The sequence below is a fragment of the Ambystoma mexicanum genome, chromosome 1p, assembly GCF_040938575.1.
Source record: "Ambystoma mexicanum isolate Mex_15411 chromosome 1p, UKY_AmexF1_1, whole genome shotgun sequence".
Classification (NCBI taxonomy): Eukaryota; Metazoa; Chordata; class Amphibia; order Caudata; family Ambystomatidae; genus Ambystoma; species Ambystoma mexicanum.
In genome coordinates, this window is record NC_090921.1 from 1,314,784,659 (window position 1) to 1,314,928,837 (window position 144,179).

A 144,179-nucleotide genomic window follows, 5' to 3' on the forward strand; every position below is an offset into this window, starting at 1 on the left:
GCTAGGAAGATTATCTGGACCAAATGCATCCACAATAAATTAGATCTGTGTTTATCAAAGCCTGCCTGGGCATTCCCCCAGTGGCCGCTGTTAAGAGCAAGTGGAACCATAAAGCTACCCGTACATGTCCATTTTGCCCTGATGAAATCGAGGACATGGTTCACTTTGTCTTGTTTTGCCCGTACTATGGTGACTTGAGAAGCAGACCCTTAAAGCCTCGTTATATTGCTTGTGCAGTTAATACCACTACTGAGGCTATGCCACTATGCCTAGCGGACAAAGAATAACCGTGCAACCTATGCAGTGGGTTTTTATTTATTCAGGGCATGGAGAAGATCAAAACAAGGCCGCTAATCAAAGGGGGCCAGAGAGGGTCCTATAGACCTGATTGTGCATACATGAGGCATGACTTCTCTGTCTGAGCTATTAGATCTTGAAGCCAAGTGTAGAGAAGTTAAATTTGAACAATACCTATGGTGGAAATTTCATCTTATTTTACGCATTGCATTTTTCAACCATGTGAGATTTCTCCTGTCATTCTACTAATTAATGCACATTTTTGCACTTTTGTATTCTTTAAAGATTTTACTGTGATTAATGTATATTTATTCTGGTATTGTTTTAGAATATATACTGTAGTGTGTTTTGAAGATTTGTCAAGCAATGACTAGCAATTGATTGAATTAGTATTATTTAATGGTCTTAATTCTGTTTTGGTTGTGTATTAAATGTGTTGGCTTTAATGGCACTTTGCAGGAATAAAGCACGAACAAACGAAAAACCCAATAGACGTATGCCACCAACAGTGTACAGAAGCATTTCCAAATGCATTTTCATGATGCCTTTTCTCACTATGAATGCTAGTATAAAAACTCATTTGTATATTGTCTGTGGCTAAATTTCAATGCGGGCTGCACTCATATATGAAAGTATTCCCATATAAGAACCTACTCATGTTTGTTTTTCAGATAATGCCAGTCCACTATTCATACTGTAAGAAAACATGCCCCTGCTGCCTATGACAATATATGCTAGTATCCCCACTTAAGAGTATAGTCCTGCTAGTTTTGCCAGTAAAAAGGCCATGTCACAATATGAAAATATATCCAGATGAGCTGAACAAATGCAGGCCAGTCTAGCCACACAATGACACTTATCATGCTGGCTTTACCCATATTAGTAAATGCAATGCCAAGTAAGAAAATAAAATCCAGACGGGATGCAATAATGTATGCCAGTCTACACATGTAATAGCACATGTGTTTGCTTTACTATTGATGCCCAACAAAAAGTACCATTCCACAGTAACACAAAATAGCCAGACTGCATGCACCAAAGTAGACCAGATTATCCATGTAAGAACACTTTTCATATTTGCTTTACCATTGATGCCCAGCGAAAATGCCATGCTACAGTTGGAAAATGAGTGGCCACAGGGCCTTGCACAAATGCATATTCATACAGATTTCACTCACTAATTCCCAAACACACACACAGCATTCACTCGCTCATTCATAGGTGCACCCATACAACATACACACCTCATTCACCTGCATACCCAAAAAAAATACACTTGTTCTTTCAGACATACAACCACACCTATATCATACACGCTCTCATTCACACAAGCACTTACAAACACAAACCCACAAATCCACAAACACATTCATACCTTATTTTCTTCTTACCTTCAGCCCTGAATCGGAACTCTGAAGATTGCCTTCCATTACTTACTGGCTGCTTGTGGTGTTTTTGTTGTGATGAGCATGCCAGTCACACATGGGTGCTTCTGCCTCAGCTGACACCTGCTGCACCATTTCGGCATTGGCGCTCAGCTGGCTTCCTTATCATCACGAGCACCATGCCACAAACTGTGACCCTTGGCGCCCCGACCATGCCCTAGCCCAGACAAGACCTAGTACTCTGCATCTGCCAGGGCAGTGCTCTGGCACCCTGCACCTCCACAATCATATTCAATTTAATTGGCTTCTGAGCAGCCAATGAAATGTATCTATTGTCTATTAATTAACAGACTAATAAACACTGCCTGTTTGCCAAATAACAATGCTTGCAAGGCCACACATATGGGGCCCAGCCAGGCATCCAAAAGAATACTTTATCTGTGAAGTGGAATGAGAAAAAACGTGTGTGTCATGGGACGTGCACCTGCGTGCCATGCCCCATGCTCAGGATCCCCAAGTAATTACGTATTTATTGTATTTAACATTGCAGTTGCAGCTACCGTATTCACTGAGAGTCACAGCGTCTGAGTGTACACAATGAATGCAGTGCACACTTCTGTCTCTGAACTCTGGGGGCAGGGTGGGACCCCTCCTCTCTCCCTAAGCAACCAGCCACCACTCTCAAGATTTCTGCAAAAAGTACCAGTGGCAGACTGACCAACAAGAGCATTTGGCGAAATGCCAATGTGCCACTCTCTTGCATGTGGCTAATTCTTTTCCAGCATTAAATAGACAAATCGGCTTGTTAAGAATTCTTCATGCGACCGGAGCACTTTTGTAAAAAAGCATCAAATTGAAAAATGTGTCCTTCTTCTCTTTTTACACGGGGTACCACACGTGGCCATAACCCCGCCCTGCTGAGCTCCGCCCCGCGCATCGCCTTTCAGGCCTTTTGATCCATCCACATTAAGGTCCCTCCAAAACCCAGGTATGTATCGGCGTGATCTGCTAATGAGCTTTCTTCTTGGCAGCCATTTTACGAATGAAATAGTGTTGGTGCGTTCAGTTTGCCTCCAGGAGTGTCTGTTGTGACTTCATTCGACTTTTGATTTAGTGTTTTCCAGCAAATTTTTGTTATTACACTTCCCGCAAAATTTATTTCCGCCTCCATTTCATGTCTCGCTTTTCACAAAGATGGTCTGCAGAAGTCTGCAGCATTACACCCTGCTTCTGAGCTGCTGATCTCACAACAGAGAAATGAACCGCTGGTTTCTTCCTTGATCTGAGACCTTTAAGCAATAATAGAGGATACTTATTAGTGGGGACTGCGGGCGGACGTATGGAGGAAAGGGGACCATGGACTAGGAGTAAGATAGTCACTACGGTGAGTAACTTTGTTATACTCCTATGTCCCGTCCCCTTTCCTCCATACTTTTGGGAGATTACCAAGCATTTCTCACAGGAAAGACGGGTGGATGGAACTCCCCTACTGAAAGAGGTTCTTAAGAACAGCCTGACCGAATTGAGCATCGGCTCTGGAGCTCAGGTCTAAGCAGTAATGCTTACAAAAAGTTGATGGGGAAGCCCACGTAGCAGCTCTGGAAATGGTTTCCATGGGAACATATTTCTGGAAAGCAACGGCAGCCGCCTTGCCCTGCACAAGATGGGTATGAATTTCTTTTGGAGGCTGAAGGCCCTGAACGGTATACGCCTCTGATATACAGAAAGCAATCCATCCGGAGATAGTTGCTTTCGAGTCCGGCTTTCCTTTCGGATCTCCAAAGGTCACAAAAAGCTGGGAAGAGTTCCTAAGTTTAGATGTTCTGTCCAAATAACACTTAACAGCTCATCTGACATCCATATTGTGCAATACCCTCTTGACATCTGAGGCTGGTTCTGGAAAGAAGACGGGTAAAGAAATAGGCTGGTTCAAATGAAAATCGGAAACCACCTTTGGAAGGAAAGAAGGATTAGTCCAGAGGACAACCTTATCCTTATGAAAGGTGAGGAATGGATGTTCTACAGACAAGGCCTGAAGCACACTTACATGCCTTGCCGAAGTCACTGCAATCAGAAAAGCCATTTTCCATGAAAGGAACTTCAGGTCCACCGTAGCCATGCGCTCAAAAGGCTTATGGCATAAGGCAGTGAGGACCACATTCAGCTCCCATTTAGGATGCGGGTTGCACACAGGTGGATAAAGATGTAATAGACCTGCAAAGTGCCTTTTAATGACAGTGTTTGTCAACGGCTCTGAGAGAGGGCATTCCCGACTTCTGAAAGGGAGGATTGAAGGGTGAGGTAGGGGGGAGGGGCAAGTGGAAGCCAGCTCGAGTGATGTACAAAACCACTGGTCTTCGGTGATGGTCTGCCATGCCTCCAGATGAGACGAAATCCGTCCTCCCACCGGAGTCTCGTGCGAGCACCAAAAAATATAATTTTGCAGATTTTTCGACGTAGAGACTACTTGTCCCTGAAGAGGATGCTGAAGACCGAGAGAAAAATCAACCCCGTTGCTGTTTCCGACGGGAGCTACCTGTCGGAGGATCAGCTCTGAGTGACCTGCGGTCTTGGAACCCGCAGAAATCCTGAACACTGCATCTTTTAAGGGGAAGGTCTCCAGACTATAGACTGCTCTCCAGAGCATGACGGTCTCCCCATTCGCTAAGCTCAGAGACTCCTGGAATAAGGATTTGGAAGTTGAGATAACAGACCAGCGATGAGACCTCATGTGTGCCCCCATCCACGATGTTTCATTTAACTCCCGGTTCAAATTGATCCAGTTTAAGATCCTCCATAGGTTCCATTATACCCCGGTCAGATTGCACCATATGTTGCAAGACCATTCACCCACATGCCTGAGGTGTAACTCTGACAGTGCAAATTATATACATATGATGTGGTCATGCCCGCGAATGACCGGGTTCTGGGAAGGGGTGTGCACATCCTTATCAGACATCACGGACTGCACCATCACTTCATCCCCATTGACATGCCTTTTTCATGAACTCCCCCGGATGAGCCGGCACTGTAGGAAACTTGCAGGCCAATATCTACTACTCACAGCCTGCTGTGTTCTACTGCTCTGGCTACAATGTAGACCCCCCACATACGTACAGTGGCTCCAGGCGATCACCTGGGCCACAGACACTGAAGAGCACTGGATACATCTACAATCCATGGCGTCTAAACCAAAAAACATCTCGATGCCCTTTTGTTTATATATATCCTCTCTATCCAGAGACACTAAGGATGAGACTGATTACTTGGGCCCAATCGACTCCTAAACCCACCTAGTATGTATGCATGGTTTACTCCTGTTCCTCGAAGGTTTTGTGGTGACCCTTACTTTCACTGATGTCGCATCTCCTGTATAAGTCAAAATGCACTGTTGACATTCTCTTGTAGTGACCCTTACCTCTACAGAGGATGCACTGTCTATATACGTTGTAACCCATGCTGAATACTGAATGTATACCTGCTTCCAACCATGTAATGTTGGTGCCTCGCAGTTGTATTGTCAAGCTTAACAAATAAAGGTTCAAAAAAAAGAATTCTTCTCTTTCTAAATAAGTACGATTTCCTCGCTGTGCTGGCACATGGCCTCAGAGTTTAGCAGACACTTACCCTGCAATGAGCAAGAAGATAACCATGGAGAGCTCGTGTACTAATCATAATACATGGCAGAAGTGACGGGCAGACAATGATTACTGGTGCTCGTTTTTCCAGCTCAGCCCTTGAGACGCTCATTCAATATTCAAAACGCGCACCCCTGCCAGCACTCTTAGCCCGCACCTTGCAATCAGCCACCAAGACACTTCATAAAAGAGTATCCACCTAATCGCAGAGGCGCGGGGGCTTCGCCCATTGTTGCTGCCTTCCTGAGTTCGGCAGAGCTTGCAAAGGAGCTGCAATGGTATTATGACAAACGCATAAAGATGAGATGAAGTTAAAAATACCGCCCTTATGAAGTAGAGATTGTGATGTTCTGTGACAGAAACAGGTCATGTGCTAGAAAAAGGCCACTCTAGGCTGCCGTCCAGGGCAACACAAGCAGAAGGGCACTAGCGGTGAAATATTGGCCACTAAAACGTCGAGGTTGGACTCTTTATAAGTGACAGAGCCTCACAATGGGGAAACGTGGATGTCTCAGCTCCCTCACTAACCTGAAAGGAGGCGTAGATATGATTGAAGACACAGCGGTGGGTATCATGCGGTAGCCCCTTAATTTACTTCACCAGTAGCAAAGTAAAATGAACATTTAGTAAAGAAATGCCCATGTTTAACAACGTGACTAACAGAACCAGGGTCATGACCCACCTTCACCAATCAACTTGCGCGTTGTGGTTATCTCTAGTCCTTCAACGCTTTCTAGCCAGAAGCCAGGCAATCCAGGCCGTTCACGAACCCTACGATAAACCAGAGGCTATTCAGCATCTTCTTTTTTCTCCTCAGGCTAAAACTATAAAAGAAAGCAGTTGCGAGTGTGCCAATGCTGCCTCTGTGCCTTTAACAGACTCAATTCAAGGCACGTTTAGCTAAAACAGGTCAAACCGGACTGAATTCACAAAACGGTGCAAGGTGTATTTTGGCAGAGAAAAGTCACTTTGCACTGCAAACGTACTCTTTGCACAATGGTGCAAACAGTACTGTTGTAGTTCTAAGTGACTTTGCAACAAAAATACACTTTGCACCGCTCTGTGAATTCGGCCCGGTTCAGTGTGTTTTGGCAGTGCAACGTCACATTAGATGACGCATTAGATCCAGAGATTAGTCATTCGATTGCAAGGCTGTAGGCTTTGTGGCAATGCAAGGTTACATCTTTTGCATACGCACATTGCAAGAAACAGGCTGCATGCACGTGTGCTGAAACGGGACCAGTCAGTTTGTTACATACATTCCTCATTCCTAATCCCTTGATGAATGAGCCCCAAAGGTGTAGCAATCAGTACACGCTTCACCTTTTTCATCCCCCAATGGGTGATTAAGATCAAGGGAGAAACCAGCGGGTCATTTCTCTGTTGTGAGATCAGCAGCTCAGAAGCAGGGTGTAATGCTGCAGACATCTGCAGACCATCCTTGGGAAAAGTGAGACATGAAATGGAGGCGGAAATGCATTTTGCAGGAAGTGTAATAAAAAAAAATTCGAACGAAAACACTCAATCAAAATCGAATGATGTGACAACAGGCACTCACTGGATGCAAACTAGACACACCAACACTATCACATTTTGTAAAATGGCTGCCAAGAGGAAAGCTCATTAGCAGATCACGACGATACCTACCTGGGTTTTGAAGGGACCTTAATGTGGATAGATCATAAGGCCTTCTGTCAAGACTGCAAGGTAATGTCCCTTCCTTCCCAACCTCCTCCTCAACTGAACCTTCTGATGAACTGCCCTTGGGTTCCGTGGTAGGCCTTCTTCTGGATTTCTTGGGTTCTGTAGACAACCTTTTCTGGAAAGGCTTCTTCTTCTTTTCGTGTAAATAAGGCCTGGCTTTTCGTGTAAATAAGGCCTGGCTTCCTCAGAGGCCACGTTGACAGGAGGGGGAACCTGTCTAAGGGGAACCCCAAGGAGCCAGACCCCAGATCACAGGGAAAAAGCCTGATAGGCCAAAAAAACTCTGGTAATGAAGACAATGATGATTTCTGGAGCGGGAACAGCTGGAAGATGTTGAAGGCTTTGATGGAAGGTCTGTCCCCTTGTTTAGGTACAGTCTACAGGCAATGCGAGGATCAGATGCCTGACGTATAGTCCAAATCCGGTGAATAGTTTGTTTACAGGATGAAAGGATAACGTAGGAAGAAGAAAGGGTACAGAAATAGAGAACGTAAGAGTTGGGAAGAAGAAAGTATAGGAGCAAGTAGGATTGGAGATAATAGCAGAGTTCCACTTACCAGAAAACAGCGGAAACCAGGGAGGGAGGGTAACCAAGCCGCGGTCGCGGTAAGTAGACTGCAGCTTTGCGACCGCGAGCAGAATTTCAGAGCTGCGGCGTGGTGAAAGCAAGGTAGAAATGCGACCGCAAATTAAGGAAAAAGATGAGAACAGCTAAGCAAGCTGTAGACACCACACAAGTGAATTTCTGAACGACAGCATAGGGAAAAAGGAAGGACACTAGTAAGAAAGCAAGATTGCAAATAGAACACAGGCGGAACGTAGAAGGAGGCTAAGTAGTTAGACAGTGATGGAAGGAAAGAAACAACGAACAATGAGATTGAAGCTGTAAGGCACCGAACTTTGGGAAGGTAAGCAGGCGGCATTGAAGGATCCGTTGAAGGGAAGAAACTCCGCTGAAAGCGCAGCAGCGTTGCAAGCGACTGAAAAGAAACAGATACAACGTGCCGAAAAAGGGGTGTGGTTCAGATTTAAAGGAAAGGGCCGCCATGTTGATTGAGGACTAGACCTGAAAGTGTACTGGGTAAGGTCAGAGTCACCAAGCACTCCACAACTTCCAGGGGCGAATCCTGACACCTTCCTTGACGAGAAATGTTTCCCAACAGGATCGACGTGCTTTCACCTCCTGATACAAAAAAACGAAAAAAGTACCACCTCTTCTCGAGGAGCTGAAACTGGATCAATGTACCCAGTCACGAGGTAGCCAATCCAACGTGCCCATGCTCACACATAAACAGACTGGGGGCAGGGGTGTGGACAGGGTAGGGCCTGAGCAGGCAAGGCCCACCCAAAATCTATAAATGTCCACTGATCAGAGCTGTGTGGGCATTAACAGATGTTAATGTCACTGCGGTGGGCCCAGCTACACTAGCTTCAGACCCCATTTGTTAGACAATCCTGGCTACGCCTCTGACTGGGGTACTCTGTGCAGGAATCCCTCTGCAAAAAGGCCCAGGAAAGACTATTCCCCAGACAGCAGAGTGAATTGGCCTTAACTCACAGACCCCCTGCCTGGTCCGAGAGAAGATGTGGTGGATTGGTGGGGAAGAGTCTGGGGGAACCTATTGCCAATTTCATGCAATGCCAACCAAATTTGAGTCAAGTAAAACAAAGTTAAGTGGGCTAAGTCCTCCCGCTTTCTGTGGACTTAAGCCAGAACACTAGTATGGCAAAGGGGGAAAGGCACAACCCAGAATATTGGACCAGTACTGAAGGAACGCATCTATGGAGAAAGCTTCTTGGGTCAAGGCACTGTCTGAAGAACAGAGGTACATCTAGCAACTTCTTTCTTCTAGGTATTGTTAGTTCCATTCAGCTACAGTTGCTGGAGGGTGTTCTGCCTTAATAGGAATGTTTCTGTCTAGACAAAAATACTTCCAATCTGTTTCCCCGCAGGTCGTTGATGTACCTTTCAAATGACACATAGTCCCTCTGAAGAAGGGCACAATCATTTGCCTAACCTTTCACCAATTCTTCAGTGCAAATGTACCTGATATACTGAAGACTTTACTCCATTGAACATTTCACACTTGGTGAAATGCGCTCCAGTCTTGTGGCCCAACCCAGAATGCTTCTGTCAGATTCCACTATTCCCCCTTTAAAGCAGATCCTTTATTAGAAAATGTCCAACCTCCTGACAGTTTCTCTTCATTCTTACCTTTGGAAGAAGCAGAATGTACTGCTGGGAGGAAATAATATAGTCCTGAAATTGGATGGATTGTATCAGTGTCATAACAGCCTTCTTGGGGTTTACTTTAAAGGGTCTGACAACAGGATGAATTGAAGGGAATGCTTCCAAGTGCGTCTCTATTCCCTGCCAAATAAATTGAATATATTATTGATGTAGGGTTCAAATGAACCACTAGATAAGCGTCCCTGAAATCCACTGTTACCATCAAGTGTTCCGGGAGGAGGGTGTCTCCCGGAAGGTGAATGCCATCCATTTTAAAATGTCTGTAGATTAGAAACACTTGCAAAGCCTTCAGCCTACCCTTTTTCTTATCTCTGATAAACCATATAAGAAGATACTACTGAAGGGATACTGTCCTGCATTTTCCGACCCGGGGTTACCGAAGAATGAAGAGCTACCGCTTTACTTCGCACTCAATTCCTGCTCAGGGTTTTCTACCCCAGAGGGTTTCCCTGGGTATTTTGCCTCCCTCCGTACCTTGTCATATTCAGGCAGAGAGTTGTAAAGTTCTCAGGGTTTTTTTTTTCTTCCTGTCAACAAGGAACTGCAATCTGATCAGGTTAGTGGCCTTCTGCATAGTTGAACCATGTTTATGACAGACCATAGAGCAAAAGCCATGGAACAGCAGATGCAGCAGCTTAGCAGTTTATGGCCGCTATGCAGACCTTGTCGCATGAGGTATAGAACCTCAAAGAGGAAAATGCCCTTCTCCGTCAACTGGTAGCACAAGTAAACCCAAAGCTACCTCCCTCCTCACTGTCTACCAGCAAGTATGATGATAGTCCACACAAACTCAAGGAGTTTTTGGATAGCTGCATGGTACAGTTCACGTTTAAATCTAATTACTTCCCCACAGACAAAGACAAAGTGGGATTTCTCTTTTCACACCAGGCAGGTGCGGCCCTGGCTTGGGCGACACCTTTGGTGACCACTGGCAACCCAATTCGAGATTCTTACCCGGCATTTGTCAATAGCATTCATCAATAGTCTGAAGTCTGTGTTTAGCAGGCAGGAGATCTCAAATTTGTCACAGGAAAGACTCCTCAATCTCAGACTGGGAACACAGGATCTTATGACCTATTTCACAAGTTTCAAACAGTTATCTGCTGAAACGGCATGGGCCGATGATGCGTTGTTTCCTTTATTTCGGAGAGGAATGACTGAAGACCTGAAATATGAAGTGTCAAGAATACCCATGCCTGTCAATCTGGCTGATATGATCACTGTAAGAATGCAAATTGATTACCGTCTCCAAGAACGACACATGGAACATAGAAAGGGCCGACCTCCCCAGTCCAGATCCGAAGCGTCATTCATCCCTCCTAAATCAGTGACTAATGAAATGAAGAACCCATGCAACTAGGCACGGCTAGAGGACCCCTAACCTCTGAAGAAAGAGACCGTAGATGAACACAGGGTCTGTGTATGTACTGCGGATCTTCCACACATTTAGTTAGAGAATGTCCAGTGGCCCCTCCAAGATACTTTGACTCGGGTTTGGAAGATGGTTCCTCAGACATACCTATGCTAACTCAAAACGCTGGTCTCACCGAAAATCCCATGGTCATCATCTTACTTAAACTAATCTTTGAAGACAAGGGGATCCAGCATATTCCGGCCCTAGTGGACTGTGGAGCAGATGGCAATTTCATTGATGACAAATGGGGTGAAAGTAAAGGGATTAGACGTATGCCTAAATCGGTTTCCGTTACCATTCAAGGGGTTGATGGTAGTCCCTTAGTTTCAGGTCCTATTAAGGAGCAAACATTACCCATAACCTGCCACATTTCCTCTCATGAGGAAGTATTATATTTTGATTTAATAAAGGCAGCCCACCTTCCATCATACTCAGGTTGCCATGGCTAAGATCACACAACCCGTGTATTAATTGGTCTGCAGGCACTCACTTTTTGGGCTCAGGATACTGTCTAGCTCGGTGTCTATACAACAATTGAATTGGGATCCATACATTCCCTTCAAGTCCTCCCGCAGGATCTATTACCATGGTCAGTCATGTGAGTGGCATTCCGGGGTGTTACAATCGGTTTGCTCAAGTATTCTTGACTCCACAGTTCTCATCTGTCCCTCCGCATCGAAGGGACGACTGTCACATTGAATTAATTCCAGATCAACACATTCCTTTTCAACAAATGTACATGCTTTCCCAAAAAGAATAATTGGTCCTCAAAGAATACCTGCAAACCAATCTACAGAATGTTTCAGAATCGACTTCTCCCGCAGGAGCCTCATTATTTTTTATCCCCAAAAACAACACGGATGAATTACTTCCCTGTATTGATTGCAGAGCACTAAACATGATCACCATTGCCGACAAATACTCTATGCCGTTGATCCTCGAAATTCTAGAATGAGTTACCGGAGCAGCAATTTACTCCAAGTTGGACCTTAGAGGGGCATACCACCTCATTTGAATCGCCTGCAGAGATGAATGGAAAACTGCTTTTAAAAGACCCTTTGGGCATTTCAAATACCATGTAATGCCCTTTGGACTCTCGAATGCCCTGCTTATATTTCAGCTGTTTATGGACCATTTGTTTGCAGATGTGTAACTACATTTTGTAGTAGTTTACCTGCACACCATTCTAATCTATTCTCCAAATGAGAACAATCACATATGCCATGTCAAAGCTGAAAAGTGTGAATTCCATCGTTCGCAGGTCACATAATCTGAGGTTTGTGTTATCCACACAAGGGGCCTCAATGGATCCCCACAAAGTTTCTGCCGTAGTAGATTGGCCTTCCCCATCCAACATTAAGGAAATCCAAAGATTTGTCGGATTTGCTAACTTTTATTGGAAATTCATGCTGTGTTTCTTTGAGATCATTCTACCTCTCACAAGACTGCTAAAGAAAGGTGTTCCATTTATATGGGATTCACAGGTTCAAAAATCTTTTGAAGAATTTAAGAGATTGTTCACCTCAGCTCCCATTTTCGTAACACCTGATCAACAAAAAAGGTTTATCCTGGAAACTGATGCATCTCATTATGCTCTTGGTGCAGTGTTGCTTCAGGAAGGCACTGACGGAACTGAATCTCCCGTGGTTTATCTTTCCAAAACCTTCAATCCCTCAGAAGTAAAGTACTCAGTTTTGGAGAAGCAACTGTTGGTGATAAAAGATCTTTCGAAGAATGGAGGCATCTCCTTATGGGATCTCAGCATCTCATTGAGGTCTGGACTGGTCACAAAAATCAAAAAATCCACTAATTCGCACAAACCACTAATAGTCGACAAGCCCAATGGGCCCATTATTTCTCTCCATATAACATCCAATTCACCTTTTTAGTAGGACGACAAACTCTCCGAGCTGATGCTCTTTGCCGCAAGGATCAGCCCAAAGCCAGATTTCATATGGAGAAAATCTTCCCAAAGCCCACATTCATACACGTGGTGACGGATTTTTTACAGAAGATCAGACAATCCATATTAGAACATCAAGATACCTGTTTGAAGCTACTACAAACATATGGTCTCACCAGAGAAAGGGGATACTATTTCTATGCTCAGAGGGTAGTGGTTCCCTCTGAGGAATTACAAAAAGAAGTCATGCACTTGTGTCATGATAACGGTGCTGCAGGTCATTGAGGGGTGAATACTACGCTTGAACTTATCAAGAGACATTTTTGGTGGCCTTCCTTGCTGACTGATGTACGAGATTATGTCTCAGCCTGTACTACGTGTCTTCAGTCCAAAACCTCTCGCCACTTTCCTCTTGGGTTGCTCACACGTATACCCATTCCTACGAGGCCATGCAGTTTCATCGTGGATCTGCCCCCTTCAGAGAATCACACTACCATCATGGTTACTATTGATTATTTTACCAAGATGGACCATTTTTCTTCTCTACCTCATGTTCCCACCACAGCCCAAATGGCTCAGATCTTGATTTTGAATATTTTCACGTCATGGATTGCCAGACACAATTGTCTCTGACCTCCCCAGTACACTTCCAAATTCTGGCAAATGCTATCTTCCCTTCTTCACATCCAGCATGCATTGAGTTTGGGGTTCCATCCCCAGTCCAACAGGCAGACTGAACGTTTGAACCAGACCTTGGAGGGGTACTTGCGCTGTTTTGTGCCAGCTGCACAGGATGATTGGGTGGCACTTTTACCTCTCACAGAGTTTGCATACAATATTGCTCCGCATTCAGCTCTGCATACTAGATATTTTTTCATTTTCTTATGGGACCATCCATCCTTTCTCCCTACTGCTGTTCCTTTATCCATGCGGATTCCTAGGGTCGATGCCTTACTTTCTGATACCCATCAGGGTCATCAGTCAGCCCGAAGGGCCCTGCTGGACGCCAGGACCGCGGTAAGCGCTATGCAGATCAACAGAGAAGGCCCGTTCTCGTTCTTGCTGTAGGGGACTTCATCTGGTTGGCTTTGAGATACTTACCTCGTCATCTGGTTCCCTATAAGTTGTCCCCAAGATTTTTTGGTCTCTTTCCGATTGTGCAGTTTGTGGGTGAGGCTGCAGTTCGCCTTCAACTTCCCCCGTCTTGGTCCAGGATTCATCCAGTGTTCCACTTCTCTCAGATTAAATTGAGAGTTCTGCCTCTCGTCACTCCTTCAGGGATTGAATTTGAAGTCTCTGGGATCTGTGATTCCAGGTATTTTAGGTGTCAGTTGCAGTTTTTGATGGATTGGAAGGGTTATTCACCGGCTGACAGATTGTGGGAACCCGCTTCTGCTGAGCATGCTTCACGTTTGGTCAGACATTTTTATCGGCTCCATCCGGGTAAACCAGCTGTCCGCCTCTGAGTGTGGGGCATACTGTTACATCCCGTTATGGGCGCTGGTCTTGGTGGCGCTGTGGTAGGCTTTGTTATGCTGTAGCTGTCGCCCTTTCCAATATGGCCACCTGGAAGTCCCATCCCCTCGGTACTCGACTGCCTGTTCCTGCTTGTGTATGGCCACCACCTTCATGCAGTCACATGATGAAATATATGCTGTCTGAACCTGAGCCCCAGTGCGTCGCTGCTCCAGTTCATGATGCTTTGTGAATACGCCAGCTAGGGAAAACTTTGTTCGATTACTTGTCACTTTCCTTGTTCACTCTCTCTATCTTTAACAGAGCTGATTCACCCGAGATTACATCCGATCCCAGTCTTCAACATTGTACACAGCCTACTGCTGTCAGCGTTCTTCTCTCGCTTCCCCCGGGAAGGGATTCCGACTTATTCCTTCATCGGGTTCTTGAATCCTCGTTACCACGGAAGGAACAAACACTCGTATAGCTGACAACCGGAACAATCGTAACGTGTCCAGTAGTCACTCACCATCTATTTCTGCAGCTTTCTCGTAAGAGGAGTTACACCACTCCAGGATTCTCCCGTATGCAAACAATGGCAGGCTCGACCTTCGGCAACACTCTCCTCTACGTAGGTACCAAGGGAAGTGTAGAGAGTCTTTCAGACAGAGAACGTATTTACTCTTTCTCTCTTCCGAACCACAGAAGGCACGCCATCTTCCAAGACACCATCTTGACACACACTCTTTTCAACAACAGGTGTAAACCACTGCCTCCCTTCTATTTCTATAGACTATCACTCCTGAATCCATACTTACCCCTTTTTTTATCGCAGATAGACCGTATAAGGAGACATACTACTGAAAGGTGCCTGTCCTGCATTTTCTGACCCAGGCTTTTCGAAGATTGAAGAGCTACCGCTTTACTTCACACTCAATTCCTGCCTCCCTCCGTACCTTGTCATATTCAGGCAGAGAGTTTTAAAGTTGTCAGGTTTTTTTTTCCTGTCAACAAGGAACTGCCATCTGATCAGGTTAGTGGCCTTCTGCATAGTTGAACCGTGTTTATGACAGTAACTTGGCCAGGCCAAATCTGCTTTAAGACAATGGTCTTCCTCATTAAGCCAGAACACATGGCACACATGAGCTGCACCTCTGACCTTGTACTAAATCCACAGGCATCACCTCTGCTCCTCCTGTCCCGAATCACGAGATGTTCCAGACATGGCTCCCCACTTACCTCTTTCTAACCTCATGCACTCAGCAATGGCGTGACCAGGGCACCTCTCTCTCGAGTCTGAATTTTGAGGATTTCTTTGAGCTGTGTGCTAAGTGTAATTCATATGGGGTGACCGCCCCGGGGTGAGAGCAGCAGTGTTCTAAATCTTCGCCGGGCCCATGGGCATCCCAAAAGCTTGTGCCCTATTCTCATTGATTTGTCCTTCAAAGGGCGCATCCCTTCCTGCTCTACTACCAACTAACATTCCTTTCCCACCATATTCAGGGCCTGCAGCTGGATAAAATGATTGGTTATCTGTGCACCATGGTGCCTCTAACCTTGGCTTCTCTCGTAGAGAACGGGAAGAGGGGATTTGTTTTTGGGCTTAACTACTAGAGCCGCAGCTCCACACCATGGCCTGCATTCTCTTCTGTCCATTGTGTGCTAGGCCTTAACATAAAACATGGCGACACTTCTGCCAAGTTAACACACTGACCTCACTTCTACCACACTGCCTTGTTGACTCCATCTTCCGCTTATTTCAGTCTTTCCGGCACATCATGCTACCATACATCAATACAGTTACATCAACAAAACACTGGACCTATAATGATGTCCTATCTAGGACTTCTTCAACCATAACATTAATATATGTGTTGCTCTTTCTGTGTTGCTATATGTACATATCTAATATTTGTCAAACCCAACTAAAAAAAACATATGCAATGTCTGCGGTGCAAACGTCACTCTACTCCTATGATGTTGCATTCTAATAGGTTTTCCTCAACCTGAACCATTTGGCCTGGCAGGGATACTGTACGTGCATCCCAACAGATGCCATGTTCATTAGCTGAGGATCAAAGTACATCAACAGCCCATTTTGCTGTTCTGCAGAAATGATTAGCATTATTGAGCAGATAAATTGAATGCTGAACACAACCCAGGAGTGGTTGCCTTGATTGTGAATAATACTCTACTCTGTAACTTAAAATATTTGCATTACAGGCCCTTATATATATCTAGAAATGTGTCTTAGCATGACTTAAGATCCTTAGCTTTCCCTTTGTGTCCCTACACTTTTTAAATAGCAAATAACCATTATGTCAGGGATAATAGTCATGGGTCACTATATGAAAGGTTTATGTCAAGCCTCCTTGTCCAACAGGTTCAAAGATCTGCTGACTTGGGATGCTAGATGGTAAAAAAAAACGAATCACCTGGCTCATCTGAAACAATATTCCCTGCATGGACTGACACTAAAGAGGGAATTAAGTGGAGTACCTTTTGGCTATTAGGTGGCGCTAATGCACCAACTACAAGTCAAAACGATTGCATATGGGTATTTACCTACACATTGATTTCCCATGGCCATTCTAATCCCTATGGCCATTACTACCCACAACCTGCCTCTTCCCGTCCCAAACACATCCTTCTGAGATCTCATTGAGCTAGCTATATCTGGCAGTAACATCAAAATGTGTGCTATAGGTGCATGCCAGTGTTATTTCAAATAAGTCTTCGGAAAGTTAATGACTTAATTGCGGCTATGCATGCATTGCTAGTGTAATTAAAATATTACTACCTAGTACGCCCTCTGCCACTTGATTTATAAGCAGTATGCGTGTCCTTGCACTGAGGGATTGTTAAAACATGCACTAGCAACACCAACGGTGTTGTCTTGTGTTAGGTATTGGATTGGCATTTGCCAGACAAGGCTATCCAAAGACCAAGTTATTACACCACTTTACAGTTGTCACCCTCTTATAGACAGCAAGAGCTTTGTGGCAGAGCCTGGCTCAGGCCTATCCAATGCCTAAACAAAAGACAAAACGGTTGTCTTTGCAAGTGATTGTTTACTAGTTAACTCGCAGTATTGAGGTTCATTTTCATACATATTTGGCCTTACTTGCATTTCTTGCACTCGATCAGCTGTTCCTACCCCGGGCCAGACGATCACACCCTCTGTTCAAGGCCAGGAAAGGCTACCAGGCTCCTACAATAAAAGGTCACTCACTTGCAAGCAGCAAAGCTCTCAAAATTCAATGTTCAGCTCCATTGAAAGATTACACTAGTACCCACATCCACCTGGTCCCTTAACAGGGAAATGAAAGTTTAAGGGAAGGTAGGAGTATTTCGTCCTGTTCTCCCTTTCTTGTCACAGTCCTTACATCATGGCGGCAGACTGCCTTCCTAGACAGACACTCCACACAAAAAAACAAGCATTTGTAGATGATCCCTTAAGGGATAAAAAGCCTTCTCTCCACCTTCCTCTTCCTGTGTTTTATGTGTCCTTATGCAGATCTTGCAAGATGTTGGCGCAGGGAAGTTGCCGTGATCTGGCATTTGTGAATTCGGTAAGTAGGGGCAACTGGCTTCGCTTTCGCAGGATGGCATTTGAAAAATATATTAAGATGTGTGGTTGGTTGCGCTGCTGCAGGTATATGCTGTTGTTATGGGCATCAAAGTGGTGATCAGCCTCCCTCGCAGCTGTGCATGCAGTTGCGCGGGCCAGGAGCAAAGAGAGTGAGGCCAGGGTGGGGTCAACCACTGTAGCGCTGTTGGATGTGGCGGTGGTGCAGAACTTGGCAGCCGCTCTGCCTCTATGATGCTCCCTAGCAGCATCGTGACAGGCTCCCACTTCATAGAGGCAGAGCGGCTTCCAGGTGCTGTACCACGGCTGCATAATAGGGCGCCAAATACACTGTGTCAAGCCGTTCATTTGTGGTTCCCCGTTTGCTTTTTTCAGTAGATGATTGCCTGCGACAGGTGAAGGCTTGCCTTTAAAAGCTTGAATTCCAGGAGAGGTCTAATCTTAAAAAAAAGGAGGGATTAGGGGAGTCTGTGCTTTCTAGAAGGATCCTGACCCACATGGGGATTTCTCAGCAGAGGGAGGCCTTCAGAGATGAAAGTGTGCTGTCCTGAAGTCTGTATAGCTCACTGGTAGGCCAAGCAGCTCAAAAAGGCTTCAGCCAAGAGAAAACATCTCGCCCCTTCCTGATCTTCGTCCAGATACTCCAAATAGATCCAGTCATTACCACTGTCATTAGAAGAGGAAGCACACCAGGTCAAATCGTCCAGCTGGTGCAAACATCTGTGGCTAAGGCCATTAAAGGTAACATGGCTTTAATGGGTCCAACCATGCTTTTTAAAGAGCTTGTGGACTGTCTGCCAAAGAAAGCGGTCTGCATTCATGCTGTAAGGACTGTGATGAGTCTGAAGAACAGGGAGTAATGATGATTACCCAAAATAATCTAGCATTCTTTCTTCGCAAGGTACAGCGCTCTCTCTGTGAGGCAAAACAGAATGGTGCTCAAGTGCTTGGCATTAAGAGTGTGGAACACTAGCATCTGCATGAGCCACTGACGTGTCTGATGGCATAAGCAGAGATGGGGAAGCCAGCACAGTCATGGGTGGGGGTGAGCAAGAGCTAAGTGGGTGGCTCTGGCTTAGCTCTACGAGTCAAACATGAGCCAACTCCAACTCAGCAACAAATCATGAGTCACGCCACATTCTGGGCCGGCCTAGATTACCACATTGCACATTGCATTCGAGTATCACTGTAAACTTTGAATCTAGCTACCCTTCAATCATAGCCTGGACTGTTCTTCCAACTAGAAATACTACTCCAGCCTCCAACATTACGTACCTTTATTTCCAGACCATGATCCCCTGGCTCGCCCTTATCATGTTTCCCTTCTGCATCACGTTGAACAACATACAATGCAGTGGCAACAGTTACATAACCTACCAGGACGGCCTAGCCAAACTTGGATGCCCAAGGCACCACCCCATCCCCTGCCCCACACCCTTCCTACCATCCGTGTCCCCCTTCCCATCCACTCACCACCAGCCTCATACTCCCCCCGTTAACCTCCCAGCCAACTCAACACACAGCCACCCTAGACCGAACACGAAACCTCACCATACCAAACTGAACACCAAACACCCTGCCCCATCCAAGCCTCCTGGACTAACCCGCTCCTCCTTCACTCCCAACCTCACAACCCGCAACGACAGACCAGGCACCAGGCTCCCCACCACAACCACTAGGCCCAACGCCAAACCTAATACCAAAACCAATACGAAGCACAATGCGCCTAATAAGCCCATACCACCCCCACTAAAAGGAGCCTTACTCAATGTCAGATCCCTGGCTGCACACCCCACAGAAATCGCGGACATCATTCTCACCAATGATCTCGATTTCCTAGCCCTAACAGAAACGTGGCTTCATGAGGCATCCGGACCACACTTTTCGCTAGCCATCCCGGACAATTACTCCATTCTCAGAGCTGATAGACCTAACACTAGAGGAGGCGGCGTAGCGATCATCTACAAATCCTCCTTAGAATTCAGATCAGCTCCATTAGTGTCACTCACATCCTGTGAGATACTCACTGCCAAATTGCAAACCTCTCCCACAAGCGCGATCACCCTCCACCTCATATACTGGCCCTCAGGCCCCCCCGGGGTCTTTGAAGAAGACCTCACATCTCTCATTGCTGAAAACATCAAACCCTCAGCACAAATTATGATCCTCAGAGATTTCAACGTAGTTACCAGGACCCAAATGATGCACAGGCTGCATACCTAGCCAATGTTCTAACAGAACATGATTTCATACAACTCAATGTACTCCCCACCCACCAAAAGGGCAGAATCCTTGACTGGGTAGCAACCCACAATTGCAACACTACTTGCAAGGACCCCCAACCTCTGGCATGGACAGATCATCACCTGATCCCCCTTGAGGTCAACATCAATCATGTACTACCCAATAAATACCCCCTGGCACCAGCCTGTCCCACCAAGAACAAACGCAACATCAATGCCGAAGCCTTATTACCTCTGGTCCTACCCACCCTCAAAGCTCTCCCAGCCAACGCTGACTTAAACCTATTGATTGACACCTTCAATGACTCCATGGCCAAGGCGATCGACACCATTGCCCCCCTGAAACTATGAAAAGACAAGCCAAAAGCACATCTGAACTCGTGGTTCTCCCCCGAACTCAAATTACTCAGAAAAAAGAAAGCTAAGGCACAACTCACATGGAAAACCAACCCCTACGTGGAAAACAAATTCATCCTCACAAACATCTCCTCTCTATACGAAAATGAGATAATTTGTACCAATAAAGATGTATACAACACCAGGATTGCTCAGGCAGGGTCCTCCACTAAAGAATTATTCAAAATTCTTAAAGATCTAGAAAACCCGATTGCGCCCCCAGACACCTGTTTGAAAGACAAATCCTGGTGCACCAGCATCCAAAACGCCCTCAACAACAAAATCACAGGACTCCAAACCAAAATAGAGGACAAACGCCAACAACTCTCCAATAACAAGGTCACCACCCCTAGCCTACCTACGCCCAACAATACCAGTTCGGGCTTCACATTTAAGAAAGTTACCACGGCTGAAGTCCAAAAAATTATCACCTCCTTAAAACCATCGAACTGCAAGGGGACAGCTGTCCCGCCCAGATCATAAAAGACGCAGCTAGAGAGCTCTTCCTCTTCATCACCAAATTTATTAACCTATCCTTCATTAATAATTCAGTCCCCAGCAACCTAAAACAATCATGGGTTCTCCCACTCTTGAAAAAACAGTCCCTGGACCCAACCCTACCCACCAACTATAGGCCCATCACCACAGTCCCATTCTTACTAAAAATCTTGGACAGAGTTGCCTACATCCAAATTCAGGACTACCTGGAATCCAACCAATTGCTAGGAATATGTCAATCTGGCTTCAGACCTCCACACGGAACAGACACTGCCCTTGTTGACCTCAAAAGCCAGATTGATGAAATTAAAGACAAAGGCAATGCCACAACTCTACTCCTCCTAGACCTCTCAGCGGCCTTTGATTTGGTCAGCCACAAAATCCTCTGCAGCCACCTAGCCACCGCAGCTCACTTCTCCTCTTCTGCCATCAACTGGATACAATCCTTCCTGGCAAATAGAACCATGCGGGTCTTCTCAACTGCAGCTGCAGCAGACCCCATCCCCATCTCATGCGGGGTCCCACAGGGCTCCTGTGTATCCCCCACTTTGTACAACATATTTACAAAGCCTCTATTTGACCAACTGGACCATCTGGGTGTCACCTACACGAATTACGCTGATGACACCCAGATACTCCTCACCATCACAGGCAATTACCAAGCAGACGTCACCCGGTTCAACAAAATATTCTCCATCATTCAGGCATGGATGGCCTCTCATGGCCTCTGCCTGAATGATGAGAAGACTGAGCTCCTCATCGTCGGCTCCCCCAACAACCTAACTAAACTTAGTCCCAACTACAATAACATCACGATCGATGGTCACACCATCCCTATTGCCAAAAGCGTGAAAACCCTCGGCTTCTACCTGGATGCCAACACTAGCCTCTCTAAACATACCAATATGATCGCCTCAGCCTCTGCCTATACCGGCAAGCTCATCAGGGCCAGCAGACCTTTCTTATCCTTTCAATAGATGCCTCACTCTCGCCAGAGCCCTCATACAATCCAAGCTGGTCTACTGCAACAGCCTGTACCTAGGTGCCAATCAATCTATAATTAATAAACTACAAGTATTACAAAATAACGCTCTGTGCGTTGCCCTAAACATTCCCAGGCGAGAGCATATCTCCACTGCCAGGAAAGCCTGCAAATGGCTCTCCTTACGCCAGAAAATTGACTTGAAAACCATCTGCCTCACGTTCAAGTCCCTTAATCACCTAGCACCACCATATCTAGCTAACAAATTCGCCATGAAACCTGCCACCAGAACCACCAGATCCACCAACACGCTATGCTTGACAGTGCCCAGATACCACTTAAAAAGAGCCAGAGGAACCAGCTTCACAGTACTTGCCTCCCAACTCTGGAACACCCTACCCCTCTAGATCAAAACCATCGAGTCTTTCCAGATCTTCAGGAAGCAGGTTATAAACTGGCTCCTGACCAAAGAGTAGTACTACTGTCTCCTGAACTCACATCGCCCGCTCGGTAAACTGCTGCATGTATTGTAAATGACTGCATATTGAAATTGTACACTATTTGTATATAATATAAGTATGTATGTATGTATTAATTATGTAACACATAGATATCTATCTACTATGCAACCGTCTTCTTAAAGCGCCCTTCTACCTCTGGCTTTGGCACGCCATACAAATAAATAAAACAAACAAACAAACAAACCACGCATGCTCCATTTTAAAATCGCTGCCACTGTGACATCCAATTTCAATGGGACTTGTGTGCCCAATGCCCGCTTGCCCCGTCTCCCGATTAGCCATGCCTGGCCCCAAAAAAGGAAGCCTCAGGTAGCCAGCAGGCAAATTCGGCCATCCTTGAAGGACCACCTTCAGGGATTTCATTACCTGTCAGGACTTGGCAGTCGGGGCTGCCAGGAATCGCCATTACCATTGGTTATGGATCCCGTCACTCTGCACAGACTCCGCATCTAGAATGCTTTCCACATTTAAAAGATTAGAGGAGTCTTGTCCCCTCGTTGACTTGCGATTGTATTCTTCTCTATGATGTTACAGCAGCTGCAGACTTCGGCATCCCACTATTGACTACATTTCTCCCCAGGCTTTGCTGGTCAGTGTGTGCTGTTCACGCAGTGTCTCCACGTGCATTCTACCAACTTGCGTGCCACACTCCAGACAACCTGCTCCATGCTTCCCCCTCTCTAACCCCCCAACCCAACACCCCTGCCCTCCAATCCCAAGGCTGCCAACCATGCTTGTGATGAAGTCTGCCCTCAATTCCACAGGTTCAAGACTACTCATACCAGTCCGGCTTCCTCCATGTAATGACCAACACTGCTTAGTATCCAGGGCCGCCTGCCGCCACAGTGTCGCTACTCTCCTCCTCTGCCCCCCACTTTTACCCCAACCTCCGCCTCCAAACATCTTCAGGTCCCTTCAGATCTGGGATACCCTGCTCACCCATGCTGTATTTGCTAAAACTGCCGTACTTCCAATCACCCAGCAGCAAATCTCTCCTCTCTCACGGGGTCTCAGTTCCCAGCTTATTGTTTCATCCATCCAACAATATAATTACAGTGCCTTCCCCCACTATCCCCCCCTACATCGTTTCTCCATTGTCATGAACCATCGGACGCGTCCTTTCTGGACTTCCTGGTCCCTGACCCATAGGGGCCTTTACTCAACAGTACTCCCAACATGGCCGCTGAACGCGGAATACTGTTTACCAGTTTCCGCGCCGTACGCATTACGTTCTATAAAGCAGACACGCCCCCGCGGCCCTGCGTGTCTCAACGCTACCGCTTGCCATGGCTAGATGTGTGCTGCCGTAGTTCGCTTGTGTTTTTCCTTTGATTCCTGGTTCCCGGTTCCCCTAAATTCCTCCTCCTTCATTCCCCCTCCTTTCGTCCTCCTTGCATCCCGGATCTCTGTGCACTCGTCTTCCGTGTGCACTCTTTGCTGTTTCCTGGATTTCCTCGGACTTCCCGGACATCTGAACGTTCCCAGGACGCTGAATGCACGCTGGAACCCGAGGACCTGCACACTGGGTTATACAAGACCCGAACTCTACGAAAGAAGACTCCATCGAAGAACTCCAACAAACAACAAGGTCAGGTGAGAAGGGGGAAACCTGTGACAGATTGAGACGCTGACAAACTGATACAGATACGGACATGGAGGCTGCAGTTCAAGACCTCATGCGTGGCATGCAGGAGTTAACCACAGAAGTTCAGAATCTCAAAGCTGAGAATGCCGCATTAAAACAACTAGTCCTGTCACGTGATTATGCGACCAAGGAAAATGTATTGCTGGGCGAAGTAGTGGATAAATATGATGGCTCCTCAAAGAACCTTTGTGGCTTCCTTGATTCATGTTTAGTGCACTTTACCTTTAAGCCCTACTACTTTTCCACCCCGAGGACAAAGGTGGGCTTTATGATTTCAAATCTCTCTGGAAATGTATTAACCTGGGCTACGCCCTTAGTTAATTCTGGAGATGCCCTCCTGGATGATTATGATGGGTTCGTACGGGCTCTAAAGACCATGTTTGACCGCCCAGAAAAGGTTTACAGTGCCCAAGAATGTCTATTGGATTTCCAACAAGGGTCCCAGGACATGCTTACCTATGTAACACGCGTTAAGCAACTGGCCAAGGAAGCAGATTGGTCCCCGGAGGCCTGTTTTACTCTATTCCTGAGAGGATTAAACGAAGAAATAAAAGACAAGCGAGCCTGGGTAGCTCACCCAGGTTCCTTCCAGGCCCTTATGGACCTCTCTTTACAAATAGACTTTCGAATCCAGGAAAGGAAGGCAGAAAAGAAGAAAACAAAGATGCCTTACCAAAAGACCTCCATAGAATCTCCCTCTAAACCCAAGCCCACTCCTGCCCCAACCACAGACCCTGAACCCATGCAACTGGGGGCCTTCCGCGGACTCATATCCCTGCAAGAAAGATTGCGATGGATCCACACCGGGCTATGTATTTACTGTGCCTCAGATAAACATCTTGTGAGAGAATGTCCTTTGGCCCCTCCTTGGCTTTCGGGAAACGCCAGCTCCCGATCCTAGATGGAGCACAGCTTCGGGAGAGAGATATTTGCTCCAAATCTATTCCATCCTTGAACTCTCCTGCACAAAACAACCTTGTGATCTTGCAGGCCTTCCTATCGCCGTCCAAGAAAGAAACTTACCCCATTCTGGCATTAGTGGATTGGGGAGCCATGGGGATTTTTATAGATCAGGATTGGGTCACTACCCACCACATTCCATATGAAACTCAAGACATCATGCAACCTCCATAGGCCATCGATGGACGTCCTCTCTCTTCAGGACCAATCACCCTGGAAACCAAAGAGATCCAGCTCTCGATAAACCATCATCAAGAAATGATCAAGTTTGACATCAAAAAGTCTGCCCATTATCCAATGGTACTGGGTATGCCCTGGTTACAGAAGCACAACCCATACATCAACTGGGCAGCAGGATCCTTGTTGCTTGGCTCCGAACATTGCATGTCTCACTGCCTATCCCTGAATTCCTCGGCAAGATCCTCTGAAGGTATGCTGACAGACCAGCAAGGCCCACTCACAGTCTCAGATATTATCCAGGTCCCCAGAGCCTATCAGGACTACACCAATGTGTTTTCAACTGCCATAGTTCAAACCCTACACGCTCACAGACCTGAAGACTGCGCTATCGATACTGAACCCTCGGCAGTGATTCCCTTTGGAAGGATGTTCATCCTATCAGAACCTGAGAAAAGGGCCCTCCGAGAATACTTGGATACCAACCTAGAAAATGGCACCATACGACCATCCAAATCCGCAGGGGGAGCTTCGTTGTTTTTCATTCCCAAGAAATATACTAAGGAGCTTAGGCCTTGTCTTCATTATCGTGGTCTTAATCAATGCACCTTCAAGGACCGCTACCCATTGCCCTTAATCGCGGATATCCTGGAAGCGGTGAGAGGAGCCGTAATCTTCACGAAATTGGATCTCAGAGGTGCCTACCATCTGATCCGTATAAAGGAAGGTGACAAATGGAAAACAGCCTTTAGAACACCCTTTGCTCACTTTGAATACCTGGTCATGCCTTTCCGACTCGCCAGTGCCCCAGCTGTCTTCCAACATTTTATGGACCGGGTGTTCTCCGATATGCTGTTCCTCTTCGGCATAGTTTACCTGGATGACATACTGATATACTCCAAGGACCATCTTAAGCATGGAGAGCATGTCAAGGCAGTTTTACAACAGCTACGTGAACATAAACTGCTGGCTAAACCCGAGAAATGCCTTTTTCACTGTTCACTATCTCGGATTTGTCCTTAGTCCAGAAGGAATTGGAATGGACCACTCAAAAGTAAATTCCATACTATCCTGGCCTGTTCCAACTACTGTGAAACAGATTCAATCCTTCCTGGGGCTTGCCAAATTCTAGCAGAAATTCATACCTTCCTTTTCGGAGATAGTTCAACCGATCATTACATTGTTGAAGAAGGATACTCCCTTCCTCTGGACCGCAGCCGAAGACGAAGCGTTCCAACGTTTGAAGTCAGAATTTACACAAGCCCCCATCTTGGCTCAACCTGACATTGATCGACCTTTTCTAGTGGAGACTGATGCTGTCATGCCCGCGTCGCTGGCACACGCATTGGGAACCATCATGGACTACTTGGTACTCATTTATCCTCCCAATACTCTTTGAACAACTCCTATTCACGCCTTGGTCTTTAATTCCCATTTGCTCAAATTTGGTTCTTTCTCATTTTATTCAACTAACTACATTTACCACAATGCACCTTGCTACAGTCCTCAATTCCAGGCTATTCTCATTCATCGTTATTGGGACCACAATCCCCAGAAGCCCTAACGGCCAGTGCTGCTTCCACCTGCTCAGGACCAGAGAGGGAAGAGGCAGATTGTCTTCAGGTGTGCTGCTCCAGGTGCTGTCAATTAGCCTGCCTCAGAACAGGGCAGGGCTGTATATAAGCAGCTGCCTGCAGGAGCACAGTGTCTTGCATCTTTAGATCTCCCTGCTCCTGTTTGCCTTGACCCTCTACTTTGTTTGCTGTTCCTGTTGCTGCATTATCCTGTTTTGATCCAGTGCCCTTTCCGGGCTCCCTGCCTTGCAGCCGATCACGCTCCGCTGCCTTCTACCTACAGCCCTTGTCCTCTGGGCTTCCTGCCTTGCAGCCTACTACAGTCCTCTGCAGCCCTCTACAGTCAGTGGCCCTGCTCCTCTGGGCTCACTCCCTGCTGCCCTGCTCTTCTGGGCTCCCTGCCTTGCAGCTGATCACGCTCTGCTGCCTTCTACATACAGCCCTTGTCCTCTGGGCTTCCTGCCTTGCAGCCTACTACAGTCCTCTGCAGCCCTCTACAGTCAGTGGCCCTGCTCCTCTGGGCTCACTCCCTGCTGCCCTGCTCTTCTGGGCTCCCTGCATTGCAGTCGACCACGCTCCGCTGCCTTCTACCTACAGCCCTTGTCCTCTGGGCTTCCTGCCTTGCAGCCTACTACAGTCCTCTGCAGCCCTCTACAGTCAGCGGCCCTGCTCCCCTGGGCTCACTCCCTGCTGCCCTGCTCTTCTGGGCTCCTTGCCTTGCAGCCTGCCTCACTCCGGCTGCCTACAGTCCTTGTCCTCTGGGCTCCCTGCCCTGCAGCCTGCACCTTTTCGCTGCCTACAGCCCTTGTCCTCTGGGCTCCTGCCTTGCAGCCTGCTCCCTCCGCTGCCTACAGCCCTTGTCCTCTGGGCTCCCTGCTTTGAGGCTTGCTACACTCCTCTGCCTTACAGCCTGTTTTACACTTAGCTGCCTACAGCCCTGCTCCTCTGGGCTCCCTACCTTGCGGCCCTAGTCTTTTGGGCTCTCTGTCTGTCGCCTACTACTAATCTCTCTCTGTCCTGTTCTTCTGGACTCCCTGCCTTGTAGCCTACTACAGTCCTCCGCAGTCCACTACAGTTTGCCTGCACCTAGTGCCACTCTTGACTGCAGACCTGCTTCCTACTTTGCAGCCCTTCTGTTTTCCTGACTGCTGCTCCCTTGTTCTCTTCCTTGAGTCCTCTGTACTCCACCTTAGGTTATCTACTTCTGCCTAACTGTCTTTCCTTCATTTCCTTCTGCTAGATTGCTCATTGACTTCCCTTTCGCTGGATATTTCTGTTCTTGTCTTCTCATGTGTCTTATGTAATCCCTTTGTACAGAGCTTGCCCGTTGGTTTCCGGCAGGCAACCTCTGCCCCTTCCCTTGTCGCGTTTTCAGTGTTACAGACACCCACTGCTGTTGTTCCCAGCCATGAGCAAACAGCGCGTGCCTCTGTTATAGCAATCTGTGCAGAAGGCTGGAGTTTCCTAAGGTTCGTGGAACACTCTTTCCCATTTCAGCATACACCCCAAGAGGGAATCCAGTTTGTTTGTACCTTTGTATCTTTTGCCCCTTTTGGCTCACAGCTACAGTTTCCTACTCTTCTTTCTTGTTGAACTACCTCCTGTGTGTGCTTATCTGCTACCTTACTTCAGCACAGCCACCCAAACCCTACGGGGTGCCCTGTGCCACTCTTGACAGAGTGCCATTCCTGACGGATGCCTCTAACTATGCCATCGGAGCAGTCTTAAAGCAAGAATTCGAGGACAAGTTAGAACACTGCATCGCTTATCTCTTGCGAACCCTAACTCCTAGCGAGACCCATTATTCTGTTCTGGAAAAGGAATTATTGGCCATCCGTCAAGCCTTCACAGAGTGGCGTCATCTACTCGTGGGAGCTAAACATCCTGTTCAGGTCCGTACGGATCATCGGAATCTCCAAGTTCTACAATCCATGGAATGTAGGAATGGTCGTCAATCCCGCTGGGCCTTCTTCTTTGCCCAGTACCAGTTTCAAATCCATCATGTACCTGGAAAACACAACATAATTTCTGACGCCTTATCCTGACGTCCCCACTACGAAACTCTTGAAGATCGATCCTTCCAAAAGATGTTTCCCCATACAATTTTCATAGCTCAAGCAATAGACCCAGTCCTCTCAGATCTGGAAGGAATTTACTGGAAAGAATCGATGGAATCTTAAAACCAAGGACGGGTATTTGTTCAAGGACAATGGCCTGGTCATTCCTACACAGAGACTGCGACTAAGGATTACAAGCCTCTGTCATGATACCCTTCATTCAGGACATTGTGGCATTACCAACACTCTCCGTTTAATACAAAGACAGTTTTGGTGGCCAAAAATGAAACTTGACGTCCAGCAGTACATCCAAGCCTGTGCAGTCTGCAATCAAAACAAGCATGATAGAAGAAACAAGAGGCAGCGGGTCTCCTACTCCAACCAACCCTACCAACAAGGCCCTGGGAATTTATTGCTACAGACTTTATTGTGGAACTACCACCTTCCAGGGGATACACAACTATCATGGTTACCATTGATTTATGGCTCCTTTTACAACATTGTATAAATTACCATCTTCCTCAGAACTCGCTGGAATCTTCCTGGAACCCATATTCCGACTTCATGGACTCCCTTCCAAGATCATATCAGACAGAGGTCCTCAATACATATCTCAATTCTGGGAACACTTATGCCGTATACTAGGAATCCAACATGCCCTCTCCTCAGGTTATCATCCACAGACCAACGCAGCTACAGAATGTGTGAACCAAACCCTGGAGCAGTATCTTCGTTGTTTCACCACCAAGGTCCAGGACGATTGGTCTCTTTTAATACCTGTGGCTGAATTTGCCTACAACATTTCGGATCACTCGGCTGTCAGGACCAGCTCCTTCTTCTGCAGCCAAGGATTCCACCCTTCGGTCTACCATCCCTTCTCCCACATCCTACACCAGTTCCTACAGTCGACTCCTGGATTGAAACCCTCATCAACGTATACAAGGAAGCCAAGGAACACCTCGAAAGGGCCCGAGCTAACACCAAGCACTATGCGGACTCCAAAAGAAGACCAGGACCTTCCTATGCAGTGGGTGAAAAGGTCTGGCTATTGTCAAAACTACTGCCTTGACAATTACGACCTAATAAGTTGGCTCCCCGGTACTATGGCCCTTTTTCCATAAAGTAAATCATTAACCCAGTGGCCCTCCGACTCAAATTACCAGACTCCTCGAAGAGGATCCACCCAGTGTTTCACAAATCTCTAATGAAACCATACATCCAGACCTCCCGGTCTGCTCCAAGATCTATTCCTGTGGTTGTCGACAACCAGTTAGAATATGAAGTGTCCCGAATATGTGACTCCAGGTACAGACGTGGTCAGCTACAGTATCTGGTGGAGTGGGAAGGCTATCCACCTAGTGAACGCACCTGGGGACCGGTCTCAAACCTAAACGTTCCCAGGCTACATCAAAGGTACCACCTTATGCACCCGGGCAAATCCGGAGGAACAGACCTTCGGAGGAGGCATGCTGTCATGAACCATCGGACGTGTCCTTTCTCGACTTCCTGGTCACTGACCCATAGGGGCTTGCACTCAGCAGTACTCCCAACATGGCCGCCTAACGCGGAATACTGTTTACCAGTTTCCGCGCTGTACGCATTACGTTCTGTAAAGCGGACATGCCCCCGCGGCTTTGCGCATCTCAACGCTACCGCTTGCCATGGCTAGACGTGTCCTGCCGTAGTTCGCTTGTGTTTTTCCTTTGATTCCTGGTTCCCGGTTCCCCTAAATTCCTCCTCCTTCATTCCCCCTCCTTTCGTCCTCCTTGCATCCCGGATCTCCATGCACTCGTCTTCCGTGTGCACTCTTCGCTGGTTCCTGGATTTCCTCAGACTTCCCGGACATCTGAACGTTCCCAGGACTCGGAACGCTGAACGCACGCTGGAACCCGAGGACCTGCACACTGGGTTATACAAGACCCAAACTCTACGAAAGAAGACTCCATTGAAGAACTCCAACAAAGACAGGTGAGAAGGTGGGAAACCTGTGACATCCCTTCTATACTTAGCTCTCCTAACCCTCGGCAGAAATGCCTACCGGGCTCTCCTAACCCATTTCACAGCTCCTGCCTTCATCCTCCTCCCAACACTACTGAATTGCCTGAAGTCCTCCACCCACACTTGATAACACCCAGCACGCTAATCTTTGGTCTCAAATAACCACACCACACTATGCAACGTTGCCATTTCCTTGCCATCTCTGCATATATTTCTATGCCCACAGGCATACGTAAACTAACATACACACTCATCAGCAACCATATACATAACCCTTGTATTGCGCATCCTGGCACCACCACACCCTGTGTGGGACCTCCCCTCCAATCCAGACTCTACGCTGGAACCCATCACCTCACCGCCACAGCCTCTCCCCCACCCGACACTCCTAGAGTCACTACCCTAGCCACTCCGACCTTCTCATCCTCTCCACGTCTTGTCCACAGCAAATCACAGCAGCTTCCATCAGATGGCCATCCCAACCTCTACCCAATCTTTCACAGGTCTTAAAATGTGCCCTTCTAAATGTGAAATCCTTGGGTACTGCCTGCCATCGACATCCACAATCTCATCCTTGAGCACCACTTAGACATCTTTCCCACCACTGAATCTTGGCCCCATGAAGCTTTTGGCCCTCTGATCTCCTTGGCTCTCCCTTCTGACTACACCATATGCAAGACTGACTGACTCAATGCCATTGGAGGTGGAGAAGCCCTCATAATAAAATCCTCCCTGCAGATCAGGCCGTTCATCATACCTACCACACCAGATTACGAGATGCTGCTTGTCAAGCTCACTACTGACCCCCAAACCATGTTTAACCTGCTTCTTATGAACAGGCAGCCAGGTTCCAGCCACCCTGACCTTGACATCCCACTCCTCCTCACGCCCTTCATGAAAACCTTGAACAAATGCATCATCTTGGGAGAATTTAACCTAGGTTACAAAGATGCCCAAGATCACAAAGCTTTGCTGCTCTCATCAGTTCTTAGCAATATGAATTTTATACACATGATTGATGTACACACACACTCCTAAGGGCGTACTCTGGATTGGCTACTTACTGCTAACGTGACGACCATCAACATCTCAGCTGTTGACCCAGTTGTTTCATCAGACCACCTCTTCATTCAGTTTCAGCTCTCACTGACTAAACTCCAAAAACCTCCAGCCAGGGCTAGACTGGCCTACAGGGTACTTTGGTGATTTCCCGGTGGGCCTCTGCACCCTGGGCCTCTTTTATATTTTATTTTCAAATGTTCCCATAGGAATAGGGTTGTGCTTGCTCAAAATGTGCAATATGGGGCCACTTTGAAAATTATTCCCAGGGCCTCTTTTGGTTCCCAGTCCACCCCTGCCTCCAGCTACTAAACTGAAACCAATACTAGTTATTAACACCTACAACCTGATGCACATTGATCTAATGCCTTCTCTGCTTGCTTTTCTCAGTTATTACACTTTGACCCCTCCCCACTAGACTGGACTGACCAGTACCATGCCTGTCTGCTTCAAAACCTTGACCACCGAGCGCCTATTAAAAGCAAACTTCCTAACTTCCTAAACCCAACAAACCCAAGAATATTTGGTTTACGGATGAACTAGTGACCCTACGCAGGACCACAAGATCACTAGAACATTTTACTGAAAAGCATCCCTCCTCCAGCAACCTCACAACCTTCTCCACTGCAGCTCATTCCTACAAAACAGCTATAATTGCTGGTAAAACTAATTCTTACAACGTCAGAATTGCTAATGGCAGCTCGAACATGAGAGAACTATTCTCCATTCTCAGAGAGCTTGAAACTCCCGTTACCCCTAGCTGTAGTTTTTAAGCAGACAACACCTGGTGTACTACAATACAAGATGCCCTCTTTGAAAAAATTGACCTGTTAGTGAGCAAAAAAGAATGCTAAAAAGGTCATGCTTGCAACCAAAGTACCCCTGCCCAACTCTCCTGACCAACCCATTGGGGCTCACTGCCTATCACCTCCCCCTTTCACCTTCTGTCACGACTCTCGCCCAAAACCCCCTCTGGCAAACCCATTGGCCAGGTGGAGTCAGGACTCAGGCCTCTAGAGCCTGCCATCCTCTTCGAAAGACCTCATGGGGCCAGTCCTGGCGCCTATGGTTCCAGGCTCATACACCATGAGTAACAATGTGTTTGGGAACTACTTTATTGTATTGTCAGCCAACATGGAGGCATCCACATAGCTTGGTTCCTAAGAACCAAGCTATGTGGTCTAGTGTTTTGGGTGTGGCAGGCCTGGAACTACTTTCCCTGGTACTACTTTACCTGGGCTATATAAACCACATCCTGACTGCAGAACATGCTTTGTGTTACTTTGCAGCTTGCAACGTGACACTCATCGTGTCCAGCTATTCCCTCGAACCTCGGAGAAGCAGAACCTGCAAGGAGACAAAAGGAACATCATTAGCAGCAGCATCTTACCTGCAGTCTTCATCTTTAAACTCTCAAAGCTACTGAGAACAGCTTCCTCGAATCTGCACACCTCCCGGACAGAACGACCTGAAAGAGGAAGATAGAGGCAACATTAAAGAAAGCTGTAGAGACATTTACAAATTACGAACTGCTCAAAAGGCTTACCTGGCTGGTCGCCTCTCGGCTGGCACCACTCCGGACATTCCACTCACGCTGAAGAACACCACGACCTACAAGGAAGGAAAACACAGTTTAGCAAAGACAAGACTTTGCAGCGCTGCGCATAGCGCTTACTTACCACATCATAGCGCTTTTAATGCGCCATCATTTACCAGCAGGGCTCAACCAAGCCAGTTCGCCGTGCTGAAGCTCTGCATACCTAAGGAAGAAAAAAGAGACATTTTGAACAAAGAAAGGCATGCAGGATAGCAACAAAACTAAAGAACAGCAATAAAACCTACCTGAACAATATCAAACGGGCCAGCGTCAGTGAAGTAACCGGACCACACTCACCCATGAAAGACAACACGCCCCTGCAAAGAAGGCAGGATGGAGAGCACGCCTAATTCTACCACAAGGCAGAACCTTCCCAGCAGAACCACATCAGGGCAAAGCTGAGACCAGCGAGTAACCCAGCTGGGTGGCGTCCCTGTGGATACCGGTGAGCGTAACAGAACACGAAGCCTACCATAACAAATCCACCTGGGCACCATGGAGACATCAGAAATGGACCAATTGGCCCAATTACTAGGAGAGCTTCATGCTGAGGTTCATTCTGCCTGACATGAGACTAATGCCCTCCGGAGAGACCTAAAAGTGACCAAAGAACGCACTGAAGAGATTAGCAGGCAATACTTGCAATCACAGGCAGGACAGACACCTCTACCTGAAAGCAATCCAACGATGCAAAACCCCGCCATACCACCCACTCCGGTAGGGATCACGTTACCTGGAACAGTGCCCCTGGCACCGACCAGAAAGGTTCTCGGGCGACCCACGGAAGTATTGCGGCATTCATCAATCAGTGCCGCCTTCATTTTCTTTGTAGGCCTAGAGCATTTCCAAACGACCAAGCTCGGGTAGCTTTTGTCTTATCATACCTGAGTGGTAGTGCAGCAGATTGGTCGGTGCCATTGGTAACCCATGACGATCCTCTATTACATGACTTTGGGGGGTTCCAGAGAGAAATGGAAAAAATTTTGCTCGCCATACCCAGGAACAAGCAGCAGACAATGAACTCTTGTCCCTCCGACAGGGGAATCAGGACTTGTTAACGTACATTGCTACATTCAACAGACTTGTTGCCAAAGCTAGGTGGCCAGAAAACAAAAGAACCACGTATTTCCATCGAGGCTTACGAGGTGAATTAAAGGAGTCTTAGCCCACGTGGTTGATCCACCCAGAGACTGTGCAGAATTCATAAATCTGGTCGTGCAGCTAGACCACCGGTTGCAGGACCGATTGGCAGACCGGTCTAAGACGGACCCTCAGACCGTGTATGTTCGACCAAGGGAAAACACACCCTGTGTATCTGAAAATGCTGTAGAACCCATGCAGATTGGAGAGATACAGCCTCCACTAACAAAACAAGAGCGGGACAAAAGAAGACAACAGCTTTGTTTGTATTGTGGGAAACAAGGACATTTCCTGAAGGACTGTCCAGTAAAATCCCCAAGAAGAACAGTCGGGGCCACAGAGAAGGATGAAGCTAAGGAATCGGGAAACTACCAAGCTCGACAAACGTAGAGGTCAGTTTGTCGAGTGAGAAGAAAGAGTTGCTGACCTCGCACTTTGCAATACCAGTGATCTTAATTAACCACCAACAGTCGTCTAGAATGCATGCCATTGAAGCATACATAGATAGCGGAGCAGTTGGAAATTATATTGATCAAGAACTGGCAGCAGAGATGGGGATTCCTTTGTGTTCTAAGCCAACTATGGACAAGGTAACCACTGTGGATGGGACAGAAATCGCTTCCATACCAGTAACCAGTGCACAGGCAGGGTAACCTTGCTGTGTCAGGATGGACATTGGGAGTCTATTTCATTCGATCCCATCAAGGCACCTCAGTTCAGGCTAATACTAGGGATGCCATGTTGGTTGCTCATAACCCTTTGATAGACTGGCTGGCACGAAAATTAACCTTCCCCAGTGACTGCTCCCCTGTCTGCTATTACCAAGAGGAGAAACCCGACATCTGTATCCCCATGACTCCCGGAGCGACAGTATCAACCCTGGGAGCAACTAATACCTTGCCAAGTGAATACCATAATTTCCAGGATGTTTTCCTAAAGCACCAAGCCAATACGTTGCCGCCGCACAGGCCCTATGACTGAAAGATTGACCTTGTTCCTGGTGCACAAATCCCTTGCAGTAGGATCTACACTCTCACAGAACCAGAAAACCTTCATTTGAAATCCTGTTTAGACCAGTACCTTGCAAACTGATTTATCCGTCCTTCGAAGTCCCCCGCAGCCAGTCCTTTGTTCTTCGTACCGAAAAAGGAAGAGACTTGAGAACCTGTATTGACTACTGCACATTGAACCAGATCACCGTGAAGAACCACTACCCCTTGCCACTTATCCCTGAGATGCTAGACCAAGTTAAAGATGCCCAGATTGATACCAAATTGGACCTTCGAGGAGCGTACCACCTGGTTCGAGTCAGAAAAGGAGATGAATGGAAAACCGCCTTCCATACTAAGTACGGCTTGTTTCAATATCAAGTCATGCCCTTCGGGTGCGGCATTCCAATATTTCATGAATGACGTTTTAAGGGAGTTAATTGATGTGTGCGCCTTAGTGTACATAGACAACATCTTAGTATACTTAGCCTCAGAACAAGATCATGTCAGGCACGTTCGTTCAGTCCTCACCAAGCTCCGTCAACATCGCTTGTTTGCAAAGCTTGAAAAATGCTTTTTTCACATCACCGAAGTAGAATTTATTGGTTTTATCCTTACTCCAGGAGGCATCAGAATGGACGTGCACAAGGTAGATGCCATTCTGAAATGGCCTTCACCGACGTCTCTGAAAGGGGTACAAAGCATGCTGGGCTTTGCAAACTTCTACCGCCGGTTCATCCTAGATTTCTCTCAGGTTGTGCGCCCAATCACAGTACTATTACGAAAAAACAATCAAAAGTTTGCTTGGACCGAAGAAGCAGAAGAAGCCTTTCAGGAACTTAAACGAAGGTTTACCTCTGCTCCAATCCTGCGACCTCCTCATCCAGACCTCCCTTATGTCTTTGAAACTGATGTGTCCAGTCTCGCAATGGGGGCTGTCCTTTCACAGAGAGACCTGGTAACTGGCCAGCTACATCCTGTGGCCTTCTGGTCGAAAAAGTTCTCACCTCCAGAGATTAATTATGCCATCACGGACAAGGAACTCCTGGCTATCAAATCTGCCTTTAAAGCCTGGAGGCACTACCTTCTGGGGGCCAGACACACCATTACAGTCATCACAGACCACCGAAACCTGCAATATCTCAAAACAGCCAAGGCCAATCCTCGCGCCAATTACGGTGGGCCCTTTTCTTCGCCAAATATGATTATGTAATCACATTTCGACCAGGAGTCAGAAACGGAAAGGTGGATGCCTTATCTCGCATGGGCATATATGAAATAGTATATACAACTCCAGACCCAGTACCTATTATACCTGAAGACAAACGCTTGAGTATCACGACAGCCTTAACACAAGCAGAACTACGAAAAGAAATCCAATGGACAATGAATCCTGATACCTACCTCACATGGCAAACTGAAGGAGAACAATATACCATCAAGGACCACCTACCCTTTTTTAGGGATCGCCTATATGTACCCAAGAAGGAATTACAACAGCATGTTATTTCAAACTATCACGATTCACCGATCGAAGGGCATCCTGGGATCGCCGAAACCCTAGCTAAGGTGAAAGAGAACTTTTGGTGGCCTACCTGGCGTAAGGACATCATTCAGTATATTCAGTCCTGTGGTGTCTGCGGACAAAATCAATCACAGAAACAAAATCCATCTGGTCTCTTACAACCATTGGACATTCCTCCAGTTCCATGGCACACTCTTTCCCTTGACTTCATCACTGATCTACCTCCAATCCAAGGGTTCAACACCATCCTTGTAGTTGTGGACTTATTCTCAAAGATGGCCCATTTTATTCCTCTCAAAGGCCTCCAAAATGCAGCCACTTTAGCAAAAGTGTTCCTGGAGGGCGTAGTTAAGCTACATGGCTTCCCTTCGGTTCTGGTCTCTGATTGAGGCAGCCAGTTTGTTTCAAACTTCTGGAAAAAATGCTGTGCAATGGTGCAGATCGGCGTTCGGCTATCTACCAGTCACCATCCCCAAACGGATGGCCAAACCGAGAGAACCAATCAGACACTCGAGCAATATTTACGGTGCATGCTGCACTACGAACAAAGGAATTGGAAAGACCTACTATGGATAGCCGAATATGCATATAACAATTCTTTGCATTCAAGCACGGGACAAACGCCCTTCTATACCCTTCATGGCAGACATCCATGTACCTCTGAACTAGACCTTCCAGCCAGCTTGGAAATGCCAGCGGTAAAGACTCTACACACAACCATTACTCAGGCTTTCAAAAGGGCAAAGGAACACCTTATTCATGCCAAAGAAAAACAAAAGAGATTTGCCGACCAACACAGGAAAAAGGCCCCTGATTATCAAGTAGGAGACAAAGTTTGGTTAGCCGCTAAATTCGTACCCATCAAGGGAACCCGGACCTTTCATCCCAGATTCTTAGGATCCTATACCATTAAGGCAATTATCAACCCAGCAGCCGTGAAACTGGATTTACCACCTAATCTACACATCTACCCGGTATTCCATGTGTCCCTCCTGAAACCAATGCAACATGGCACACGTATTGGGACACCACCTAAGCCCATACTTGTTGACGGAGAACCAGAATTTGAAGTCAAAGATATCTTGACTCTAAATACTCTAGGACCAAGCTATATTATCTCGTCGATTGGAAAGGATTTGGACCACAAGATAGATCCTGGGAGCCCAGTGAGAATATCCACGCACCACGTCTTTCCATTGGAACTTCCCAACCAAACCTGGGCCAGACAGAAGGAACACCATGGGAGGGGCCTTAGCGGGGAGTGCTGTCACGACCCTCACCCAAAACCCCCTCTGGCAAACCCATTGGTCAGGTGGAGTCAGGACTCGGACCTCTAAAGCCTGGCATCCTCTTCAAAAGCCCTCATGGGGCCAGTCCTGGCGCCTATGGCACCACGCTCATACACCATGAGCAACAATGTGCTTGGGAACTACTTTATTGTATTGTCAGCCAACATGGAGGCATCCACATAGCTTGGTTCCTAAGAACCAAGCTATGTGGTCTAGTGTTTTGGGTGTGGCAGGCCTGGAACTACTTTCCCTGGTACTACTTTACCTGGGCTATATAAACCACACCCTGACTGCAGAACATGCTTCGTGTTACTTTGCAGCTTGCAACGTGACGCTCACCGTGTCCAGCTATTCCCTCAAACCTCGGAGAAGCAAAACCTGCAGGGAGACTAAAGGAACATCATTAGCAGCAGCATCTTACCTGCAGTCTTCACCTTTAAACACTCGCAGCTACTGAGAACAGCTTCTTCGAATCTGCAGGCCTCCCGGACAGAACAACCTGAAAGAGGAAGATAGAGGCAACATTAAAGAAAGCTGTAGAGACATTTAAAAATTATGGACTGCTCAAAAAGCTTACCTGGCTGGTCGCCTCTCGGCTGGCAACACTCCGGACATTCCACTCGCGCTGAAGAACACCGCAACCTACAAGGAAGGAAAACACAGGTTAGCAAAGACAAGAATTCACAGCGGTGCGCATTGCGCTTACTTACTGCATCATAGCGCTCTTAATGCGCCATCATTTACCAGCGGGGCTCAACCAAGCCAGTTTGCCGCGCTGAAGCTCCGCTTACCTAAGGGAGAAAAAAGAGACATTTTAAACAAAGAAAGGCATGCAGGATAGCAACAAAACTAAAGAACAGCAATAAGACCTACCTGAACAATATCAAACGGGCCAGCGTCAGTGAAGTAACTGGACCGCACTAGCCCATGAAAGACAACACGCCCCTGCAAAGAAGGCAGGACAGAGAGCACACCTAATTCTACCAGAAGGCAGAACCTTCCCCGCAGACCACATCAGGGCAAAGCTGAGAAGCATACCAGCGAGTAACCCAGCTGGGTGGCATCCCTGTGGATACCAGGTGAGCGTAACACCTTCTGCAAAGTCTTGCTATAGTAACTGCCCACCACTATCCAATTGCTCAAACCTTTGAATTGTAAAGCTGACCATTGCCCTGCCCACTAAGTTAAGCTCTGTGCTCCCATGTTAGCACCTATCATCAGTGAATTTGGCAACGCATCCTTTAACACATGCTCTGTGCCTTCGAACATCAAATCTGCTTGGATCTCACCACTTCTTAAGAAACCCTCCCTAGACCTCTTCATCTCTACTAATTACCGACCCTTCACCATTGTCCCTTTGCTTCTTAAATTCTTGGACCGGCTGGCCTATATCCAAATACAACCTTTCCTGGAGCAACATCACCTGCTTGGCAACATACAATCTGGTTTCCACCCTAAGCACAGCCCCGAAACCACTGTGCTGGATTTAAACATGCAAATGGAGAGTATTTGTGGTTCCCGCAACCTTGCCATCCTCCTCTTACTAGATCTCTCAGCTGCGTTTGATTTAGTTGACCACAAAACTCTATTCCAGCAACTCAGACAACATTTCCACTTCTCTGATGAAGTCCCTGCGTGGGTAAAATCATTTCTCAATGAGTACACCACCAGAGTATTCATTGGGGACTCAGCGGCTGACCCAGCCCCTCTAGGTGTCCCGCAGGTTTTTGCCTCTCGCCCACACTATACAATACTTACACAAAACCTCTAATTGATCTCCTTGATTCCAGTGATATCATCTATACCAACTTCGTGGATGACATGCAAATACTCATCCCCATCTCAGGCAATCACTCCCAGGACTCTGTTATCATCAATTCAGTGTATAGTTGTAACCAAAACTGGATGGCCTCCCACAAACTATGCCTAAACTATGAGAAAACAGTGCTCTTCAAAAGGGGGTGCACCTTACCGCCTCAAACACCTGGACTCCGTTTATTTTCTTTTGAATTTATGATATTACCATCCCTGTCCTGAACCACATCCAAACCTTGGGGTTCCCCTTGAAGTGAACCTTTAAATGACTAGACATATCAATTCACATGCCTCTTCCACTGCCTAAACTGCAAGGCTCATCTCACTGAGCAGGCAATTCCTTGCACCTGACAACTGAATGCTAGGTCGACGCACCCTGCTCTCTCCACCTAACCTGACATTGGGTGATCTACTTCCCTGATTTCTCCCCAGGCTCCTAGTAACTCCTTTGCCGCCGAATTGCCTGCACTGCCCCTCCTGCGCTGTTAGCTCCCTTCTCCCTTGTATCACCACTTTCCTCACTATGTCCTTCCTCCTGTGATGTTCAAAGTTCTCTGTTGCTTACCAATGCTAGGTCCTCATTAAATAAAGGCCCTACTAATAAACACAAATATCAGTCATGAACTATCAATGGAAGCAGCAACTGGTCTCTCCCGCACTTTATTCAACACTCTTGAGGCGTCTGTTGCGTCCTTGTATGCAAAAACACTGCTTAAATGAAGTGCTTGTCTCTGTGAAACACATTCATTGTTCCCACATACTGAAAAGCTGTAGTGAGGGGGCTTGAGGCATCTGATGATGACTCTGTCTTTGGTTGCTTGACCATACCTGTGTTAACTTTTCATCACCCTCCAGGCCCAAACCCCTTTCATACCGGCGCCATTAAACTAAGCAACTGTTAGTGAATTCTCCCGTTGGTCCTTTGCTTGCCACATCTTGCGGGCTGTTATAGTTTTCTGACCTACGCCGCACTCTCTGGGACGCAATTAAACTCAAACGAGAGGCTTTTCGCGCCTTAAGAGAATGCAGCGAGTGTGTCACAGATAAAAGGCTTCCCAAACTGCTTCTATCATACGTACGCTTTGGGCAGAAGCAAGATACAAGGCGCGATTGTCCATGGAAAACTGGGAGTCTGTTAGTTTCATTATCCGAGGATAAACCGAGTGACAACATACATGTGTGTAAAGTCCATCTTTCTTCTCTTTAAAACCTTTCCCTGCACCCATGGTCCATGTTTAAACAAAGGAATAGTTGATGCCCTATCATAGACTACAAGCGTATTTGCTCTAAATATGCCTGAATTTGCAGGATGGCTTTGTTTTAAGTAGAGAAGGCCCTTGCGTTAGCCCATTATTGGCAGTACGCACGCGTATGAAGGGAGAAGTTACCACAGGACCAAGGACGTCATTTCACCAAAATGCCAGGGGTAGCAGAAGTGACATCACACGACCCTTGACCCCCTAATGACATCACAGGAAATGATGTCATTTGACCCCACCCCAAAGTGAAATCGCGGGAAGCGATGGAACACAACCTTTCACTGGTTGATAAAACAGGAAGTGGCATGACATAGCATTGTACACTACGAAAAATATGGTTCTGATATCACTATAATTTGATGTACATTTCATACAAGAATGAATTGCCATATGTATCGTTAAGATTAATGTGTATAGGCCCATATTACCAAATTACTGTGAATGAAGGAGAGGTCCATGGCCACATGATAATGATGTGTTATTATATAGCACTTACATTTAAGCGCTTTATATAGAAAAAATATACACCCAATATCACCCAACCTGTGTTGGTACTCATTTATCGACTTCAGAAGGATGAAAGGCTGAGTTGAGGCGTTTACGAACAGACTAAATCAGTGACTCACCCCCTGAAGTGTGCCTGCAATAAACCTTTAATGAGTGTAGCAATTATTGTATAGAATTCCAGAAAGACACATTTTTTATTATTCCTATTCTTTCTTATTAAGGGTCAGTGCTGAAGAAAGTGTTAGACTTGTGGCACTCCTGTTCTTATTTTTAAGGGGCCTGAACAAGTAAGCCAGCCACTCCAGAATTAAAGAGCCACATGGTGCTGGACACAGCCCAAGAGTTGGCATTACAAAAACAAAAAAAACATTTACAAAAAAAAAAATCTTTTTTTAGAGGTCGCATGGGATACCACAGAGGTCGCAAGGGAGACCTCAGAGGTCGCAGTTGCGACCTCTGGTGACCCCTAAATGACTTTCCTGCACATGACCCGCTGCAATGTGGGTGCATTACGAGTTTGGTGGTAGTTCAGCAGTAAATCTGGTGTGATACCACCAAACTGTAATACCGTTACCGTCACTTGCTCCAGCGGTATTACCGCCAGAATACAAGTGGTGGTGGTGGTATTAGTCCCCATTTAATTGGGGGATTTCAGCAGAATGACCGTGGTTGTGATTCTGCCGAAACTTTGCAGATTTTCCTCCAAATTTTTCCGTCAAACTCATAGTTGGGCGGTGCAGTAATGCAGCGGTAATGGTAATTCGGGGCTAATGGTATTACGGCCACATTTTATTGCACCACCCAACTCATAACGAGGCCCTTGCATCATGGTCTGACTCGCCAGGTCTATCAGTGCTCTGTAATCTCCTCACCTAGGCACCCGTCCACCTACGGGCGCCCAGGCGACATTTAATTTGCCCTGCTCGTTTCTCTTCTTCTCTCACATCCTTGCTTTATCGAAAAGAGTGAGGCAGGCCGCACATTTCTTTTAGCATTAATAAGGCCACAATTTATTTTTGTTTATAACAAGATCAATACTAGCTGGTTGGCAGACATCTTGAATGACTGCAGAAAATAAACAGCAGCGCCCCACATTATTTCACCAGCTTTCCAAATATGGTCCCACTTCCCAATCTTTCTTGGGCCTTCTCTCAAGTCCGACGGTATGGCCCCAGCCATGATCTACAAGGAGTCATCTGCTTTTATCTGCCTGTTGCAGGAAGCTGTGAGGGCAGCAACACCGTGACCTTTTTGCACCTAACTTGTTTTCCAGTCTCCCAAAGGACTTAGATCACCTTTTGTCACTTTCCATTTTGAAAAGTCATTCTTTTTCTGCTTGGTCTCCTGTGAGACGGCCACTGTAAAAAAAAGGGTTTACGCCCCTTGTCGTACCCCATCCTAGAATCCAATGTGATTTAAAGCATTGCACAATTAAAGGACTCTCAATGTTTAGAAAAAAAGCGGTCATTTGGACAAACACCTTCTTTGCCATAATATCCTGGCACATTCCAGGTTATCAAACCACGCTTAAAAGTCGCAAAACCTGCAATCCTGCAGAACTTGACCATTGCCAGGTTCAATGGCTTCCTGGATGGTTTGATCACCTTGTGCAATCCTGCCCCACACCGTTGGTATTATTTCAGACCAAAATAGCTCACACCATCATAAGTCCTTGCTCAGTTTCCGTTAGCCACTGACTTCTGTCTTTCTGTGTCAGGCCATTACCCCACCCCCCACCCCAGCTCCAAAGAACCATGACAACGCCAGGTGCTGCATTTTCACTCCGAATTGGCCCAGTTCTTCTCACGTCACCCCTGACTTCCAGAACCATCCAAATTCTGAGGACGGAAATGTGCACTGTTTTCAATCTGGAAGGCCCCCTATTTTTCAACAGTTTTTTTTACAAAAGAATGTCCAACAACCCCTGCAACTTGATTCATTCCAGTTAGGGAATCTCCGCAGTAAAATGGAGAAGTGAACACAGTTTAAATGCTGCCCATCCCGCTCCATATATCTTTCCTAGAGCATGCTCAATTTCCTTCAACCCTGACAGGGCGACCCCTGACAGAGCTGCAGCTTTGTTCCAGATCTATACAATTATTCACAGAGCTTCCTGGAAAAGTCAAATTGTGGATGAGCTTAAATTGGGCTTTTTCCTTCTTGGTTACCACCCCTAAGGGAGACACAATGAAACCTGGCATGGCTGGACACCTAAAGGGGCCTTTACCTCAGGGGAGTATACAGCATTGCAAGAGTGTGGAGTGGGGTGGGTGGGGCTGTGCCACGAAAAAAGCTCTGCTACTCCCCCCCCACCAAATGCACCTTGGAAAATTAATGCTAAACTAACACGTAATCGTCCCCGTCCCCATGTGATGACTTGATATGATAGGTTATTTATAACCCGCTCAATACCCAGAGGTTTCTAAGCGCGGACCTGGGGTTCGAACCTGTGGTGCTCTGTGTCGTATTGCTTCCAAGGCGAGCACGTTGCCCCTGAGCTATCCTCCCGTGACTCTGTACCCTCTTGCTGTAACATTCGGACAACAGTGCTCCTGCACTGCACCTGATCTGTCCCTAATTGGGCCTGCATTGCAGTCAACGGCCTGGAGTTGGACACAGAGCACGCTCCTGCTATGCCCCCATTGTGCATATACGGTGCAGAGCAGGAGCATATGGCTATACTGCTGTCCGTGGCTTTAAACTAAGTATGGTATGCGTTATTACTTGGCTAGAGTGGCATTTGGGGCAGCCAATCCAGTCCATTCTTACCATGGCATGGTGTCTAGGTGCCCAGAAAAAAACATATTCATGCCACAGTAAGACAGGGCTAGACTGGCTGATCCCAAATGCCAGTCTAGCCAAGTAATAACACCAATTATGCTTATCTATAGTGTAATATACCAAGGAAAACAAAATCCAAACAGAAGACATGTGCTTTAGTGACTCTTTTATGTGGCCTTGTAAGTAAGCACATGTACTGGAAAAATGATAACCTGGGGTGAAATCCTAGTAGCCAAACACATGAGCGTGCACATTTTGTTAATACTGGCCTCAAAAACACCCAACAGATGTTGCGTCCGCCGCCTGAATAAACGGGCCACACGCTGTCTACCCACATGTATCCTTGATGAAAATAATCCCTCCAATCTGCAGGATCCTGGGCAAATGGTCAATGCTCACTTGCCCTCTCACCCTTTCCCCTCTTACACCCATGTTTGGCTTTTATCAATACGCTATTTTATGAAGACAGCTTGAAAAGTACACAAACCATAGTAATGTACGCAAACAAAAATATAAATCCTTAAAGAATTATGCTAAGCAAACATTTTTCAATTGTGGTATTATCCGCCCCTCCCCCACCATGAATGAACAACCACAAATATCAGAATGCAATTCAGCAGAAGACAAAAAAGGCCTGTTGATTTTGAAAATGTGCTTTGAAGATGGGCCTCATTACGAGGATGGCGGTAATCCGCTGGTGCTACCAGCGGGTTGCCGCTGTCCTCGTAACACTGAATCCGCTACCTGACTTCCCAATGCCACCTGGACATTACAAGTCCCAGTGGATCTAGAAGTCAGGCGGTGGATTTGGTATGTCCCCATTCCCGTGGAGTCCCAGAGGACTTAGTAATATTAATAATATATTTTACAGGTCCCCACGAGAATTGTGTAAGTGCTTTGCTTTCCCATTATCCCTTCCACTCAAACTCGAGAGGTAAACACATCTCCTATCATGTGTAACTGGAGTCTGTCCCAACATAGGGGTATCTCATGTTGTTGTTGGTCAGTACATTTATACAATAGATGTTCACTTATTGTTACCTCCACTGTTTGTGACCATCACAATGGATATTTCATCACCTTGTTCCCTTGTTCACCATTGCATTTTCTTCAAGAAAATGATCTTCATAAGGGGTGTCTGCTTTTGTCACCCAGAGAGCCAGGGGAAGGCAGTGCAGCCAATTTGTATTCAACTGCTCTCGCAATTTTGCAATGTGTTCCTTCGAAAGGCCATTGAGATGTTCCACAATGCTGTTGGGCTAGAGATGATAGGCAGAACAAGCCTTGTGCTTAATGCCAAGCAGGGATGTTAGTTCCAAAAATAACCAATTTGCAAAGTGGGATCCATTATCTGATCGCAAAACTCCCCATCGGGGAAACACTTCATAGACAAGAAAGTTAGCAGCCAACTTGGTGTCTGCATGGGTACATGGTGCTGCTTGTATCCAGTGTCAAAAGGGGCATACTACCACAGTCATGTATTGGTATTGAGTACAATTTATGAGCATATCGATATAATCTATATGCAAATTCCAAAATGGGCCTCTTGTGTGGGTAATGCTCCTCTCACAGTTCCCAGGGCATGTCCATTCATATACTGCTGGCACGTAGCACAGTTAACAATACAATTTACAACATGTTTGTGCGGATTGGACAAGAACATTCTTCTGAAATGTCCCTTGTGGTGTGTGCTGGGTAGTGCAGTTGTTTTATCGCTACTGTGAGTGACTCAAGGGGTATTACAGGCTTCCCTGTGCTATTCTGTTGCCACATTCGGTCAATGGGGGACAATGAACACCCAGCTTCATCCACTGATCCTGCTCCATCTGTGGTGCACGTCCCTGTAGTTCCACTATCTGTGTCAATGGTAATGCATTATTTATTTATTTATTTATTTATGTGTTTATTTATTTTGTCATTTATATAGCGCGCCTAACCCAAGGCATCTGGGCGCTGAGCTTTACAGAGGAAGGCAGTATAACAAATTGACAGAGTAGCATGTATATATTATAGATATATGAAGTGAATACATTAAGGACAGATGGCATGATGTTACATAAGCTAAGCATAGAGAGCATTAAAGCCAGTGATTGATGTGAGAAGGAACAGTTGGGAGCAGTGTTCCACTACTTTCATTTTTTTATGTTTACCATTCCTCTACTTTATACAACCACATTCACCATTCTATATAGAGGATTTATCCATTCACGTCCAGGTGCAAGTGTAAAGTTGTAATAGGAGCCTTAGTTACTAGTCACTTAGACTATTGTAATTCACCAGCTGCATCACTTGTCCATGTTACAATAGGCTTCGCCTACCATGGCCGCCACTGAGACCACAATTCCCCTACTTTTTATGGTACACTTCTACCACTAATTACATCCCTCTTTCAACATCATTGTGAGCATCATTTTGTGTGAAGGAAGTGTTATCTCTGATATTTGTGGGACATATATTGTCCTTTGTGCTTCTGCATTTGCTGCTGTGTTAACCACAGGAAATCAAGTATGTGCACACTTCACCACGGCAGCTGCCATGGGATATGCCAATGCATTTAATAATCTCTCTAAAAATGGTGCATGTTGAACAAGTGTGCTATCTAAGCGCTGAAAACCCCTCCTTCTCCATGACAGTCCCGTGTGTACTGTAGACATCATGTAGGTAGAGTCTGAATATATAATCACAGCCTGGTCCACATGCTGTTCAAATGCTAGTATCATTGCTACTAACTCAGCTGCTTGCAGGCAAACATGTGCTTGTAATCTGGCACTTGTCACAGCCTGTTCAGCAACCAATCACACAGGATTCACTGTGCAACATCTGACAATGTTTATGGATGGATTGGACAGTATAAACTCATATCCACTGCTCATTGTGTAGTGAGCATTGACTTTGATTTTTGGAGAATGGAAAACAGGACATGCTCTACGTACACCGTTACAGTGCAGCACATCATTATCATTGATGATTTCTCTATTGCAAGGCTGCTGCAGCCAGTATTTGTTCACATGGGAAATGCCCTTGCATCACTAGATCTAAGATCCCACTGCAGTACACCAATGGTTTGTGCCCCATTGAAGTTTTTTGTGAGGACAACCGGCATCAAGCGTCCATTTGAATGTGAGAATAGATAAAAACTTTTCCTTGTATTCTGGTATTCCCTACAGAGGGCTGTACTTATTGCTTGTTTCAGTTCAGCAAATCCATCGACCATTTTGCCTGTCCACATTGTGGGGCTCTTTTCTTTCTGTGCTTCTTTTAATCCCTCTAAAAGAGTTTGAACGAATGTGCTTTAGTCAACGACCATAACGCGACAACAGTTACATGGCCCCAGCAATTCCTGTAATTCTTTCATTGTCTCCGGGATGGGAATATTTGCAGTTGACTCTGCTTTGTCAGATGTCACCCTCCTCCCTTCCTTTGATATTATCTGCCCTAAATATAGTACTTCTTCCTGGCAATACTGCAATTTGTCCTTGTCCACCTTGTATCCCCTTTCAGCCAAAAATGTCTGTTCTGTACTCTTCCTTTGTGGTGTAACACACTAGTGAATTATGAACATACTGTATAATTACACCGGGTGCCTGTCTATTTCCTAAGTCTATCTGTAGCACCCTATTGAAGACACTGGGGGACTCACAGGACCCCTATGGGAGTCGTGGGTGTTGCTGCCTGCCCCCACAATACGTAAACACTGTGAGATACTGAGAATCTGTATGAAATGGTAAGGAAAAGAAGGTGTTCTTTGGGTGAATGACCATGAAGTGTGCAGCATTAGCTATTATGTTACACAAAATTGTAGCCAGGCTGGGCACAACTGTAAATTCAGCCTCCACAATGTTGTTTAAAGGGCATACATACTGTATAACTCTCCAAGACCCTCATTTTGCTTTTTTCACAGGGTACACCGCCGTGTTGCATGGGTATTCAGATGGCACATTGATACCCTGTTACATCAAGGCAGCAATCATCTCATAAATGCCTTCATCTGCCACTTTTGACATAAGATACTGTTTAACTCGGGGTAACATTGCTCCCTCCTTCAATTTTATTTATACAGCTCCAATCCCTATGTTAGTGTCCCAATGTCTGTCATGGCCACTGGTCATTGGCCAGTCACTTCACATCCTGCAGGGTCCTAATGGACCCAGTCTTGGCGCCTTTGGCACCAAGCTCATTCTAAAAGTGTGCTTGGCACACAGTCTGTTAAAGGCACGTGCATCTGGGTAGGGCGAGGCCCTAGCAATGCATGGAAGGCACGTGCAGAAGGCAGGAGGAATGGCAAGGTGGGGCCTCAGGGCGGGGCCTAAAGGGAGTGGCTGGGGCCAGGCTATATAAACCGGCCCCACCCACATGCTGGCACTTCGCGTTAGTCTGCTAGTGCAGCATAATGCCTACCGCCGTTCAGAAGACCTTACCGGCTTCAGCACGTGAATCCTCAGTCTCTGGAACCGCCAGCATTTTACCTTGAAGTCAGCCACACCACTACTTCACGTCTGCATCTACGTGTGTATCTTACCTGAGTCAGTTGCACCATCGCTGGAAGCACTACCATCGCTACACTTCTGCAGCTACGCGCGCTTCTTACCTGAGTCAGCTGGACCATTGCTGGAAGCGCTGCTAATGTCTGCTGTATGTGGGGTGTCTGCTGCACAATCTGGTGCTACTGCTGCAGTGTTGGGTCATCTGTGGCTACACATTATGTTGTGGAAATGGTTGATGTTGCTTGTATTGAAATATACCCTGCTCTTGCTGGGACTGTGTGTACTGTGGTGGGGAGAATACAGACCCCCCTCTTGGGCCTTATTGTTGCCATCCTTCACTCATTGCTCCTCTGCTCCTACACGCTAATGCATAATTCCTTGCTTCCCACATATCCAACAATGTCCCCCAAAACCTCCAAATCATGATATTGTTCCATCAAATCCATACCCTCTTCCCCTCGGTACATTACACCTCCCCATGGGGTAATAATTACATTTTCCTCTCCCTCTCAAATATCTGGTTGCCCCCTGCTGTTGATGTTCTTGTTCATAAATTTCTCCCCCCAATGTTCGTTATCGTTTCTCCCTCTACTGTTATCTTTGACAAGTTATTTCGCAACAATTTAGCTTCCTCTCTCTGTCTGTCTCCTAATTTGTTCCTTTCTTTTTCTTGTTTCATTTGGCAATAATGAACAATATTCAACTGTATTTCAAGCCATTGTGTCTCCTCAATTTCTACAATTTTCTTTAGCTGTTTCTGCACTTCTTTGGGGAGACCCTGGCATAAAATTTGATAAACCAAAGGTATATTTTTGTCCCAAAATTCTCTTGTTTCCAAACACCACTTCTCTTGTATTTCTTGTATATATGCCACTGGATCTCAATCTATCCTCATCTTACCCGTCATAATCAGACTCACGTCTGATGTATGTGGGAATTGCACCCTCAATGCCCTCCAAACATTTGCTCTGCAATTGTTAAAAGGCGTACTATCATGTGCAGTTTTTGGTGCCATCACATCGGGATGCCCTGTTCTTTTTCATACATGATCTTATTGTTCTCCCATTATCGAAGGCATTCAACATTTTACGTCCCCCCACTGCCAATGTCATCCCTGCCATCCTTTTCTCCAACTTATAAATCCACTTTCCTGCTCCTGCTGTCAATGATGGAAAATTAGCCATCACATTTTCCTTACCAGTTTGTGGCCACGGTATATACTGAGCCAGTCTCCTTACATTTTGGATCAAGGGTAGTTGCATCATCCTGCCTTGCATACGGGTGCAACAGTACCCTTCTTCGCTTTTGACACTATTGCCAAATAGCCAGTTCAATGGCCTGGAACATTCCCTAATCTGGTTACATACAGCGTTGTTCTTTGTAAGTTTATTGAGAGAAGCTCTGGGAGTGTTGGACCTCGGCTCTGGCCTGGCTTGTTCACCCGCAGATCTATTAGTGGATATTCTGGTTTTGCGTGCTCACTTGCTTGAGGAGATTGTGTTGCCTATTCTTCCTCTTGGCTAATACCTTAAATACCTTCCCTCTGATACACTCCTCTTTCAATTTCCTCTATAATGTTTCTGCTAATACTGTCAGCAATTTCTCTCCTGTTCCTTCCTCCTTCTATGTCCTCCATCACCTTCCTACTAATGCTATCATTAACCTCCCTTTTATACTCTTCTCTTCTTCTCTCCGCTCGTCACCTCTTTCCAGGGCCTTCACAATGTCATTGTCAGTGTTCTTCCTATCTATTTTAAATATTATATAGTCTCCTAGCCATCTGTCTGGTGTACCTGCTGCTTCTTGCCCCCTCCCTTCATTTTTTACCTTCAACTCGTCCTTTGATTCCTTTAGCTCTGTTTCTAAACTGTGCCTTTTATCATTTTCTACTCATATTGCTATTGTGCTTTTTGTGCCACCTTTACTTTCTTTATCTCTGATATCACTTTCTCCCTCCAAGGGCACAAATCGGGGATTACTGTATCCTCCAGCAGCTGCTTGCAATGTATATCATTCTGGCACTGTCTAGAACGGAATGCATGGTTGAGGAGGAGGAGGAGCTGTGGGCTGCACATGCCCTGTGTCTTCTGTTGTACCTATTCATTTTTCTTTGCTTGGCTCCTCTTCCTCAAACATCTTCCATAAATTCGAGTATGCTCAGTCTTCTCTGTCATTTCCTTCCCTTGTGTGTGGCATGTGGGTATGGGTACATATGTTGCAGCAAATCCTTCAAATGTGTCCCTTCTTGAGGCCATGGCTGAAATATCTTGCCTCCTGTGTCTTTGTCCCATTGTACATAGTACTTAACTATTTTTCTTTATATTGGGGAAGCGCCTTACACAAGTGAACAATGGGGGTGCCTGCCATTATAGTAATATAAAACTCAAATGACCATAAAGTTAAACAATCGCCTCCTCTCAAATCAAATTCACACTCTCCCTCTCCCTTTCCATTTCTCACCCCCTCCCTCACATTTCTTTACAATGTCAACACAATATCATCCCTACATCACACCAACAGTAAACAGTAAACCATCTCAATCTATTCCATACCTACCTTCAAACAATCCCAACCTCACTCTACAAACACACAAAACACCTCTACTGTCCTATTATATACCAAAACAATACCAAAAAATAATCAACAACAAACAAAATATATTCTACACAGCTGCCCTCCCTTTATACTGGATATCTCCTCTTGTATCTCTTTCCTTGCCCCCTGAAGGAGGTTGGGCTTTACACCCTACCACGCAGTATTCCCCAACTACTGTCGGAAGTATCTCTTTCCTCTCTCTCTTCAATACTCTGTAAGAAGATTCAATTCAACACTACAGCTAAGTCAATGCCTAGTCTGGGATACTGAATGGAAACCCTTATTGATATATCTTTATGTCCAGTTCATGAGTTCTGGATGACTACCCCTATATAACACCCCTCTCTTAGAATCCCCCTGACCCCACTGAGCCAAGAAGTAGTTCTGTTTTGCAAGTTAAAAGGTTTATTTGAGAATTTAAACAATATATATATATATATCACACTTTATAATAAATTAATATTTGATAGTACACTTAGACATATGATGTTGATCAACAATGGGTAATCTGGCACTAGCACACTTCTTTACAATCAATGAGGAGTTAGTATAGGATGGATAAAGTAGCAAAACTACTTTTATGATTTTAAGGGAAAAGCAATGAGGAATAAAATGCAGTACAGAAATACTTGATATGATTTTAGCAAAAGATAAAATAATCACTTTTTCTCTGGCAATTCACCCCCCTCCCCTATGCAATGTAAGAAATGGAAGGAGATGGAAGTAACACACACAGTTCTCAGGAATGCAATCAAATACCATACGAAATTCAGTTCCCCCCCAGCAAGCTTAGAGAAAACCGGTATGAGTTTTAAAACACAGGCCCAAGTGCTTTGAATGTGGAGGCAATGAAATGAGAAATATGCTGAAAATGCTTTTAATTACCTTTAGGAGGTTCAGGGGGAGTGGTAGCTACTTGGGATGAGTTCAGGCTCACTTTAGCAATGATTCAGGGATGGTTCTTAAGAGGCAAACTAATTTTAGCAGTTCAAGCAAAAGCAGCTATCTTTTTACAAGTAAAGAAATCGGGCCAAATCGCAAATCGCTGCAAAATTCGCGAGTGCGCGAATCGTGATTACGGCAAAAGTATAAGGAGTAGCAAGTCAGTTCTAGGCTTGTTGGAAAGCTTAGATTCTAAGCTTTCAGTGGAATGTTACACCAAGTTCATAGCCCAAACGGTTCCTGAGATATGTACGATTTTGTAAAGGTCATTTTTCGGTTTTAAAGTAAACTCAAAATGGCAGGTGACAGCTTTGCAGCTGCAGAATTGACAAATGACAGTGGTGCAGCTTTACAAATGACAGGTGACAGTTAGGAGGCAGTTCTACTTAGGTTAAATAGATTGAATTATATTACTTTAAACTAAGAGATTTGGTTTTGCCCCATCCTAGCTGTACTCACAATATATTTGGAAGGTCTGGGTTGCGCCACGGATCTGTCAGGTTTTGGACTTCGGTTCCGGTCTCGCCACAGACGGTCTCTGCGCACAGCGTCTGGTCTCTGCTCTGCTGGTCTGGTCTGGCACTGGTCTGGTCTCTCCAGATACAGCGGTCTCTGCACGGCTCCTGGATCTCTGCACTGGTCCTAGCAAAAGTTCTTGGCAAGGGATTCAATCAGCTCACCCGGCTGTGAGTAGCTTGCAATGATTTGAGGCCTGCTGCAGAGAACTCAGCTTGTGGTTTTAGGCCTCTGATTTAGGTTCTAAAGTGTAAGTTCTAGGTTCTGGAGTATGTAGCTGGAGTCAGTCTGGAACTGGTATCTTCTGGATGTTGTGTGGTCCGGCAAAACACTCCGCAGCAACTGGATTTGAATGTCTCTACCTATCCCAGCAGTCTCTTTTTATGTGTTTTGAAAATGGGTGTGTGCCTGGGCTTAGCTAAGCCTGCCCCTCTCTACTTGTCATTGGCCCAATTCTCCCCTCTCCCATGATTGGGGGAAGGAAATGTGAGTCAGAGTGATGTTGTAGGTTTTATGGGTCAGAGGATCCTCCCCTGGTCAGTTTCCACACAAATCTATATTTGACCAAAATACATATTTCATAGATACACAGTGGTTTGAAATTACATGCACCCATCACATATCACATGAGGTATACTCTGTTCAAACTCTGATGTTTCTAAGAGCTTGCATCCAGAAATGGCAATAATTTGCGCTTTTTAGTGGGTTATGCAACATTGGTTTTTCATTAAAATTGATACACATATACACGGCCTGTCCATACATACTCCAGTAAATTCCCATGTCTCTAGCTTAAACACAGAGTCTGTAGTATCAATAAATAGCGGGGTTTTGCCCCAGAACATCACACAAATTGGAGTTTGGGCTTGAATTGTGGGCAAAGTTTTCATTTTAAGGATCCCCAAATTTCACATTTCTGTCATCTGGTTACCAAGAGTTATCAGTATTTCTGTAAAATATATATTTGCTTTCAATTCAAAGTACTGCAGTGTTTGAGTCCGCCCCCAAAACTTGGGTGGGTCAGTGATCACATGTGTCTCCTGGCCGGCAGGTCTTTGTTGACAGGAAACAGTCAAAATCAACATATTCTATTCAAGTGCAAGAGCCTATTGTGTGGTCTCCGGGAGGCTGCCAGCCAGTCTGCCTTCTATCAATCAAGAGGTCATGTGAGATTCTAACTCCTGGTGTGAATCTCTGGAGGTGAGAGGTTTCCCAGCCTTTTGGCCTGTTAATCAAATCAGATTGTCTCTGGGAACAGCAAGTGGTTAAGTTTTTAATTAAGTGCAGTCTTTTGATGTCTCAGTTGTCACAGAAGGCGGGTTGGCTTCTGAAGTAGCAGTTCTCCTGTCAGAGTTTAGACCGCTAGCGCCGCCTTGAGGTATTTATCGGTGCTGCGTCCATTTTTTGGATCAGTCTTGAATGAATGCATTCCAAACAAGAGATTTAACATGGAAGTATATTATCCAGGTTCAGCACATGGCACTGGTGTGGTTCTGCAGTAAAATAATTTTGTGCCCGTTGAAGGAATGAATTCCCAATAGTTGTGGGTTGCTTTTGGCAATCAGCATTGCCCCTTTTGCAATGGTTTCAGGCTACTGTGTGTAGCCCAATTGTGGTTTTAGGCAGTGCCCTTCTGTGCCCATAACATCGGCAAAAATGGGTGGCAAGCTAGGCAACCATTTTGGTGTGCGCACAAACTGCGTGGTTCTCCTGGATTCTGGCGCACATGGGGGCTTTTTGGCCATCTTGGATTTTCTAAGCCCACAGCACCAAATGTTGCAGCATGATAGCTCAAACGTGGGTCAGGACACCCAACAAGGCCCCCCCCCACGCGACTGCACTTTGAATTTGAGTCGATGGGGAGTCGAGTGCACAGAAGGTTTTGACCCACGCACTGGTATGTCCGCATAATCTTCTTCCAATTCTGCAATGGCACAGTACAGCATCTTTTCCTCCCTCCAGTCGATCAATCAGTTCTCCTTGCTGGTCCTGATGGGAGGATTGGCGGTACCCTGGGCCCCTCGGGTCTCTGCTCCCGGTCTCCGGATCGTCCTCCTTGGCCAGTCTCCAGGTTTTCTCTCTCCTAGGACGACAAAGGAAGAGCGGCAATACCTATTCATGGACATTTCTCCCCCACGATTGATATAGTGGGGTGCGGGGTGGCATATATATTTTAGAACTCAACAGATATGAACATGCACATTGTTTTAAATTAAGAGACAGGAACACATAAACTTGAGAAACACAGAATTTGATAGGCTATATGTAGGATCTTTTAGGGTTGGAATTGAATTACTCGGGAGCGGTACCCTCTGGGATTGCAGAGGACTCCTCCAGTTGCTGCAAAGTGTGCCTGGGATGGCAACACTTCAACTGGTTTATGTGGACCCACTTGTCTTCCCCCTCTGCCAAACCGCCTTTGGGGATGCGGATCTTGTAGGCCACAGGGGAGATCTTGTCTATAATCTCAAAGGGTCCCTTCCATGTAGGCAAAAATTTGCGCTGTCTTGCCTGGTTTCTTTGGAAGTTGTATAAATAGACCCGGGCCCCCACCTGATATTCCTTCCTGGAAGTTTTCAGGTCATAGTGGGTCTTCATACTCTCGGCTGATCTTTCTAGATTCCGCTGAGCATAGGCAAAAGCATGTTAAAGGTGTTTCCTTAAATTCTCCACATACTCATGACTTGTGGAGGCATTTATCAATGTTTGCTCTTGGGTTCTGTAGAGTAAATGCTGGGGAAGAACCATCTTGCGTCACGTCATCTACCGGCCTCCAGGACTCCCAACCGATTTTCAAGGGCAAATCACGCATATTCTCAGCGAAAACCTAAAAAAATCCACCAAAACCTTACTCCTACGTGATCTTAACCTAGGCTATAATGACCCAAAGGACAAAACAGCAACCTCCTTCCTCAAGGACCTCTCCAACCTAGACTTCACACAAAAAATCCTGTCACCCACCCACTCCAAAGGCAGAACTCTTGACTGGCTGGCCGACCATAACTGTAACTCCTCTATCACATCCAACACATTCCTCCCTTGGACAGATCACAGCTGCATACAATTCTCTATCCCTACGTTACCTACCAGAAAAACACCAGTACATAAATCCGCCACCCTAGCCAGAAGCTCCAAAAAGTTAACTGCAGACAATCTACTCCCCCTTCTCAACACCCCATGCCTCGCCCCTCCTTTCCCTCAAGATCCTAACATCCTAGCAGACATACTCAAGGATACGCTCACCAATGCTATAAACTCCATCGCTCCTCTAGAAGAGAAAAAAGAAAAAAAATCCTTCCACTCAAACGCATGGTTCACAGAGGACCTCCAAGCTCTGCGTGACAAAAAGCGCCAAGCACTTAAAAACTGGCAGGCCAACCCATGCGACATCACCAAAGACTTATTCAAAGTCACTGCAAAAAAATACAAAACCGCCATCTTCAATGCCAAATCTGAATCATACAACCGTCGAATACTAGACTCAAAGTGCCACTCAAGAGAACTCTTCTCTATCTTTAAAGAGCTCACAGTGCCTCCCACTTCCTCTGACGAGATCATCAAGGATGAAGGCTGGTGCAACAGTATCCAAGCCGCCATGCTCAACAAAATAGACCTCTTACAAAACAAAATCCGCGACCACTACAATACCTTGCCAAAACAGAGTCGACACTTAGATTCCCAATCCCATAGCAAAACCACTAACATTCCCAAATTTGCCTTTAAAGAAGTTTCAGAACTAGAAGTCCTGGACATACTGAAACATCTGAAACCATCGACTTGCAAAGCCGATACATGCCCCCCTAAATTAATCAAGGACTGCGCTGAACCACTTGCCCCAATCATTACCGCATTCATTAATGCCTCATTCAAGTCCTGCTCTGTCCCAGACAGTCTTAAAGAAGCCTGGGTGCGCCCACTTCTAAAAAAGCCCACTCTCGACCCCACGATGCCTAACAATTACAGACCTATAACAACTGTCCCCTTCCTTCTCAAGATTCTAGATAAAGTGGCACACAGCCAAATCCAACTATACCTCGAATCTAACTCCATCCTAGGCACCAGACAGTCAGGCTTCCGCAAAGGTCATGGAACAGAGACTGCTTTGCTGGACCTAAAAAACCAAATAACCAAGATATTGGACAAAGGTAAACCCGCCCTTTTACTTCTCCTCGACCTCTCTGCGGCATTCGACCTAGTGGACCACAAGACCCTCACCTCACACCTCTCCCACTCCGCACATTTCTCTGACCAAGCCACCTCCTGGATAACCTCATTTCTTGAAGGGAGGGCCATGAAAGTCTTTTCAAACATTTCGAGCGCAACACCATCCATAATACACTGCGGTGTCCCTCAAGGCTCCTGTACAGCACCTACGCTTTACAATCTATTCACTAAGCCCCTATTCGAGAAACTTGATGCACTTGGGATTGCCTACACCAACTACGCCGACGACACCCAAGTGCTCCTCCCTCTATCAGGCTCATACCACAAAGACGCCCTAGCTCTAAAACTCATATATGCCACCATTCAAGCCTGGATGGCCACTAACGGCCTATGTCTTAACGGGGATAAGACTGAAATCCTTATCCTCGGCCAAAAATCCACACTGGCCAGGCTAGACAGCTGCTATGCCAATTTCAACATCGACAACTGCACTATCCCAGTCCTATCCTCTGTGAAAACGCTAGGGGTCTACATTGATGCAACCCTGTCCATGGACAAACAAGTTAGTGCCATTGTCTCCGCATCTGCACTAAGCACTAAACTCATCAACGCCATTAAACCATTCCTTTCCAAAGAAAACTGCCTTTCAATAGCAAGAGCTACCATAGGCGCTAAACTTGACTATTGCAATGCACTTCTAGCCGGCACCTCTGAAAAAAACCTAAACAAACTCCAGGTCACCCAAAATAACGCTCTAAGAGCAGCACTAAACATCTCCAAAAGGGACCACATCTCACTGGCAAGGCAATCAGTTCACTGGCTCCCTGTCAAAGAACGCATCACCTTCAAGGTACTGACTACTACCCACAAATGTATCCACCACACTGCACCATCATATCTCTCAGACACCATTCTCAGACAGACCTCATCCAGACCTACCAGACTCTGCTACACTAACCAACTCACTGTACCACGCATCCACAAGGTTACAGCCGGGGGGCTGGGTTTCCCCTACATAGCACCAAAACTTTGGAATAATCTCCCCCACGCTCTAAGAGCAGAAGGCTCCCTCACAGCGTTTAGAAAAAAACTCAAAACCTCTCTCTTTAACTAAAATTCCTCTACCTACTGCCATTCAGGCACACACTGCTAACTATTGCTACTGCCCAAACTGTATGCATGTATGCCTCTGTATGCTGTAACTAAGACGCGCTTTCCCTGTAACCAGCGCTATTCTGTAACCAGCGCCACGATGCCTCAGGGCTGATTCTGTGCGCTTAACAAATGCGAATAAATAAATAAATAAATAAATAAGTCATCAAATCAAATGGTGACATTTTGGTTGCAGATGAAGGGGTAGATCTGATGGCCATCAGGACCAGAGGTAATCGGATATCCCAACTTGGCCCAGAATCTGCCACAAACTTCTTTAATATGCTCACAATGGTTCGGTTATATCTCTCTACTGCCCCAGAAGAAGCTGGCCGGTAAGCAATATGTAACTTCCTTTTGACCCCCAGTATCTCCCACATCTTTGTCATTACTTCACTGGTGAAGTGGCTACCCCTGTCTGACTCAATCCTTTGAGGTAGACCAAAACGGGAAAAGATGTGTTTAATCATCAGGGCAGCTGCTGTTTCTGCCTTGCAGTTTGGGGCTGGGAGACATTCCACCCACTTGGTAAACAAGCATGTAACAGTCAACATGTACTTGTTTCCTCTAGAGTTGCGAATCACAGGGCCTACAAAGTCGATTTGCAAATCTGACCATGGCAGTGTCATCCCCCTCTTTTGGAGGGGTGCACGGTGCGTGAGGGATGATGGCTGAAATTGTGCACACACAAGACACCCCTTCAAGTATTGGTCAAGGTCCTGCCCCATGTGTGGCCAGTATGCAACCTCTCTTAAGATTTCCAGTGTTGTGTGAAACCCCCTATGACCGGCGGTGGCCGCATCATGGGCGTGACTTAACATCAGGCTTCGGAATGAGGTAGGAACCACCCACTGATCGTGGCCAGCTTTGGATTTCCTTACCAGCAAACCGTCTTGGATTCAGAACATTTTTGGACATTTCATCAACACTCTTAGGTCCTCTTTCCCAATGTAATGGGTATCCGTCAGGGGAAAGTTCTCAGCGTCCTCAAGGTGTTGGTAAAACTTACCAATAATTGGATCCCCCTTCTGAGCTGTAATCAAATCAGCATCAGGGGTCTCCTTGCTCCATTGGGCAGTTGAAAGATCATTGTGAGCATTTGTCTGGGACCTAGTGATAGCAGTGACCTGGATTTCCCCCAACAGGGACTCTATTTTGATTAGATCCCCTTGGATGGCCCCGGGTTTGGCCAGCTGATCAGCTAAGTCATTTCCAGTTTTGTCTGGTCCCTCTACTTTGGAATGACCCTTGATCTTTTTCCAGTAGATGGTCATCCCATTCGATGTGACCAGATCATCAATGTTTTGGATTAACTTCCCATGTTTCAAGGGTTTGTTATTAGCACATAACATGCCTCTGGTTTTCCAATTAACCAGGTGCTCCACGAACCCGTTCCGTACATAATCCGAATCTGTGATTATGACCAGTTCGTGGAGTTGATGCTGGACAGCAGTGAGGATGGCCTGATGCACAGCCCTCAATTCTGCCACCTGACTACTTCGGGGACCAATTTTGTATCCAGCGGAGTGTTCTGGGAACTCCTTCACCCATGCATTCCCTACGCCAGCCACCAGTTCTTTCTCCCCGTCGTTGTCAACATGGTAAGAGCATCCATCTACATAGACAGTGGGCATTCCCTCACACTTGTCTTCTTCAAAGACTTTGTGTGGGGAATTAAGGTATGCCTCCATGTTGTCCTTGATTTTTAGACTTTCGTCCTCGAGACAGTTTTCTCTGGCACAATCATGCAAGTCAGCCAGACCTTGCGCGAGGGGACTCTTCTTGTTTTGGCCATATCTGACCTCCACAGGAAAGCCTTGCATTGACAGAATCCAGGAAGTAATTTGGGAATTACTCACATTTCCGGCCCGGATTCTGTCACTTTGGAGATATTGCAGAGGCTGGTGTGGAGTCTCCACTATGATGGGTTCCCCCTGGATAAACGGGCGGTAATTCTTCAATGCCCACACCGTTGCCAGGAGTGCCTTCTCACAATCGTTGAATTTTTCCTCCACAAAGGATAAAGTTTTGCTCGCATAGGAGATTACTTTATTGACCTTGTCATGCTTTTGATATAATACTGCCGTCAAGCACTTATTAGAGAACCCCGTCTCCAGGAAGAACTCCTTGTTTCTGACAGGGTAAGCTAGGCAAGGCGCTTGTGAGAGGCTTCTTCAGATTGTTCTGGACCCCATTCCCACTTGACCCCCCCCTTCAAGAGATGAATCAGGGGTCTAGTGATCTCTGCGTAGCCTTCAATGAACTTTCTGCTGTAATTAGTCAGTCCAAGGAGGCTCCTTAGTTCCCGCAGAGTTGTGGGGTCTTTCAGTTTCTGGAGTGCTTCCACTTTCTTTTCTTGGGGACAGAGACCCTGAGGAGTAATCTCATGCCCCAAGAAATTAACACGGGTTCTACACCACTGTGCTTTCTGAAAGGAATGTTTTGCTCTGGTGGCCCCCAACTGTGTCAGAACATAACAGATCTCCACTATGTGTTCCTCCACAGATGAACTTTTGATGAGGACATCATCTACATAAGCCAGGTTACCCCTCGCACCCAGGTCGGGCATGGCCTTATGTAGGAAAATGTTGAATTCATTGCCGGAGTTGAGGTATCCGAAGGGAGTCCGGGTCCATGTGTACTGCTGGCCCCCAAAGGTGAAAGCCAGTTTGTATTGGTCCTCCCTACTGACAGGCACGGTCCACTATCCATTGGTCAGGTCTATTGCTGTGAATACCTGTGACCCCTGAATCTGGGCCAGCCCTTGGTCAATGTAGGGCAGAGGCCATTGGGAAGTATGGACCCGTTTGTTGAGCTCCCTGAGGTCGGCGCTGAGTCTCCACTGGCCGTTTGGCTTCAATATTCCCAGCACCGGATTATTGAAGGTGCTGTGTATTGGACAAATTATTCCCCGGGACTCAAGGTTCTTAATTATTTCAGTAAGGGACTCCATGGATGCGAGAGGCAAACGATATTGCTTCACAAACACTGGAGTCATTGCAGGGTCCGTGGGAATTGTTGTTGTGTGGATGTCGGTGCAACCACAGTCATATGAGTCTACCGCAAAGAGATCTTGGAAATCCAAGAAAACTTGTTTCAACTTTTGCTTCTGTTCCAGAGTCACACAGGCATCAGCTAGGTTGACTCTCTCTTCCACCATCTGCCTGAAGCCTGGAAAGACTTCTGGTTTGGCTATTTCAGCAGCCTCCTCCAGCTGGGTGGAGAAGTCCCTGGTCAGAGTCCTGATTTGGACTGGAGGCTTCAGGTGGGAAAGGCAGCCCTCATGGACCTAGAAAATCACCTCATCCCTCCTGAAGTCACAAGTCACATCTTCCTTACCATAACGGCAGGAAGTGTACACCAGGAAGTTGCCCCCATGCCGGGTAAAAATCCTGTCTGGTGTTGTATTGTCATCACTGTCACTGTCAAAACAGTCCTTGGGGATTGGTCCTAACAGTTCATTTCCTAAATCAATGGAAAAATGTCGGTCATCAGCCGCCATTCCAATAATGGTGCCTGCGGCTAGAGTAATACTCTTTATGTCGCTGTTATCCACCTCTCTTGGAATGGTGTCATGTTCTATGTTGACTAATGGTGTTGGGTTTACTCCCAACCCTTGCTGTTGGAGAGAAGCATTTAGATGTATATAAGCATCAGGGTTTTGCAATTTTTGTCCTCTTTTAACTTTCACTTCCAAGGAGAATTGTCGGGTCCTTTCTGGGATGGTGACTTCCTCTTTGATCTGAATTTCAACTGCATAAGGTAGCAATTGAGCTGACCTAAATGCTTTTTCTGGATCATCAAAGCCCAAGACCAAGCTTTGAAGTTTATTAGGTCCAAACTAATGGCAAAGCGATTGAGAATGACACTCCCTAAGTAAAAGGCGGCAGTGACGTCTCGCACAACCCAACAATTATGGCCTATGCTCTTGTTGCCAATGGAGATTTTGAGCATACACCTGCTTGGCAGGAGATGTTTGGAATTAGGTGCTTCCAGGTCCATTTCCCATTTGTCTATCAGTTTGAATGTGGGAATGGCTGGATCTTTTGGGAGTTGGCGGAACATGGCTTCGCTGATGAAGCTCTTACCGTTCTTCACACACACTCGAGCAAGAACAGAGTCCTTCCCATCATTTAACTGGACAGGGATGAACAACTGCTCTCCAATTTGCTGAATATCAGCCAGGCTCTGAGCTGATTTCACATCTTTCTGGACGATAGGAGTGGGAGTTTTTGATTGTGGATTGGTGAAGAATTTCAGAGTGTTTCCTTCCAGCGTGGAATACCTCCTCAAACTGGAAGGAAGGTTGATTTTCAGAAATAGAGAGGACCCCCCATCACCAGTCTATTGTCCTACTGCTATTAGTGTCACGTCTGGAATTTGGTTGTTCTAGAAGTGAAATTCTACTTGGTCAGATTTTTGTTCAACCATGTGGCAGGTGCCATTTAAACTAACATGGTTGACACTCTGTTTTAATTTTATTGGTCGGCTAGTCTGGGTCCAGAGGACCTTGTTTACACAATCTATTAGGGATGACAACCTTCTCAGGAGGTCATTCCCTAGTAAACAAGGGGTGCCCTCTGGAGTCACTACTATGACCGGGTGTTTCACCTTGTGTCGCCCAATTTTGATGTCCAAATCTACAGTCCCCTCGACAGGAATCTCCTTCCCGTCAAAGTTCTGCAGTTGTCCAGGAAGAGAGGTGAGAGGAATACGGTAATTCTCCCCCCTTCCTGCATTTAGTTCCTCAAAGGCCCTTTTGGACAGAAGGGTAGCTTGGGATCCAGTGTCCACCAGTGCCAAAATTGTACTCTACCCCTGTACTTGTACCGGGGCATAGTATCTTCCCTCCTTCTCCTCAAGGGGGCACAGATAATGCACATTTTTGGACAACTGGTGGGCAAACTTTCTGGTTTTGGACATTGCTAGAGAAGAGATTTGGGCAGAATTATGTGGAGAGTCTTGGGAATCTGAAAGAAAAAGTTGGCAACTGGAGATCAGAGCCATTGTGGGTTCCCCTGGTTCCTGTTCTGGGCCGCCCCCCCTTTTTGGAGGCAGTCACCAGGATGGGTTTGAACCAGGGGATTTCGGTATTGTGGGTTCTGGGATGAGATGATGGGCGGCGGTAGCTCAGTCTCCATATCTCCCCAGTCTGAATTGACATCCCTTGGGACCCATTTTTCCTTGGGAGGAGTTCCCCCATCTCTGAAGGAGAAGATCCTTTTCCCAGGATCTTCTGAGGATCCCTCACCCTCAAATTGGAAGACCTGTACCTCCTCCACAAAGTGGGTCTGTTTGGGTCCTTTGTTTCTCCTACCGCCTCTCTGCTCCTTGGGTGGCAGACTTTCAGGGGTAGGAGATTTCTGTCGAGGGGACTGTAGATTTGGACATCAAAATTGGGTGACACAAGGTGAAACACCCGGTCATAGAAGTGACTCCAGAGGGCACCCCTTGTTTACTAGGGAATGACCTCCTGAGAAGGTTGTCACCCCTAATAGATTGTGTAAACAAGGTCCTCTGGACCCAGACTAGCCGACCAATAAAATTAAAACAGAGTGTCAACCATGTCGATATTTGCTCCTCAGATTTTGTCACGCATGTTAGGAAATATTTCCATTCCAGGTGTAATTTTCCCTCCAGTTTTGTAACTCCCAATTCTTTGCTTTTTGTTTAAACAGCATAGTCTGACTTCACCAGAGGAGCACAGCCTTCTGCGGCACTCCTCTGGGCTTTTTGCTCACTTTCTTATGGGGAAACTGACATGCCCTTAAAGACAGTCAGCACTGGGAGACTTTGCTTCCCTTGGTCCTTGTCAATGTTGCAACTTTTCTGCAACATGTTTCAAGTGCACAATGGACCTTCCATTATAGTGCACTTGGGTCTTCCTTTCATTTCTAAAGGCGCTAGTTACTCTCGAAGGATTTTTTAGGAGAAGTGCAGATGTGCCTTGGACAGGGCTGGTGCAGCTTATTTTGTTCGTGTATTTTTACCCCTTTCCTGCCTGGCGAACCACGGTTACCGCATTGGCATGGTTATGTGGCCTGGCTCTAAAATGGCCATGCCATGACGTTCTTTGTCCTGTCCTTTGGCCAACTTTCTCCTTCACTTTCCCCGGGTCGAGCCGAACTGGGTCAGTCCTTATTTAGGCATGCCTTCTCCAGCGAAACGTCAAACATTCGCGGGCTTCTGCATGTCTTGTGTGTGCGCCTCCAGGATGTGGGCTGGACCGTCTAGTTCCAATACACATCCTGGGTGCCAAAGAGTCTGGTCAGCTGTGAATGGCTGGGACCACCATGGTCCATGATTGGTCCACGTATGGTATGCCTGTATGTGAGCAGATCTCCCATTGGGTCCTCTTCATTTTGGCACGAAGGAGATTTTGGATAAGAGAAGGCTCCAAACACCCATGTCATGTCAATCACTGGAGTTCTCATTGCACAAAAGATAGGATCCAAGTATCCTGAAACTAACAAGCTGAGTCGAGGAACTACCTGTGACCCGCTGGAAGGTTTGGCACCCTTAGCTCCCTGTCGTCCCACTGGACCCTCTGCAACTGGTCATCCTGGAAGGTCTGCGAAGATGCTTCGACCCATTAGAATAATGGGACCAAGTATTCTTGGCACCTTCATCAAATCCTGCCAGTAATCCTTTTCGGAAGTGTCCCTGGGCCGGCCAGCGGGCTGACCAGCTTGTGCAGGAGTTTTGCCCTGATACAGGTACCGATTTGAGAAGGCCCTTGGTACATCGCATGCTCAGTGTTCACGACACTTTCACACCAAATTTCATACACTTGGCGTTCCCAGGTCTGGAGTTAAGTGAGTGCACCCGAACCAGAGTATGTGCGGTTACCGTTCATTGCAGCTGTGCCCCTCTGTGCCCTGAAGCCTACTACAGCGGAACTGGCCTGCTCCATCCACCAGCAGCGGAGAAATCGCCATTGTTCCAATTGGGAATCAACACTGAATCTTCGTCGCCGCAGATCCGTGGTAGTCTGTGATCCCAGGGCTAGATACCTGGTGCTGGTCGGCCTCTTTCAAGGTGAGTTGATTGTGTTCCTGAATGTTTATGAAACTTCACTGCCAAGCTTGGTTCTTCTTAATGAAATCCATTGGTTATAGAAAAAGTACTCAGCGGACCTAAGGATTGTAGAGGGGACTTTAAAAATGTAATGGATCGAAACCAGGATAGGTTTCCAGATTTTAGGGGAGGTAGTCCGGCTTGGATGAAGCTCAATGCGTTTTCTGATGCGATCGGGTTTGTGGATGTATGGCGTGGCTTGCACTCCCAGCAGCTTGGATTCTCCTTTCATTCCAAGGCACATCTCTCCCTATGTTGAATTGATTAGTGCTTCATACAAAACTCTGTTCAGCATTGGGGTACTGGGGCACACTATCTCCCAAGGGGTTTATCAGACCATTCTCCACTAATAATCTAGATGGGTGGAGTTCTGCATCCCTGTTAACACTGTTGGCAGCTAAATTCATATTATTTGGGTTTCCCGGCGGTAATGGGAAAACTCACTGATAAACCTGCTGAATGCTTTGAATTAAATTCTCGTTCTGTAAATGATCCTTAAATACTGTCGGAAGGGTATAAAGCAGTGCTCAGGGGTGAGTCAATCCTTACAGCCAGAGACTGCGACCGATAGACTGCGACCGACAGGCTAAGCTTGTCAGTATTGAAAGGGAGATGGGCATCCTTGAGAATAGGTTTATGGTTGACCATACTCCTGAGTCAAAAAGGCTGCTATTGCAAGCACAAGATTCTTAACGTTCCGTGTGATGGACACAGCACGGCACTATTATCGAGAGTCTAAGGCTATATTATACGAGGTGGCCGTTAAGGCCAGAACGTTTTTGGCTTGGTTGGAGGAGCAGGATGTGACGCTGATATGTGTGTGGGGAATGGTCTTGGATGACAATGAGATATGCAAGGATTACACTGAGTATTACACTCGATTATCCCAATCTCCCAGTGACTGCAAAGATACAAATAATTTGGAATTACTGGAGGCAATTCCCCTCCTCAGAATTACAGCTCATCAAAGGGAGGCCCTCATTTGGAAGATCATGCAGGATGAAGTGATGGCTGCAATCTTGACACTAAAGTCTGGCAAGTCCAAGGGGCCCAATGTATTTCCAGTGGAACTTTGGAAGAAACTGGGTCACAGTGTTTCAGAACCAATGTTTTTGATGTTCTGCAGTAGTAAAGAAAAGCTTGAGTTGCCACCTGATCTATATCAATTACCACTGTTTTGTCCAAGAAGGGTAAAGCACCCGAAGACTGTATGTCTTATTGATCAATCTCGCTTCTCAACATCAAAGCCAAAGTACTTGCTAAATTGCTTGCACAGAGGTTGGCAGGGATTTTGCCCAGTTTGATTCACAGGGACCAGAGGGGATTCCTGCCATGCATATTCATAGACTTCATGTTGCTGTGGAAAGAGCAGTTCTGTTCCAGACCCATTAACTGTCATTGCAATAGACTTTGAGAAAGCAGTCGACTTGGTCAGTTGGAAATTATTGTAGAAGGTTCTTGATAGGAAGGTTTTTGACACAGGGTTTTTGCAACTGGTTCAGCTGTTATATACACACCATTGGTGACTCTCTGTGTTAATGGAAGGACCTCTTGCTTCTTCACCTTAGTACGTGGACCATGCAAGGGTTGCTCCCTCTCTCAATTGCTTTTTATTCTGTTCATTGAGCCCCTGGTGTTGTGGTTGAGGGGGGACACCCTGGTGAAAGGATTTATGTGGCCCTCTGGTCAGGAAGACTGGTTGTCGTTATATGCATACGATGTGTTGCTGTTCAAAGGGGAACCTCAGAAGTCCACCCACAGAATTATGGAAATTCTTCAAATATACGGACAATACAGTGGGCTTTGAATCAATTGGAATAAGTCAACCCCTTTCAGGGTGGACCTGAGACGATTCCAATAGATTGTAAATTTTGTGTGTCTGTAGAATCGTTCAAGTATCTGGGTATTCAGATACGTCAGGAGCCCAACATGTTTCGTAGCCTCAATCTAGTGCCAATTACTGGAAGGTTCCAGGCAGTCTCACAATTCTGGTCGACCCTTGCCCTCTCTTTGCTGGGACAGGCTGCTTTGTTTAAAATGATGACACTCCCGAGGTATCGGTTATGATCCCTGTGGCAGAAGTTTGTACAATCGAACGGGCCCTGCAACGCTTACTTTGGTGTAACGCTCGACCTAGGATCATTCTCCAGACTAATATAGCTTAATTTGGGAGGGAGGTATAGGCCTTCCGATTATTTGGAAATATTACTGGGCCGTGCAATTGGCTATTGCTAACAAATGGCTGCATGCGGACCCCACTCGGCCACATATTGCTATCGAACGGGCAGGCCTGACAAAAGACGATCCCAACCAGATGCTACATGTATATGCCGATGTGAGGGCTACCGCTGGCTTCACAACAAGTTGTTCCTGTTCATAGTTCTGCTCACTAAGGCTATGGGATGAAAAGGGGTACTAACTAAAGCAGCTCTCCAATGGAACAATTGTAATTTACCCAAGCATAAAAGGCTACATTTTGGGAAATCGTGGTATTCCAAAAAAAATCCAAACCCTGGGAGATATGCTCACGGAAGACAGACTGTGTTCATCCCAAGAGTTAAAATCATGCTCTTTGTTGATGTCTTTACATGGCTGTTGGCATCCCCAGTTTAAGCACACCATTCAAGCTCAACTTCGAGTAAACTAAGAGTGCCCAAACCAAACCCCAGGTGAGGCTAATATAAATGTAGAGCTTTTACCAACAAGCTCCTCCCTTTATCAGGTAGTCCTTACTTACACCTCAAATCCCTGGATGGGGGATCATCATAAGTGGGAAACAGATATGGGCCTGATGATGGAAAAATGACTGGCAGGAGGCCTTGATGGCTCTGAAGGAGATAGCAATCCTGCCCGCTTTAGGCTGGCCCAGTTTAAAATCCTACATCGAATGTATTATACTCGAGAATTGCTATTTAGATTAAGATACAACTCAGATCCAAACTGTTTGAGATAGCACAATGCATTGGGTGCTTTTTATCATACTCTCTGGCTGTGACTGAAGATTCTGTCTCAGGATAATTCAGCAGAAATCCTCCTCCCTGACGCTACCGATTCCTGAACATCCGAAATGTATCCCACTGGGTATATTGGGCGACACGGAATAATCACACTTCGAAAAGATTTTTATATCCAATGCACTGATTTTGGCCAAACGAAATCCAGCCCAAAAATGGGTGTCCAGAGAATCACCCACACTAGCAAATGGGAGTAGGAACTTCATAATTGTATGGCGATGAAGGAACAAGTGTACAGGTCTCGTGGTTGCCCTTACAAATTTGACAAGATGTGGGCTAGATGGGGGAACGATGATTAGATGAGTTGGATGCGTCAATGTTAAGGATTCTTATGTCCTGTCCAGCCGGTGTCGCCTTGTTCATTCAATTGCTTTCTATATGTACTGCTCACATTTTAATTATGTATGTCACTGATCATATCGAGTTGTGCTTGTTCATGGTTTATATAAAAATCTAATTTAAAGGATTTTTTTTAAAACCGACAATGAAAATTACTTCTGGCAAAAAAAGTATGACGCACTAAGTAATAAGTGCGTATCTTGTTGAATTGAAAAGCAAAGTATAGGGTGCTTGATTAGAGACTGCTGATCTTACATCAGCAGATACATGTTGATTGGTGGAGAAGGGGGTCATGATTGTTGCTCTGCTAAAGGATCGAGTTTCTTTTTTTTTTTTGTTTCAAAACTAGTTTATGTGTTCAGTAAGTTTTATTTTTCTAGTGCGGTGCATGATAGTTCACAATAAGAAGACTTCACTTGTGCAATTGAATCCATGCACCGACTCGGCCTGAGGGTATGAAAACACAGTGTGAGAGAAACGAGACACACAAAAACTCTTACTTTGGAGACAGTGATCAGGTATTGTATGCGCACATCAGAGAGAGATGGTGGAGACAAAGTTAGAAAGGAGGAGTGCCTCATCACGAGGTTGCATGTAAAACCCACTGGTAGGCAGCGGGTTACTGGCAAACCCTGTAACACTGATACTGCTGAGTGACATCTGGGTGCTACCGTGATATCACAGGCGGTGGCGGTACAGTTATTTCCATTCCCATGGGAGAATGGTAAACCTGAAGCACGGGCACCGTTACTAACCATGCCGGTGCTTCTGTTAAAAGCCTGCCAGTAGGGGCCGGAACTCCTGGCAGGTCAGGCCACCCGGAGTTCAGTGCCCCTACCGGCAGACTTATATTTTGGCGGTCCAGAAAGGGTGCTGGTATGTTGCTACTGGCACCTTTATTTCAAGACCGCCAACCCATGCCCAATGTCCCTCATTCCGAGTTCAGCTGTGCGATAATAAAGTGGTGGTAATTCTGTTACAGAATATTTTGTGCCAGTAACGGAATTACTGCCATATTAACTGCACTGCCAAATTTGGAGGCTTTGCCTCCAGCAAAAAGCTGGAGATAAATCCTTAACTTTTCCTCCAAAAATCGGCAAATTTACTGTGGTGCAGTAAGTACTGCGAATCCCCATGAAGTCCTATGGACTCTAGAAATGGGGAATTATGCTGTCGTAGCACCACTTGTTATCTAGTGGTAAGCCCACAGGACTGAGTGGGAGTGCCTCATCACGAGTCTGGCGGTAACCCTTAAATGCGGCGGTAGCGCTATTACCGCCGCATTTAAGGGTCCACCAGACCATGGCTTTAGCGGATTTCCCCCAGCTCTGAGCTGGGGGGAAATCTGCGGCAAAATTGCCGATTTTCAGCGTGATTACCGCTGGCGGGAAATCCACCGGCGGTAATAGCGCAAATTTTCCCCATTGGGCCCAATGGGGAATGAGGAATTCCCAAATGGGCCTAATGGGGAATGGGCAATAACCCTTCCGCCAAACCCGTGATCCGGCGCTAATAGCGCCGGGGGGTTCGGCGGTAGGGCTATTAGCGCCGGCCGCAGTAGCGTCGGCGTTACCGCCCAACTCGTGATGAGGCCTGGAGTAATGATAAACACATTTGGCAAGAGGGGCGTGGATTTGCCACCTAATTACCCCTTAACTCGTTATAAGGCCCATGGGATTCATCATGAGTTGGACGGTATCCTGGTGGTAACACCGCCGGGATACTGCCCAACGCTAATAGCCTTACCGCAACTCAAATCGGTGCAATTAGCACTGGATCGCAAGTTATGGTGGCACTGTTAGTCGCCATATTTCTAGAGTCCACAGTACTCTATGGGGCTTTTTGGCGCTATTACCGCCGGCGGTAATATCGCTGGCAGTAATAGCACCAGCGGTAATAGTGCCAGAAATGGCTGACTGCTGATGCATTGAACTCCAACTCAGAGCTGGAGGTGAATATGCCATGGCAGCGCCAAACTCTTGCTTGGGTGGAGCAGTAAATACAGCAGTAATAGCATTACTGCTGCATTTTACCGCTCCGTCCAACTCGTGATGAGGCCCAATGTGTGTAGGGGTGGGTAGAAGCGGTTAGAAGTAGGAGGGAGACAGAGTGGGAGAAGGAGTGAGAGATGGTTGGAGGGAAAAGCGAGAGAGAAAGAGAGAGATAAAAATATAGAGAGGGAAAACAGAGAATGAGTGTGAAAGAGGCAGGCTAGGCAACACATTGGGGCCCAAAAATCTATGTTTTCAGTTACCAGAAAGTATCCAGCAGCGTTTTGTGAAATGAAAATCCAGTACAATCTAGGGAAAAAAGCAAAGCATTTCATGAGAGGGTAAATATCAAATTCAGGCCTACATGTTTCTGTGTATTTTCGTACAGCATAATGAATCAGCATTATAAAACCTACAGATACTCAAAAATGTTAAATGTTGAAAGGGGGCTGATTGCAAAGAAATGCTATAACATTGCCAAGTTGTGTGGCTATGTAAAAAATAGGGAGGAATGGACAATGAATGTAAAAGCCACATTTGTGAATGAAACTGGCTTCTGGCATGGACAACCAAATGGTATTCCTTTCCCCAGCCACAGCAAAACAGCAACTGGAGGAGCAGGGTTGCTTGCCCATGAGAAATGTGTGAACACTGACTTTGCAGTGAACTTCATGACTTTGCCTGGACTTTTTGTTGACATAGAACAGGCTTGCAAGCAAAACAAATGCTACTCATCAACAATCCCATTCGTCATTGAGCCTACCAACAATTCTGTCCAAATGCACTAAATTAAATCTGAGCATCAGGCCACTCTCGAAAATAATCTGATCTTTCCATCAGCTAGCTCTTCAGGGAGAAGTACATTCTCACCTTTGGAGACTTGGAGTTGGGCTTCAGTGACAGAAAGTGGCTTTAAACACTCAAGGGGGCAGAGCTATATAAAGATGTGGCTATGAGAACTAAACCTCAGAGAAATTACACCATGATAACCAGCATTTTGATCAGTCATAAATAACCAACTCTCAGCTTCAAAGGAACCAACATAATCGAATGCCAGATATTCTGTTACCACGCAGAGGAACTGGAGATACCATTTAAAACTGCCTTTAGAATTTTACATATTAAATCACAGCTTTGTAAATACCTTTTGCGTTAAGTGTCATAGAGAGAAACTTTTTTAATTGTTCAGGGTAAAAAGCTCTAGCAGTTGAATTTAAAATGATATTTTGCGTGATAATGGGCCTCATTACGACCCAGGCGGAGGATCATGGTGCTATTAGCACCATGGTCCATGCCGGTGTACGCCATGGCGGAATGGGGAATTACCACCCCATTCCAAGGTTGGCGGGGCGGTAATTCCCCATGCCGCCATAGCCCTTCCCCATTCCCATTTTTGCCCCATAGGGCTCAATGGGAATGGGGAAGGCGCTAAGTACGGTGCCGCAAATTGCGGCACCGTACTTAGCACCAAGGTCCCTTTGGGGGGTCCCTACTTTAACGGCTGGTAAAACCAGTCGTTAAGGTCGGGTCCCGCAAAGGGACCTGTAATTAGCCGCTAATAGGTTAACGGTGCCGCAGCCTTTTACGGCGCCTTTAACCCATTAGCACCTGGGTCGTAATGAGGCCCAATATGTTAATTAGGTGAATGTGGATATTTCTGCATAGAAACTATGCAACAAGGTGATACATATAACCCTGGCAAGTTTGTAATTTTGAGATGGGAATGGAATGTTTGTGTTAAAGTATTAAAGAGCAAAAAACAAACATCTGTAACACACAACATGGCAAGGTGAAAATTGCAATTTTTGATTTGCCCGCGTGGGAGCAATCTGATGAACTAATTAGTAACATGATCCCCATGTGAGGTATATTATCTTTTAGAAAGATACAATTGTTCAATGTATAAATTACCAGTGTGACATCACATTAAGGGGTAAGGAAACTGGGTGTAGAATTTACTCCCATTAGACCACCCTCTTCATTAAGAGGAATGATGAGTATGAAGGGGGTGGTTTAGGGTGATGACACTTTTGGAATACTGTCCATTCACATACTCTGACAAATTAGATTAAAGAAATGATTCACATCTCTTAAGGGAATGGTTTCTGATCTATTAAAGTTCAAACCGATAGATTCTGAAGACACTTGCTCACTCACTGACTAACTGGGATGAACTGACAGATAGAATGGCAGAAGAAGAGAAAGGAGAATTTACAACAACAGAAAGGAGAAAGGAATAGATTGATTTCCATTTGGACACATTTTTGATTACAAGCGGTGCACTGTAAGAGGGGTCTACTTGGAGTTAAAGTCCAGCCCTTCTTCGGTGGAAAAGATAACAGAAAGGCCCAATGCAGAAAGAGGGAAACCAGGCTGTGAAGCGAATCAGACACCACCTTGCTGACTGATGCCCATCTCTTCCTAGAGAAGGGGTATTGAAACAATCCTTAAGAGGGAGCCCACCTGTCTGTTAGACAGCCATATGAGATTCCTATGTAAGTATAATGTTAAGGGGAAATAATTCTGAGGTGAGCGATACTCTAAAGAGGAATAGATTAAATCCCAGTCTTTATTATTGGTGAAGTACCGAGGGGGAGGGTATATAAATTGACTATACATCCTGAGAAATAAACACATGTTTCAGATGTGTATGTGCTTCTGGAATTATAGGTTTGATGCAATAGGTCTTATGGGGCCTCATTACGATTCTGGCGGTAACCGAGGTGGTAAAACTACCTGGTTACCGCCGGACTCGTATTACCATTCCACCTCCGTGATTCCCGGAATTACCGGGGCATTACAACCCCGGTTTCCCGGGAATCACGGAGGCGGAATGGTGTTAATCCCCATTCCCATTGAGTCCAATGGGACTCAATGGGAATGGGGATTATGGAAACACCGGCAGCATCTCGTAATGCTGCCGGTGTTTCCTCGTCCGCCTGCAAGCGTGCGGTGTTAAACCGGGCAGGTCAAACCTGGCAGGAACATCACCTCCCGCCTGCAGGAGACGGGATCAGGCAGTCCGGAAACAACGGTGGCGGCGGGTTTACCGCCACCGTTATTTCCGGACCGCCTGATTTGTAATGAGGCCCATGGTGTGTAAACTGGAGATCCCCTGCCTTCTTCTCTATGTAATGATCAAGCACGGAAGAAGGATTCTGGGAGTCAAAAGGATGACTCACTGTGCACATACCTAGAAAAATAAGGTAACTGAAGTAATTTCATGGTTACATCACCAAGCAGAATTCTGTTACTGGCATTGAACCATTCAAGTCAGAGGGACAAGGATGATTAACTGCGACTTATTTTCCCACCTTTAAGTTGTCCATTGAAAATAAGAACTGTACACTTTGACACAATGATGCAATAGAAGTACCATTCAAGGGAATCTAACAAAGGTACATATTTGCAAGCTATTTACATTGAGTAGTTTTAAGTAGCATGTCTTTTAAATTGGGTTTTTGGAATGTTGTTTGAGATGTTCTCACATATATTGGGTAGAGGGGAGGTGTTATGTTTATTCCAAATAAATAGAGACATTTAGATAGCAGGGATATTCTGATTTAATTTGTTTTTTTACAAATCAAAGCTTTATCCTGGACACTGATTTATTTTTCAATCCAAGGTGCATGTGTGTCAGGGTAATCAAAATGTATGTGATGAATCCGATTGTGACATTACTTCTTTCCCGGTTGGTGACCTCTCCCCATGTGGACAGGGGACGTCAGCTGCTACCTGATCGTGGGGGCGGTTATAGCAGGGAGGATCACATGGGAGAATATCATGGCACCATCGGATGAAACATGGTATCACACTTCTACTCATGAGAATAACCCATCCCTGCCTAATACCTTAATGGCTTACTGTAACACCTTCCCTCATCCACTTAGGAAAGATGCTAAAAACCTTCTAATGGAATGTGTATATAAGTCATCACAATCTGACTTACCCTCTAAAGGTAAGGAAAATACCTTCTCAAATTCTAACTACAAGTCATCTACAACTTACTTAACTTTAAAGAACAATTACCCAGACTTTGCAGACTTTACCTATAAAAATTGAAGAATGTACTTCTATTCCCATAACTGCCAAAGAACTGCAATGAAGAAGATGAATGGAGGAATGCAGAACAAGGAACACAGGCTGTGCTCCAGTCATTGCGAGTGAATATCTGTGCCAGGAGATTTAAACCATTGGAGTTGCAGACAAGGGAGAGCTGCTGGAGGGAAAGAGCTGCCTCTCTCGGAACGAGCCAAGAGACCATGAGGCTAGAAAGGGAGCCATGGAGCAGACCGACTGAAGAACCGAAAACAGGGAAGCTGACCACAAGAAGCAATATGCTGCGGGAATGCCAGATGCCAAGAGAGGGCTCACTGTCATTTGCAGGTGTTCAGAGGCAGTTTTTGCCTTATGGGAGCCTGAAGGTATGAAGCAGAAGAGTCAAGCATGGACCACGGGAGCGACAGAGGGCTTACCAGTGTTCAAAGGTGTTTGAAGGCAGCCATCGAGTTACCAGAGCCTGAAGACAGGAAGCGGAAGAGCCTAGCAGGTACTGCGAGTCATAGAAAAGCCAAGAAGTGGATACGGCAACCAAAGAGGAGAGGCCGAACAAACGCTGCCAGTTTACAGTGAGAGAAGGAGAATATGCTAGCGAAGACTAATGATTCTACCCAGACACAGCAGAGGTGAAGTAAATGAGAGAGAGAGAGAGAGAGAGAGAGAGAGAGAGAGAGAGAGAGATTAAACAAGTATTTCTTCAAAAGAAGGAATGGAAGGAAAATGCAAAGCTTTCAAGATTATGGGCCTCATTACGACCCTGCGGTAAGGGGTTAACGCCAGCGTTAGCTGCGCCGACCCCTTACCGCCAACTACGAGGTCCCTTAGCGCCATGGCGCTTTTAACACCTGCTTTTAGCAGGTGTTAAAATCCATGGCGCTAAGGGACCATGGAGTTAATTACGCCACCGTAATTTACGGTGGCGTAATTAACGCCTTCCCCACTCCCATTATGCCCTATGGGGCAAAAATGGGAATGGGGAAGGGTAAATGGGGATTGGGGACTTACCGCCCCGCCGACCTCGGAATGGGGCGGTAAGTCCGCCAACCACCATGGCGTAAACGTAGTTTACGCCATGGTGGTAAAGTCACGGCCCAGGCGGTAACTTACCGCCTGGGTCGTAATGAGGCCCTATGAGTGTATGCGATATATATGTAAAGGTAGTCCTGGCAGGATAAAATACCATGAGAAAAAAGGGAATCACAGACGTCCTCCTGCTCTTGCCCAAAAGCGACTCTATGTAGTCAGAACCAAGCTAGTAGCCAAGAGTTAACAATTCATTTTCCTCTTATAGACCAAGCTTACACAATTTTATGATTGTAAAACAGGGAACCATGTTTTATTCTTTTCTAAATTGAAGTTCCTTTTTTTCACAAAACAATTTCCTTTCCTTAAAAAAGATATAACATGTAACAAATGACACAATCACATTTGACACATTTACCATATAGAAGTTTGTATTGCTTTTTCAAACATCTTACACAGAGTAACATACACAGGGTTTTAACAAAGTAGAGGAGCAATCGTATATACAGTTCTTCACACAAGCTATACATAGAGACTCAGTATTTTCTTATCTACGGCCTCTATAGTAATGTCAAGGCTTGTTTGTCAGAAGCTCTAGTCTTTCTTTTTATAGTATTTTCTCGGGCTTTTCTGCTCTAGCCCCTTTATTATTTCTGTGAAGTACTTACTTCATGTCACCTCTAATGTATTTTTGATTTGCAGTGGATATATATGCAGATATAGTGTCGAAGCGGTGCATTTCACACCATTCAGTGGAGATAGACACATCCAAACTTGGTCTTCTCGTTGTTTGTACCGGGCCTTCATCAGGACACAGATGAGTAATCGTGTAAGGTCTTTGGTCTTCTGAACCCAGGTAAAATTATAATCTACAAATTAAAACATAATGAAATGGTTTGTGGTTGGTCAAACCTGATCTTGTTGTATATAGCATATGTAGATGCTAGCTCGGGTCTATGCACTAACCTTGTTTAGTGGACAAAGCAAGGACAGGGTGCAGCGTAGAGGCGTCACACAGATCACGCTGCGGCACTGGAACCTGTTGGATCATATCACAAGGGTTCCGGATTAAAACCCTATTGCTGTGTGTATTTAAACATAGGCCTAAAACAGATCAATGAAGTCTTAATATTCTGAGGGAAAAATGTCCTACGTTTCCTTGATATCTGTTTGTATAGTGGTTCATATGGTTTTCTGCAGTGGTTGCTCATCTGCAGGCTCCATTTACTTCGTCTTATGAAAGGCACCATATGCTGTTTGTTGATTTGTGGCAACGTATTGTGGATTCACAGAGAGGAGTCACAAGGTACCCCAATACGGAGTCTTGATCTTGAGGCCACACTTGCTGATTTTTCTTAGTGCTTCCGGGTCCTGAAAACACAAGAACCCAGCGTTCATAATTGTGGTGTTTAGACACACCTATTGGTGTACCGAAGAGCTTCAGAAATCTTTAGTCCCGAAGACATATTAATATGCAGTCGCTGCATATTCAAAGTGCTCAAAGATGATTTCTAAACTGGGCCAATGGTACAGCCACAGCTTATATAAAATGTAGAAATACTATAGCCAATTTGTGCTCAGGGCTAGCAACATTTTAGATGTTCTAACTGGCATTGTGGGAGCAAAGCGCTCCTAAAGTGTTAGTCTAATTTTAAATTGGATGCGGGTAGAGATAGCTGTATCGCGTGGTACAAGAGAATGTGATACACTAACAAAGGTCTTACCTGTCGATATATATAGGCCTGTCGTCCGACTCCTTTCAGCTACGATTAAGAATTTGTGACAAGGCGCGCACTCTGTTGCCAGTCAAGTTTTCCTGCATTGACTTCTCCTCCAAACGCACGTTTTCATGACTCCATCAATCTTCAGGGAGGCTGTGTTTCTTTACCTTTTCAGGCGTGTCTTCATTTCCTTTTCAGGTGTAGCAGGTTAATTGACTATAATGTCTCTAAGAATTGTGGTACTTGTATACACTCATTCATAATCGTTTGAGCTTCGGCTGTAAACTGCGGCTCCGCTAATATTTAAAATCTGTGTGCTTCGAGCACAAAAGAAGGGGGCGGGACAATTCGTACCTGCCGTCCGACTCATTTCAGCAATGGCTGTAAACTGCGGCTCTGCTATAATTTCTGTATGTTTCCAGCACAAGGAAGGGGTCGGGACACCTCATGGCTAATGTTCATATAATTTCCTCGTCGGTCAGCTGTGTGTGGTCAGCTGGTTGAAGGGCATAGAGATAAACAGAGGAATCACGAGGATCCTCTCTTACGCTGATTACACACAGGGGGATCCAATATATGATTCATTTTTGTTTTTTGAGTTTTGAATAAGAAGGAAGACATTCAGTCCATATGGGGGAAGCCTAATCAGATCACTTCACCACTATTTCTGCCCCACGCGCTGCGTCTATAATGTTACTCATATTCATGGAACCAGAGAGAGGACTGTTGTATGTACGTCTTGCTGCATTGCTCTAGCTTGAAGGAAAGGATGCAATGTCACAAATCCTAATATTTCAATGGGGAGAGACATAGAGTCACTTTCGTGCAAGAGCAAGAGGAAGTCTGTGATTCACTTTTTTCTCATAATTTAAGTCCACGTGTACATCATAGACCCTTGAAAATTAAAAATTATCTGGTATGACCTATTTTACATAGGATAAAATACCAGGCAAATGAATTATTAGAAAAAGCAGAAACAGAGATTATTCACTTTTGAGAGGTGTGCAGTGCTCACCTGAGACAAGCCCTGGCAGGAAAATATACCAGGCATGTTAAAAGTAAAAAGAGCATATATAAGAAATCCCTGGCTGGGGTGTGTACCAGGCAATTGCAAGTGAGTTTGTATAAGAACGCCCTAGCAACAGAGTATACTAGTCAATTGTAAGTGAGGGCATCCAAGAAAGTCCTGGCAGAAGAGTATACCAGGCAGTTGCAAGTGTGTGTATCCAAGAAAGACCTGACAGGAGAGTATACCAGGTAGTCACAAGTGTGTGCATTCAAGAAAGTCCTGGCAGGAGAGTATACCAGGCAGTCACAAATGTATGCAGCTAAGAAAGTCCTGACAGAAGAGAATACCTGGAAGTTGCAAGTGTGTGTATAAGAATAAGTCCTGGTAAGGAAGTTAACCAGGCAAGGACAAGATGAACATTGTACAGGGAGCACATGCTGTAAAGAGGTCCTAAGGAAAGAAAATGAGGATCCACAAAAAGACTGTGCTGATCAAAAGAGGATCAGTGGAAACCTGGTGGGAGAATTATCCCGGTATCCTGAATAAGACAAAAGACAGAGGGCCAAGTTGTTTTGTACATTTGATAAAGTGCAATCCACGGACCTGACATTGTTGATTAAGCAACCAAGGGAACTGATATCCATGGTAAGGAAACCACCCTCTGGCACAAGGATCTCTATCCTGTTGGAAATTTTATGTGGGAGTAATGTTTCTTTTTGGAACATTTGTGAACCACTCAAAGCAAAGCCATTACCCTTTTCACTCTAGAATGTGAAGGCCAGAATAGTACTTTGGACACAGGAAGGTTTTTGCTTTGGATTTCCTGACCTTGACAGACCCTTGGTTTTGGATTTAGCTAGGGAAATACTTCTTAGATCAGGGACAGAGCGGCATTTTTCCAACCCCTTTTACTTTAATAAATATTTATGGCCAAAAACCATAAGTCTCTGTGTCTGTATCTCATTCTTGGTTCCTCACAACATGATGATGTGTGTATTTTCACAAAAGCATATGACCTAGTTAAATGTAACTTTTTGAAAGTCTTCAACAATGTATTGATCTTTCTTCATTGTAGTAACTATTGAAATTTCATAGATGCATAATTTGTTTATATTTAAATTGATTCCATTATTTCTGTTTTACTAATAAATAGACCTACTGTGCATCATGGCATATTCCTTGTCCCGAAAACATAGGGGGTTGTAGGGAATCAATACTGTTAAATTTACAGTCCTAAATTCATAAAAATAACTGTATTCAATCAATTACAATTGTGCATGCCTGATTTCGAGTGGGTGGACAATTCCCCTGAACTAGTTGTCGCCTGATAAGAACATCCTGCAAATGTGGTTGCAAAATAGCACAAGTAGGACTCAGAAACAGAACAGTCATAGCACAAATGCTGATGACAGCTACAATTAGTCAGTCCAAACCACAGCAATTGCTCGGGCAAAGCAAAACAGCAACAAAGGTTTCTATGGTGACAGCACAAACTGGGCTGGTATGCTGACTTGCCACTGGTGCGAGTGCTGCAGTACGGACCATCCGAGTCCTGTGCATGTTGTTGCCTCAAATGGCACTGTAAAGATGTGATACCCTACTTGGTTACAGACTTTTCCTGACACACAGCTGTATGGCAGAGAGTGTGAATTGAGAGTTTCTGTCATTCAACTTGTACCATGAAGAACTTACACATCTTCTCTGCTCTTCTGACCAGGAAAGTGCTGAGGGTGGTGGGAGAGACGGTGCTCTGGCTGTCGCATGCTGATATTTTGCATGTTCTTATTCAACAGACAGCCATTGAAAGACACCGTAGCAAGGTGTCATAATAGCGTTGTCCTTTCCTCCTGGCTCTGCAACTGTGGCATTATACTACTCGCTTCTCCTCCTCTGTATCACTGGTTTATAACATCACGTGTTGCAGCCTTGACTTGAATAGGTAACCACTTACATCTTGGCCATCAACGTTATCATTATTATCCTCAGACTCACCTCACTGAATGTGGATGGAGGTAAAAGAGATCAGAATCATCCCAAAGCCTGCACCTCTGCCATTGTTTCTCTTAGTTTGTCCTTAGCCATAATCTGTAACTCCTCCACCTTCAGGGACAGTGTGCTAGACTGCATCCACATGCCTCCCTGTTGCTTGGCACATTAGGTCCTCTGGACAAGCTAGCACTACACATTTTCACATATCTGTAGCCATAAGAAGATGGCGCATTGTGGCCATTTTTACACACATCAACTGAATTCACTATCTTACTTCGAAACAACTATAGGAATGTCTCTATCCAACCAACAAATATTTGGTTTGGCCACAAAGTAATGGACAACCTGATGTGTCTGGTTGACCAGGGTGGTGTCGGGGCAGTCCTGTTATTAGATCTCTCGGCTGCCTTCAACACCGTTGACATTGCTCTCCTTATCTCCCGGCTCTCTGAGGCTGGGATTGATGGCCAAGTGCTGAAATGGTTTATCGTGTTCCTGGCAGATCGCTCGCAATCAGTATCTCTTCCCCCTTTCCGTTCTTCCCCGGTTCACTTATCTTGTGGCGTTCCTCAGGGATCAGCTCTATACCCTTATTCTAATTAATATCTACATAAGATACCTTCTGCTCCTCATTGCCTAACGTGCGCTCAGCTTTTATTCCTACACGGATGACACCCAGATTCTGGACTGTCTTGACCTAACTAAAACCAAAAGGACATCTCGCCTTAGACACTGTCTTGAGGACTTAGGTATGTGGATGTCACAAAATAGGCTGAAACTTAATTGTAGCAAAACCGAGGTTCTCGTTGTAGGCACCTCTAATCCACAATCCTTCTGGACTGCAAAGTTTTGGCCTCGCTCCCTCGGTCCTCTTCCGCTACCGGTATCATTGGTACATAACCTTGGTGTGTGGATCTCTGCAACACTGACTATGGACGAACAAGTCAGTGCGGTATGTAAATCTGGCCATTTTAAACTCAGGATCCTCCGAAAGGTTCTCTCTTTTATTCCGGCCCCTAACCAGACTCCCATGGTCGCGGCCTGGGTGCTGGATTGCTGCAATTTGCTCTATCTGGCGCAACCCGCCTATCTGATAGGATGGCTACAGCTTCTGCAAAATGCAGATGCCAGATCCATTCTCCATCCCGCTTTTGGCACCCACATGACCCCTTTGTTGCGCCAGCTGCAGTGGTTTCCAGTTACCCAGTGAATTATGTGTAAATTGATGTGCATGGTTCACAGGGCCTTCTATGGTATTGGAGCTGAATACCTGCAGGCTAAATTCCCTCGTTACCAACCCACCTGTGTCCTCTGCTCTCAAGGGACCTGCCGACTGATGGTGCCCCGCTTCCGATTTGCTCGTAAAGGTGGCCGCCCGTTCTCGTTAGCAGCCGCTAAGGGATGGAATAATTTGCCTTTCCCCTTGCGTGAGACCGCCGACCATCTCACCTTTCGGCGCAATCTGAAAACCCTGCTGTTTTAAAAAAAAACAGTTCTCTGCCTTTTGTCTGCAGATGTCGATTTTAGGCAATCACTGGAAATTTCTACAGTTTGAAGTGCGCTCCACAATGTTTCAGTTTTTCTAACTAATCCCTTCAGAATGTTATCAGCACTCTAGGTGTTCACAAGGATACAAGCCCTTTTGGTTGATCTAGGAGGGCTTCTAAGCAGACACATACCTGGACAACCTCCTTATTCAAGCAATCTCCCAGGAAAAGATAATCTCTGACTTGGAGCAGGTGCCACATTTCAGAAAATCTCAACTGACAACTGACCCCTTCTCAATAAATATAGTGTTTAGAAATGTCTAAATGGACCTGGGAAAGGCCCTGTTTGCTTTGAAATGTATACATACACTTCAGCACTGCCTGAGGCATCCCCTTCAATCAGACTCTTATACAGCAAGATCCTGGATATGAGCAAAGTGGGATAAGGCTGCAAACGCAGCATCAGTGATGTCCATCTCCACAAGCATTCACATATGCACTACATCTGTTGCCATTGCTCTCATCTTTGTGGAATTAGCATGATGGAATTACAGTCATACTCAATGGGCCTCATTACAAGGTTGCTAGTAAAACCCGCTACTGGGATTTCACAGGTGGCGGTGGTACGGGTATTTCCCATTCCCATGGAATCCCATAGGACTCCATGGGAATGGGAAACCTGAAGCACCGGCACTGTTGTTAAAGGTGCGGGTGCTTCAGTGAAAACATTGCCGGTAGGGGCCTGATCTCCCGGCAGGTCAGGCCTGCCAGTAGCTGAGTGCCCCTACTGGCATGCTTATAATTTGGCGGCCCGGAAAGGGTGCTGTTACGTTGATACCAGCACCTTTATTTCCAGACTGCCAAACGTATAATGAGGGCCATGGTGTTATTGATGCCTGTTCCAAATAGGTGTTCCTTTTGTTCAATTTTACTCAGGAAATTGTACTTCCAATATTTTTCCTGGTTTCTCAATCTGCAGACAAAAAACAGCTTCAACCACAGGATCTGGCAAAGGCCTTATTGACCTATAATGATTGGCCAAAGTTCTTCAGAAATACTGACTTCGTATTTGTGTATGACAGGGGAACAACTAGAGTCATGGCGAGCTTGTGGGCAGTTTCATGTGTAGTCTATGTGGGACATTTTCAATCTGGCCACATGGGCTTCATCTCATACTTCTACCTGTCACTAGAAGTTGTCAATTGGTGGATCCCTTTGCTCAGATTTTGGAACTAGACTACTGAGTTTATTCATTAAGGCGCATCCTCCCATCTTTATTAAGGTATCTGAAGTAGCATTTTAGAGACGCCTATTTTGTTTCACAGGGCCATATACTGCTGCTTGGTAAAACATAACATTGTTGATACTCTGACTTTGTTTGATTATTTATAGTAATCTGCATTCCCCCCCCTATCCTTCTCAACTTTTCACAGTCCCACCTACCTCCGTCCTTCCCTCCCAAATAAGATTACAGACTTGCAAAGCTGATGACGCACCTGAAAGGTGTCACAGGATGGACACTTTAATATGGAGCATTAGGGACCAAGAATCATTGTTCAGTTTAAGCTGTACTTAAAGGGTGTATCTTGAGAAGAGCACTCTTCACCTTGTTAGGACTGTCACAATTTGTGAAGTAGTAATGTTGATTGCCTAACATAATCAAACCTTCTGTTGATGTGACAAAATTATTTTTGGTAACACAAAATGATAAAGGTAACTGTCTCAGAAAATCGGATCTGCTAAACAGGTCTCACTTTCCTAATGCTCTATGTTAAAAAGTATATTGCACATGGGTCTTGTGACATAACATCCTGCTACTCTGCTGTTTGGCAACAGCACAGCACAGAGTCTGCATTCCTGACAAACAGCCTGCTGGAATCTAACTTCATTCTAGCCATGGGCCACCATTAATAGTGGGCTCCACAAGAAATAAAATATATATAACTGCAGATCCCCAAATGCTGGTGGCAGAATGTTTGCTAAAGTATAAACATAACGCTTTATCCAGTTTGATGAAGTAGCTTCTGAGCAGATACAGTTGTAATTTCCCAAAACAATCTGATGCAAATTTGTTTTCAACGTGGTTTCTAGTGACTCATTCAAATGTCACAGTTTTGTGTATCACTGGCTGGGGCTCAGGTTCACTCAAAATACCCTGGTGGCTCCAGCCCTTGAAGAGCCTTTCTGGGAAGGCTTCTCCCCTTCCCATTGGGACAGGACAAACCCCAAAGGAAGCCCTGCCAGTGCAATGGGGATGCCACAGAAGTATCTTTGATGTAAGGCAGACAGTGGAGGGAGAAGTTTCCAGGTGCACCCAGAGGGATGTTCGAGAAAAGCAAGGGGGTTCCACCATTTTGGAAATGTTTTGGACACTCTCACTACAAGTGCTCGATCACCTCTTCCTGCAGACAAGGGATTTTGGGAATGATATCAGCTCTTGTTGTAACAGATAACATTATTCCACTACACAAGGTCTGAAATGGACCAATTCTCTTTAGCTAAATTACTATATGAGAGGTGAGACTACCCCGCTCCCCCCTCGATCCCAACCACTTTGCTGAATCCCCTTTGGACCATAAGAAGAAGAGGAAGAAGGATTCACAAAGAACATTGTTGGGGTACAGTCTGCCCAAAGTAATCTGCCATAGTGGTGAAGATAAGACTTCCAAGAAGGAATCAAGACTCTACCCTCGCGCACTTTAGAGGAGCATTTGAAGTGACCTACTCTTGGACAAGACCTGCTTGATGCTGAATGACTGGAAACTAAACCACTGGAAGTGACAGGACCTACAGCTGTTCTCTGGAAATGTGTCTGGCTGGGAAGGGCAAAAGAAGGACTTAACTTATCCTTTGAAATCCTGGAGAGGGCCCCATAGCAGAATCAAACCCAGAATCAAAGCAACAGCATTGGGCTCTGATTACTTCCACTTTTGGGCCGACCCATCTGCATTCTAGTCATTTTCAAGCTGCTGCAAAACCCAAAGAGCTGCCTTTGACCGTTAACACATTTGAAACAGCTTTGAGCTGCCAAGCCACCTCCTCAACCATTGTCTGTCTTTTTCTCCATTTGACTAGAGCCGATCACCACAGCAGGACCACATCACATCGTTGGACCCTCTTGAACAGAATTGTCTGTTTTGAGCTGCCGACTCTACTATCGCCTGCTTGTTCTCCAGCTGTCTCGAGTCCATCACTGCTGCAGCACCAAATTGCATCACTGGGCCGCATAAAACTAACTGGATCATCTCAATGCCAACTCAATCTATTGGAAGTACTCAACTTGATCACCTCAATGCCAACTTGACCCATGAAAGGAAACAAAAAGCCTAGCTTATCACTGTTGAGCCTCCAAGAAAATGATTACAGATATTCACAATGGTTCTGTCCTGCTGACCTGGTTTTAAGGGCCCCAGTGATGATTTAAGATTCCATTGCATACCTTTTTAAAGACAAATCTTTCGAATTTGACATTAAATTAATGCATTAACATTTTATAACGCGCTGGGTACTGGGGACCAGTCTCTAACCATGTGTTGCTCTGCACTGATTTGCTTCCAAGAGAAAAGCTTTGTCCATAAGCTATCCTCGTGGCTCATTAATGCAAAGACAATTACTTGCAGACCCCTATCGCCATACCTAGAGAAAATCCTTATCCAAACCCTGCATATTCTGAGCATTTCTTTACGCGTCTGAGTTGTTCGCATTTTTAATACTGTCTTTGCATATTTAGTTTAGTTAAAGACGCCTATTTTTCATGCCACTTGAAGGGTACAGCCTGCTCTCCGCCCATGCTATCTTAAATAGGCAGAAAAAGTGTACCATTCATGTTGTGTCTGTTTCACCTTCATGACTGAGACAGCTGATGGTTTAGAAGCAGTGTGGAGCTTTGTAAATGCTTTGAAACCAGTACTAATCCCTGTACTCCCCAAAAGCAGTAGAGATCTTATCAAAATTGTGTAATGCCAGGTTTCTCTTGGCTCCATAAATGAAAATGTGACACTGGTGTAGTAGGGCCCTGCCATGCCAGGTCTGGGTGGGGTTGAGGGGGCAGGGCTAGCACTGCGTAAAGAAGGCGCTCTACCTCTGGCTCAAAAGGGGTAAGAGCCAAATGTGAAATGTGGCCCGTGTCACATGTCACGTTCAGCTACTACCCCTTATCTGGCTTGCTCACACCACATCATATACAGGAACCATCAAGCTCTCCCAGCTTCCTGATTCCTGTCTGTGAGCAGAGCAGAGGAGCCGGGAGGCCTGGAGTGAGACTGTGGGCTTAGGCTGGAAACAGGTTAAAAATAAAACAAATACGTGTATGTGTGTTTTGCATGCGTGAGGTGCATGTCAGATGTATGAATATGGTATGGGTCAGTGATTGGTGGGTGAATGAGTGTGAATGTGATATTGTGTTTGAATGTTCTGGGCTGGTGGGTGCATCCCTGTGTGGGCAATGCAGTGTGAGTGGATGTGAGAGAAGGTGTATGTGTGACTGACGGGAGGGTGAATGGGCATGAATGTGATTGTTTGTGTGAATGTTTTGGGTTGGTGCCTGTGTGGGGTATGCAGTGTGGGTGGATATGGGAGAAGATGTATGGGTGAGTGAATGGTGGGCAAATGAGTAGGAATATTACTGTGTGTGTGTGTTAATGTTCTGGGTGGGTACCTGCATGGACAATGCAGTGTGAGTGGATGTGAGAGAAGGTGTATGAGTGGCTGACAGGAGGGTGAATGGGTATGAATATGATTGTGTGTGTTTAAAAGTTCTAGGTGGGTGGGTGCGTGCCTGTGTGGAGAGTGCAGTTGAGTGAAAGTGAGAGAAAGTGCTTGAGTGACTGACGGGTGGGTGAATAGGTATGCATGTGATAGTGTGTGTTTGAATGTTCTGAGTGGGTGGGTGCCTGTGTGTAGAATGCAGTGTGAATGGATATGGTAGAAGGTTTATGGGTGAATAAATGGTGGGCAGATGAGCAGGAATCATACTGTGGTTGTGTGTTAATATTCTGGGTGGGTAGCTGGATGGACAATGCAGTCTGAGTAGGTGTGAGAGTAGTCGTATGAGTGAGTGACTGGTGGGGAAAGAGCATGAAGGTGATTGTTTTTGTGTGTGTGTGTGTGAATGTTCTGGGTGGGTGGGTGGTAGTGAGAGTGTATGTGAGAGAAGGCACGTGGGTGAGGGACTGGCGGGTGAATGGGTATGAATGTTCTGGGTGGGTGGGTGCCTGTGTGGGGAATGCAGTGTGAGTCAATGTGAGAGAAGATGTATGGGTAAGTGACTGGTGGGTTCGTGGGGATAAAAGTGATTGTGCGTGCGTGTGTGTCTGTGTGCATGCGTATGTGTGTGTTTGCATGTGTGTGTTTTTAAAAGGACCTGTGAGTCCAGGGATGACTAGAGATTTTGACACATCCTTAAGGGACATGGCATGTTTTACTGGTATTTTCGGGCAAAGCCAAATTCATAAATGTTATTATATGGCTAGACTGGCATTTTGGTGCAGCCAGTCTAGCCATTGCTAACTGAAGCATGCCATTTATTACTGGGCATCTTTGATAAAACAAGCATTATAATTGATATTACATTGCCAGAGTAGCATTTTGGTGTAGTGGCCTAGCTATTTCTTAAAGTAGCATGCCTTTTTATTAACTGAGCATCTATGATGAAGCAGGAGTGATACGTGTTCTTATGAGTCTAGACTGTTCTACATTGGAACCAGTTTGGACATGTTTTCTTGAAATGTCCCTTTTAATGGCCAAACCAACAAGAGTATGTTCTTACATAGGAATACTGCCATAAATTGGAGGAGCCAGCATAGAAGTGTATGGGCACAGACAGCATAACATTTATTATACTGGCATATATTGTAGGAACAGACTTGAAAATGTATTGGGAAAAGATCCTGTGCACTTTTGGTGACTTGTGTCTATTGTATTTTACAGAGCTTGTTACACAATTTATCTGAACACACAACTGCCCAATGGTTTCGGTGGGTTGTGGGGCACCATGTTCATTAACCTTAATTTGTAACCAAATGTGGATGTTTGATTAATTTACTAAGCAGAAAAAGTACTACATGAAAACAATGTACACAATTTACATGTTTGACATGTTTATTATAGTACTATTACTGGCATTATGCGCAAAGCAAACATGCGTATGTTCGTATATGGGAATACTGGCATATGTTGGTGAAGCCAGCATAGAAATGTATGGGCAGAGATTTGGGGCATGGCTTGACGCTGAAGGAGATGGCAGCATAAGCGTGCTGCTACGACCCACAACATATTGTGCTATCCTGCAACACATTCTATTAATTTGATACCCTGCCCCTCTCCTTACCTTGCTGTAGCGACCGTAGTGGACCACTTGTTTCTTTGCTCCAGTGAGCTCTGGCGCAGGAGCAGGCATTTTCTTTTATCTCTGAAGTCCTGCGGCTGCTGTTGCATAAATCATCCATCACTCGTGTGGAGAACCCCAGCTGCGGCGGTGAAGCAATGAGCTGGAATAGTCTTAGTCGGGCTTCTTCGTTGCCCAAACAGCGCAACCTCATAACCACCTAATATTACTGCGGACACCAAGGAAAAGGGGAAAAAGAATGGATAAGTGAAGCAAATAAATAAATAACATTGAACTAAACTGTAAGGTCACATTTTCAACTCCATCTCACAGTTACCTCTGTTGGTGTGTTCTTGGTGATTTTTATTATTTCTCTTTTTTTTCTCCCTTGTGTAAGTGTGATATTTCTTGGCTGACTACATCATCATTTCATCATTGGGGGCTTAGCCATTCAACATAGCCTTTGGTTAAAAACAACCAGAAATTGCCTACTGCCTCTAAAGATGTGCAGTCTTTGTCTTCCACCCATAAAAGGCTCAAGCAAGAGTGAATCGTCTTCACCAGTACCTTCCTCTGACCCTACCTTTGAGGCCTTTCTACAAGAAATTAGGTCTCTCAAACCTTTTATCGAAACCACCAACCAAAAATTGCAGCAATTAGATGAAAGGTGGAACACCTTTGAAAACAGAGTGAGTGAAAGGGAAAATGGAATTGGTATTGTGGAGGACGTATTACCCAGTATGTCTCAGTTGGAAAAAGTAGTGAAAGATCTTTAAAAACATAATGAAGTATTGGAAAACAGAAGTAGGCACAATATCCTATACATTACGGGCCCCCCTGAGGGATGTGAGGGGAATGATGCTATCTTATTTCTTCAGAATTTGTTACCAGCCCTGCCGCATATCCCAAAAGAAATCTCCCTCAATGTTCAGTGTGCACATCGCTTTGGCCCAGTAAGAAGCTGCATCACCATCCCTAGATTCAAGCTATCTAAGGTTGGTGGAAACAGCTTCCACGTCAAAGCTGCTCAACTATAGAATTCCTTACCACACCACATTAGAAAAGATCAATCCTATCTTAAGTTCAGACAAAGTTACATCAACAGGTTGAAGTCGAATGACATCTAATGTCCGCACATACTCATCTATCCCTCAGGATTACACTTTCGGACCTCTGCACCCCTCTTGTATATTTGACTGTGATTTGTAATGATTTGTCTATGCATATTCCATTGCGTTTTCCTTTTCTCTCTATCTGCAATACTGTTTGATTGCTCTGTCAACTTTGTAACCTGTTAACTAAGCTTCACATTATCTGTAACTGCCACGCCCTGATACCCCTGGGTCTGGTGTGCATTATAAATGAATAAACTAAACTAAACAATCATCATGTCTTCCACCACATACTTTAGAATGCTGGAATATACCCAACATCAGCTCATTATTTCAAAAGCTAAAGAGAAGAATACCCTCATCTGCTATGGAAATACGATTCATATGATATGATATTACATTTGTAACACGCCTATACAAAAGTGTTTCAAAGCGCGACGAGGACAGGGAGGGGGAACAGAGGGAGGACAGAGACAATGATCTTACTAGGCCAAGTGAGATTGAGATTGTGCAAGTGCAGGGCAGCAGGGAGGGGAAAAGTGCCGGGGGAAACGGGAGATGGCAGTAGTGTACATGGGATCAAAACATTAACAAGAAGTGAAGCAAGCAGGTGGCAGGTGCAAGGGTAAGTGCAGACAGCAGGTGTCCAAAAGTGTAGGTAGGAGTCCATAGGGGTACAAATGCAGACCCAATTGCAAGGGTTGCCAGGAGGCAGTGTGGGTGTGCAACTGGGCAGGCAGGGACCTGGACCCAAAATCAGAGGGTAGCTGGTGCATTATCAGACAGGAAATGAGCAGGGGAGAGGAAGAGAAGCAAAGAGGAAGGTCTTGAGGTGCTTCTGGAACCGGAGATTGTTCTCCTCAATTTTCAGACAGGCAGGGAGTCTGTTCCAGAGGTAGGCCCCAGCTGAAGAAAGAGATCTACCACCAACTCGGTGCTTGGAGAAGGGACTAACCCTGAGGGAGTTGGAGGTAGAGGAGCGATGCGCTCGAGTAGGAGGGTATTTGCAAAGAGAGAGTTGGAGGTATTGAGGTCCCAGGCCCCAGAAGGCCTTGTGTACAATGCAGAGGGTCTTGAACTTAATCCTTGCAGCCACTGGGAGCCAATGCAGAGATTTCAGTGCTGGAGAGATACGATCCCTGGGCTTGAGGGCAAGGACAAGTCTTGTAGTCCTGATCTGGATGAATTGCAGAGGGCATAGAGTAGAATACAAAAAAGGTAGCAGTCGCCCCTCTCTCGAAAGAACACAGCATGATAACCTATTCAGTGGTTATTAACCACTTTGAGAGTTCGCAGCCATCTGCTTTTTGCTCACTGTACCTTTCACAGATGGGAAATAACCATTTGCATATCAGTCTTTGTCACACCCACATGGGCAGTCCAGCACCGAAATGCTATGGCAATTCCTTTCTGAACAAGAGTACCAACAACAACCCCATACACTTGTTTCAGCATTGTTGGGCCTCATCAGTGAGGTGAAGCTGTGTCTCTCTGAGCACAGTGAGCAGGGAGTCCACGTCTGGTTTCCCCCAGGTAATTTAGGGTGACCAACAGTAGAAGCAGGAACATTTAGAAAGAGGCTGTTGCAGTAGTCCAGCCTAGAGAGAACCAGAGCTCTAGACACAGTGAGCTTCTGGGGGAAGGAGAGGAAAGGAAGAATACCTCTGATGAGGTGCAGTTGGTAGTTTGGCTTCTTAGAGACGTCAGAGGTGTGAGGAAAAAAGGACAGTGTGGATTCGAAGTTGACCCAGAGGTTCTTAGCCTCACAGGTGGGAGCAGGAAGAGGGGCAAGGGAGGCCGGCCAGAGAGTGACATGAAAGGAGGTTGCAGGTGTGCCGATGAGGAGAATCTCTGTCTTACTGGCATTAACCCTTTAAGTGCCATGGGTATTTCCCCCCAGTGCCAAGGCCTTTTTTGGTGATTTCGGTATGTGGCTATTCAAAGCCTCGTAATTTTTTTGTTACATGAGATATCTCGGCCAAATTTGGCTCCTTTTTTTCCCACATGTAGGCGGTCGTAACGCCACCCAGGAATCCTATTGTTGCTGTAGGGGTGTGAGAGAAAATAAGCAAAAAGTGCGAAAATGTTGTTTTTTTCAAAAAATGCCAATAAAATGATGTACAAAGAAGCCTGTGGTTTTTTCCTTGTAAGAGCTAGGAACAAATGGTTTGCTGTGCTGAATTCCCCAATTTCCTGGCTTTCACGAACAGTTTGAGTGGAAATGAAAATATTTTAGTTTGATGTGGTTATCAACTGTTTTGTGAGAGGTAGGCGATTTTGCCCATTTTTGCCAATTGGACATGCATGGACGGAATGGAAGAAAAGGGTAGGAAAGCCGAATTGGAGGACGGAAAGGCATATATTTCTGAAAAGTAGACAAAATTCCAAGTTTAGGAAGGGATGATTTGCGTAGGTCAGGCAACAGCTAGGTAAGGGAAAATGCCATAGATTGGGGGAAGAGCGGGAAAATGACCGAAAAAAAAGGTATGTGTTGGACATGGTTGGCTTGGTACGGCAATGGCTTCTATGAATTTTGAGAAAAGCAATGCTCCGCTACATTCCCCTGATTCTTGCAGTTAGTAGAGCACACATTTTTTGTAGTGTTTTACAAAACAAGCAATACCACAAGCCAAACTCTGAGCCATGGTACACAGGAGTTTTACGCTCATGGCCTGAACAGACGCACTTAGCATGTGTAAATCGGGAAAACCAATGTGGTGAAGAACAGCAAGCATACATTTTTTTGAAAGAGCACAGGCAGATCATTTCAAGGGTAGGTGACTTGTGCAGGTTACAAAAGTGTATGGTGCCAAAAGCAGCAACTAAATGTAGGTCACATTTCGGAAATTAAAGGGTTGTGTGACAAAGGGCACCAGCAAATGGGTCAAAACGTTATGAAAACCACACAAACACAACACATGGCCTACCGTCCAAGTAACCCCAAGTCTGTTTTCAGACCTGAATTTCAGACTCTCTGCCGACTGGCACACCATACAGATATGGGCCTTGGGTGTCCAAGCCACCAAAGAAAACAGGGAACCCCATGCATTTTCGAAAAGAGGACACCCGTGGGAATCCGCAGAGGTATGATTTGCACAAATCGGCCCAGAATTTATTACCCAGACCCCCGCAAAGTCCAAAATGTTGGAAAAAATGCATTTTCCGCACATTTCGCTCGGCTCACCCATCGAAACACGCCCCCAACAACACGTGGCCTACTGTCCCGCGTTCCCACAGGTGTCCCGATGAAAACGGTACCTCTAATGTGTGGGTGCACCTACCTGGGCGCCAAGGGGAAAGCCTAAAACACAAGTAACCCCAAAACTGTTTTCAGACCTGAATTTCAGACTCTCTGCCGACCAGCACACCATACAGATATGGGCATCGGGTGTCCAAGCCACCAAGGAAAACAGGGAACCCCATGCATTTCCAAAAAGAGGACACCTGTGGGAAATTGTAGAGGTATGATTTGCGCAAATCAGCCCAGAATTTATTACCCAGACCCCCGCAAAGTCCAAAATGTTGGAAAAAATGCATTTTCCGCACATTTCGCTCGGCTCACCCATCGAAACACGCCCCCAACAACACGTGGCCTACTGTCCCGTGTTCCCACAGGTGTCACGATGAAAATGGTACATCACATGTTTGGATGCACCTACCTGGGTACCAAGGGGAAAGCCTAAAACACAAGTAACCCCAAGTCTGTTTTCAGACCTGAATTTCAGACTCTCTGCCGACCGGCACACCTTACAGATATGGGCCTCGGGTGTCCAAGTCATGAAGGAAAACAGGGAACCCCATGCATTTCCGAAAAGAGGACACCCGTGGGAATCCGCAGAGGTATGATTTGTGCAAATCGGCCCAGAATTTAATACCCAGACACCGCCACAAAGTCCGAAATGTGGGAGAAAAAACACGCATTTTGCGCAAATTTTGCTCGGCTCACCCATCGAAACACTCCCCCAACAACACGTGGCCTACTGTCCCGCGTTCCCACAGGTGTCCCGATGAAAACGGTACCTCTAATGTGTGGGTGCACCTACCTGGGCGCCAAGGGGAAAGCCTAAAACACAAGTAACCGCAAAACTGTTTTCAGACCTGAATTTCAGACTCTCTGCCGACCAGCACACCATACAGATATGGGCATCGGGTGTCCAAGCCACCAAGGAAAACAGGGAACCCCATGCATTTCCAAAAAGAGGACACCTGTGGGAAATTGTAGAGGTATGATTTGCGCAAATCAGCCCAGAATTTATTACCCAGACTCCCCCGCAAAGTCCAAAATGTGGGGAAAAAAACGCATTTTCCGCATATTTCGCTCAGCTCACCCATCGAAACACACGCACAACAACACATGGCCTAACGTCCCGCATTCCCACACGTGTCCCGAGGAAAATGGTACCTCACATGTGTGGGTTCACCTACCTGGGTGCCAAGATGAAAGCCCAAAACACAAGTAACCCCAAGTCTGTTTTCAGACCTGAATTTTAGACTCTCTGCCGACTGGCACACCATACAGATATGGGCAGTGGGTGCCCAAGCCACCAAGGAAAACAGGGAACCCCATGCATTTCCGAAAAGAGGACACCCGTGGGAATCCACAGAGGTATGATTTGCGCAAATCGGCCCAGAATGTATTAACCAGACACCCCCATAAAGTCCAAAACGTGGGGAAAAAAATGCAGTTTCCGCACATTTTCCTCAGCTCACCCATTGAAACACGCCCTCAACAACACATGGCCTACCGTCCCGCGTTCCCACAGGTGTCCCAATGAAAATGGTACCTCACATGTGTGGGTGCACCTACCTGGGCGCCAAGGGGAAAGCCTAAAACACAAGTAACTCCAAGTCTGTTTTCAGACCTGAATTTCAGACTCTCTGCCGACCGGAACACCTTACAGATATGGGCCTCGGGTGTCCAAGCCACCAAGGAAAACAGGGAACCCCATGCATTTCCGAAAAGAGGACACCCGTGGGAATCGGCAAAGGTATGATTTGCGCAAATCGGCCCAGAATGTATTACAGAGACACCTCCGCAAAGTCCAAAATGTGGGGAAAAAAGTGCATTTTCCGCACATTTCGCTCGGCTCACCCATAGAAACACGCCCCCAACAACACATGGCCTACCGTCCCGTGTTCCCACAGGTGTCCCGATGTAAACGGTACCTCACATGTGTGGGTGCACCTACCTGGGTGCCAAGATGAAAGCCTAAAACACATGTAACCCCAAGTCTGTTTTCAGACCTGAATTTCAGACTCTCTGCCGACCGGCACACCATACAGATATGGGCCTCCGGTGTCCAAGCCACCAAGGAAAACAGGGAACCCCATGCATTTCCAAAAAGTGGACACCCGTGGGAATCCGCAGAGGTATGATTTGCACGCTCGGCCCAGGATTTATTACCCAGAACCCCAGACAAAGTGAACATTGTCTTTTTTCCCCACCAAATATCACACTTTGTCGGGGATTGTGGCTAATAAAAACTGGGGCAATTTGCGCAACGCAGACCTCTGTGGATTCCCACGGGTGTTCTCTTTTGGGAAATGCATGGGGTTCCATGTTTTCCTTGCTGACTTCGACACCCTAGGCCCAAATCTGTAGGTTGCCCACATAAACAAATTGTGCTGTGGCGAAAGGCTTGGGATTACCAGTGGGTTACCCTTTTCCTTTTGCACCCTCGGTAGGTGCACCCACAGATGTGAGGTACCTTTTTCGTCAGGACAGGGGGGAAAGAAAGGGTCCAGTAGCAAAGGAGTGCTTGCAGAAGTCAGCCAGGGCAGGAGCAAGAGTGCCAATGTGGTCCTTGATGGTTTTGGAAGAACAGAGAAGAACCTTTTTTGATGAGACTTCAAAAGAAAGAGAAAGAGGGAGGAGAGGTGGCCAATGGGGTGCTGGACGTAGAGGAGTGAGTAGTGGGGGGAGGAGGAGAGGACGAGAGGGTGGAAAGGATGTCCTGGGTTTTAGAGATGGAATGAGAAGCCAGGGTTCGTTCGAGGGTCTGGGAGGGGACAGGAGAGGTAGAGACTGCAGCTGGATTGGCCGGCTCCTTGCAGATTTTAAAGAGTGTGGCTGAGTTGTTAGATGTTGCAGAGATGCAGGCTTGAGTATGGGCTCTCTCCTTAGTGCGGACAGAGAGCCGGTATTGCCTTTGGAGCATGTGGCAGGCCATTTTGTCAGAGGATGCACAAGAATCTAGTAATTTCCTCTCAGACACCCTGCACTTGCGTTTAAGGGTGATGAGGTCAGAGTCATACCAGGAGTTGCACTTGGCTTTGGGCTTCAAGCGGATCCTCATGACAGGGGGCAAGAAAAGTATCAGAGATAGAAGAGTAGAGCATGGAAACATCTGTGTCAGGATGTGAGTCATCCAGAGGAGGAGGAGGGGGAGAGAAAGTGGCGGCGAAAGCCTCAACTGACACATGCATCATGGGTGTAGGATGAACGAGAAGGTAGGTGGCAGTGCTGTAGTTGGCTTGGCCTGTGGTGTAGAGAGGGAGATATGGGAGGAAAATAGAAAGTGATCACTCCAGGAGAGAGGAGTGGTGAGGGGGATAGAGACGGGAGGTCTGAGGAGATAAAAACATCCAGAGTATGCCCTGCAGAGGTAGTCGGGCCAGAGGGGAGAATAGAAAGCTAGATAGAGTCGCAGGTGAATGTTAAAGTCTCCAAGAAGGAGGAGTTGAGTGGTCGAGGCCAGAAGGGAGGCAGAGAGGCCCGCCCACTCAGAGAGGAAGGAGGTGATTTGACAAAGTGGCTGATAGATGGTAGCCACTGTAAGAGAGTTTCCAGGAGAGAGAGAGATCCTGCAGACAAGGCATTCGAAAGAGGAGTAGGCCCGCATATGAATGACAGAGGCAGGAATCCACTCGGGGAAGATCAAGGCTACACCCCCTCCGGAACGGTTGGATCTGGGTGCAAAGAGGATCTTGTAGCCTTCAGAGAGGAGAGTGTCAAGCTCATGACAGAGCTGTCCGTGAACCATGTCTCAGGAGGTGGCAGATGTCAGAAGATTGTTTGACAGCTGAGCGAGAGTTGAGAGTGGTAATATGGAGAAGGTTGACAACCTTGAAAGACTTCTGGGGAGGGGTACAAATCAGAGGTACATCCTGCGGAGGTGTAGAAGGAGCCTGAGGGGGCAGAAGTGGAAGGAGGAGAGGGCAAGGTAGCCAATAAGGAGTTAGAGGGGTGAGGCAAGGAACCCAAAGAAGGGAGAGAAGGGATAGCAGGAGAAGAAAGGAAATTGATGAGTCATGGGAAGCATATATCAAAGAGGAGAAGGTTGGCCTGATGCCTTGGACCAAGACGTTTGCCATTCAAGTAAACATTAATGATGACCTGAGAGGAGTGGAAGGGGGCTAGGAGGGCCTCCCACCGGGTGCCACCATTAATTATCTTCTTAGACACAACTCTCAAGATGTGGCTAAGAAGATAGTCCAATGCAGTAAGAAGTTCCTCTCTTATCATCCTCCGTTGAAGCAACTTAATGTCAGATATGGTCTTTATCATCCGTGTTCTTTTAAGGTGACTTATGAAGGTTGCACATAGATATTTGATGAGCCAGCTGACCTTAAGGCTTTCATCCGTTCCCTCAAATCTGACAGCATGGATACATCGCTCCCTATCAACTCATCTTCTTCTGGTTGTTGACTCTTTTTTATTACTGAGCGTTGCAGTCTCTCATTTTGCCCCCAATGATGGTGGAGTGGGCACCGCTTGGTACCCTTCTTCTTCCAGGGCCTTTTCTTTTTTGCCCTGCTGGTGTCATCTGTCCCTATATTTTTCCCCCTTTTTTCTCCTTGGTGGAACTTGATCCTGTTTGTTTTCTCAATATACTATATGGGCCTCATTACGAGTCTGGCGGTAGCCATCCCGGTAAAACGGGCAGGCTGCAGCCGGACTTGTGTATTTTTCCAGTGCCTGGCTTCATGGAAACAAGGGGGGATTACGACCCTGGTGTTCATGGAAGTCAGGCGCTGAAAAAATGTTAATCCCCATTCCCATTTGAGTCCCACAGGACTCAATCGGAATGGGGATGACAGTAACAGTGCCAATGCTTCTGTTAAAGTCTGCGCGCGGCTGCCATCCCGCCCGCCTGATGGGCGAGACGGCAGCCACCCGCAGACTCGGAGTGTGCCGGTCTGGTAACAGCGATACCGGTAGGCTTACCGGCACGGTTGTTACCGGACCGGCACATTCGTAATGGGGCCCTATGTCTTTATTTTTTATCCTATTCAGTGTTATACCTCTCATTTTTACCATACCCTATTTGGTCAAATATCCTCTTCTTTCCCCTCTTTCCTTCTTTGCCGTCCTTTTGCATTTGTCCTCAAAGTTTTGGGTGCTCCGCTCATTCAGGCATAGATTTGCTCATGTTATTCTACCTGCTGTTTTGCTTACTTTACTATATGATACTCTCATCCTTAGGTATTTTTGCGTTCCTTTTCTAATCATGTCGCTTCTGTACGATGGTTTTTAGATGCATTTGTCACGCGTCGCTTCTCTTGGAGCATTTGGCCCACTAGGCGACTGTATCGCTGGTAGGAACGTTTGTCCTACCGGGGGTACAGGTCTAGTATTTTTGCTCTTCTTTCTGTCTTCCGCATATAACTCCTCCCTTTCTGCCCTAGTGTTGCGTTGCAACCACTGCTTTCGTGAGGATAATGCTAGTGTTTTTCCCATGCTTTCCGCACATATTTAGCTTGGCTTTACCAGCCTTCTTTGTTTTTGTAACCTTTCTTAGCTTCGCTTACTTCTTTTCCCCGTTGCACGTCCCGCGTGCATCGCTCTGTCTTTCTCTTACTTCCACGGACCCTTCCACCCCGGCTCCGTCTCCACCCTGAGCTCCGTCTCCTCTTTTCCATGCTTACTACTGTTCTTTTTCCCGTCTGCTTCCTCCGCTTTACTTTATCCGGTCTGTCAGTCTTCTTTCCCCTTGCTGGAGCACACTTGCCATCGCTCCTTATTTCTACCGAGGGGCAGTGCCAGTCCTGTGACCTGTGCCTTGCCAGAGCCCCATTACTTTTGTGGGGGTACCTACTTCAGTTCGGAGCCTGTGGAGATCCAAGGCTCACACTATTACCTGGAGATACTTCCTTCATTTTATTGACATCTGGAAGTATCGTATTATGATTTCCAACCATCGCAACTCCTGATCATCCCACGAAGATTCCAAGAGGTTTTTTCTGCCATCGGGTTTTTTCCTCTATTTGGACACCATCGGGAAGGAGCCCCTCTTGCTTGCCATCATCCGAAAGGCAGCAGAGTGGCTTCTAACCCAGGGAGGCCCTATCTCTACGATAGAAGAAACAAAGACAAGAAGAAAGGTGGGAAAAGAATCCAAGTTTCTTCTACTGAAACAGGTGAGGAGGAGGAAAAGGGGGAAATTGTCCTCAGTGACGATCCTGCTACCCGTGGGGACCCTCTCTTAAGTGCTAGTTGTGACAATTTGCAACGCCAAAAAGAAGACATCTATGTGGCTACAGCAGAACAGCTACAAGAGGTGGTAAATGAAGTGCAGAATTTAGCACTGGAGGTCCAGACTTTGAAGACTGAAAATACCACTCTAAGACAGATGGTAGCTCTTTGTGATCAACAACGCACGGAACTACCCCCAATGCCACTTACTTCCGGGAAATACAATGGATCCCCTCGGAAGTTTAAAGACTTCATGGAAGCCTGTATTATCCATTTCACCTTTCACCCACTAGCCTACGCAACTGACCAAGCCCGGATTGGCTTTCTAATTTCGAACCTTACTGGCAATGCACTGGCTTGGGCCAGCCCCTTGGTCACCGGTGCGGGTCCATTATTGCAGGACTACAGCGCCTTTACAGCACAATTCAAGTCAGCCTTCGAAAGGCAGGAAGCAGCTCAAGTAGCCAGTGAGGAACTTTTGGACCTACGACAGGGTACTTCTGATCTACTCACCTACATTTTACACTTTAAATGAGTTGCAGCAGAGACTGGTTGGCCGGACTCTGCTCAGTATGCCATCTTTCGAAGGGAACTAAAAGAAGAGTTAAACGTTGAGTTGATTCAATCCCCAAGACCTGCTACCTTAGCAGATTTGTTATCCACTGTGCTACAGATCGACTTCCGTCTCAGTGAGAGACGGTCCGAACGAAGAAAGAACCGGGGTACCCCATTCCGGTTGGAAGCCACTGGTCCAGTCCCCTCCTCACCTTCTTCTATCAAAGACGCACCTATGCAAATAGGAACCATTCGAGGACCTTTAAGCTCTGAAGAGAGGAAGAGAAGGAAGGACAACAGCCTCTGCATGTACTGCAGATCAGACAAGTATCAATTACGTGATTGTCCTGAGATGCCTGTTCACCGATCGGGAAACAACCGTCCTCTGAGCTAGAAGGGGCAAGTCTCCGGGGTAGTCCTTCAAGTCCCTACGTTTCTCTGTCTGTTACTACAGCTGTACCCACTGACGACAACCAGCTCATGGTTATGGGAATCCAGCTTCAGTCCAAGAAAAAGAAAATAGAGGTATTAGCCTTAGTCGACTGTGGGGCAGCAGGTTGTTTCATGGATACCTCTTGGGCTAAGAAGATGGAAATAGAAACCCTGGAAAAAGAAGAAAACCAAAAAGTGGAGCGTGTGGATGGTAAGGCTTTATGTTCGTATCTCATCACTCACACCACCGTGCCTTTGGTTATGACGGTGGTGCAACATACAGAAACCATCCATTTAAACCTCATTAAGGCTGCCCACTTTCCGGTAATCCTAGGGATCTCATGGCTCAGAAAACATAATCCCTCCATTGATTGGGTGAAGAATCAGATGGCCTTTACCTCAGAATACTGTAATCAGACATGCCTTCAGACTACTTACTAGGCTACAGTAGACACATCCATGGCCTCGCCTAAGACGCTGACTACAATGTGAATTGTTAGGCAGAATCCTGTGCAGTTCCCTTAGGGAGCACTACAGAAGATTAGGTGAGAGCAATAAATCCCCTTTGTTATCAGCCTTTACCACAAAGATTTAGTTGGTAGCTGTGGCTAAGCAGTCAGACTTATCTCAAGAGGGAGATGAGCAAGATTCAGGGTTTACACAATAGGCCTTCAGTACTATGGCACAGGAAACACTGACCAAAGCTTTGTATTAAAAAGGAGTATATATTTATTTTACACACTTCTAGTTAAACACAGTTATCACAAGTATTAAGCAAGTTAAATTCAGTCAAAGAAAACATACACCACTCCCCAGTTAAATTGTAGACAAGTTTGAGCAAAAGTGACAACTGAGTAAAACGGCACTGTGAAAACCAAACACAAATAGCACTCTATCAATTTCACACAAGGGAGGGAAAGCACAAGTTATACATAAATATCTCCTTACACACCCTAGCAACACTTCCCATAAATTTGTGAACAAGTTTAGACAAGGCAGAATATTAGCATAAAGAATACTGAAATGAAAACCGAGCAAAATGGCACTTCACAGGTTATAAAAGTGGGAAGGAAAGGGTGGTTATAAGAAGTAGTTGCACCAACACAGTTCTAGTTGAGAAGCAATCTAGAGAAGGCAGTTCTAACAAATTTAGCCAGAGTCAATAGGCCTGTGCCAGAGTCAGTGGTACAGGGCAAGGGCCCAGGAGCAAAATGTTCTTGTAGCTGCAGTCAAGTCTTTGGTTAACGATTTTGAAAAGGTGGATGCAGAAGGTGAAACACAATGTTAAGAGAGAGGGGCGGTCAACCCAACAGGTAGGTAAAGGATTTAAAACACCTTTAGCACTAACACGCAGAAAGGGCGACCTGGCGGAACAATGTACCTTTAAAATGAAGAAGTGGCTCCTTCGGTGGCGGTTGTTCCTGGTAGTTCCTGCAGTTCGGGGGATCCAGCAGAGGAAGAGAGGCTCTCGTCGTGGAGGAAGGTTCGAGTTACTGCACTACACAGGGATGAAACAAGCCGCGGTGCTGCCCGACAAATAAAAAGTACGCTCCTTTAAATCGCGGTCCGGGTGGACGGGTGCTGGCTATCCGGTCTCTGAGTACAGGGTACTGGCGATTCGACTAAGGCAGGTCCGGGAAGGCGTTTGGCGAACTGGTTGGCCCCACCAGCTCAAGGGAAGAAGGCTTTTTCAGATGAAGATCTTCTCTCGTCCTGTGGAGAAAAGTGGTGAGACGCTGCAGCAGGGCTTCACCGGTTGTTCAGTCGTTGCAGATGTCTTTGGCTTCTCTCCTCTTCGACTTCTTAGTTCCAGTGGCGACGTCTTGCTCTTCCAGTCCTCAGGACCCTGCTTTTATTCAAAAAGAGCCCCATTCATACAGCCTAGCTGTCACTCACACAGTGGAGTGGTCATCTTGGCAGGAAACCCTCCAGCCTATCAAGATAGAGTGCGACATGGGTTGCTGAGGCAACCCTGTCCAGGGGTCCTACTCCCCCTCCCAAACAATGGACCCACCCCAGATTCAGTGGCGCCGAAAGGAGGGCTTCTTGGCAGAAGCCTGCCAAAAAGGACGAACAAAGGATCCCCAACCTGGGTTAGGAGTTTAGAGAAAGACACGAGAAAGAAGTTATATTAAAGTTCTGGCAAATAAAACCTACCAGAGTAAAGTTAATATTAAAATACACCGGCAGTAGGTTAGTGGCTGTCAGAAAATGTGATAGCCTCGAACAATGGGAAAATCCCATAGGAAAATATTTGCGGTCGAATATTTACGGTAGTAACCACTGCCACCAGCCAGAAACTTTTGAGAGAGGGACTGTACGGTACCCTCTCGAAAATGAACACAAGGGAAAAACTATTAACCCTTTTCAGTACCTCCATAGTAAGATGGGTTGTACTGGTTTAGTTCATAAAAAAATGACTAGTAAAGTCAATTGGGACTTTACATGCCCTGGGAGACAGTCGTCAGTCCCAGGGTATGGAGTCTATGTTTGGGGGTCGCGACGACGCCCCTGTGTCGCTGCACGGAGGGTGCTGTGTAACACATGTGGATGAAGATGGTTCCTATGGAGGTGAGAGAAACCCCATAGACATTAAACACAAAAATAGTCTAGAACACATATAGCAAAAATGTCTAAGAGGGGGAAAAAGAGTCTCACTCTTAGCAGGAGAAAAAAACAAACCCTTCAAATCCAGCAAAGCTGCTGGGGGACTCTATAGGTAAGGGAAGTTAGCCATAAAATGAGAATTCTCCCTAACACTCGCCCCCCCAGACTAAGGGATAGGAGGATCTAATCCACCCCTGGATGAGTCTCTTTACTCTAGTTGGTTATAAACATCCTAGAGAGACCATCAGCATTTTGGTGGTGACATCCTGACATGTGCTCAATGGTTAAATCAAACCCTTGGAGGCAGATTGACCATCTTATCAGTTTTGGGTTTTCCCCTTTGATTTGTATCAACCATCTCAAGGGTTGGTGGTCTGTTTGAATGATGAAAGTAGATCCATACAAGTATGGCCTAAACTTCTTCAAAGCCCACACAATGGCAAAACATTCTCTCTCAATAGTTGGCCACCTTGTTTTAGGTTCCTTCAGTTTCCTACTGATGAAGCAAATGGGGTGCTCCCTACCTTTCTCATCCAGTTCACTGAGTACTGCACCTATAAATATATTGGAAGCATTTGTTTGTACAATGAAGGGTTGGTGGTAGTCAGGAGCTCTGAGAACTGGAGCTTGACAAAGGGATTTCTTCAGGCATTCAAAGGCCTGATTGCACTCCTCATTCCATTTGATCATTTTAGGGAACTTAGGAGAGGAGATTACATTCAGTGGAGAAGCTATGGACCCATAGTTCTCAATGAAATTCCTGTAATACCCTGTGAGGACTAGGAAGGCTCAAACCTGGGTTTGAGTAGAAGGGGTTGTCCAATTTTGCACAGCTTCAATCTTGCTGAGCAAAGGCCTTATTTCACCACCTCCTACCTCATGCCCAAAGTAGATCACTTTACTCTGACCAATTTGGCATTTACTTGCCTTTATGGTCAGATGGGCCTGTTCAAGAGCCTGCAAAACATATCCTAGGTAGTCAACATGTTCTTTCCAAGTAGGGCTGAACACTGCAATGTCATCCAAATATGCCATGCAGAAGTCCTCCATCCCATTCACAACCTGATTAACCATCCTTTGGAATGTAACAGGTGCATTCTTTGATCTAAAAGGTATAACCTTAAACTGGTATAAGCCCACTGGGATGGAGAATGCAGTTTTCTCCTTGGCATGGTCAGTCAGGGTTATTTGCCAATAGCCTGACATGAGATCAAATGTGCTGAGGAACTTGGCTGAACCAAGTCTATCCACCAGCTCATCTGTTATGTTATGATATGATATGATATGGCATTTGTAACGCGCCTATACACAAGTGTTTCAAGGCGCGACGAGGCAGGGAGGGGGGAACAAGGGGAGGACAGACAACGATCCTACTAGGCCAGGTGTCATTCAGATCATGCAAGGGTAGGGGGAAGGGAGAAGTGCAAGGGGCAGGGGAGGGGGGAAGTGCAGTACAAGAAAAGGGCCAGCTGGTGGCAAGTGCAGGGTAAGTGCAAACAAGTGCTCGGAAGGGGGGGCTGTAGGGATACAGAGACAGTCCCGCAGTGCAGGGGTTGCCAGGGAGGCAGTGCAAGTGGAGAGTGGCTGGGCCCAGGACCGAGGTCGGTGAGAGTGGCCCAGTGGCAGATTCAGTGCAGTTTCAGTGAAGAATTAGCAGGGGAGAGGGAGAGAGAAAGCAGAAGCAAAGAGGAAGGTTTTGAGGTGCTTCCGGAACCGGAGATGGTTCTCCTCAAATTTCAGGGAGGCAGAAAGGCTGTTCCAGAGAGAGGCCCCTGCCGCGGAGAGAGATCTACCACCAGCTCGTTGCTTCGAGAAGCGGCTGACCCTGAGGGAGTTGGAGACGGATGAGCGAAGGGCTCGGGAAGGAAGATATTTAGGAAGAGAGAGTTGAAGGTATTTAGGCCCCAAGCCCCAGAAGGCCTTGTGGACAATGCAGAGGGTTTTGAACTTTATCCTCGCAGCCACTGGGAGCCAGTGTAGAGATTCTTGGCAAAGGATGGGCATCAGTCGTAGTGACTGCATTTAGAGCTCTATAGTCCACACAGAATCTCAACTCCTTGGATCCTGCCTTTGGTACTAAAACAACTGGGCTAGACCATGGACTAGTAGAGGGTTCTATTACCCCGATATCAAGCATCTTGTTGACCTCTCCTTTGATTTGGGTTCTTACATTCTCCGACATCCTGTAACCCCTGCTTTTGACAGGTAAACAGTCACCAGTATTGATATCATGCTGGCCCCAAGGAGTCAAGCCTGGTGCTAGAGAAAACAGAGGGGCAAATTGATTTAACAAAACTTTGCACTCCTCCTGTTGCTCAGGTGTCAGATTAGAAGAGGGATTAACTCCTTCTATTTTCTTATCTAAAGGCTTGCCTCTGAGGAGGTCAGGTAGAGGTTCACTCCCCTCCTCCTCTTGAGCTGAAGCTAGAAGCAAAGCTCCCAGTTCTGGTCTCGAGACATAAGCTTTTAAACGGTTGGTGTGAAAGACTCTAGGAGCCTCCTTAGGATTGCCTAAATTCACCAGATAGTTCACCTCTCCAAGTTTTCCCACAATCTTGAAGGGTACCATTCATTTGTCCTGCAAGGCACTCTGCCTTGTTAGTACCATAACAAGAACTAGCTGGTCTTGAGCGAACTCAACCATGTTGGCCTTCTGGTCATGCCAATGCTTAACCAGAGCCTGACCTGCTTTTAAGTTATCACTTGCCTCAGCTATCATGTGTGACATTCTCCTTCAGAGTCCTATCACATAGTCAGTGACTCTTACTGGTGTGGGTGAAGGAGCACTCTTCAACCCTTCCTTGATCAGGGCCAATGGACCTCTGACCGGATGGCCAAAGAGAAGTTCAAAGGGACTGTAACTCACTCCCTCCTGAGGGACTTCTCTATATGCAAAGAGAAGGCATGGCAGTAGGAGATCCCACTTCTTTTTAAGGGGATCCTCTAAAGCTCCTATCATGCTCTTCATGGTTCTGTTAAACCTTTCTACCAATTAATTTGTCTGAGGGTGGTAGGCTGTTGAGAACGTGTAGGTAACTCCTCGGTTTTTCCACATGGCCTTCATGTAGTGGGACATAAAATGTGACCCCTTGTCGGATATTACCTCCTTAGGAAACCCAACCCTGGTAAAAATACCAAGGAGGGCCTTAGCTACAGCCTGAGCTGTAACAGTCCTCATAGGAATTGCTTCAGGGTACCTAGTAGCATGGTCTAGTACAACAAGGATAAACCTGTTGCTTGAAGAGGTTGGAGGATCAAAGGGACCAACAATGTCGATTCCTACCCTCATATGGTACTCCCACCACAGGGAGAGGAACAAAAGGTGCCACGTTCTTGGAGCCACTTTTACCAGAAGTTTGGCAAGTGTGGCAACTCTTGCAATACTTATTTACCTCAGCCCCCATTTTAGGCCAATAAAAGTAGAGAGAGAGCCTTTCCTTGGTCTTCTTGAAGCTCAGGTGACCAGCCAAAGGTATCTCATGGGCTAGTTGCAAGAATTGGAGTCGGTTTTCCTGGGGAACTACAAGTCTTTTGTAGTCTCCAGGGATTGACTCTGTCGGTTCACTTTAGAAGAGGCCCTCTTCCCAGTGTAACCTATACTTCCCAGGCTCTTGACCTTCAAGCTGAGAAGCTGCCTGGTGGCGGAGACCTTCCAGAGTTGGACATTCTCTTTGCCCCCCACTGAAGTCTGCCCTTTTGGGCCCCCTTCTGCCAGTAAATGCTGCAGCTCAGGATGGTCCACAGGGTCGAGATCTCCAATGAGTTCCTGGCCTCCTACTAGAACTGAATCTTCAGGCTCTGGTTCAACTACACAGGGTTGTACCTCACTCTCAGCCTCAGCTGGAGGAGGAATCACAGGTGTGATTTTTGACAACCTAGGAGATTTCCTGGTTGGCAGCACTGGAGTGCTTTCTGCTGGTTTCTTCTTTGAAGTCTTGGGTTTCCCCTTTGCTTCTGGTTGTTTTGAAAGAGCAGTTAGTAACTCCAGTGGAGTAGGAGTGATTTCTTTTTCTATCATCTCCTCAGGAGAGCCCCTCAAGGTCCTCTCCCTTGCAGGTCTGGTATGCTCCTGTAATCTCTTACTAGGAGGTCTGGGAGTACTTGACACTGCTCCCAGGTCTTTCAGATCATTGCCCAACAGCACCCGTCCTGGTACTTCAGATTGTACACTCACAGGTATCCTGACAGTCATTCCATTGCACTGGATGAGAGCTGGTAATTGGGGATGCATCTGCACTGGCCCTCAAGCTAACTTGGTGAGGCATTTGGGTGCCTTAGCAAAATCCTCCACCTTGAAAAAAGATTTGTCCACCACAGTTATGCTGGCCCCGGTGTCTCTAATGGCAGGGGTTTCCTGACAATTGACTAGGACACTGTCTTTATAATACTCTTTAGTATTAGGAGGGATAGAGTTATACACATCTAAATTCTGTTGTTCCCACAACCCTAGGGATACTAAAGATAAATTAGCTGAGACTCCAATGGGGTCTTCAGCTAGTTTCCACTGGCCATATGTAATTCCTCCTCTGGAGCGAAGGCTAAGGAGACAGTGTGGACCCCTGAAGGTTTACCCTTACATCGGGGATCCCCTTTCACATGATCAGTAGAGCCACAAACATAACATTTTCCAAATGTCTTTATGAATGGTGGCTTGTTCTGACCTCCCTCTGGTCTGGCACCAGAAGGTGCACTAGCCTGATTAGGTTTCCCTTGGGGCTTACCATTATACATTTCTGGAATTGGAATTATTTGAATTCTCTTTGGTGTCTTTCTTAGGCTGCTTTCCCTCATCCTTTTTCTGAGTGACCCCTGAATCCTTGTGAGTAGCCCTGTTGGCAACCCACAAGTCAGCAGCCTTAGCCAGTTTCTTAGAATCCAGTTCTTTAGAATCAGCCAAGTGTTGTCTGAGCTCAGGAGAGCACGCTTCATAGATAGACTCCAACATTACAAGATTTCTCATTCCTTCATAAGTGTTAACTCTGTAACCCTTAATCCATCCCTCTAAGTTCTTCAAACACTCATTCACCCAAGTGGCCCAAGGGGTTCTATGATGCTTTTTAAGGGTTCTAAACCTCTTATGGTACTGGGATGGAGTCTTCCCAAATCTAGTTTTCAAAGCTAGTTTCACACATTCATAATCCATCATATAAACCTCCCCCAACTCCATTAGCACATCAGATGCAACAGGGGGGAGCCTAGAGAATAACCTAGGGATCTACTGATTCCCTGTGATATCCTGGAGCCCATGATAATATTCAAACATAGCTAACCAATCTAATACATCCAACTTAGGTTCATACATACCCACAATCTCTTTAGGCATCCAGGGTCTTTTTGGACTGGAAGATCTAGTGGATTTGGGGAGAGGAACATTTTCCAAAGCCAATTTCTTCATCTCAAGCTCATGATTGAGCTCCATTTCTTTGAGCCTTATTTCTTGATGTCTCTGTTCAGTTTGGGCACTAATTCTTTTGAATTCTAGTTCAAGTCTCATTTTTTTCTAGGGAGATAAATTCAGGTCTTAATGTGGGACCTGACAATAGTCCAGTAGCTATAGGTTGAGGCCTTTGGGCAGGTAGAGGACCAGAGGGGGTGACAGTGTTATCCTCCTCTTCCTCATCTGTTTCAACAATAACATTTTCAACATTATCATCCTCAATGTTTGCTACATTTGCTGGAGTAGTGGGCACTACTAGCACCACTATCCAGACTTTGTTTCTCTAACAGTCTATCAATCATTTCTAATTTCTTACCTTTGACAGGAAGACCTTTCTGTCTATACAGATCCCTTAAATAATCAGCAGTATTAGTAAGGAGTGTCTCCTGGCTGTAACTTTCCATATTTTTGACTTTGTTTAAAATAAACTTGTTGTTATAGTTAGCCTTGTGGTTATTTGAACCAAGGTACCAGCAGAACTCTAAAATGTAAATCCAATACTTTTATCCTCACCGCTGTACACCAGTGTTAGGCAGAATCCTGTGCAGTTCCCTTAGGGAGCACTACAGAAGACTAGGACTACAGGTGAGAGCAATAAATCCCCCTTTGGTATCAGTCTGTACCACAAAGATTTAGTTGCTAGCTGTGGCTAAGCAGTCAGACTTATCTCAAGAGGGAGATGAGCAAGATTCAGGGTTTACACAATATGCCTTCAGTACTATGGCACAAGGAAACATTGACCAAAGCTTTGTATTAAAAAGGAATATATATTTATTTTACACACTTCTAGTTAAACACAGTTATCACAAGTATTAAGCAAGTTAAATTCAGTCAAAGAAAACATACACCACTCCCTAGTTAAATTGTAGACAAGTTGAGCAAGAGTGAAAACTGAGCAAAACGGCACATTGAAAACCAAACACAAATGGCACTCTATCAATTTCTAACAAGGGAGGGAAAGCACAAGTTATACATAAATACATCCTTACACACCCTAGCAACACTTCCCATAAATTGGTGAACAAGTTTAGGCAAGACAGTACTTTAGCATAAAGAATAGTGAAATGAAAACCGAGCAAAATGGCACTTCACAGGTTATAAAAGTTAGAAGGAAAGGGTGGTTATAAGAAGTAGTTGCACCAACACAGTTCTAGTAGAGAAGCAATCTAGAGAAGGCAGTTCTAACAAATGTAGCCAGAGTCAATAGGCCTGTACCAGAGTCAGTGGTACAGGGCAAGGGCCCAGGAGCAAAATGTTCTTGTAGCTGCAGGCAATTCTTTGGTTAACGATTTTGAAAAGGTGGATGCAGAAGGTGAAAGACAATGTTAAGACAGAGGGGCGGCCAACCCAACAGGTAGGTAAAGGATTTAAAACACCTTTAGCACTACCACAAAGAAAGGGTGGCCTGGCGGAAAAATGTACCTTTAAAATGAAAAAAGTGGCTCCTGCAGTGGTGGTTGTTCCTTGTAGTTCCTGCAGTTCGGGATCCAGCAGAGGAAGAGAGGCTCTCGTTGTGGAGGAAGGTTTGAGTTACTGCACTACCCAGTGATGAAACCAGCCGCAGTGCTGCCCAACGAATGAAAGGTACTCTCCTTTAAATTGCGGTCCGGGTGGACGGGTGCCTGGCTATCCGGTCTCTGAGTACAGAGTACTGGCGATTCGACCAAGACAGGTCCGGGAAGGCGATTGGCAAACTGGTTGGCCCCACCAGCTCAAGGGAAGAAGGCTCTTTCAGATGAAGATCTTCTCTCGTCTTGTGGAGAAAAGTGGTGAGAAGCTGCAGCAGGGCATCACCGGTGGTTCAGTCGTTGCAGATGTCTTTGGACTCTCTCCTCTTTGGCTTATTAGTTCCAGGGGCGACGTCTTGCTCTTCCAGTCCTCAGGACCCTGCTTTTATGCAAAAAGAGCCCCATTCATACAGCCTAGCTGTCACTCACACAGTGGAGTGGTCATCTTGGCAGGAGACCCTCCAGCCTATCAGGATAGGGTGCAACATGGGATGCCGAGGCAACCCTGTCCAGGGGTCCTACTCCCCCTCCCACACAATGGACCCACCCCAGACTCAGTGGCGCCAAAAGGAGGGCTTCTTGGCAGAAGCCCGCCAAAAAGGACGAACAAAGGATCCCCAACCTGGGTTAGGAGTTTAGAGAAAGACACAAGAACAAGTTATATTAAAGTTCTGGCAAATAAAACCTACCAGAGTAAAGTTAGTATTAAAATACACCGGCAGTAGGTTAGTGGCTGTCAGAAAATGTAGTAGCTTCGAACAATGGGAAAATCCCATAGGAAAATATTTGTGGTCGAATATTTACGGTAGTAACCACTGCCACCAGCCAGAAACATTTGAGAGAGGGACTGTACGGTACCCTCTCGAAAATGAACACAAGGGAAAAACTATTAACCCTTTTCAGTATCTCCATACTAAGATGGGTTGTACTGGTTTAGTTCATAAAAATTGACTAGTAAAGTCAATTGGGACTTTACATGCCGTGGAAGACAGTCGTCAGTCCCAGGGTATGGAGTCTATGTTTGGGGGTCGCTCCGACGCCCCTGTGTCGCTGCACGGAGGGTGCTGTGTAACACATGTGGATGAAGATGGTTCCTATGGAGGTGAGAGAAACCCCATAGACATTAAACACAAAAATAGCCTAGAACACACATAGCAAACATGTCTAAGAGGGGGAAAAAGAGTCTCACTCTTAGCAGGAGAAAAAAACAAACCCTTCAAATCCAGCAAAGCTGCTGGGGGACTCTATAGGTAAGGGAAATTAGCCATAAAATGAGAATTCTCCCTTACACTCGCCCCCCCAGACTAAGGGACAGGAGGATCTAAACCACTCCTGGATGAGTCTCATTCCTCTAGTTGGTTATAAGCATCCTAGAGAGGCCATCAGCATTTTGGACCCACCCCAGACTCAGTGTTGCTGAAAGGAGGGCTTCTTGGCAGAAGCCCGCCAAAAAGGACGAACAAAGGATCCCCAACCTGGGTTAGGAGTTTAGAGAAAGACACGAGAAAGAAGTTATATTCGCACACTGAGCGAAGTACCTTGGGAAAGTACCGCTTTGCCCGCTTTCCCTGCTGTCTCTTGACCAGGACCGGGAGTGCGCGCCTCACCCACCTTCTTTTTTGTACTGAATGCTATGGGAGTCCCGGGCTCCAGAGGCAGCGCCACGGGGTGACTGTGCCCCACTTTGGAGAATCATAAAGATGGTTCTCTCCCCTACCCCAAATTTGGGAAGGACTTGTGCTTTGGAGGGGTGTCGGTTGCTGGTCACCTGAACAGAAAAAAACGTTTTCACTACAGCTACCAGAATCCTTTGAGTCTAATTAGACACACCTGCTCAACAGCCTCCCTGATGATTATTTGAGATAAGAAAGCGCTAGGAGGAGAACAACTACAGACCACAGAACTGCAGCTGAGGGATTTAACCCTGTTATTACTGAGTACCTGATTTGCAGCAAGGGATCTAACCCTGTTATTACTGAGTACCTGATTTGCAGCAGAAGGGATCTAACCCTGTGAATATTTGTCCATTTTGGGATTTGACCCAGCTACTTATTATATTTTTTGCAACAGGTTCAATTGACCAGGACCGGGAGTGCGCGCCTCACCCACCTTCTTTTTTGTACTGAATGCTATGGGAGTCCCGGGCTCCAGAGGCAGCGCCACGGGGTGACTGTGCCCCACTTTGGAGAATCATAAAGATGGTTCTCTCCCCTCCCCCAAATTTGGGAAGGACTTGTGCTTTGGAGGGGTGTCGGTTGCTGGTCACCTGAACAGAAAAAAACGTTTTCACTACAGCTACCAGAATCCTTTGAGTCTAATTAGACACACCTGCTCAACAGCCTCCCTGATGATTATTTGAGATAAGAAAGCGCTAGGAGGAGAACAACTAAAGACCACAGAACTGCAGCTGAGGGATTTAACCCTGTTATTACTGAGTACCTGATTTGCAGCAAGGGATCTAACCCTGTTATTACTGAGTACCTGATTTGCAGCAGAAGGGATCTAACCCTGTGAATATTTGTCCATTTTGGGATTTGACCCAGCTACTTATTATATATTTTTTGCAACAGGTTCAATTGACCAGGACCGGGAGTGCGCGCCTCACCCACCTTCTTTTTTGTACCAAATACAATATTGGGCTTGTCAGTTAAATCTTCCTCTTCACTCAAACACAGGATATCTCCTAGTTCCCCTTCCTCCTCACCTGACGTGGAAGAGTAGTCCAGTTTCCTCCTTCGGGTGTGTCTGGCTTGTGGCTTCTTCTTCTTTAGAAGGTAAGGTCTGCCTCGAAAGGAAGCCACTGTGACTCTGAGTCCGGAATCAACAGTGACTCCCGTCCGCGACAGCCAACAACGGAGTACGGAGCCTTGTGGCACAAAAACCCATTCAGGATCGTAGGTTGAGTGAGAAGTCCACACCGGATGAAAACCAAGGCGACAAGTGGAAGCTGACTGTAGCACAATACCAAGCTGAGAGAATAATACCAGATTCTCGAGGGAAAACAAAAAAGAAGGGGGCAGAAGGAGGCTGTCCCAGACAAAAAACCCAGAAAGAGCCAAGGAGGTGTCAAGGAAGCAGGAACAAGGGAAATGGCGAGCAGGAAGGAAAAAACAGTGGATAGAGCGGACCACCGCTAAGAAAGGTTACGGAGCGCAGCACAACGAGAGAGATCAAAGTTGCAACGCGCCGAACCGCTGAGTGTAGGATGTTAAATACACTCGGCTGCGGCTATGTTGGAAAGGTCTGGACCGTTAACTACATCTAGGGAAGAAACGTTGTGGCACCGTTAGATGGCGCCCATTTTTCCACCTCTTCCACAGCCGCCAGTATCCTGTGGTTGTGACAGTATGCCCCCCTCTAAGGCTGCTCCCTCCCGGCTTACCAGGATGAAGTCGGTGAAACCGTCGCAACCATCAGGGTGCATGAACATGAGTATAGGGTTCCCAAGAATCTTCGGATGAAGGATAACCTTTCCAGTGGATTAGGTATTCTAGACGCAATTGGGAAGAATGAAATCTCGGATGAATCCAACTAAGTGTCTTTGGCAGCGCGAGACGATAGGCAACAGGGTTTATCCTAGACAGTATTTCAAAGGGTCAGATGAAACAAGGAGATAATTTGGATGGACGGACCCAGCGAGGTAAGAACTTTGTAGACAGCATAACCTTGGTGCCTTTCTCCCAGGTTGGTACTTGTCTCCGGTGTTTATCTGCGTGCTCCTTGTACCTACTGTTGGCCCTTTGAAGACTGTGTCTGGCTGTGTTATGGGCTTCCTGTAGTTGTCCGATAGTAGTCTCTATGGATGGTATATGAGTCTCTTTCCAGAAGGTTGGTACTATCGATTGAGGATGATATCCATAGGTACAATAGAAAGGACTAATCCCAAGAGCAGTATGAACTGAATTATTGTAAGTAAACTCAGCAGTTGGGAGTAAAGATACCCAGTTGTCTTGTAGCTGGTTAATAAAACATCTTAGGTACTGCTCTAGGGTACCATTCAACCTTTCGGTCTGACCGTTGGTTTGGTTTGAGGGTGAAACCCTGAAGAAAGAGCCCTCTCAATACCCAAAAGTTTACACAACGCCGTCCAAAATCTTGAGGTATATTGGCTGCCACGGTCAGATACGATCTTTTGCAGAAGGCCATGTAGCCTAAACACATCTTTAAGAAAGACTTCTGCCATGACTGAGGCCGAGGGTATCGTGGGCAGTGGAGAGAAATGCGCCAATTTGGAGAAAGAGTCTACGGTTACCATGATACATGTACGTCCGTGGGATACTGTTAGATCTACAATGACATCCGTGGATATGTGTTTCCACGGGCCAGGAGGGGTTTGATCTTGCTGCAGTAAACCCAAAGGTTTTTGCGTAGAATGTTTGTTCTGCATACATACTAAACAGGATTGGATGTATGTCTAAGTGTCAGCTTTCATGTTGGGCCAATAGAAAGACCTTTGTAGCAAATCCAGTGTACCTCGCATGCCCGATGTCCGGCTACCTTGGAGTCATGACACCACCGAAGGGCTCGTAGCCGAAGATCTTGAGACGGAAGGATCAACCTCCCGCGGGTGAAGTACAGGCTGTCTTTTTCGTCCACCGCCACCCTTTCCAGGACAGGGGAAGACCCTTCTGGGGAAAGTGAAGCTTCTCTTACTTCCTCCAAGAAAGAAGACACAGCAGAAATAATCTTGGTATGAGGAAACATTAGTTCTTTCGATGGGTCTGGTTGACTTCTTCTCTCCGAGACAAGGCATCCGCTATCTGATTTTGAGAGCCGGGAATATACGTAATGGTGAAATGAAATTGAGCAAAGAAATGCACCCATCTGGCTTTTCTGGTGTTGTAACATTCTTGTTGTTTGAGTATCTGCAAGTTTTTGTGATCAGTACGTATCAGAAAGGGATGCAAACTCCCCTGGAGTAAATGTCTCCATTCCAGGCAAGCCAATTTCATGGTCAAGAGTTCTCTCTCTATGACGGAATAGTTTTGTTGGCTGGGATTCAAAGTCTAGGAATAATAGGCTACAGGATGTTCCCGCCCTTGATTGGATTGAAGGAGTAAAGCACCCACTGCCGCCGCAGAGGCGTCAGTTTCCAGGATAAAGGGCCGCTGTTGGTCGGGCTGTCTTAAGATGGGAGCTGAGCAGAACCTCTGCTTCAAACAGTTGAAATTGTCTTCAGCCTCTTTGGACCAGTAAAAAGGCGTGTAAGATTTCTTCAGTAACGCAGTTATTGGAAGAGTGAGTTTGGAGAATTCAGGTATGAACTTCCGATAAAAATTTGTCAGTCCAAGGAACCGCTGGATTTCCTTAACCGATGAATGTGAAGGCCAGGCAAGAATGGCTTCCACTTTCTTGGGGTCCATAGTGATTCCTTTCTCAGATAGGATAAATCCTAAGTAGGATTTAGAAGACTGGGCGAAGGCACATTTCTCTGGTTTCACCAGTAGGCGATGTTGCTGAAGTCTGCATAGAACTTCCTTTACATGGGAAGTATGTTCTTCTGTCTTGCTGGAATATATCAGAATATCGTCTAAGTAGACCACAGCGTACTGACCCAACAAATCCGAGAATATACGGTCCATGAACCGTTGGAAGATTGAGGGAGCGTTGACTAGGCCGAACGCCATCAACTGGTACTCAAACAGACCGTAACGAGTGCGAAAAGCAGTCTTCCATTCATCGCCTGTTTGTATACGGAGGAGATGATACGCATTCCGCAGGTCTAGTTTCGTGAACACCACCAAGCCCTGGACAGCCTCCAATATCTCTGAGATGATGGGCATGGGATAGCGATCCTTGATGGTTACTTGATTTAATCCCCTGTAGTCGATATAGGGCCTCAACTCCTTAGAATCCCTCTTGGGTATAAAAAACAAAGAGGCGCCAGCCGGTGATCTTGATGGTCGAATCAATCCATTAGCAAGGTTGTCATCCAAGTAGCATCTGAGTACTCCCTTCTCAGACACCGAGAGGGGGTACATCCTACCAAAGGGAACTAGGGCCTGCGGTACTAGGTCTATTCTGCAGTCTTCTGGTCGGTGTGGAGGGAGCTCTAATGGTTGCTGTTCCTTGAAGACAGCAGCAAACTCCTTAAAGCAACCTGGGATGCAATGGATAGATCTCGTCCCTGTCGCACTTACTGTCTTCACCTTTTCGAATAGGGGTTCTGGTAGGCACTCCTCTTTGCAGTATGCAGAATGAAAACTCAACAGATTTTCCGTCCAATTTATAGTTGGCTTGTGTCTTCGGAGCCATCCGATACCCAATATTACTGGGAAATGGGCTGCGTGGATTATGTCGAATCTCATTACCTCCGAATGTTGCTGAATGGATACTCGTACTTCTTCAGTGGTATGAGTAATAAATCCGGAGCATAAGGGAGAACCGTCCATCCCCTCTACCTTTTGGTCCTCCTTCTTGGCGATTCTGAGCAAACCCACCTTATCAGCCCATAAGGTGTCCAGGAAGTTTCCTGCCTCTCCACAGTCCAGTAGAGCCTGAGTTTCCAATTCTTTTCCTCTGAATAGGAGCTTGACTGTTAATACCATAAGGCGTTGATCCTCAGAGGTCTTGGCGGAAGTTACAGAAAGAGAGGTGTAGGAACAAGGAAACGCCCCTCGATAATCCGTCCTACCAACTACCGAGGGCGTTCGTTTCCCGGCCTCCTACGGGGTACGTCGGGACAATCTTTCAACAGGTGAGTGGCAGCTCCACAATACAGGCAAAGGCTGCCTTCTCGCCTTCTCTTCTTCTCTTCAGCAGTCAAGGGGGCTCTCGTAGTTCCTATTTGCATGGGTTCTTCCCTGGTAGGTGGGCGAGTTGCAGGTGAGGAGGCTGAGGGGAGCGGCTCAAAAGAAATTCCGGAACTGTGAGTCTTTTTCTTTTCATTCTTCCGCTCTGTCAGACGGAAATCAATTCGAAGAACGGCAGTTGTGAGATCTGAAAAAGAATCAGGACGAGGAATCCTATCAAGCTCATACTTTAATTCCTCTCGCAATCCTCTCCAAAAAATGGTGTATTGGGCTTGTTCTTGCCAGCCTGCCTCAGCCGCTAATCGCTTGAAAGAGGAAATGTAAGAAAGCAGGTCTGAACTTCCTTGGCGAACGTCTAGTAGATCTTCACTAGCTATGTGTGCACTTTCAGTATGAAGAAAAGTCTGTTTAAGTAGGTCCTTAAATGCAGCATAATCCTGTAGAACAGGGTCGGACTGGGACACCAAAGGAGTTGCCCATGCCAAGGCAATCCCAGTCATGTGGGTTATCATAAACCCTACCTTGGCATGATCAGTGGAAAAGGCACTTTGACGGAAGGCAAAGTGAATGTTACAGGCTTCAAGGAATTCTTCCACTTTCCTTTCTGAGCCGTCGAATTTGCCGGATACCAAAGGTGGGGGGGGGAGATCGGAAGATTGCTGTTCTCGGGCGGCTACCCTTTGCTGGAGGGCAGCATTGTCAGTCTTAAGTGTCTGCACTTCCAAAGTGAGGTTCTGTACTGCCGCTACGAGCTCCTGAAGCTGTTGCGGTGTTGCCATGGCTGTATCTTGGCGTTGCAAGCTATCAAGGCTACCGGGCTGCCCAAATACAATATTGGGCTTGTCAGTTAAATTTTCCTCTTCACTCAAACACAGGATATCTCCTAGTTCCCCTTCCTTCTCACCTGACGTGGAAGAGTAGCCCCGTTTCCTCCTTCGGGTGTGTCTGGCTTGTGGCTTCTTCTTCTTTAGAAGGTAAGGTCTGCCTCGAAAGGAAGCCACTGTGACTCTGAGTCCGGAATCAACAGTGACTCCCCTCCGTGACAGCCAACAACGGAGTACGGGGAAAAGCCTTGCTGCACAAAAACCCCTTCAGGATCGTAGGTTGAGTGAGAAGTCCACACCGGATGAAAACCAAGGCGACAAGTGGAAGCTCACTGTAGCGCAATACCAAGCTGAGAGAATGAAACCAGATTCTCGAGGGAAAACAAAAAAGAAGGGGGCAGAAGGAGGCTCTCCCAGACAAAAAACCCAGAAAGAGCCAGGGAGGAGTCAAGGAAGCAGGAACAAGGGAAATGGCGAGCGGGAAAGAAAAAACAGGGGATAGAGCAGACCACCGCTAAGAAATTTTACGGAGCACAGCGCAATGAGAGAGATCAAAGTTGCAACGCGCCGAACCGATGAGTGTAGGATGTTCAATACACTCGGTGGCGGCCAAGTTGGAAAGGTCTAGACCGTTAACTACATCTAGGCAAGAAACGTTGTGGCACTGTTAGATGGCGGCCATGTTTCCACCTCTTCGACAGCCGCCAGTATCTTGTGGTTGTGACACGTGACGGCTTGAGATCTAATTTTTACCAAGAATTTTGCAACGCCCACAATAGGGCTGGACTTTGCTTTGCTCATTCAAATACGTGCACACTTGCGCGCCCGCGCGCGCGCACAATGAGCGAAGTACCTTAGGAAAGTACTGCCTTGCCCGCTTTCCCTGCTGTCTCCCGACGCCGAGTTGTGGACTGTTTCACTGCCGTGATTATTGCTGCCATGAAGGCTTGAGGCACAGAGGTTTCTTGCTCCTATCAACGTTCCCACAGTCTCTCCTGGTGTTTGAGGATTTTCAATTTTATGTTTGTTTGCTAACAGATCTAATTTTTACCAAGAACTTTGCAATGCCAACAATAGGGCTGGACTTTGCTTTGCTCATTCAAACATGTGCAAGCTCGCGCACCTGTGTGTGCGCACACTGAGCGAAGTACCTTATGAAAGTACTGCTTTGCCCGCTTCCCCAGCGCAGCCAAGCGTGTCGGTGGCGTACTTATGATATTGGCAAATTATCTTGGACTAAGGTTGTTTTAATTATTTCTAAGGTTGTTTTTATTTGGAAATCTTAATTTTCAATTTTCTCCTATTTTAGCCTAGAAGCTTTCCCTTTTGTTGGTTTTTTGTAATTCAAAATGTTTAATCACTTGTATTCTTTAAAATCTTCTATGCCTGACCACGCGTCCATTTCTGCAAAAATGGCCGCTACTGGTTCTTTAAACGCAATGTGCCGAACTCATAATTGCAATTTGTCTACTGGGTGCAATATGATTCTCCCCAATGCTCAAACACATATAGAAAATTCAGCTGGCTCATCTTTTCCTACATCCAGTCTTTTACCACTATCGTTTAGTATCTTATTAGTCCCTATATTTCCCTCGCTTTCTAGTCCACCACATCCATCTTCTATGGGGTCCAAACATCTCCCCTTGAATAATACATTCCAAATGCCTTACTCATTCTCTGATGCCACTTTCCTTGCGGTTGATGGTTTAAAAAAAGGGAATTCCGGTCAATCTTTAACATGTCTTCCCAACACTCTACATGTTATACATGAATCTGCTGAGCCACAAGTGCACCTGTCTGAGGACAATATTTCCATACATGCAAGGTCTTGTGCTTCACCCACTTCGATTTGTAATGACACTGTGGAACATACAAATTATATTTCATCTATCAGTAGTGCATCTGATGATATGTCTCAATATGCCCAGCCGACGCCGCGACAACGCCCAAGGGTACCTTCTCATCAGCCCTCACCCCTAAACATCCCAACAATGTTTGAAATCACACTTGCTGCTATCAATACTACGATCTTAAGTGTGTTCAAATTACTAGAAAGACTGGAGGAAAAAGTTTCCAACCAAAATCTTCATATCAACTCGATTCATGAATGGCTGGTCACTTTACAACATGTTCCTCGGGTTGTGCCTCTCATAGCCCCAAATGTCCCTCTTGTTGCTTCAATTCCTTAAACCGTTGTGACTGCTTTTCCTGGCATTATTTGTCCAGTGGAAGAGGTGCCTTGCCCTCAGAAACCCCCTGTGGGTGACACCTCATGGGTAAGCATTTCAGCTGAACAAGAGATTTTTCCTGAAGCGACTGATAAACAAATTGGACAAATGGCATCAGTCTTGGAACCGCCAAGCTCCTCTCTTCAACCCGTACTGAATTCTTTGCCCACTGTCCAACAAGGCAAAAAAAACAATAAAAAAGAAACCCCTCAAATGTCCGTCTTTAATCAAGAAATCTAAAAATATGGCCGCAACTAAGATCCCCAAGAATTCTATCACAACTTTTTTTAAAGCTGTGTCTGTGGGCTCAAGTGCAGAGCCAAACACCAACAAAAATACCCTTTGAGCATACGCGAGTTCGCAGTTGAGAAAGCCATTCCTCCTCCTCTGCCCCAAAAGTTGCATTACTCGCCGTTGTCTAATCTTGTTAATGCATTGGCTAGTTCCACTGCTTTGCAGTTACAGCACGCAACAAACTTGCCGTCCTCTCTTTCACATATTTGGACCTCTCATGATGCACCAGCATGTATTGCCATGAATGCTTTAGCTCCTACAACACATGAGCTGCCCCTCCAGGAGGTGTCGGTGCACATTTCACCAGCAATTGCCCCTCTTAAGCCTTCGGAGACCAATTTACACACTGCTTTGCTTTAGTCAACTATTGATGACTACTTAACTTCAAAAATTCAAGGACAACATAGCTCTAACTAAGTTTTTACTCGTTTGCACATGAGAGATGGTTGATGAATACCTTCAGTCTAAACTTGCACCGACCGCACGCCCTGAAGCGAGACCACCTTACCCCTCTCTTAGGCCTGATCCCTTAATTTCTTCTGCTGATTCTTCTGGTATAAAAGCAGCGATTGTGAAAAATCTTGTTGATACCATGCTTGAAACGCACAGGAGTGTGCCCATTGAGGTGACACGAAGAGAACCCTTGCCTGACCAATCGACTGCTGGAATTTTGCCCCCTCAGACACTAAGATTTGTGCCGTCCAGAATCTAAACAACTAATTGTGAGCCTGCTTCTCGGCCTTCGAATGTGATGAGTTCCAAAACGTCAGATAGAGTGTCTGTTACCTGGTCCCAGGTGTCTCATGGCCACAACGGCAAACACTCTAATAGTGTAGCTGGAAAAAAGCTGTCAGAGGCTCAACACAAACCGGATCCCAATTGTTTTTCTCTAATCATGAAATGTAGAGGAGACAAATTTCCACTCTATGATCTTAACAGACAATGCATCCTGAATATACTTAATGATATAGAAACTTTAGAAAACGTTACCTCAGGAGACATTGATCTGATTGAATTCATTGCTGATCAGGACTTTACCATAGTGCGATTATGGATCCCCTCGGCGGTTTTTGCCAAAACTATCTGGAATGCGAAACTCATGATTTTTGATTTAGGATTCCTAATCTCACAAGATCCTGACAGAACTCAAGTTTTTTTTAATCCCACGATTTCCTCCTCAGCTGGGTCAGCGACCTCCATTGCTAAGACTCGTACATATCTTTCTACCAGACATTCGTAACCACAAAATGAACAAAGAACCAGCACTATTACTTTAGGTAGTTGGAACACAAGGGGCCATTCTCATCTTCAGAGATCCATAGCTTGCTTTCCACAACATTATTACATTATGAGGTTTCAAGAGACATGGATGACTGTTTACCCATTGTGGGATGGTCATTCCATCTCTCTAGTACCTGCAATAAGAGGAGATAAGGCACGACCCATGTCGGGGCTCCTGGTGGCAGTAAAACTAAGCTCCAGCCTTCTTATTGAGCCTTGGGCTATATTTGAAACCTCAATCCAATTAGTTAAAATACTCACACCCATGGAAAGATTGCACTATTTAATATATGTCGAAATCCTTTGAAAAACAACAATCAAATCTTTTTCCAAGAGCTCTCCGATTTGTTGGAAACGGTTGTTAATTCCAAAGATATTACCGCCACTATCCTAGGCGGTGATTTTAATACTGATTGTCTCAATCCTAAGAATGATGCTGCCATCAGGGAGGCCCTAATGTGGTCCACCTTTATGTCGATAGGAAATTTCAAAATGGTTAATGGTGCGGTGTCTGGAGACTTGCCCGCTGCAACCACTTGGCATAGGGCCCAAGTTGTAAACACGATTGATTACATCTATGTAAACGCTGAACTATTCCCAGACATTAGTTCCCTGGTCATCACATCGCAAGAGCACAATGATCATAATTTGCTTTCTCTTACAATCTTGAGGCCTTTAGTCATCCCATCACTGTATAGACAATGGCACCATGGCTCTCTCTCAATAAACACAGCTAAAAATCGGTTTTCCTGGTCGGCTAGTAAGCTTTCACATCTTAGTACTCTTGTTTCCGGCATTACCTTTGGTAACATTAAGGTTGAATATACTGTTCTTCAGTCATTTAGAAATAATATTTTGACAATAAAGTCCAAACCAATTACTCATCTACATTAGTTTGATAAAGAATTACAATACAGGAAGGCACTTTATAGGAAAGAACGAAAAACAATTCTTTTTTCTGCAAGTACTCATCATTTTGATAACCTCAAAAAGGCAAAATGTAGATATGTGAATTGGGTTTGCTCTCGAAGGTCTATCCTATTTCAACATGATAGTGAAGTTATGTTTAACACGCTTGCCTCCAAAAATTCAGCTGAAATATGGAAACTCCTCTCTCCCGCCAATCTTTCCCATCAACTTGATTCTCAGGCAAATGGTGTTCAGGAGTAGCAATGGGTACTGCATTTCACTAAGATGTATGCTGACCCCCTATTTGATAACTTTGTCTATACCACACAAACCAAGTCTAATTGGCTATTGACATTACTATATAAAACTGGCAAATACATCCAGAGCAGCAGGACCGGATGGTTTATCTAATAACATGTTAAAAAACCACCCTGAGCAATGGGCTGAAATCCTGTATCATCTATTTCAACATATATTAATCTCAAAAACTCTGCCTTCCTCCTGGCGCTCCTCTATTATCGTGCCAATATTCAAAAAGGGAGACCGGTCGCTACCGGAAAATTACAGACCCATCGCTCTTTTTGACACCCCGGGAAAGATATTTGCTAAATTTGTATTAGAGGAGTTTTTTGACTGGTCCGTACTTAATCACTTCCAAGACCCTTACCAATCAGGTTTCACTGCTGGAATGGGCACTACTGTTAATTTATTCTTTCTTAATGCTTACATTCTCACTCTCAAAAACAGCAAATATATTTTGCTTTTCTGGATCTTCACTCCGCGTTTGACTCTATAGCTAGAGTCAAACTCATGACTAAATTGGTTAGGGACAAATGTCCTGCTACACTCACTGATCTTATTTATGAGTTTCACTCTCACACTTCTGTACACATTAGAATCACTCTTAATGGTTTACTGTCACTACCCATTCCAACATCACGTGGGCTCAAACAAGGTTGTCTATTGGCCTCGGCAGTTTTCAATTACTTTATCCACAACATAAAACATAATTTTGCATCTATTATGTCAGATTCTCCGAAAATTAATGGAGTACCCACAAAGGCTCTTATGTATGCCGATGATATTGTTCTTATATCCAAAACACCCAATGGGTTGCAGAAATTACTATCTACGTTTGAGGCTTACATAATTGAAAATGAACTGAAGGTAAATACGGCTAAAACTCAAGTGGTTATGTACAATCCCAGCCATGGGTGCCACACCATGAAACATTGGTTCATTGATAATGTGGCATTTTCTGTCGTACCATCCTACACATATCTGGGTATGACTTTTGAAGCCATACCTACTTCCACAAAACATCTAACCTTAATTGATTTTAAAATTGCTTCCGTTGCCTCCCAGAATAGTATTCTGCTTGGAAGATATGACACATTTTCTATTCTACCTGCCATTATTTTGGGGAAAATGAAAGTCACTCCTACGATACTTTATGGCTGAGAAGCGGGATCTATTCTGCCTGCTCTTACTTTTGACAAGTGGGATGCCACATTTTGGCGTTGAGTATTACATCTTCCGCAATGCATCCCGATTCCATGGATACGGAATGAACTGGTTATCAATTCCTTACACACCAACTATCTTTGGAGACAATGTGTCTCATTACGACCCAGGCGGTAAGTTACCGCCTGGGTCGTACCTTTACCACCATGGTGTAAACTACGTTTACGCCATGGTGGTTGGCGGACTTACCGCCCCATTCCGAGGTTGGCGGGGCGGTAAGTCCCCATTAACCCATTTACCCTTCCCCATTCCCATTTTTGCCCCATAGGGCATAATGGGAGTGGGGAAGGCGTTAATTACGCCACCGTAAATTACGGTGGCGTAATTAACAACAAGGTCCCTTAGCGCCATGGATTTTAACACCTGCTAAAAGCAGGTGTTAAATCCTCCATGGCGCTAAGGGACCTCGGAATCAGGCGGTAAGGGTCGGCGCTGTTTACGCCGCCGTAAACCCCTTACCGCCTGGGTCCTAATGAGGCCCAATGTGCCTTTTTGAGGAAATGTCTTATTTCCACACATACAGAAACTCTGTTAAAAATGTTATCTACCTACATGTTCAGTTCTGATCATTCCTTCTTACAATCATGGCTTAATGCTACATACAAGGCACTAGCACATGCAGATGTCACAATTCAGCTTCTTATTTCTAATCCAGACACAGCAAAAACGAAAATCTTCCAAATGGCTTGGATTGATAATCATCTAAAATGCTTGACATATAAAAATGCCTCTAGTGACCGTTTTCCACCGAAATCAAGAGGGACTTTAGAAAAATATCTAAGTAAAGTTCCCTCTAATCACTATAGGCACTTAATCTTGTACTTTTGTTGTCATATATGGAAGACCAAAGATTTTTTGTGCTCTCATCAAATCATACCTGTTGACCAGAATATTTGTTGTTTTTGTCTAGTTCCTGGTACTCCTGAATCCCTCGAACACCTCATAACACAATGTACTTCTTTATATTCAAGAGACAAATACATTTTGACAAATGTTGCTCTTACTTTACCCTGTCTGATTCTAATGCAAATTGGGCCCATATCTATGGGTCCCCCTCTTTAGCTCTTCAGATTGCAACTGAGAATTTTTTGATTTCATTGCAACTAGATGTTATGTAATATTCCTTGAAATGTAAATTTCGTGAATACAATATTAATTGATATTGTTTCTTTACAATTTCAAATAGGGAAAGGCTTTGTTTTAAATTTCTACTTGTTTTATTGTACTATATAAAAATGTGAGTGTTCTGATTAATTGCCCTTTTCTGTTGTTTTTTGTCTTTCTGTTGGTTTTTATCTTTTTTCTTTTTTTTTTGTTGATGTATATATTATGAATTCACATTGCATGTAATGGTATTAAGTTTTGTTTTTTGTAATTCTTATATTGAAAAGTTGATTGAGTGAACTAAAACAATATGGTAAATAAAAAAAATAAAAAATAAAAAAAGAAAGAAGTTATATTAAAGTTCTGGCAAATAAAACCTAGCGGAGTAAAGTTAATATTAAAATACACAGCGGTAGGTTAGAGGCTGTCAGAAAATGTGGTAGCCTCGAACAATCAGAAAATCGCATGGGAAAATATTTGCGGTCGAATATTTACGGTAGTAACCACTGCCACCAGCCAGAAACTTGAGAGAGGGACTGTACGGTACCCTCTTGAACATGAACATAAGGGAAAAACTATTAACCCTTTTCAGTAACTCCATAGTAAGATGGTTTGTACTGGTTTAGTTCATAAAAATTGACCAGTAAAGTCAATTGGGACTTTACATGCCCTGGGAGACAGTAGTCAGTCCCAGGGTATGGAGTCCATGTTTGGGGGTCGCTACGATGCCCCTGTGTCACTGCACGGAGGGTGCTGTGTAACACATGTGGATAAAGATGGTTCCTATGGAGGTGAGAGAAACCCCATAGATATTAAACACAAAAATAGCCTAGAACACACATAGCAAAAATGTCTAAGAGTGGGAAAAAGAGTCTCACTCTTAGCAGGAGAAAAAAACAAGCCCTTCAAATCCAGCAAAGCTGTGGGGGGATTCTATAGGTAAGGGAAATGAGCCATAAAATGAGAATTCTCATTAACAGGACTACATCCCGTTCCCACCTTCCTGAGTGACTTTAACAAGGTGTTCTGTGATGCGGAGCCACAGGTACTACCACCGCACCGGCCAGAGGATTGCGCCATCAATCTAGTTCCTGAGGGTCTGGTTCCCTTTGGTGGCATGTTTTCTCTTTCCCTCAAAGAAAAGGAGGTCCTACGGAAATACTTAGATGATAACCTCCTTAAGGATCTCATCCAACCTTCTCGTTCCCCAGCAGGGGCCTCATTGTTTTTTGTCCCTAAAAAAGACACCCAGGAGCTTCCCCCTTGTATTGACTACCGTGGCCTTAATCGGGACACGTTGCAAGACAGATACCCCATGCCCATCACAAAGGACATCCTGGAAGCAGTACAAGGAGCGGTGATATTCTCTAAATTGGATCTCCATAGAGCCTACCATCTCTTACGTGTCCATGCAGGGGACGAATGGAAGACAGCCTTCCGCACCCGGTACGGGCATTTTGAATATCGGGTCATGCCGTTTGGCTTCGTCAAAGCCCCGGCCATATTTCAGAGATTCATGGATCGTATTTTCTCCGATATTCTCTTTCACAACACCATCATCTACCTGGACGACATTCTGGTGTACTCAACCTCGGTGGAGGACCATCAAAGACATCATTGTCAGGTAGTTCAACGCCTCAAAAAGCACCATCTTCTGGTTAATCCCAACAAATGTGTTTTTCGGGCACCCACAGTACCCTACCTGGGATTCATACTTTCCAGTGCTGGCATACAGATGGATCCTTGCAATGATACTGCTATTCTATAGTGGCCAGTTCCTACCTCAATAAAGGACATCCAAAGATTCCTGGGGCTGAGTAACTTTTACTGGAAATTCATCTCTGGATTTTCCAAGATCGTGTTGCTCATTACTTCCTTTTTAAAAAAGACTACAGTATCTTTTTGTTGGACCGAGCAAGCTAATCAACCATTTGAGAAGCTGAAACGCTCCTTTTGCTTGGCACCCATTTTGCGGCAGTCTGACCAAAACCAACCCTTCTGGGTCGAGACGGATGCCTCAGCGGCTGCTTTGGGAGCCGTACTCTTGCAAGTCCACAGTGGCACAGAACATCCGGTGCCTAGCTTTCCAACACATTGACACTCAGCCAAAAGAATATTTCTGTTCTCGAAAAAGAACTTCTTGCCATGAAGACGGCGTGTGAAGAGTGGCGTCATCTGCTCCAAGGGGCCACTCACCCTTTCATTATGAGAACCGATCATAAGAATTTGAGGGTTTTACAGCAAATGGAATGTGTCAATTCCCGACAGGCCAGATGGGCACACTTTTTTCCCAGTACGACTTCTCGATAACCTATTTGCCGGGTACTAAGAGCATCCTGGCAGATGCCCTTTCCCGAGTTCCGATTCCAGGTGCCACTTCGGACCACTTACCTGAACACATGTTTGCCCGCAACCGGATCATCAGTTGGGTTTCATCGTTTCTTCAAGAAGTCAAAGAAGCCACAGTTCCCAATCCTTTGCCGCCCTCTCATACTGTACAGGACACCGCCACTTTGAAAGATGGTTTGCTTTTTGTTAACCAATGCCTGTTTCTTCCAGACTCCCTTACCAGACGGAAGGCCCTCAAATGGTGCCACAACAGTATATTGGCAGGTCACCGGGGGGTCTCAAACACTGTGGATCTTCTTAAAAGACAATTTTGGTGGCCTGGCATGCTCGCTGAAGTAAATAGCTATGTTCGCTCTTGTCCAATATGTAGTATATCTAAATACAACACCCTGAAACCTTTAGGTCTGTTACAACACGACCCATTCCCCACCAGACCATGGGAGATCATTTCGACAGACTTTGTTATGGAACTGCCACCCTCGGAGAGATGCACATGCATCATGGTTACTATTGATGCCTTCACCAAGATGGCCCACTTTTCCCCCTTGCCAGGAATACCCACCACTGCCGAAATGGCCACGATTTTCATCCGAGATATAGTGCGTCTCCATGGCCTCCCTACTAAGATTATATCTGGCAGAGGCAGTCAGTATACCTCACACTTCTGGAAGACTCTCTGCACCACATTCGGTATCCAGAGGGCCTTGTCATCTGGGTTCCCTCCTCAAACAAACGGCCAAACAGAGAGATTGAATGCATCTTTGGAACAATATCTCGGGTGGTTTGACAATCAGCAGCAAGACAACTGGGTGGCGTTATTGCCCGTGGCTGAGTTTTCCTACAACAACAGCAAGCACAGTGTCACCTCTCTTAGTCCTTTCTTCTGCTCTTATGGCATTCATCCCCAGGCCCTTTTACAAGGTGACCTACAAGCCACGTCCATCCCCTCAGTGGACGCCCTTCTCACTGACATTACTGAAGCACATAAAACTGCCTCCAAAAGCCTTGAAGAAGCCTGTCATCGTTACTGCACCCAGACCAATCCACATTACCTCCCTTCTCCCTTGTGGCAGAAGGGCACAAAGGTTTGGCTTTCTACTAAGTACCTACCCCGATGGTTATGTAGCTCTAAGCTGTCTCCTCGTTTCCTGGGTCCATACTCCATTTTGGAATGGATAAGTCCTGTAGCCTATCGATTGAAACTACTAACCCATATGAAATGCATCCATCCTGTTTTTCATTTATCCTTAATCAAGGAATATAGGGCAGACTCTTATTCTCGTCCTTGTCCTAAAACTAGGTCTCCTATCAGCATCCAGCCTGAGGAGTATGAAGTGGCATCTTTTTGGACTCCCGATACAGAAGAGGCAGATTAGAATACCTCATACACTGGAAGGGTTTCTCCAATTCTGAAGATTCTTGGGATCCCTCTTCCCACATGCATGCACCTCTTCTGGTCCGGAGATTCCATCGATCCCATCCCGGCAAACCAGGCGGCCTCCCGTTAGGAGGAGGGCATACTGTCACGCGTCGCTTCTCTTGGCGCATTTGGACCACTAGGCGACTGTATCGTCGGTAGGAACGTTCGTCCTACCGTCCTACAGGAGGTACAGGTCTAGTCTTTTTGCTGTTCTTTCTGTCTTCTGCATATAACTCCTCCCTTTCCGCCCTAGCGTTGCGTTGCAACTCACTGCTTTCACTTTCGTGAGGAGAACGCTAGTGTTTTTCCTGTGCTTTCTGCACATATTTATCTTGGCTTTACCAGCCTTCTTTGTTTTTGTACCCTTTCTTAGCTTTGCTTACTTCTTTTCCCCGGTGCACGCCCCACGTGCATCGCTCTGCCTTTCTCTTGCTTCCATGGACCCTTCCGCCCCGGCTCCGTTTCCACCCTGAGCTCCGTCTCCTCTTTTCCATACTTACTACTGTTCTTTTTCCCGTCTGCTTCCTCCGCTTTCCTTTATCCGGTCTGTCAGTCTTCTTTCCCCTTGCTGGAGCACACTTGCCATCGTTCCTTATTTCTACCGAGGGGCAGTGCCAGTCCTGTGACCTGTGCCTTGCCAGAGCCCCATTACGTGTGTGGGGGTACCTACTTCAGTTCGGAGCCTGTGGAGACCCAAGGTTCACACTATTACCTGGAGATACTTCCTTCATCTTGTTGACATCTGGAAGTATCGTATTGTGATTTCCAACCATCGCAACTCCTGATCATCCCACGAAGATTCCAAGAGTTTTTTTCTGCCATCAGGTTTTTTCCTCTATTTGGACACCATCGGGAAGGAGCCCCTCTTGCTTGCCATCATCCGAAAGGCAGCAGAGTGGCTTCGAACCGAGGGAGGCCCTATCTCTACGATAGAAGAAACAAAGACAAGAAGAAAGGTGGGAAAAGAATCCAAGTTTCTTCTACTGAAACAGGTGAGGAGGAGGAAAAGGGGGAAATTGTTCTCAGTGATGATCCTGATACCTGTGGGGACCTTCTCTTAAGTGCTAGTTGTGACAGTATTACCTGGAACATTAAGGGCTGCAATAACCCAATTAAGATGTATAAAATGATCTCTCATCTCAAAAAGTTAAACCCGTCTTTGGCATGTATACAAGAAACACATCTCTCTCTTATAGAAGCTATGAAATTGAAATTCTTTTGGGTCAAAGATGTAATTGCTAGTCCAGCGGTTGAGAAGAAACATGGATTGGCCAAACAAATAAATAACAGGTTATCATATAAGATCTTAAGTCAAGATGTTGATACCAATGGGAGGTGGGCTTGGGTCAAATTGCTGGTTGGATCTGACATTATTACCTTTATGTGTATTTATGGTCCCACTTTACCTGATCCTGATTTTTGGGATTCTACCATACAGATTATACTCAATTCAAATGTCTCCAACCTAATTTTATGCGGTGATGTGAACCAACCCCTGGACCCCTTCTTAGATAGAGAATCCATGTGTTCCTTTACACCTGGAGACTTGCCCGCCTGGTTGACCTAGAATACACGTTCCATTCTCATCCCCATGATACCCTCTTGCACCTCGACTATATTTTTACTACCAAATCCCTCACCAATACAATTACGGACTCCCTAATTTCTAACATTATTATTTCTGATCATGCCCCAGTCATAACTACCTTTGATCTCTCCAATATAAAAAAAACATCCTCTAGATGGAAATTCAATAAATGTCTTCTTCAGGGCCAACAAGTTATGCAGTCATGTATGTCTTCCAACAGAACCTTTCACTGAAAATTTAGATAATCGTACCTCCATCACCATTAATTGGATGCCTTTAAAGCGGCCTTATGAGGTCACATAAGTGCCCACTCTAGTATGAAAAAGACGCAATATATAAAAAAGACCTTCATACCCTATACCTCAGCTTACCAGTACTGAGAATCAATATTATCGTTTGTCTTCAAACATAGACCTTTGCACCGTTCTGTCCTTGCATTTTCAAATTAATTAAAAACTTACTTAACAAGTATCAGGAGCCATCTTAAAATATAAATCCAACATATATCAAACCTCCAACAAAGCGGGCAAAGCCCTGGCCTCCTATCTCAAAGCTAGAAAAGAGAAAACACTAATCTCCCACATTAAAAATCCTTCTGGATCTATCATTACGAATCCCTCTTGTATTATGGAAGTCTTCAAGGATTTCTATACTGATCTGTATTCCCCAGAGACATTGGTCCCAGAGGCCAATCTTAAAGCTTTCTTTGAAAACATCAACAGGTGGTCTTACCCATCAATAGATCTTAGCGGCCAGGAAGGAGACCTCACTACACAGGAAATCAGTCATGCCATTAAGGGGTTAGGAAGGAACAAAGCTCTGAGCCCAGATGCTTTAACCATTGAGTTCTTTAATCAGTTTTCTGGCTCCTTAACCCTCAGACTCAAAACCATATACTCCTCTTTTATCTCTAAAGGTTCTTCATCCGGAACCTTCTCCAAGACCCTCTTTATCCTATTTCCAAAAGCTGACAAAAATCAAGATCGCCCTAAAAATGACAGACCCATATCCCTTGTTAATGTAGAGAGCAACATTTTTACCAAACTAATTGCCAACATAATCTAATCCTACCTTCCCAAATTGATTAAACCCAACCAAGTGGGTTATGTCAAAGGTAGGAACATCTCGGCCAATGCAAGCGTCCTACTTAAATCCTTGCACATTATCTCACAAGACAAAAATGATAAATTGGGCTATGCCACTTTTGCCTTAGATGCTGAAAAAGCCTCTGACTGGGTCAATTGGGACTATATGTTCCAAGCTCTACATTGGCATGGGTACGATGAGGGCTTTATATCCTTAGTTAGACTTCTGTATTCTGATCCTAAAACCTCTATATGCATTAATGGACAGTCCTCATCCTTTTTCTCTTTACGAAGAGGAACCAGGCAGGGGTGCCCCTTGTCCCCCATTCTGTATATGTTATCCCTCCAACCTGTTTTAGAACTCATCAGATCTGATAAAAATATCCCTGGGATTGCTTACAGCATTCATGAATCCAAGAAAGCCGCTTATGTGGAGAATATTCTTCTCCATATGAAAAACCCTAAACAACACCTCCCCCATTTGCTGGCCAGATTACATTACTTTTTATCTGTATCCAAGTGCAAGTTCAATAGAGACAAATCAGAGCTTTTACCGTTCAATCCATTCTGCCTCAAGCATAAATTAGATGTCTTTGGTTTCAAATGGTGTGATAACGCCATCAAATATTTAGGCTTACAGTTTGCCCCCTTTGTTAGTAGCACTATAAATATAAATGTGGATATCATACTCAACAGACTTAAGGATTTATCCTCTAGCTGGTCCCCTCTTTATCTAGTTATCAAACAAAGAAGTGGACCAGTAGAACGGGATGACACTGTCTACATTTAGTATATAACAAATTTTATTCAATAAACTCATCACAAGAAAAATCAATCTTGATATCATAAAATCCAGTAAAAAACAATCAGTTCATACCATCAATCACAACCTCATACACAACTCACTCAGACATTCAAGTATAAAACACCAGAGTGTTAACTACACCAATAAACATTGGAAATATTGTTACACCAATTATTTTCAGTTATCACATTAAACAGTGACCCAGTCCATAATATCAGGTGTCGTTGTATATCTGGTACCAAGTTTGACCAGATGTCTCTCACAAAAAAGCGTCGACACGTGTTTCGGTCGGAGACCTTCTTCAGGACGTAGGGCATGGAGCGAATACTTCACCCTATTCTCAACGTATATGGGCCAGTAGTAAGTCCGCAAGTTCCAATTCTAGGGATGGTGAACGGGACAGCGGAAATTAATCCTCCACTGGAATCAGTGCATATGTTGAACAAGCACCCATGGTGCAAAATGGAAATCTTCATGAGGATGGGACCCCCAATGGATCCACATGGGGCCCGCGTAATGCTTGCAGGGTCTTCCTAATGTGTATCAATCACTTGATCAATCACAAAGCAGTTGTTTCTGCACTTTAGTAATCTCTTCCTTAGTGGCGGGGCCGTTTACTTCCATGAGTTCCTGTACACCAATTGATCCTTCTACTTGCCGTCCTTTTGAGAGAGCGCTCTCTCTCAGAAGGACGGCAAGTAAATGAGTTTATTGAATAAAATTTGATATATACTAAATTTAGCTAGTGTCATCCCGTTCTACTGGTCCACTTCTTTGTTTGATAATTATGTACTATACCTGAAGGATCAGGGATTTGAGTGCAGGTCTACCCCTTTATTTACCCCCTCTTTATCTATCTGGGGACGCCTTGACACTGTTAAAATGATGTTAACCCCTATTGTACTATATTATCTACAAATGCTTATTGTACCTCTCCCATTTACATTTTTCAAATACATCAGCACAATTTTGCTCAACTTCTTATTGGGAAAGGGTAAAAGAAAAGAATTGCACTTAACAAACTCAAGGCTTCTTATGAAAAGGTGGTGTCAGATTTCCGGATTTCAAATTGTATCACTACGCTTTCCCACTTTAACAGGCCAACTGTTGGTACGCCACACCGGAAACTAGCGATATCCTCTCCTGGTGCAGACTAGAGAAACAGCTATATTTCTTTAACCGCTCTGCCACTACTTTTTCTGACTGTATCAAAGCCTCCAGATCTGCCCTAAGAATTCTCCTTTTTCCTTCAATCAAATTCCCACCCGAAGAACTCTCACCATATTAGTAGGATAACAAGTCTATCACTATTAATATCAGAGTATTATATCATAGGTCATGGCTCACCAAGGGCATCAGACTTATTTATCAGATATTACAAAATCATACTATGACATCATTCCAGGACCTTAATAGTTTCTTCTCCCTACCTCTATCAGACTTGACCTTTTACAACAATTTGGTCAATGCTTGTTTGGACGGATTTCAGACACATGCTAACAAAGTTCTTTCACCTCATACCTCTATGCTACAACAATTGGCCACTACCCCCAACGTCAGAGCTGCCAAATTATCCAAACTGCTGGCTACTGCTGACTCTCCTACCATCAAGTGGCTTGTTCAATCCCAATGGGAGGCCGATTGTGGCCTTTTCTTCGATGACAGTACATAGATTCAGCTATGGCCTCGGATCAGATATGTCTCCACCTCTGCCAACATCACTCAAAACCTTTTCTTCTTCATGCACAGAGCCCTCTTCACCCGTATAAAATAGACAAAAGCTAAAATTGAATCAGATGGCAAATGTTGGCTGTGCGGGGATACCCCTGGTTTTTAAATGCATATGTTTTACGATTGTCCTTTTGTCTTCAGGTTGTGGCAGGAAATTTGGAAATATCTGAAGGTGATTTTCAAAGTTAATATTCCTGTATCCTTTACCAATGTTTTTCTTACCAGTATCGCTGTCAAAGAGGGTGAACTTCCCCCCTCCCCCATCCTATATGACCTTTTTATTGCTATTGCCATCAAGCTTATTACTGCCAATCTGAAACATTCTCAAAACACTTCTGTTAAGGACTGGTGGAACAGTATCTGCCACACACACAGAATTGAACACTTTGTGGCTACTTACCTCGATACCATTCCCAAATACAATATGAAATGGGCTCCTTTTATCAATTACTTAGGTTATCATAACATGTCTGCTTGTGGCTCATGACGTTTTTCTCTATGTGTGTAGCACATTAATTGTATGCCAATGGTAATACTGGATGCATACATTCTTATTGATAAATGAGCAAACGTGTTATCTGTGCCCTTCATCCCCACCCCTCCTTCCGTCCCGTTTTTTCCCCTGTAAATCCAAAGATTAATCGTTCAGCTACTCCTATGCGAATCAGGTATCTTGGTGGCTTGATTTTGTTCATCCAATCCTCCTCTTCTTATGCACTTACCTAATCTCTGTTTTATCAGGATATTATTTGGCTCACCACATGTAAGGCCTCAATTTTCCATCGCATTGTTCTTTCTATCATATACAATTATTCCAATGTTTTGTGGTTCATTTATTAAATCTTAATAAAAATTATTAAACAAAAAAAAAATGAAATATAGGGGCCTAGACAGCATACATTTTTTTTCTATACTGGCATGTATTGCGGGAAAAGGCATGAAAATGCATGGGAAAAGCTCCTGCGCCTTTTTGGTGACTTACAGCTATAGTGTTTTTTCATGATCTACCCTACAAAAGCAAACTGGCCTTTTTTAGCAATTTTTCACAGAAAGTGTACTGTATAATGCACCATTGTAACCCATTATTCAAAACATTTTCTCAGGGGAAGGAGGAAGGATCCCCCCCGAACGCTCACACCGTTTTTTGTTAGTTCATACTCCCTCCATGTGCTTGGTTGCAATTGCATACTTGCTGCAAATATTTACACCCTCCAATTAAACAACTCACCAGCAACCACTGGTGGCTGGCATATTTTAGATCAGGCACCTCCCCTTTCTTACTACATTAGGTGAAACATTTAAGCTTTGATTAAAAAACATATTTACATCTTTAGCCTGGAGTAATGCGTGCCCCTTCAGCTGCATAATCATCAGGGACATTGCAGACAGGTGGTGGTCCAGTCAACCCTGGAGTGTGGCTTGTGCCCTGTGCTTTTTTAGGGAGCGCTCGCACGGGTGTAGGGGGGGCAAATGTTGTGCCACACCACTGAAATGGGAACTTTATTTTAAAACGATCTGTTTTGCATATGCTTTCAGTCACCAACAAAACCATGAACAATACATATCTGAAAAGTGATGCCATGGACTATTTTCTTCAAGTCCACACACTCAAAACTACCTACATTCTAGCAGGCCAAAACACCTGCATGACTTCTGACAACTTATTATAGGCTCACAGAGCTTGTGACACTATTTATCTGAACACAAAACTGCCCCATGGTGTTGTACATGTACATCAACCTGTATTTGTAACCAAATGCGGAGCTTTGATTAATTTACTAAGCAGAAAATGTATTACATGAAAACAATGTGCACAATGTAATATACTTCTCAATTGTTGACACTAAACACAGTAATTCAGTGATGCTGATTCAATCATGTGTGACACATTTACAGCCTGATTCATGGAATTATTTGCGCATAAAACGCACATTTGCCCGCCTTTCTGTCCGAAAATCCCTGTTTGTGTTATGGGGATTTTCGGAAGAATGGCGCGCAAATGTGCATTTTATGCGCAAATAATTCCATGAATCAGGGTGTTATTGTCTAGACAAGATTGATAGGCCGATTCATGTAATTTCTCACAAAGGTGTCGCACGCGGCTGGCGCACAGCGTGCCCGTGCGAATGTCTGCGCCAGCCGCGTGCGATAAAATCAATTTCCGCGCACAGCGTATTCATGGATTCTCACCTCCAAAAGCAGACGTGGCGCAGAGTGGCGCAGCGACCCTGCAGCAGCGCCAGTTACGCCCCCAAGAACGCCCTCGCGCAAGGAAAAGCCATCAAGATCGCAAAACCATCGCAAAGGGCTGCGCCAACACTGTACCAGTTTACCGGACTGGCAAACAGCAAACGCAAAGCGGGGAACGCGTATTACGGGTGCGGGAACACGTGTGTGCGAGAAGATTCACACGCGATCGGGCCTGGGGGAGCGTGTGCGTGTATTTCAGGGGTGCGCGAGAAGTTCCACACGCGATTGGCCTGGGCGCGTGTATTTCAGAGGTGCGCGAGAAGTTTCACACGCGATTGGGCTGCGTGCGGGTATTTCAGGGGTGCGCGAGAAATTCCACACGCGATCTGGCCTGGGGGAGCGTGTGCATGTATATCACAGGTGAGCGAGAAGTTCCACATGCGATTGGCCTGGGCGCATGTATTTCCGAGGTGCGCGAGAAGTTCCACACACGATTGGCCTGGAGGAGCGTGTGCATGTATTTCAGAGGTGTGCGAGAAGTTTCACACGCGATTGGGCTGCGTGCGGGTATTTCAGGGGTGCGCGGGAAGTTTCACATGCGATTGGGCTGCGTGCGGGTATTTCAGGGGTGCGCGAGAAGTTCCACACGCAATTGGCCTGGGCGCGTGTATCTCAGGGGTGCGCGAGAAGTTTCACACGCGATAGGACTGGGCGCATGTTTTTCAGGGGTGCGCGAGAAGTTCCACACGCGATTGGCCTGGGGGAGCGTGTGCGTGTATTTCAGAGGTGCGCGAGAAGTTCCACACGCGATTGGCCTGGGCGCGTGTATTTCAGGGGTGCGCGAGAAGTTCCACACACGATTGGCCTGGGCGCGTGTATTTCAGGGGTGCGCGAGAAGTTCCACACGCGATTGGCCTGGGTGAGCGTGTGCGTGTATTTCAGAGGTGCGCGAGAAGTTCCACACGCAATTGGCCTGGGCGCGTGTATTTCAGAGGTGCGCGAGAAGTTCCACACGCGATTGGCCTGGGCGCGTGTATATCAGAGGTGCACGAGAAGTTCCACACGCGATTGGCCTGTGCGCGTGTATTTCAGGGCTGCGCGAGAGGTTCCACACGCGATTGGCCTGGGCGCGTGTATCTCAGGGGTGCGCGAGAAGTTCCACACGCGATTGGCCTGGGGGAGCGTGTGCGTGTATTCCAGAGGTGCGCGAGAATTTTCACACGCGATTTCAGCAGGGTACGTGTATTTCAGGGGTGCGCGAGAATTTTCACACGCGATTTCAGCAGGGTACGTGTATTTCAGGGGTGCCGGGGAGTCCTACATGTGATTTGGCAGTGTGGGTCCTCCCAGGTGTCCCCTGTACTCCCTCCATGGCCCCTGCAGGCAGCCCACACCACAGGGGACTACCCTGCATCCCTGGTCATGTCCCGCAGGCAGCCCACCCAACATGGACATGCCCCCCAGCAAAGGCACATGTCTCCTTGCACTACTGATCACCAACTCATGTCCCCTTGGACCCCCACACCCAGCATTGCGGGGCACCTGCCAGCAGGCCCCCACTCATGTCCCACTCATGTCCCCCTGCACCCCCACCCCCCAGCATTGCGGGGCACCTGCCAGCAGGCCCCCACTCATGTCCCACTCATGTCCCCCTGCACCCCCACCCCCCAGCATTGCGGGGCACCTGCCAGCAGGCCCCCACTCATGTCCCACTCATGTCCCCCTGCACACCCACACCCAGCATTGCGGGGCACCTGCCAGCAGGCCCCCACTCATGTCCCACTCATGTCCCCCTGCACCCCCACCCCCCAGCATTGCGGGGCACCTGCCAGCAGGCCCCCACTCATGTCCCCCTGCACCCCCACCCCCCAGCATTGCGGGGCACCTGCCAGCAGGCCCCCACCCATGTCCCCCAGCCAATATGTCATCACAATCTAGATCCCTGGCCCTTATGGTCAGCCTCCAAATGCAAAACACCCACTCGAGTATTGCATCCACCCACTTAGAAATGGCAATGACATGATAGAACCCCAATAGCAAGTTTTGAAATGAACACATGGCCCTCACATACACCCAATGGGTGTCAGTGAATCTCAAAACCCATATCATGATATGCATGATACCAATGAGATGATACTACACATTGAAGTTTGATGAAAAAAATGTATTAAAAACAGCATAAATGGAATTAAAAATAAACAAATGACAATGGGAACCAAAAACCAAAAGCAGCATGTCCGTAAAATAATGAAAAACGACAAATCATAATCCAAAGGAAAGGTGTCCAAAGTCACAGTTCAAGAAAGTAAATCCAAGGTAAAAACAAAACCGAAAACCATTGCTCCATGGGTAAATCCAAAAAAAAATATAAAAATCCAACAGTCAACTATATACAGATAAACAAACCAGGGTCCATGATCCCAACTGAAGAAATGAAACCTACATAAAAATACTACCTAATAAAATAAAACTATATACAAAAATGTGGCCCATTGTCCAAAAGGTCCAAAATAAATATAAAAGCAAAGGAAACCTAACACTAACTACATAACTATTTACAAGGGCAGCGGGCTAGTCCGACGGCTCACTGGTTGTTGTCATGGGCCAGGGCATCATCGAACTCTTGTTCAATGGCTTGGAGGCGGGCATGTTCCCTGGCCCCGAGGTCCCGCAGGGATAATGCAGTGTCCAGCTCCAACTCCCTGCGAAGACCCTCGAGGCACTCAGCCCGCCTCAGCGCCCTCCGCATGGAGTTCTCCGCCCTGACCATTGTGAGCCGTTCCTCCTCTGCCCGCTGCCGCTCCGCACCTATCTGCTGGCCCAACTGCTCCCACACGGAAGCCACTCCCATTTCAGGGTCTCCTGCCCTCCGGCCGATGCCTGCACCCCTGATGTTGATGGCCCCGAGCCATGATGCCTACCACGTCGAGCCTGCCGCTGCCTCCGACGCAACTGCCTGTGCCAGCATGACGGCATCCAGGCTGATGGAAACCACCGACGCCGTCGTGCACGTGCCCTGCCCGATGATGCCGTCACATCCTCCATCTGCTGGGGTCCAGTTGCTGGTGTGTCCACCCCTGCTGGACCTCCGACTCCCGACTGTGGCAGGGATGGGATCCCCACCGAGGTGGCTGCATTGGTCGGGGCAGGTCCACAGGGGGCCCTTGTGGCATCTGGGCCGGAAGACGGCATGGAGTACGACTGGCGCATAGCCTCCACAGAGGAGGAGAGGGTCGCCAGAGTGCCCGACACATGTACGAGACCCCCAACCATGACCGCTCCCAACTGGCCCACATTGGCACGGTGCTCATCGTGATGACGTGCGTGCTCCCCCCGGGAAGCACGCACCTCATCACGAATGACAGCCGTGCGCAACGCGACCCCAATCAGGACCTTCTCCATACGGCCAGGGGTACCCTCGTCCGCAGGTGGAGGGGAGTCAGATGACATGGACATCCCCCCTACCTGCGGACGGGCCTGGGATGGGGCATCCCTGCTGGTGCATGGTGGTGCAGTCACAGTGTCAGGGTCAGTGACATGCACAGGCACCTCCACGGCGACCTGTGCTGCCTCCTGCCCCTGGACTGCACCACTTGCACCAGCAGGGATGCCCCCACCAGGCCCCATGTGCGTCTCAGTAGCGGCCTCCTCCTCCTCAGTGGAAACCACCAACCTGGATGGCTCCACACCGTCTTCCGCAGTTGCAAGCCCCTGTGGGGGCTCACCCACCCCTTCCGCTGCAGCCGTGGGGGCATCCCCGCCGCTTAGCTCCACAGCGCCGTCTCCGCCCTCTTCTTCACTTTGCGCTGTGTAGAGGGAGACATAGAACACAAGCATCAGGGTACTGTACAATGGTCCCCTAGACAGGAAGCAATAGCAGATGAGTGGCACTGTCAAAGATCACTTCCATCGTGTCCCTCCACAACACATGGGTCAGTGCAGGCAAAACACATGCAGTAACAGGCATGGCGCATGCTATGGACATAAGCTAACATGTCCAAGGGACTCTTGAAGCATACAATGTTGTTTTTGGACTCACATGCATCATGGGTCATGCCTATCACATGCACACACTTCAACATACTTTCATCCCTCTGGACTCGTACACCCCAGACACAGTGGATGCAAGGATAACTAGGCTGCATCAGTGAATCTGAACATTGTCACAGACATGTGTCATGCATCCATGGCATCCACAAGTCACAGACACGCAGGTCAGAAACACAGACATGGACACCATACATGTACATGGCATCAGCACCTATCCCTCACCCACACCCATGTCCAGGAACAGAGACTGGCATGCTCTCATGTGTCCATTCCGCATAGGGCTCCCCATGTTACATTTAAACACATACACCAACCGTGTGCTTCACACATTACTGGTCTCACATGCATGACCATGATGTCCCTGCACACACACACGCGTACATGGCCTATGTCACACATACAGGCAAGTATCAGACAACCAGCACGCTGCAACATGCCCTGTCTCACACAGCAATGCTTGGCCACTTACCGCTCGACTCCAGACTTGTCTGCCTCTCAAGGATCTGGGCATGGAGCGCTGGGTGTACGCGTTCCAGGACCCTCAGCTGGATGGTACTCATGCTGCCCCGGCCCCCCTCCACGAGGCGCCGGGCCTTTATGAGGGTCCTGGACCTGAAGTCCTCCCAGCGCTTCTTGACTTGCTTGATGTTGCGGGTTGCCACCTCCTCCGCGTTGATGGCAACCACAAATTTGTCCCAGATCCTGTCCCGTCCTTCCTTGTCGGCGCGTGGTGATCCGAAGAGGGCATTATAATGCCCCAGGACAAGCTCCACCAGGACACCAACTTCCTTCTGACTGAAGCTGGTGGCCCTCTGCCCCTCTGGTTGGGGGTCGCCAGTGGTCTCGGATGGTGTTTGCCCCGACATGGCGACCCCCGAGGCAGGCGTGGGTGGGCAACTGGGTCCTGGGGCTGGGCTGTGGAGCGATGGTATCCCAGTCGGGAGTGTTCTGTTCCAGCAGGGGTGGACACAGCAACTGGACCCCTGCAGATGGCTGATGTGCAGGCACCAAATGGCAGGGCACGGTGGCAGCAGGCAGGCAGGCAGCAGCAGATGGCTCGTGGGAGGCTGCTCGGGGCTCTCGGGGGCAGTAATTCGGCCTTTTGGGCAGGAGCGTGGTCTTCCGTGTGCTTAAGCACGCATACGCGATTCCATGGGACCAAAGGCCCTTAGCGCGTATGCGTGTCTGTGATGTATCGCGCACGGGCGTTGCTTTTCATGGGGTGCGGTGCGTGTGTCTTGCAGGCGTTGGGGTTCACACGCTATTACTTCACAGCGGGTGGGTGTTGGCTACGCGTTCTTCTACACGCAAGGCAGACGGTGAGTGGTACCCTGCTCCCCCAGACCCGATCGTGTGTAAAACCACCCGCGAGCCCCTGAAATACACGTACCCCGCTCCCCCAGGCCCGATCGTGTGTAAAACCACCCGCGAGCTCCTGAAATACACGTACCCCGCTCCCCCAGGCCCGATCGCGTGTAAAAACACCCGCTAGCCCCTGAAATACACGTACCCCACTCCCCCAGGCCCGATCGCGTGTAAAAACACCCGCGAGCCCCTGAAATACACGTACCCCGCTCCCCCAGGCCCGATCGCGTGTGAAAACACCTGCGAGCCCCTGATATACACGCGCCCAGGCCAATCGCGTGTGAGAAACTTCTCGTGCACCCTTGAAATACACGCGCCCAGGCCAGTCGCGTGTGGAACTTCTCGCGTACCTCTGAAATACACGCGCCCAGGCCAATCGCGTGTGGAACTTCTCACGCACCTCTGAAATACACGCGCCCAGGCCAATCGGGTGTGGAACTTCTCGCGCACCCCTGAAATACACGCGCCCAGGCCAATCGCGTGTGGAACTTCTCGCGCACCCCTGAGATACACGCGCCCAGGCCAATCGTGTGTGGAACTTCTCGCGCAAGCCTGGAATACACGCGCCCAGGCCATTCGCGTGTGGAACTTCTCGCGCACCTCTGTAATACACGCACACGCTCCCCCAGGCCCAATCGCGTGTGGTACTTCTCGCGCACCTCTGAAATACACGCGCCCAGGCCAAAATCGCGTGTGGAACCTCTCGCGCACCCCTGAAATACACGCGCCCAGGCCAATCGCGTGTGAGAAACTTCTCGCGCACCTCTGGAATACACGCACATGCTCCCCCAGGCCCGATCGCGTGTGAAACTTCTCGCGCACCTCTGAAATATACGCACACGCTCCCCCAGGCCCGATCGCGTGTGAAACTTCTCGCGCACCTCTGAAATACACGCACACGCTCCCCCGGGCCCGATCGCGTGTGGGCCTTCTCGCACGTGTAGAACTTTGGCGCACATTTTTTTCCTGCGCAGGGGCGCTACCGCCTGCTTTCGTGTGGCGGACATGTATGGGCCTGTGCGCGTCTTTGGCCGTGCGCTGTTTTTCCCTATTCGATTCCATGAATACGTGTTGTAGGCGAGCGTGTGGGCGTTCTGCGCACTTGCCTCCTGTACTTCCCCCGTGACGCCCACATTTTCACGAGTTGTTCCCCATTCTGCGTGTGACGCCCCGTGTTACGCCTACTTTTGTTCTGTGCACCGCGCTATGTGCGAATTCGCTGTGGCCTTATCGCACGGCGTTCGATGACCTGTGCGCCAGCGTGCGCCGCGCACTTTTTCAGCGCACATCCCACATTTTGCGCGTGCACGGACTTCCATGAATAGATGTGCGATGTTTTCTGTGCGATAATCGCACTTTCACTGTTATTTTTGCTATTTCACTGCGAATCGCACGTTTTTGCACGCGTGCGCTGTTTTTTCCACGCCCATTAATTCCATGAATCGGCCTGTTAAGCTGTTAGAATGTAAAATAGCCCTCGGTGTTAAACATAAGTTATGAAGAATACAATGAACACTGTTTTATAACAGCGCAAGGGTGTACAGGACGCTGCAGCCTGCAAGAGCCGATAACTGGCAGGGGAGTGGGGGGGACCAAATGGGAAAGAGATGCGGGGTCGACTATTCCGGAAAAGACCTGGGCAAAGATGTCGGAGCAAGTTACAAAGATGTCTCGAAATGCCCGATTTCTACTCATTCCATTTTTTTTATTTACACAGGTTGTACTTAACAACGGAGAGATTGCACGTTATAATTATAATTGTGATTTCTTTTAACACGCTTCATACCAGCAAGTGGTTTCTAAGCGCGAAATCAGGATTTGAACCTATGGTATGTTGCAGTGTACGGTCTTGCTTCCAAGACAAACGTGTTGCCCCTGAGCTATCCTTCCTCCATGCATTGGCGCCTGAGTACCAGTGATGTGGGCAGGGCCACGCTGGGTTCTGGGGTATGGTCTGGATTTGGCTAATTATTACACAATGCTGGGGGGAGGTGATGGGACGCCTCAAGGCACTGCTGATGAGCAAATATGAATGCATTTTGGGGGTCTGCTGCCCGGGAAAAAGAGGCACAATGAGCCTCATTACGAGGTTGGAGGCAGCCATGGCGCTATGGCTGCCTCCAAACTCGTTCCGACTCTGCCCTGGTGAATGGAGCAATTACGGATCCATTCCAAGGTTGGCGGGACCGGTAATTCCCCATTCACCAGGGCCATTCCCATTCCAGCCCCCATAGGGCTCAATGGGAATGGAGAAGGCGCTAATAACGGTACCGCAAATTGCGGTGCCGTTATTAGCTCTAGAGTCCCTTTGCGGGTCCCGTCTTTAACGCCAGAAAAAAACAGGCATTAAGGAAGGACCCGCAAAGGGAACTCGTAGTAGGGCGGTAAGGGATTACCGGCACCGGTGCCCTTACCGGTGCCGGTAATCCCTTACCGCCCACCTCGTAATGAGGCCCAATGTGTGAAAGATTGTTTCAATTGTTTGGATGTGTATGATAACAGATAGAACAACTCCTCATACATCATATTGCCCCTGAAATTATAAATTGCACGAGTCATTGCATTCAGAAGGGAACATTAATGGACCTTTGAAGCTATCCCACATTGAGAGAGGCATGTTTAAGCAAAGGATACACATTGAACATCTCTGGCTAAATAATAACGCTGGGTCTTTTTATTGTTTAGCCCTCTTCAGATCAGGCAGCACAGCAGTTGGGCTCTTCGGTTAGTATGTGTTGCTAATGTGTCTAGGCCCAGCATATCTACACAAAATATTATGCCGTCACCAAGGGTAGAAACCTTTTTAGCAAATACCTTATTTTAGGGATAAAAACCGAACTGCTAATCGCATATCTGAAGGTTTGTTCGGGAGTGTCGACAAGGTGCTAAGACTATTTTAGAGCTTCTTCCATGGTCTCTTGGCAAATAATAGAGAATAGGCAATATTTTCACTTGCCCTGGTAAATAGTTGCAAAACTTTGTTATTTACCAAAAAAAGGTAATGAAGGATAGCTACTCTCTAAAGGTTTCTCAGAGATGCTCCCATGGTTTCCTGGTAAATTGTCGAAAAAGTGCACTA